Here is a 104,720-nt window from a genome sequence, read left to right on the forward strand (position 1 = left end):
TCAATCATCATAGCAGACAGAATGAAAACACATACCAATTGGGAGACATTCTAAGTTATGTCAGAGGACCTGTATTGATGATGTAGGTGAGACCCAAATAAGGGGGGGAAATGTATTAGTGCAGTTACCAAGTAAGGCTACTAAAGAACTCTACTGTAATCAGCTGAAATCAGCAAAGTTTTAGATCTGCATAAGAATATTCAGCCACCAGAAAATATAGAAGGCAATATGAACCAGGGTTTGAGCTCATCTCTTTGATTATGTAGACATTACCAATGTATCAGGGAGGTTTTGGTAGAATATCAGAGGCAGAAACGTACACGTATACGTGATTGAGATTCCATGCTTCACAATCTACAGTGCTGCCCCTTAAGCAGAATTTGGGTTGGCTGAACATCAAGCAAGACTAAATTGTGAATCAATATTACCTGAGGTAGCCAACAAATCACTAGTATGTACTAGTTATGACAAGACAAAATGAGCAGAAGGTTTAAAAGGAATTAGAACCATCCTGAAAAGCTTAGTAAACAGTAAGTTTTTTACTCTTTTTAAATTATTTGGCTCCTTGTCCCCCCCCCCCTTTTTTAAGACATTCAGATCAAATCTGGATAGAACAAAGTACTGTAAGCCTCAGATTGAGCTTCTACATTCAAACTATTTTTCCAGCCATGATTTTGAAGATTTAAAATTAAGTTTATAGAAATAGTTAACATTTCTGACAATGAAATCAGTTGTGCATTAAGAGAACCTTGGCCTTGTACATACACAAGACCTTAAACAAAGAACAGACAGGCACACACCCACTTTACAAAAAATATTATTCAAATGCACTTGACATGCACATTCAAACATCTTCATATGTCTACATTGGCACTCAGAATCCCTGCGTAGAACTGGATGCATGGATGACAAAAGGATCTCAAATAGGTCCTTGTCTGGAGTATATAAAGAAGAGGATTACATTTTCCAAATAGAGTTGAATAGAAAAAAGTATTGTTAGTAAATGGGGCATGAGTTTTCTTTGACAATGATTTCATCCAATTGCAGGGCTTGCTGCTTTTATTAATTTAAGAAAGAAAGAAAGCATTAAAGGACCAGTGCATATAATACTCTCCCCTCCATTAACCATAGTTATGCGACTGGCAGATTGCAGCAGTGTACACTCCCTTCCCCCTGGCATGAATTTGTCCCACAATTAACCATGGTTAAGGGTTGCACTGGCATAGACTTGAACCATGGTTAATACTAATCAGTTTTTGCAATCAAGACAGTGTTCAAAACCATGGCTTGAAGGTGGTTAGGATAAAAACATGATTAATATTAACCACAGTTAAGATTAGTGCTAGCTTAATCCGTCATTATGGTTAAAACTGCTATAGCGAATTCATACCAGAGAGGGAAAGGGAACATGAGATCCCACGGTCTTTATGACAGTACCTCAAAGCTATCTCTTAAGAAGCCCCCATGCTCTCATTCTCTGCCCTGTTAATATTTGAGACAGGAGTTGGCTAAACATCAAGACCCAAACAGTGACTTCATAGATGGTTAAGGGATGAGGTGCATTGCATGAGCACTGACATCAGGTCCCCACATCCGTCTGTTTCATAAGCCTTTTATATAGCACCCTTTTATATCTAAATATTCCTATTTCTCTAATGGGCTACTCAATGTAGCAGTGCCAATATTCTTTGTATGTCATGGGTGGGGAAGTTAGCCATTCACACGTCAGTGCCCGCCCAATTGCATCCGAAATGCAAAGGCATACGTAGTGCTTTCACTCCTGTTCAGCTGTTCCCTCCTCCCTCAAGAACCATTTAAATCTGAACAGGCTAAATGGCTTAAACATGGTGTTTCATAGTATTTCAAGACAACCATGTGGTATAAACTTAGGAGACATGCAGCATGGTTCTATGCATGCTTACTCAGAAGCAAGTCTCACTGAGTTCAGTGAGGCTTACTCCTAAATAAGCATGCATAGGTTTTTCTGAAGGAAGATTATACACCAGATATTTGTGGTCCCCGTTATCCGATGTTCTTTCAAGTATATTCACTATAAAATTCACTTTTAGGTTTCTGCTATAGTTGATATTTAGTATTTCACATAGTATTTCATATCGTTTAAGTTCAAATCTTTGCCTAATATTACTCCATGCTAGCCCCTAGTTATCTTGAGCTGGGCTATTATCTGTTTTATCCCAAAAAATTGAAAGCTGGCAATACAAAATGTTAACACACACTATCAGAGTGTGCAGTGTTCAAGAATTCTCTCCCTAATGGATGATACACATTCCATGGCACAAAAGTTCCATGCGAAAAACACACATGTAATTGCACATAGCTGCAGCTGAAACAATACTGTACTTACTGTCTTTATGCAATATTATGTTGCAGTCCAAGCCTATTTTGAGAACCGTATTGCTTGGGCAAACTTGAACAGGCAGAGATGCTAATCTATTTTACCCACCCCCACCCACAGTGAGATATTAAACAGTCTTTGAAATTATACACCAAATATGAAATTTTACATTGAACAGTGCCTTAAGTACGTATCCAGCGAATTCAAATACTTCTTGTTGTTAAGCATTCCCAAAGAAATTCCCTTTTATAACTGGTAAATGTGTATCATGACATACAATGACATACAATTACTTATCTGTTGTAAACATAACTAAGCATGTATTATATCTTGAATTAAATCTCTTTTATATAACACACACTGAAATTCCAGTTCACTAATTGCCATGATTTCAATCCCTCATGCTTGCATAAGATGTTTGGCTAGAAGCTATTTAATAGTAGAAACTGAAAGTGTGTCAAGATGCTTTTCTTCATAGTGGCTCATTTAGTTAAGCATCCCCCTTAACGCTTCTGAAGATTGGTCACTGACACTTGCTTTCATCTATTCAGTCTTTGTGTTACAACCTCTCGGTACATGATAGATATATATATGAGTAGCAGAAAGACCACAAAGAAATCATCTAAAAATCCCAGAATTCCAAAGAGGGCTTCAGGTAGAAAATCCAGAGGTGATGCCAGATACAACAAAGCTCCGAGCAGGCAGAGGAATATTCTGATGCGGAACATCCAGAAGAGACCTCCAACGGAAAACATTTCTCTGAACGCATGGCGCAGTAATGTGGGCAAATCCATAATCCGTTCCATAATCTAAACAAAATGTACAAAATCAGTTTTGGGTTTATGTTACAAAAGCTACATGCTTTATCACATGGGTTTTTAACAGAAATACTACAAGCATGCTGCGACGACACCGACCTAACACAGAAGGCCTTGCCTAGCACAGCCTTCTCAAGCCAAGCGCCACCTCTTGAAAAGCCTGAGGAAAGGGTGAAAACAACACAACCCTTTCCCCTATATGTGAGGGAACAAGGTAAAGGCTTTTGGGAAATAGGTTCTATTGCTGAGGTACTGAACTGCAGGTGTATTGTTAGATGTTTTTACACTGTGTAATATAGCAGGTAATAAATCCGAGCTGACACGTGGTTTGTAGTAACAGAACACAAAATAAAGTTTATTGAAATTAAACAGATCTTTGGTATTTCAATTTTAGATCAAACCTGCTTATTTTTATATTTAAAACAACAATCCCAAGTCCCTTAAAATCCTATCTCTTCTCATTCCTCACACACTACACACTCTCATGAGGCACAAGCCAGACTAAATCTCCCAGACTAAAACCAAACCTCAAACTAAACCACATAATCCCCTCAGCCAAACTATTTATACCCCACCCTCCCCCTCTCTCACAGCATCACTAGCCACACCCACTCAGTCAAACATTCCGCACTCACTAGACATACAAATCCAGACATACCTAAGGGACAGAAAGGTGGGTATCGCCACACATGCAAACAAAAATGGTAACACTGGAGAAGTAACACGGATATTATAATTCCAGCTCAGAGAGTGTTCATGACCTCTTTCCCCCCAGTATCTTCTACTTGAAGAGCTATACTGATCCATATGAAACCTTGAACTGGAAAAATATTGCCCTACACGAGAATCTTTTTACAGCATAAGTACAAGGTTAAACAAGCATATATGGGAACAACAAAATCTATTTCAAGGATTTATACCTTGGTTCAAAACAATATTATAAGCTTTATAAGCCTATGCGGCAGGGTCTTGCTATTTACTGTGTAAACTGTACAGCACCATGTACATTGATGGTGCTATATAAATAAATTAATAATAATAATAATAATAATAATAATAATAATAATAATAATAATATTCCCAAATGCTCAAAGTATCTCAACAATCTTTAGAACTGGAGTTAGCAACGCAGCACCTGCAGGCAGTGCAGACATGACACCTGCCAAGCAATGCAACCCCTCCAAATTAAAAAAAAAGTAAAGAATTTTAAAACAGCTTTTTATCTTTAGTGGCTGCAAAGCACAACTCCACCTTACAGCTGCCCTGCCAGATATCTCCTTTTCCCCAGGAGATATCTGAGCCCCACATGAGTCCAGGGTATTCTTTGGTGGGGAAAGGAAAGAGGGGCAGGGCAGCTGCAGGGCAATCACCTAGAAGTTAGAAGTGTCTTTTTAAGTAAGAAAATATTTCCTGCTGCCTCCTAAGCTTAGGGGCTGCTGTGGGGGGCAGGGCAAGGACAGCAGGGATGTTTTTGCCTGTGTAGCACTCCTCGGTTTGCTTTTTTTTGGGGGGGAACTATGCTTTTCTGTTTGGTAGGAGGGCAGTAGCTTTGCCTGTTTTGTTTTTGGATGAGAAGGTCAATTGTGCCTATGTGTGTTTGCTTTTGGTGGTGGTGGGGAGTTTTGCCGATCTTTTTGGTTTGGGAGGGGGAAGTTTCACCTGTTTGCTTTTTAGGAAGTGGGGTTTCTGAGAGCATCGTTGGTTTTCTTTGGTGAAGTAGGTATTTTGTTGTACTTCATGGGGGCAAACATGGGCTTTGGCATTTGAGGCTCAAACCCAATATCTGTCTTATATTCTGTTTCTTGGGGACTTTACCTGTCCTTTGTGAGAAGGCAGGCCCAGGCAGCAGCCATCTTGTGGTGGTGCCCACAAGCCTGACAACAATTCCATCTATTACAGAAGAGGAAAGTATGAGAGTGGCTTGCCAAAGGCTACCTAATGAGTTCATGGCGGAGGTGAGATTTGGAAAAGAGATCTTTTGGTTCACAGTGCACCCTCTTAACTATTTTATTACATAAACTCTTTTCTGAGTACGTTTGCTTAGTATTGTGAAAAGTCATTTGCATGAAAACAGGAAAAATTATGAAAAGTTATGAAAAAATCAAGGAAATCTGCAGTTATTTGGCTCTCCTCTGTTCCATAAAGCCAGCATTAAGGGTGCAAGTGTATTAGACAGTGTTAAATATATTTTAGCTACATGGATGAATACTGTGGGATGGGAGCACTGCATTGCTGGAATTGCAGAAAGGCTGAATCTCTGAAGGAGAACGTATACTAGACTTGTACTTCTCAAGTACATCCTGCATTTTATTCCTGAATCATACAGTCACATTCATCCCATCCACAAGGTTTATTCTTTGTCTTCATAGAATCATAGAGCAGTAGAGTTGGAATGGGACTACAAGGCCATTGAGTCCAACCCCCTGCTCAATGCAGGAATCCACCTTAAAGCATCCCTGACAGATGGTTGTCCAGCTGCTTCTTGCATGCCTCTAGTTTGGGAGAGCCCACAACCTCCCTAGGTAACTGGTTCCATTCAGGGGTACACAAATTTGGTTGGCCATGCTGGTCAACCAGAAATATATGTTTCCCAGGGCCCTCCCCACAAGAGGCGTTGTCTTGTCCCTGCATTTCTTAATCAAAGCACAAAGTCAGGGACTTTGGAGCCAGGGAGAGGGGGTAAGGAGTGTTCCTCCCTTCCAATTTAAAGCTCGAGGTGGGGGAAAGCTCCTGCTTTCATACAAATGGCTTTTCACACTGCTCTAACACAAATGTGGTAGAGCCCCTCTCCATTTCCAAGCCTGAAAGGAGAACTGGAATTGCCTTAGAAGCACAGCTTCAAAACAACAAGCCCTGGCTTTTCCCAAGAGAGAGGAAGGCAGGAGCCGGTTGGTTTGCCACTGTACTTCTGAGACAGTCCAAATGCCCCAGGAGCAAAGAAGCTGAGCCTTTCTCACCACCTTGGAACTGACGGCAGGCGGTGCCGGGCTTGCCATAGTGAGCAGAATTGTGGGCCCCTGGTCCTAGTGACACGATCCCCACACATACCGATCTTGGCTGTCCTGAGAATCTCCTGTTGTAATCATTGACATCTTGGAGTACCTGCACTGCATCCTCTTGCCCCTCATTGAAGAGTGGCAAAAATAAAGTTACCTGAATACAATAGAAAATCAGTCATGAATACTTGCATGTATTTTCTCCCTGATGCAATACATTTAAAAGGTTAGGAAATTTCACACACTATTAAAAAAAAAAGTCAACTAATGATGTACTCAGAACATAAGAACAAAATCCAAGATGGATAGGATTGCACCCTAAGGAATCTGTCTCCACGCATCATCATCATCATCATCATTTCTTACCCACTTCTCCCTTTGTATCAAGACGGGGAACAACATTAGTACAATACAGTATAAATCAGATACATAAAATTAATTAAAAGAGCATATAAAATCAATAAAGCATCAAAATAACCCCAAAAGATCTTAAAAATTCTTAGGTTTAATAATCATCTGGGTAGGTCTGCTGGAAGAGATTAGACTTTATGGCTGACTTAAGATCAGGGAGTGTTAAGTTGATGAATCTCCTCCGGCAGGCCATTCTACAGTCTGGGGGCGACAGAAGAAAAGGTCCTCTGGGTAACAGTTGTCAGCCTAGTTTTGGCTGACTGAAGTAAGTTCTCCCCAGAGGACCTGAGTGTGCAGGGCGGATTGTATGGGAGAAGGCGATCCTGCAGGTAACATGGACTCAAACCATGTAGGGCTTTAAAGGTAATGACCAACACTTTGTACTTCACCTGGAAACTAATTGGCAGCCAGTGGAGTGATTTTAATGTTGATTTTAATTTAGGGCTTTAAATGTTAAAACTAGCACTTTGAATTGGGCCCAGAAACAGTCAGCCAGTGCAGATGGCAAAGTACAGAACTGTACTGGCCAAACCCAGTTAACAATTTACTCACCCTATTTTGCACTAGCTGAAGTTTGTGTACAGTTTTGAGAAGCAGCCCCATTGTAGTAATCTAAACAAGATTTGAAAACCAGGGTATTTTGCCTTGAAGCACTTGTCAAGGGAGTACAGCAACATTATCTATAGCCCAAGCAAAACAGAGAATTTAGCCCACAGGCTAAATATAGTATTTTACCAAAAAGTATATATCAATTGGTTAGTTGCAGGAAGGAGGCTTAAAGAAACACCAAACTATTACCTATTTAAGGTAACACTTAAAGATAAGTTGTAAACATTTTAACAGTGTCGTTTTTAGAGATGAAAGCAATATAAAGAGTCCCAAAGTGGGCTCCAATCCATGAAGACCTTTGCCATAATAAACTTGCCAGGGTGCTATGGGGGTCTTAGTTGTTTTTGCTGCAGGGATTAACATAACTACACCTCTGGGATTCATTATGTAAATTGATCTCCAACATAGATTCTAAAGCAAATTTACTGTAGGTATTGAGTGTATCATTCTGTATATTCCCCAAACATAAATATGTAAATACTTTACATGCTAAACGCTAACAAAGAAGCACACATGTTTTTAAAATAACAAAACTAGCAATGTGGATTTTCTGAACTTGGCCTCAAATTTCAACTTAAATGTTCAGTCTTAGGGTTGAATCCTAACCTTGTGCAAACGGAAGTCCACTTGTGGAACCGGATTTCCACTCATGCAATGGGATTTTCCTCTCCCTTGCAGCCCTCTCCCACAACCTAAATCTTCTCCAGGGGTGTGTGTGTCTCCCAACCCTCCAGAATAGATTTGGGAGTTGCACAAGGTCTCAAAGGGGAAAGTGGAAATCCGTTCTTCCGATGGTTCCCTTCTATGGGTGGAACATCGCTACTGGATACAACTCTTAAAATCTATTACACTCCCATTTCACTTAAAGTAAAACAAAGGGTAATGTTTGTAGAACTATGGCTTGAAAAAGAGTGAAAAAGCACCACGAAAAGGCTATGGGAAAAAGAGGTGAATAGCTCTGGTGCTATGAAATATCAAAAGAGGTTTCTTTATTTTTCTTATCCAAAATATAAAAAATGTTCTAAAAACTTTAAACCAAACTTGTACAACGCTCAACGTTTAGGATCTGTGGATCCTTCGTCAGGAGCTATAAGACATTCAAGTAAAATATATATAAAATCATATTACATTATAAACAAGTTTGTTTATAATGAATTTGAGATCAGAATATCAGCTTATTACCGTCTGTCTGCAGATAGGGCAATGGATTGCACCCAGCCATGAACCACACCTCCAATATGCAATAATGCAGGAACCTATAAAAAGAAAAAAGAAAAAGAATACCATTACTAGCTACTCAGACTGACAATATCCAAACAGAAGTCACTATTTAACTGAATAGACATATTCTGACCACTCAAAAATAATAAGCTGATCAAAATCATAAGGGTTTTACTCTGCAAAGTGGATTGTAAATCTATTAAATAAATAATTATGAGGTGGTTCAAAAATGACATTGGAAAGTAAAGGGTGATTTCCCCCAAAATACATTAAATCATTAGTGCAAAGCAATGTCTTCAGAACTCTTTACAAACAAAATTGAAATTGATGTCCATCTAAATTTTAAGCAAAAGCCAACTCAAATGCCAATGATGATCAACCTTTCCCATGAAACTGGCATAAGAATTGCTGTGAGCCTCTTATGCAAATGAATTTTATGAAACCGAAAGTGGGATAGGATTAAAAATGGACAGCCATTCTGACAAGTATCTGACATACTACAACAAACATCAATTTTACATTTTTTAAAAAGTTATGGCATACACATTTAGAAGCAACTAGTAGTATCAGCTTGAGAATCAGCTAAAAGAGAATCAGCTAAAGTGGAATTCCATGCCTCTGTAAAATCAGTCCACATTGTCAAAAACACTCTTTTTCTGCATTGTATTTGGTCATTTCATCTCATCATTGATGGAATGGGAGAAGTGAAACCTTTTCTTTTTGCATACCACAGAAAAGATGTCCACAGTTTGTTTCAATGGGAAATGTAGCTTGCTGTAAACACACTGGGCAGGACATATCAGTATAGAAATGTTGTCTGTCATCAACTGCATTCTCCTGGAAGAAGAAATGAGAAATGTCACCTGTTCAAGTAAAAAAATTATTTTACCTGATAGAAGCTGCAAACTAACTCTATCTGCAAGATGAGAAGAAAATATTTTCAACATGTATAATTTCCACTATATTTGATCCACATGTGATAAAGAACGTATCAATATGAATAAGAGCAATCGTACATAAATATAGGACAAAACTGGACTCTGCAATATGAGAGAGCCTTTCCCAAAAGATACTTGGCCAAATTGAAGTCTCTTTCAGAAACATTTCATGATCTTTTTTTTGGGTCTGACTTTTGATGGTCAGGATTAAGCGGGAGAAGAAGGCTTTAACATCTGTCACATTTTAGTCTGCTTTTCATTTGACAGTGGCCACTGCACACTGATAGAGCACATGCATAAGGTCCTAGCCTGATCACTGGGATCTCGAGTTAAAGCAGCGGAGGACAGATTTTAGGCTTACAGGATCTACTTTGTTTTTCAATGGATCCCCATGGCCAGCCATTGGAACCAAGTGCAAAAAAAGTGGCTCAAGAAAGTGGGCACAGAATTGCAGAACAGGGTGCCTCTGAACACATGCTCAGCCCAGGAATTTGTTTTCAGCACCAGAACTGGAGCTAGTACATAAATCCTTTACACACAAATCTACTCCTGTTTTCCCACCAACCTTTCTTGAGTTCAGCAGCTTAAGAGGAAAACAGACTTGTTGTTGCTGTTGTTAAACAAATGGTATCCAGAAATTCTTGCTCATCTACTGCAAGTCACCTGAAGATCTACCTGGAGATCCTAACATACGTTCTGCCTGCCCCAGAAATGCACGTTGGTGATGATCACTAAAAATATACTTTAGACCAATAAGACTAATAAGGAATGAAAGAAATAGCTATGCTGGGAACCTTACAGAGAGGATTAAAGAACATTTTCCCCATGGGTTTATTATTTCCAGAGATTTTATATCTCTAGTCTTTCTATGAAAGTGTTCCCATTACCTTATTTTGGAGGGAGTAAAAGCTGGGTAACAATATGTAAACTGTTTGTCTTAAAAAAACAAGAACGGTCCTCAAAAAAAAAAGTTATATTTCTGATGTTAACAGTCACCCCTGAACTTGGGAAATATAGGGAATGATCATTTTCAACTGTTACAACATCCAGATTTGGGCCAAGGACAAAGAGTTGAGGAACACAGAATCCACCACACTCAAATTTATCTACACCCTGATGGTTACATGAGAAGTTTTTTGATAGTCAACACCAAATGCAATTTGTGCAAGGACGAATAGATTTGTTTTATTTTAATAATTTTTATTTTAATGTAACCAACAAGTGATCAGCCCCCTAACAATTGATGTCTAAACAACTGTTATATAGAATTAATTAATACAATTTTAGGGGGGAAATAATACAAAGAAGGAAAAAAAGGGAGGACAAAATAATATTTATTTTACAATAACATATAAAACAATTCCATTAATTATTATTCCAATAATAATTAAATAAACAAATAAACTAATTAATAAGTGTGTTGTGTGATCTTCATTTATTGTTATAATGTCCAAATGCTCAAAACTGAAGCGAGCATATATTGTTGTAGGTCCAGTTGTGATGTATGCTGAATAAATCTCCACCATATAGCATAAAAGGATAGTGGTTCTGTTTTTCTTTGGACTAGAAGCAAGTCATGAGTTATTTTTTCTGATATTGCCACTGACCATATATTTTGGTATCATGCCGATAAGTTCAAATTGTCCAGTTTTTTCCACTGCTGTGTAATTGTCTGGAGAGCAGCAGTTAATAAAAATAATAATAAATCTTTACATTTCAAACTTACATTAGATCCTTTGTATACGGATAATAAAAATAATTCTGGATCATATACAATCCTTTCTCTAGTAATAACAGTCAATTCTTTATGTACTAACATCCAGAATCCCTGTATATATGGACAAGTCCATCATAAATGAAAATACGTGCCTTTACCCTGCAGCCTCTCCAACAAGGGCAGCTACATATTGAAGTAATATGTGCTAGCTCTATTGGCGACTGATACCATCTATGCAGTATTTTCAGAGAAGTTTCTCGAATAGAAGCTGATACTGAGTAGATATGAAACACAATTAGAACCATACCTGTTCTGATTGTATTTGTTGTCTAATTGCTCTCACTAGCTCTTGGTTTTCAGGATGAATATCTATGTGGCCATTTCTGTTAGGAGAAAATACAGAGAGTGAAATAATACTAATAAAGTACTTCCAAAATAGAATCGAACATCAGTTTACTGTGGTGCAGTATCAGTTATTATTATTAGATTGTAAGCCTATGCGGCAGGGTCTTGCTATTTACTGTGTTATCTGTACAGCACCATGTACATTGATGGTGCTATATAAATAAATAATAATAATAATAATAGTTCATTACATTCAGAATTCTAAGCCGTTCCATTTCTCTGCATGGTAATAGTTCCAAACTGTCACTGAGCAAGATGGCACTTTGAAGTAGAAGCTCCTGATCTCTGCCAGCTAAATCAAGAGCTATCACAAGCTAGAATGGCTGCTAGCATCTCTAGATGTCACCATCAGGTACCAGAAAGGACAGGGCACAGTACATTAAGTACATTAAGAAATTACTTTGAACAGCCAACAGCTAAGGCTTTTTCTTCTGCCCACCCACCCCCAAGTCAAAATATGGCAACAGTGGAGTCAGGTGAAGGCCTAACTGACCAACTAATTCCCAAAATTCTGGCTTACATAGCTGAGACCCTGGCTCAGATAAGAGCTGAAAGGATTGATGTTAAAAATGAGATAGAGGCTTGTCTCTCTACTACCGTATTTCTTCGATTGTAAGACGCCATCGATTGTAAGACGCACACTAATTTCAGTCCCACCAACAGAAAAAAAACCCTAAGACACACCCGCGATTCTAAGATGCACCCCATTTTTAGAGATGTTTATAGGGGGGAAAAAGTGCGTCTTAGAATCGAAGAAATAGGGTATCACAGTTCGCTTGAACATTTTCACTGAATATATGAAGAGAGTGGAAGAAACAGCAAATACTGCTGTTTCTTCCAATCAATCACCGAGCAAGTGCCCAAGTTTTTGAACTTGGCCATTTCTACTAGATCCTCCATGATTACTTGTCTTTGTAACTTTTTAACTTAACTTTTGCTGTAATTGGCTGCAATAAAATTGTTGCTGTTGTTGAACAGCAAATACTACTGTTACTATGGCAGCGCAGGTCCAAAACAAGGTTAAAGACTTAATAGCAAGAGAAAACGAACTAAGGCTTAACATATCAGATCTTGAGGATCAGGTCTGTAGGGTTAATCTACGATTTCGAGGATTTCTGGAAAGAGTTGAGGGGCAGGATGTTGAAGCCTTCCTCCAAAAATGACTGGCTATGAATTTTCCAGACATCCTTCCTCATGCTTTGCTAATAGAACAGGCACACAGACTAATAGAACAGGCAACACCAAAATAGCAATGTCAAAAGCAGGGATCTTGTAGCCCAATTTGAGGTCATGAAGACTAAAGATCTCATCCTTAGATTGCCTAGAGCTGGTACAGAGCTTAAATACAAAGGTAATGTAATTCAGGTGCTTCTAGATCTGTCACCAGATACCATAAAACACAAAGTGTGACTTCATGAAATCATAAAAATTCTCTAAAAAGAAGCTGGCCTAAGTTCAGGGTCTCTTACAAGGTTGCCGCCTGGTACGTTACTAATTTGAATGAAGGAGTTCAGATTCTAAAGGATCTTAATCTACGCATTCCAGTGTTACAATGGAGTCAAAATCAGGAAAGCCAACTGTCTGTTACTGATGCTGTGGATGGAGAACTCTGGCTCCTAGCCCATCAGAGTACTGCTGTCATCGTTCATGTCATTAGCTATGTTATGATCCTGCTTTTCACTTGTCTTTTTGCACTTTGTGATTACCAAGCAAAACTTAAGTATAAAAAAGTACAAAAGCATAAGAGAACCAGTTCAAATAAAATATATGCAAAACTGACAGTGTGACACAAATTGAATTTGTTGGAAACCCAACAAATCCAAAAGTACTTCTCTATACTAAACAGGCATGCTCTGATTGGGGTAAGACTTCTGGCATGGAGACTGAGAGGTGCTCAAATTAAAAGACAAGTGCTGGCCTTCAGGAACCTATTGAACACCCTGACTCTTAGGAAAGGTGAGATCTGTTCTGCATTTTCAAAATATTATCAGAACTTATACACACAACAGCCAAATTTCAACCAAATAAAGGGCTTCCTGGATTCTTTGCCTATTCCAAAGAGTACATCAGAGCACAGGGCAGCTTTGGAAAGGTTAATCGAAGAAGAAGAAGAAGAAGAAGAAGAAGAAGAAGAAGAAGAAGAAGAAGAAGAAGAAGAAGAAGAAATAAAAAACCTTAAACATGCATATCTCCTGGTCTTGTTGGGTTTCCAGAACTTTTATATATATATATATATTTCAAATGTCAGTTGCTTGTACCTCTTACAAATCTGTTCAGTCATGTTTTGGTAGGAGGTGTAACTCCAAGTACACAGTGTGATTCAAAGATCCTAGTCATACCAAAGACAGACCAGAATCCAGCTGCTCTATCATCTTATAGACCTACCCTGTTTCCCCGAAAATAAGACAGTGTCTTATATTAATTTTTGCTCCCAAAGATGCGCTAGGTCTTATTTTCAGGGGATGTCTTATTTTTCCATGAAGAAGAATACGGTACACATTTATTGCTGAACAAAAAAAAAGGTCTTCTTTTCGGGGGGATGCCTTATATTACAGCGAGAGGCAAAACTGGAAGTAGGTCTTATTTTCGGGGGATGTCTTACTTTCGGGGAAACAGGGTATATCTTTAATTTCATAAAATACTACAAACATCTCACCTTAAAAGCATATATGCCAGTGCAGCAAGGAATGTGAAGCTGAGCACGACTGCCAGCAGTACCTGGTCACTTATTCCTTCTATCATTGAATCATCATCTAGTATCAGTCTCTGAACTTCTGTTTCCTGGCTGGCCATTCCAGAGCTGGAAAAAAACACGTGAAAAAAGATTTATGTATGCAAAGAAACATTATTCTTGCTTAGCTCACAGTCTAAAAAATAAAAGTGTAAACAAAATAATTAAGCTTTTACAGGTCTTCAAACCTTATTAAAATTCTTGATCTAATGTATCTTTTACTGATAGACATTTAGGGATGCTCCAAGTCATCTTTTATACTTCCAGAGGCAGGCAAAGAACTTTTTTGTTCTGGCAGGCCTTTGGGAATACTCTGGATTTTTTCATTGTGATTTGCTTTTTAAATGTTTTTAATATTAAAAGGGTTTAATTCTATATTAACTATTTAAATTTATGTTTATTTGTTTTAACTGTATATGTTTTAATCTTGTAAACTGCTTTGAGTCTCAGTATTGTGAAAAGGTGGGAAATAATAATAATTTTTCCAGCATGTGATTAGAGTCACTGTATCATAATATGAAAGAAATTGTTCATTCTTGACAGTTTGGGTTTTGTTCTACAGAGTCCTGTTTCTGGGGCTGCTCTGGTAGCAGTCAATTATTGTAGTTCTAATCTAAAAAACCACATGTGAAGGAAACACTGTAGGTTATCCTACCACTGTTACCAGATGCAATGGAACAGCATGTGGATTATCCCACAACTTACTATCAATTAAGTGGATCAGATATCCACTAAGTATCTATTTAAAGATGTATGTATGTATTATTGCATTTATATCCTGCTTTTTTTTCCTGCAAGGAACCCAAGGCAGCGTACATAATCCCCCTCCTTTCCGTTTTATCCTCACAACAACAACCCTGTGAGGTGGGTTGGGCTGAGAGTCTGTGACTGGCCCAAAGTCACCCAGTGGGTTTCCATGGCCGAGTGGGAAATAGAACCCAGATCTCCCAACTCCCAGTCCGACACTTTAGCCACTACACCACACTGGCTCTCAAAGATGGCATCTATATGCCACCTGTTCAAATGCTGAAAACGTTATAAGGTCCTGAATTCATTGCATTATAGGAGGTAAAGTTTATTCTTCCAATGTCATAATATCAGTCTTTTAACTGTTAAGAAAGCATGGAGAATCCATTTACGCTGACCATTTATTAATTTCCATGAAGCAGGTAAATAATTTAAAGGAGTGTGTACATCAATAAATATTAAAGACTGCTCCAGTACAAAATATATCCGTATAATAAGCTCCTTCTAAAAAGTAGCAACTACTGCACATTGCCAAAACAAATATTTAAAATAAACATTAGCTACAATACTACAATTTTATTGCACTGCCAGCAATAAAACAAATTAGACAATCATTTATTAAAGAGATGTTGCAGTGTCCAACAGACACGAAACAAAAGTTTTTGCTAAAAAAGACTCAGCCTACAATCTAAAGATGCAATAGGTATAGATGCCAAAGTGGTGATCCACTCATTAAACACAATGCCACAATCCAGTTCCCTATTCCATTCCTGCCATATTTATTCACCAATAGCAAGTATTTATAGATATAGATCGTGGGTCTAAGTAAGCACTTCCAATAATAACGGAGACTGTGATGCTGTAAAAGTAGCCAGGCCAAACCTAGATACTAATTAGAATGTAAGCCTATGCGGCAGGGTCTTGCTATTTATTGTTTTACTCTGTACAGCACCATGTACATTGATGGTGCTATATAAATAAATAAATAATAATAATAATAATAATAAATTCTGCAACTGCAAGTATTACCAATTAGCCACACTGGCAAGACCTACTTGGCATGCAAGACAGAAACTGACAAAACTTCAGCGGCACCCACCAGTTGATCCAAACTAAAAATCGCTTTGTCTATCCATGTAGGTACCACAAAAACATTTTCTTATCAATTTTTAGATCTAGATTGTCCCATAAAGTGTCATGTCTAACCCTACTGCCCCTGTTTTGGGAGAAGATTTCAGGTAATCAATCAGAATCAGATTCAGAACTAGAAGATGCAGCACCAGACACCAGCCAGCTTGTACCAGTGGGGGAGGAAGCTCTCACGGGTGATTCCCCAGCTGGGAGACAGTCCCCTCCAGAGCTTATCTCCTCAAGGCCAAATCCTACACACTCAGTGGAAGGTGAGGTTTCTTCCGCAGGTGAGCGTCCCGACAAGCTAGCTGATGCTAGGATCCGCCAGAAGCTCAAATGCATGGGGCGGAAGGAAGGCGTGAGAAAGTCAGTTCGATAACGCCAGAACCAGCCTCTGCTCCAGGCTCTCTGAAGTTATGGGCGTTTGGGAAGTGGCTTCCTATTCTTCTTGAGCGGACAATTGTCTTACTTAGTTTGCATAGTTTTGCCTAGAGGGAAGTTTCCAAGAGGTTAGACTCTCTTCAGGTAGAAGAGACGATTGTTGCTTAATAAAAGCTTTGTAGATTACTTAGCAAGCCTTGTCATGTGCCTCCCGTCAAAAGCAAGACTTTTCTGAGAAACATGACATAAGGTCAATTTAGGATGAGAAAATGAATGAAAGTGTAATTCACATGACATTATATGCCACATGCCTCTTAACTGTAGAAGGAACCCTATGCATTCATATATGTCTAGAACCTAATGCCACCCATTTAGAAAGAAGACTCACAAAAGAAGATTCCAAAACTGACCAAGGCGGATGATCCAATGCAGATGTGAACGACCAACATTCAGTATGAGTCAGCAGATAAAGGCCAATGATATAAAGCATGATCCGGAAAACCAAATCCACTTCCAAATCCAAACAGAAACAGATGTTATACACTAGTCTTCACCTGCCTCCAGTTCTTCCTGCTTCTGTTGGCTTCTAGGATGATCCACATGTTTCACGGACTACTTGCTGAAGTTCCTTCTGGTCATAAAATAGGAACCTAAAATACGTTATGTAAATCTTTGTTTGCTCATAAAATTATATTTTTATATTATATACTGACAATAAATTACAAATTTACTGAGTTTAGTTTTAAACATTTTTAAATACAGTGTGATTTTATGCGCAAACAAAATTATACATAATATTACTTCAGGAAGTTAAAGGCGGTTTTATGTTCCTAAAGCAGACTTTCCCAACCAGGTACCCTCCAGACAGCTTGGACTACAATGCCCAGCATTCCTGACCATTGCCCATGCTACCTGAGGCTGATGGAAGCTATCTGGAAAGCCAACATGCCTGTGAAGAGTGCTAAATCAATGAGTATTGCTTATTTTTCAATGTTTCCCAAGATTTCCATCTCCCCCCCCCCCACACACACAAAGAGGGCCTACCTCATCTTCCCACAATTCAAAGTAAGAAGCAATGGTTACAGAGTGATGCCATAATTCCACAGAGATTAAAGCCTCAGCATCTCACTCTTCAGAATTTAAGCACTAACCTCATCTCCACTGCCAGCAAACTGAACCAGAGAACACATGCACTCTGCTCTCCTCCACACAATCCATTCTTTGTTCCCTTCCTCCAGCAACTCTTCACAAAGAAACCCCACTTTTTTCACAACTCCCCTTCCTGTTTGTTTGTTTGTTAAGAGAGAAGCTGATCTTGCTCTCTTTCCCAAACCCCAAATTAGTTTCTGCTAAGACCTTACCAGTGCTTATTTCAGGGGTCTGTTTTCGAGCAGGGCCCTAGAACATGGGAAGAAAAGTTCCTCTGAGCACACATAGAACACTTCCCCCTTGTCACGGAATAACTGCAGTCTCTTTCCTGCCCACACACTGTGGGCCCATTCAGAAGACACCTTAAACCATGGCTTTAACCACGGTGGTTAAGCCAGAAAGACGGGCTGTATTCAGAAGACACCTTAAACCATGGCTTTAACCACAGCGAATAAGGCTTTTTGCTTTATTCACCTTGGTTAAAGCCGTGGTTTAAGGTGTCTTCTGAACACAGCCTGGCTTTCTGGCTTAACCACTGTGGTTAAAGCCATGGTTTAAGGTGTCTTCTGAACACAGCCTGGCTTACTGGCTTAACCACTGTGGTTAAAGCCATGGTTTAAGGTGTCTTCTGAACACAGCCTGGCTTTCTGGCTTAACCACTGTGGTTAAAGCCGTGGTTTAAGGTGTCTTCTGAACACAGCCTGGCTTTCTGGCTTAACCACTGTGGTTAAAGCCGTGGTTTAAGGTGTCTTCTGAACACAGCCTGGCTTTCTGGCTTAACCACTGTGGTTAAAGCCGTGGTTTAAGGTGTCTTCTGAACACAGCCTGGCTTTCTGGCTTAACCACTGTGGTTAAAGCCATGGTTTAAGGTGTCTTCTGAACACAGCCTGGCTTTCTGGCTTAACCACTGTGGTTAAAGCCATGGTTTAAGGTGTCTTCTGAACAGGGTCTTAGAATTCATGTTGTTTCTGATCAAATTAATAAGCCACTCCTGCTTCCATTGTCCCCACCCTCCCTTATTCCAGCAGCCAAAATAACAAATTAAGTTGTTGCTGTTTTTAAAACCAGCTTACCAGGACAGCACAAAGAGGCCCTTTTTTTCATTTTTAAAACAATGTTCATTCTGATGCAATTTCTCAATAAATTAGGGAAGGAGATGGCAGACTAAACCAAGCACATCCCTTGCTGAGACTAATCCTGGCTTCCATCCCCACCCTTGCAATCTTCTGTTGCAGCTCTGGCTGGCTTTCCCCTGGAGTCTGTGAGAACTAGCTAATAGCAAAAGTATCCATTAACAAAGAGGCTGTGAATGGGGCGAGGGTGGACACAGTCCTGTAGCACAGGTGGAGCTGTGTTTCACCTCACCATGGGATATTTTTGGTAAATTTCCATTTAATTTGTGACATGTCAGACAATGCCAGCCTCCATTTAAAGAATGATAGATTGTTTTAAGAACAGGATCCTCTGAAAAATTCAGTGAATAATGCAGGATGAGCGTACAATAAAAGCCTCATCTGGCAGAGCTCCTGACTTTCCCTGACAGAGTGGATTTTTCATGATCGCAAGCACACTATAATTACTGGCTCTGATATATCTGTCATGGTTGTGTTCGAATCACTGGCTCATAATTACTGAAGTGATCCTGAAAAAACAGTCTGTACAGCAATATGATCCTTGAAGAGGGCAATATTAGAAATGTGTATTATGGGCTATAGTTAATGTCCGCCCTTGGGCTTTGCTTTGCTTTTCAGGTTTGGTTGTGCTCTCTACCCACCCAGCAATAAAGAAGCATGTTAGTTTGCCTGCAGTAAAAAGTAAGAGTTTGTTTATTCTGAAGTTATGATGAGTACAGCAGGATTGGGTGCTTATAACTTATCGGGCTCATTCAGAAGACACCTTAAACCACGGCTTTAACCACAGTGAATAAGGCTTTTCGCCTTCTGAACACAGCCCGGCTTTCTGGCTTAACCACCGTGGTTAAAGCCATGGTTTAAGGTGTCTTCTGAACAGGGCCACAGTGATCTGAAAAAATATCTACCCTAAGTTACCCTTTACTCTTTTAAAGCACTCACTATATTCACAACCATAGTGGCTCTTACTCTGTTTCTAAACCTTTTTTGTATTGGTGCTGTCATGATACAAGATTAAAACTGAATTTCTGAGAAAACAAAGCTCCACTTTAGTTTTTAACTTCTTAGTTGCAGCATAGAATATTTTGTTTGTTTTACATCTTTTAATATATGGCTTTGTTCACTGTATCCATAATGTTTTTTTCTCATGAAACAAAAAATATGCCAGTCATTTAATTTTTGTTGTTCATACTAAATTATCTGTTAATTTGACCTTTACATGGCCCATAATGTAGGTCAACACATTCTCTGCATGGAGGAGGAGTGAGGGGGAAGCTTACTGACTATCCCTTCCCCTGGCCTGGTTCTCACATCCTCTCCACCAGCGAATCGGGGGTTGCATCATCATCATCATCATCATCATATATTTCTTACCCGCCTCTACAATTGGATCGAGGCAGGGAACAACAGCAAGCGTAAAATACATAAAATACTAATTAAAAACATAGTATACACTGTTAAAAAACATCCTAAAAGAATCCTAAAAGTATCCTAAAATTCTACTGGATAGGCCTGCCGGAAGAGATCAGTCTTGATAGCTTTCTTGGTGCTATGTGCCTCCCAACCCCCCAAAATGCCCCACCTAGAAAGGTGGCTGACATCAGCAAATGAATTTTAAAGGGGAAAAGTGTCGCTAGTTTGTGATGAGATCAACAATGACACTGTTTGGTATACAAATGTGTATACCAAACAGTGAGACCACATCACGCCAGTCCTTTTACAACTTCATTGGCTGCCAGTCCAGGTCCGGGCCTGATTCAAAGTGCTGGTACTAACATTCGAAGCCCTAAACAGCTTGGGGCCAGGTTATTTGAAGGAACGCCTCCTCCCATATGTGCCGGCCCGGACCTTAAGATCATCCACAGGGGTCCTTCTCCATGAGCCCCTGCCAAAGGAAGTGAGGCAGGTGGCTACTAGGAGGAGGGCTTTCTCTGCTGTGGCACCCCAGCTGTGGAACGAGCTCCCCAGAGAGGTTCGCCTGGCACCTACACTGTACTCCTTCCGTTGCCAGCTGAAGACCTTTTTATTTTCTCAGTATTTTAACACCTAATTTAACTTAAATTTAAACTTTACTGTTTTAATTCCGTACTTTAACCTATATCAATTTCTGCTGTGCGGTTTTATCATGGTTGTGCTTTTTATATTGTGTTTTGTAATTGTGTTTTTAGACTGTTGGTTGTTTTATTATGCTTTTCATGGTTTTAATTTTTGTGAACCGCCCAGAGAGCTTCAGCTATTGGGCGGTATAAAAATGAAATAAATAAATATATATATACAGCTCTGGCAGGCTTTTCATTTGTAATGCCTATCCTGGGCTTCAGATAGACAGAGGCATGTAAAGTGCAAACTGTGCAAGAAGACAAAAAAGAAAAGAAAAGAAAAGAAACTAATTCTCTACCTGGAAATTGGTATGAATGGAGAGCGGGACTTTCCCTGAAACAAGGCTCTATAAAACGGCACCGCTGGAGGGAACGCCCCAGTATGATATTGGTGAGCAATTCCAGTTGGTGACACATTTTATTCTCGATATTCACAAAGAAATCACAGCATGCACACTCACAACCTTCTTTAATGTTTAGCATTATAGCCTTCTGAATAGAGCGGTGTACTTATTGGTGCTGGGCAAGTCACTTTCTCAGTTCCCCATTGTACCAAGTAAGACACCAACCTCACAGGGTTGACATAAGTGGCATAAATATTATAAAGTAATAATAATAACAACAGCAACAATAATAAGGCCATCACCATTTAGCACAAACTTCAGCATTGGTCTGTTATGAGAAAGAACACTACATGCCATTACGTTAAATTCAAATGTTTTAGATCTTCTAAAACACAGCTTTGGATATTTCAGTTTGCCAGACCTGGTTCAACTGTAATGTTGAAACCTGTTGAATTTTAATCCGGATCTAGTTTCTTAACCCAGTTATTGAAATGCTAGGAAGGTGAGAGGGAGTGCAGGGCCATTTCACCAGTCCTGCTAAAAGAATTATGTTACCCCCTCTGTTCCCCTTTTTTCTTGTGTATCATGTCTTTTTAGGTTGTAATTAATTATCTGCAAGATACTCTGGCAGCCTTTTTGGTGGAGAGGCAGCATAAAAATACTTCAAATAAATAAATAAGCAGGTTTTGGTCTGCTGAATGGAGCTTCTGTCCCAACTGCTATGTCCCATTAAAAAATAAATAAGGCAAGATTCCTGCTGGCTTGGACCAAAGGCTCATTTAATTCCAGAATCCTGTTTCCCACAATGGCCTACCAGATGCCTTTAGGAAGCCCAAGCAGGGTGTGATAACAATACCCCTGTCTTATTGCTGTCCCCTCCCTGGCAACTGCTATTCAGTGACATGCTGAACTTAGTGCAATGATATTGATAGCATCATTCTCCTCTATTTACCTCAGCTGGAAATAAGAAGACTCAGCACCATGTCATCAGACAGCTCTCTTCAGGCCCACAGCAAACGTTTCACACACTGGAGTTTGGAAACCTCTGGGCTGTGCCTTAGAAGAAAGGGAGATTTTCAGGCTACTTCTTGATCCACACTCCAGCATAGCATTTGTGTTACATTATTTTCACATCCGTGGACAGAGGCTTGAGTCAGACCCCACATGCAGTAAATTACACCTGGATATAAAATAAATCAAGCCTGAATGAAATACGGTATTAAATCATCTGTATTCACAGTGAAGAAAGGAACTGAACTGTGAACATTAAGAAAATGAGGTAAAACTTGACTCATTTTGGAAAATACTAACATTTAAGGGTGCAATCCTGTCTGGAGAGTTGCCAGCCTTTGAAATTGGAGGCTGCAGACTATCCTATGCAGGGTGGCTGGAGCACAAAGAGGATCCTCTCTTCCATGCTCCAGCTACCCTGCGTTTTGCCTGGAAGGGCTATTTTGGTCGCCTAGCCGCAGCTTCAGGGAAGGGGTGAGGAGGAGCCTGGAGACCAGACAGGAAGATGTGTAAAGCAGTTTCTGTAGTCTACTCACCTTGCTGCTCCTGAGACCAACCCCTTTTCACCCCTCCATGCTCTGATCTGAGAGAACTGCACCACCTCTGAAGGCCAGGGCAGGGAGAACAGTTTCTGGGCTCCAAGGTCGGAGCCCTGGTTCCAGTCTCGGTTCCCAGAGACCAATGAAACCTACAGTTCTTATCTAGGGGGTGTAGCCTAACCAGGTTAATGTTGATGTAAGACACAACTGCAGTTAGGCCCAGTAGAGGGGATTTACATTCAAAGAAGATGGAGCATGGTGAAAGGGCTTACTTTTGATTGCTTAACTATAGTTAAGCAATAGGCAATATTAAGTCTGCACAGGTCCTCTGATTCAGTCACAATCTTTTGATCAGGACTTGCTTAAAGTATGCAACTAAGGAAGGGAGGCAAAGATTAGAAGCAATGGTATCACATTGTTGTTTTGCAAGTATACATGCATAGTTGAGTGCTAATAAGAGCAGAAAAGTTTAGTTATATCTGGAAAAATCGTCATTAGAATTTACCATGAAAGCATATTGGATAGCAAAGTGGAGAGGGGGCAGGGAGAAAAAAATTCCTTCCTTTCAGCAAATAGAACTTTTGAAGACTGGTTTAATTTACTGTGCCTATGGCAGAAAGCTTAAGTTTTTCACCCACAATCCTTTTGATTTCTATTACTTCTTGACTAAGCAGCAGGTACCAAAGAAAAACTACATTTTAATCACAGCAGAGGGTTTTATTCTTATTCGCAGAGAAAAAAGCATTGAATTGTAAAGTCACAAAAGAACATGTTACTGCAGATGTATTATCTCACTAAGCTTTTTAACTGCTAGAAAATAAGAATGCAAAGACCTTGTTGAAAGTTTCTCATGTGGCAAAAGCTGAAACTCTGCCATATGGCATGGTTCACACAAACTAAAAATGCCCACAGGGGCTGAGAAAATACAATAAATAATGGTAAATGGCCTGTCAAAATAAAATGAAATCTTTATTGCATCTGCTTGGACGAAGTTAATTTCAGTATGTATTACTTAATTCCAAATAATATGCATTCATTTCCTTCTAAAGCAACCATATTTATTGTTCTCTTCTGCTACATTAGATAAACGACATTTAGGGTGCAAACCTAAATGTCCTTTATCTAAAGTAATTTAGATAGTTTATGCAGCCTTTTTTCTGTCAAAACATGCATAGGTTTGCATCCTTAACAGAGCAATCCTATACATCTCTACTCAGAAGTAAGTGCCACTGAATTCAGTGAGACTTACTCCCATGTGACTGTGTACCCTGCCCACAATTACTTGGCAGTAAGTCCCACTGAACTCTGTGGGGCTTACTTCTGAGTAGACATGCATAGGAGTACACTATTAAGTCTTGCAATGTAAAACTAAAGCTTCTACTCATGTAATATGTAAGAACTTTATCCTTTCACTATGTGTCACCATTTTCTATAGCTGCCTTGAAGATTTATGGACTGCTAATCTGCATTTCTGAACTCACCAAGGCCATTTTCATAACAGACATTTAAAATGGCTTTTGTATTGCTTGTGTCTGCGTGATGTGGAGAAAAGTGGAAAGCAACAAAAATGCATGCAAATGTTATTTTCCAAAGTGCTACTAACTAAGCTTCATCACAGAATAGTAGAGTTGGAAGGGGCCTATAAGGCCATCGAGTCCAACCCTTCCCCCACTCAATGCAGGAATCCACCCTAAAGCATACCTGACAGATGGCTGCCCAGCTGCCTCTTGAATGCCTCCAATGTGGGAGAGACCACAACCTCCCTAGGTAACTGGTTCCACTGTCATACTGCTCTAACAGCCAGGAAGTTTTTCCTGATCTCCAGCTGGAATCTGGCTTCCTGTAACTTGAGCCCATTATCCTGTGTCCTGCACACTGTGATGATCGAGAAGAGATCCTGGCCTTCCTCTGTGTGACAACCTTTCAAGTATTTGAAGACTGCTATCATGTCTCCCCTCATTAGTGAAGACACTACCACGTATCACAAAATATCCAGAACTGACATGAAGCCTATGAATCTATTTTTTTACACAATGGGCTTTCCAGATTTATTGACCACCCTCCTATGTTACAGTTTGTAACTGAACATTCAATCCATACATTACCTAGGAAACATTCACCACTCTGGTTTGACAGACAGGTAGCTACGTTAGTCTGTCGAAGAAACCTATGATACCTTAAGGACTAATGCATTTATTATGTCATAAGCTTTCCTGGGATAGACTCCCCCTTGCTTAATACAGTAAGTGTTAAATAAAGATAATTCAAGAGCTTCCGTTATTATGTTCACATGCTGTTCCCACTGTTCTTTTACTCGTCTGGCAGTTGAGCTCCAAGATGTGTCCCTTCCTAAGAACATCCAGAAAGACCATCTACCTAAAACTGTTTGTTTTCAAGAAGTGAGGAATAAGGAAGAACAATCACATATCGGAGAGAATGTAAGAAGGATAAGCTATATTCATGCTGTGAACAATCTGGCAACTCAAAACAAGCTCTGCTTTCACCCTCTCTCAAAAAAGATATAGCACCCAAATTTGCTTTTCTTCTTCATTGACTGCAGCTCAAATATTTGTTCATGACTTATCTCACTGGCCTGATTTGCAGATAACAATAAGCCAGGATTTCGAGGGAACATTGACTTATTGACTTCAGCTGATACACCAGCTGCACCCCTTCCTAGAGTTGGAAGACCTAAAGACGGTAGTGCACATGCTGGTAACTTTAAGGCTCGACTTCCGCAATGCGCTGTCCATAGGGCTACCTTTGTGCCTAGTCCGGAAACTTCAACTAGTTCAAAATATGTCAATCAGGTTGGTTACCAGTACACCTAGAGATGACCATATTACACCAATTTTAAAATAACTTTACTGGCTCCCAATTAGTTTCCGGGCGAAGTACAAAGTGTTGGTTATTACCTTTAAAGCCCTACATGGTTTGGGTCCAGGTTACCTGCGGGATTGCCTTCTCCTGTACAATCTGCCTTGCACACTCATGTCCTCTGGGAAGAATTTACTTCAATCAGCCAAAATTAGGCTGACAACCATTACCCAGAGGACCTTCTCTTCTGCTGCTCCCAGACTGTGGAATGGCCTACCAGGAGAGATCTGCCAACTTAACAGTCTTTCTGAATTTAAAAAAGCTATAAAAACTAATCTCTTCTGGAAGACCTACCCAGTCAAATTTTAAGATGTTTGGATGTTATTTTAATAATGTATTGGTTTTATATGTTTTTAATCAGTTTTATGTATTTTTGTATTCAATGTTGTTCCCCAACTCGATCCAGAGGGAGAGGCGGGTAATAAATAAATATGTTGTTGTTGTTTATGAGCACATTGCTTGATTGCTCCCACTGCAAGCAGGAGTGGCTAAATAAACCATGGGCCTTCCATCCATGGTTTGTTTACAATGACATGTGAACCAGGAACTCTGGCTTGTCGTTTCCCCAACTAGCCTGTCATAAGCCAACAACAAACCATGCTGGTTTAACTGCTCCCACTTGCAGTGGAGGTGATCGGTTAGCATGCACAAGCATGTTGGCTTGTTTCAATATTGTTCCATGTGAGCCAGAGCACTCTCTCTCAAGCTCAACAGGGTGTGGGCATTCCAATAAGCATTCTGAATTCCCCATTAGTTGGCTAATAATATTTGAAAAAAGTTGAAACCTTAAGTACTTCATATTGTAGCCAGTGTTTTTACTATCTTGAGTCACATTTAAATATGGTCTCATATATGTACAAAAATGTGTGTGGTATTCCATACTCTTGGTGTCTCATTTACACTGGGTCAGTTTGTGTGCGCAGCATTAGTGTTCTAGGGAACTATGGCTCAAACTGGTGTTGTGCTGGTACATGAACATTGCACATGTAACAGTTGAGGACCTGATTTAAACGACATGCTAAGCATGTGGCGTCACTGCTTAGGAATGTTTTTCTTACACACCTAGCATCATGTTTAAAATAAGGCTTCATATATCGTAATGATGAAGGTTCATGAGATTATTCCAAACATATACAAAAATGCATATGCTTTAAAAGCATGGTTAAATAAAACAATGTTGTTGTGCTCTGTAGATAAAATAAAACACTTTTTGGCACATTGTAATTGAAATATTCTATGTAAGATACACCTTTTGTGAAGATTTTTTTAAATTCTAGAATGTAGACTATTTAGGAATAAGAAAATAAGATAATTTGGAAGAAACATCCAACCCATTTAAATGCAGGGTATACTAGATTAAAATCACTTCCAAGAGATGGTAATCCACACTTTTTTAATGAGGCTGTTTCTTACACGTTAGCTGTTTCTTAATGCAGTTGTACTATCCCTTTGTGATTATCACAATAAGGATAACTTTAATCAGCTTGTCAGACCCAAAAACTAGGTGGGGTAAAGCAGTGTTTTCCCCACATGGGAATGTATACTTTTTTCATTATAAAGTAACATAAGCTAAGAACAGGTCCCTAGCCAGAGAAGCTTAAATAAATATAAGTAGAGTGGGAGTAGAGGTAGCACTATGAGGTGAGGGGCAGATTTGAGGCATAATTAAGGGTAAGAAGGTGGGAGACATGAGGCACAATTCAGCTTCTGAACTAGCCCCTGCTTTCACAGCAGTTAGCAGGTGATGAGCTCTAAGCCATGTAAAGCTTCACCTTAGAAGCACAGCAGCAGATCAAGCTAGTTGGCAACCCTAAGCACAATGCACTAAAAGTTCAAGACATATTTGTTTACACAGGCTTTTCCTGACTCGTAACGGACTATGGAATTGCTCCATTTTATAATAGTTATTATTGTAATGTTTTAAGTTATTTATTATTTTATACTGCGAGCTCCACAGAAAGGAGTGTTTGCACTCATGTTGGGTTGCCCCATGGAAGCGCTAAATCACCGCTGTGGGCCACCTGCGTAACAGAATTGACAGAGCACAAAAGAATCCATGATAGTGTCCAAGAACCCAATCTCTGTGACAGAGCACACGCAGTGCATTGCATGCAAGCAGCAGGTTCAATGTCTGGCATCTCCAGTTAAATGGATCATGTAGCAGGTGAACAGAAAGACCTCTCTTGGCTGAGCCCTTGGAGTGTCTCTGCTTGACAGAGCTGACACTGGCCCCGTTCAAAAGACAGCTTAAACCATGGCTTTAACCACAGTGATTAAGCCAGAAAGTCAGGCTGTGTTCAGAAGACACCTTAAACCATGGCTTTAACCACAGTGATTAAGCCAGAAAGTCAGGCTGTGTTCAGAAGACACCTTAAACCATGGCTTTAACCACAGTGATTAAGCCAGAAAGTCAGGCTGTGTTCAGAAGACACCTTAAACCATGGCTTTAACCACAGTGATTAAGCCAGAAAGTCAGGCTGTGTTCAGAAGACACCTTAAACCATGGCTTTAACCACAGTGATTAAGCCAGAAAGTCAGGCTGTGTTCAGAAGACACCTTAAACCATGGCTTTAACCATGGTGAATAAAGCAAAAAGCCTTATTCACCATGGTTTAAGGTGTCTTCTGAATGGGGCCACTATTGGCTAGATAGATAAGTAGTACAGCCTGGTACAAACCTGGGGGTAGAGTAAGGAAGGTGTCATTTGGATTTTAAACCTTGGAAGGAGGAAACAACAGAGGGAGGCAACAGAGAGGGCAAGGGAATCATTTGAAGGGATGAATGTACTAGCAATTTAGAACCAAGATAGTAATTCCAGTTTAATCCAGAATAAGAGTTTCTTTGTATAAAACTTAAGGAGGGTGCAACAGAGTATATGCTTTTCATGAAAAAGGTCCCAGGTTCGATACCTGGCATTTCCAGGTAGGGCTGGGAAAGACGCTAGCGTGGCTGCCAGTCAACAACAGCCAATCAGTAAATACTAAGCTAGACAGACCCATGGTCTGACTCCACATCGTACTCCCAAAGCAAAATAGCGTCTCCCCCGCCAAAAAAAGTTCGCAAAGTTGCCCCCAGATAATCACAAAACTCAAAGCTGGGATGACACAGAAGAGACTCAGCTTCACACCTTCTTTTCACTCAACCACACACACCAAAGGGGCGCATCCCCACCGCCTCACCTCGGGGTGCGTTTACACCCACCCAGCAATAATTTAACACCCGTAGTAACTTCAGCATGAAGTATTTCTATGCTGCATGCCCCAGTGAAATGAACTGCCGCCGTTCCCTTCAGTGCGCCTAACACGAAGTATTTTATTGCTCAACTAGGGCTGTTTGAGAGGGTAGGTGCGAAAGAAGGGACCCCCAAAGCGTCCTCCCACCCCGCGCCCCATAGCTTGTTTCCCCCCGCAGCCTGGTCTCTCCCAGGAGCGAGCGGGCCTGGGAATAAAGTCCACTTTTTCAGGAGGGAGTGAAGGGAAAGCTAACCCTTGGCCAAAGCGGGCAGGAGTTGGGATAAATAAAAGGAGCGCGCTTTCTCGGGCCAGGGCTGCGTCTCTCGTGGTGCGAGAGCAGCCGGGCAAAAGCCCCGTGCGGGTGGGTTGGTCAACCAGCGGCCGGCAGCTCGCCTCAGTACCTCAGTTCCTGATGGGCGCGAGCGAGGCCTCACAGCATCAGAAGGAGCGGCAGCGGCGGCAGCAACTCTTCCTAACCAACCCCAGCTCCGCTCCGCCCCGTTCGCACTCGGCGTGACTGAACGAGGCGGTCTTTCGGTCGGCGGGCGCCTGCGCGGTCTTTGCCGGGGCCAACGGAGCGGGCGGATCCCGACGGGCCCGGTGACGTGTCTGCGCTTACAAGAGCCCGGCCCGGCTCTGCCGGCCTTGGGAACAAGAAGAAGAAGAATAAGAAAGAGGTGACGGCGAGGAGGAAAGGGTGTAACGGGGAGGCGCCTCGTTTAGACGCCGCTCCCAAGGCCCAGACAGCGACAGACGTGCCGCCGACGCCGCCGGTAGAAAGAGCGTCCCGCCCGGCCTGCACCATGTTCAATGTGGAGAGCCTGGAGCGGGCCGAGCTCGGGGAGAGCTTGCTCACCTGGGTGAGTGACCGGGGCACAAAGTGGGGGGCTGCCGCCGCCGCCGCCGCCGCCGCCCGGGAACTCCTCCACGCCGGGCCTGTGCTTTCCCTAATATTCCCCGGTTGTTCTTGAGAGCTTCCTGTCGCTTTGCCTCAGTCTCTTTACCAACATCTGGGCCCTGTCGTGTCTTGAGCTGGTTTCTAGTTGCATTTATTCTTGTGTTCTTTAAGGTGACCGGCACCCTTTTCGCTCCCTGCCCCCTCAGTATGGGCCTCACCCCTTATTATGTTTCTCTGCGTGCTCCTAAAACCCTAAATCTCTGCATGTTAATTCAGAAGTTAAGCTCTATTGAACTGAGTGGGACTTAACTAAGGGTGCAATCCTATGCATGTTTAGACAGAAAAGAGTGCTACAACTCCCAGCATACCCCAGAGTTTTAAGACTTTCCCCCCTGTCTAAACATGCATAGGATTGCACCCTAAGTAACTGTGTGTGTAATTGTAGACTACAGGACTGTTTTTACCTGTATAATTAAAATGTAAATGGTAAATGTGACCAATAAGTATTTGAAAACATGGCTGTGTTATGCTGCTTCTCAAAGAACTGGAATTAGTTCTCTGCGAAATCCACCCGGGTTTGTTGCTATGTAGAATGTGAAAGATCCAGTATAGCTCTACTGTTCTGCCTATTATTGTTCTATCTTTCTATTTGGTTGCATTAATGTCATTGAGCAGTTTTCAAAGGGCTGTCCTTACTCACTTCACAACCTCTCCTTCTCTAGTGTTGCTTTAAATGTCTTCTCTGCTTTTCTTTAAAGGTACTTGATTTTCATAAGTCTCATCAATCGCTTTCTCCTTCAGTATTTGTACAAGTTCATGTAAAACTTGCCAGTTGTGGTTACCAGTGCTGTAATTTGCACTTTTGTAATTTTTGGAGAGAAACTACTTACACTCAAGATACTATGTGACTGTTGTTTTTCCGGCAACAAACCAACTGCTACTCCTCTGAAAGTTATTACTTAGGTATTATTAATTTGGGGAAAGCAAAGCACTTCCTAGTTGTAGTTTCCAAACTTAGTTCAACATCTCCTTCAAGCCACTTATTAATTGGGGGATGGAAATCGATTATCACACCTTGTTGTGGTGTGCTATGTGGTTAAATCCATTGCTGTGCTAGAAGGTGTCCGCTAGCACAACTGGACTTTATCCCTCTCTCTTCTCCATGCAACTCTCTGTGCCACACAAACATCTGCTCCAGAGGGTTTAACAGCTTTCCAGAATAGATTTTGAGGGTGTGTGTGGGGGGGGCTGCAGGAGGAATGGGGGGTTGTCTAAACACATGGAAAGTCCTGGGGTGAGTGCGATTATATGATGCAGCAACTACTGCACACCCACCCAGGGACTTTCCGGCGAAGCTGCAGAGAAGAACGTTGGGGACTTGGCCCTGATTGGTTGCCATCTGCCCGGGCAGGAGAGCCTAATGGCCGCCGGAAAGCCCGCGCTGCCTCCCTTCACTCGCCACCACCCTGCACCAGTGTGCACCGCAGGGTTTGGCAGTGGAGTGGTGACAACTCGATGCCGTGAAGACAGCCCCCTGATTCTGCTGATGGAGCTGCTCCTGTTAACAGAACTACGCCATTAAATAGGCCTCCTTCATTCCATTTTAAGGAGGCTTTGCATGGGTGTTTTGGGCGGGGTGGGGGGGCAGTATTTCCACAGAGCCACTTCTTGATGGTGTGGCATATCAGACCATGGATCCATCTAGCCCAGTAATGTTGATACTGACTGGCAGTGCCTCTTCAGGGCTTTTTCTTGCCCTACCTGGAGATGCGGGGATTGAACCTGGGACCTTCTGCATGCAAAGCAGGTGCTCTATCACTGAGCTGTGATCCCAGGTATGGAGGCAATCAGTCAGGTATGTTGGGTCCAGGCTGTTTAATGCTTTATAGGTTATACACAATACTTTTGTGTAAGAAGCAAAAAGCTAGTACAGTTAATAGAGCATGGGTGTAGTGTGCTCCTCAAGACCCACAACCTCTGAAAGCATTACCAAGGATAAGTCTATAAGGTGCAGTTATAAAGGCATGCATAATAGTTGGCTAAGTCCAGATTTGAAAACAAAGACTCTAAAGATTAAGGGTATAGATACTGCTCTGCAGTGAACCCAAACAGCTGACAGAAAGGAGCCTTTTAACTCCTTATATATACTTCATAAATAGCTTGGAACTTTGATAGAGTAGCAAAACATGGGATCAACCTGTCAATTACATTGACAGGTTTTGACATGACTGTGTTCCCCATAATTAACATAATAAATGTCTATGCAGAGAAAGTTTTTGGTTGTGATATTGTATAGAACCAAAGTATTTAGAAAAGCATTCGTAGGACTCCTTTTTGTATTAAGATAGGTTCACAGTTCTCACAGAAATAAATTTGAAGTGTTTACAAAATCTGTGCCTGCTCATTGGTAACATCCATGGGAAAAACAGCTTATTAACTTATGGAATAGTATGTGATTGGTAAGTAATAAAAATCAGCAAGGGATACTTTTATAATATGGTTATTTGACTCCAAGTTGGAATTCTGCATATCCATGAATTAGAGAACTAATGACTGAACCTTTGGAATAAGTTTGAAGCGCTCCTATTATTATTAATTATATATATATATATATATATATATATATATATATATATATTACAGTTTTAGTTAAAGTAGTTGATCTTTGTTTACAGAACATACACAAGTTAGGTTATAATTAGAACAAACTATGTAAAATGCTTCATACTGGTCTGATTTTTAAATAGATTAGAAAAAGTTTAGTGTATATTAGCATGCAGGTTTAGTAAGTTGTAAGAAAGAAAGGGATTTCCATGCTAAAATTGTTTGCTTGGTAGCAATGAAATTCAGAAAAGGGAGTCTGTGTAGCATATTTCTGATGCACATCAGCTTGAGTCATTTGAACTTTGCCACAGCTTCTAATTCTCATGTACTGCTGAAGCTTGACAAGTTCAGAACATTTTTCTTTCCTGTGTTGGAATTATGGGCTGGAATCCAAACACACAAGATGCCATGAATGTACAGTAGAGCTTTCTTCTGAACATCATATGCAACTTTTTGTGCGTGCTCAATAGCAGTGCTTCTGCAATAAAATAAAATGTTTTTGAAAATTGACTGTTAGAGTGGCTTGCTGGTAAAGCAGGAGAGGAAGAACCCCTTTATGCACTACAAAAAGATAGTGCCTCAGTTGAGACACTATGATCACAGCCTGAAAAAGCATGCTTGAGCAGACTGAGAACGATCATTGTGTCTGAGGGTTCCCTTCTCTTTTGTACCTTAATTCAGTATTTCTGTGGTTTGTTAAACCACAGTTTCCTGTTACATATGGACCAGTTATGTTGTGATTGAAGCAATCCCTACAAGCCACGATATCAAATCGTGGTTTGATATCATGGTTTGTAAGGATCAGTTAAACATGGTTTCCTGGTTCAGATGTCACAAAAACTGTGGTTTAACAAACTCTGGGAGTACTGAATTAAGATGCAAAAGAGAACTGTACAAAAGGAGGGTAGAGGATAACTAAGTGTGCAGGCACACAGTTTATTCCTGGTCTTGATCAATCATGGTTTACTGGACTGAGATGGTGAGATCAGAACAGGGCCACTCAAAAAGTACCTGCATAAGGGGAGGGGTGCTGGGCCCCCTATGTCTGCCCACATCAAGATGATTAATGAGGTGGCAATATTAAGAATATAAGAAGTGCCATGCTGGATCAGACCAAGGGTCCATCTGGTCCAGCACTCTGTTCACACAGTGGCTAACCAGATGTCGTTCAGGGATCAATATGGTGCAACAGTACTCTCCAACCCATGTTCCCCAGCATGTAATGCACACAGGCTTACTGTCTCGGATATGGAGGTAGCACATAACTATCAGGTCTAGTAGCCACTGATTGCCTTCTCTTCCAGGAATTTATCCAACTCCCTTTTAAAGCCATCCAAATTGGTGGCCATCACTACATCTTGTGGTAGTGAATTCCATAATTTAAGTATGAGAGAAAAATGTCTCCCTATCCACATTCTCCACACTATGCATAATTTTGTAGACCTCTATCATGTCTCCCCTTAGCCTCCTTTTTTACAAACAAATATACCAAATGATACAATATGTGCAGTAGCGTAAAAGAGCATCAGGCTTACCTTAAAAGTCATGCCTGTATTGATAAGAACCTTAAGCAACTTTGTAGATGTCAAGAATGAGCAACTCAATGGAAATTTTCCAGCGTTAAGTTTTTGTCAATTCCAATTAATAATTATGGTTTACATTACTTTGATCACGTAGGCAATAAAATGAGTTAAGCTGGTACTTGAGCTGAGCTGCTTGTAAAACTTTCCATGGCCACCCAAGTGCTCTAACCTGTCTGTGAACATTTTAAGGACTGGTTAGGGTGGATTAAATGATCAGTATGTCTACATGCTTGTTCAGTTGAAACTTTTTCCACATGAAGCACTTTAGCACCTGTGTGAATATGGGCAGGCTAAAATTGTTGTTCGCATTCTTTTTCCAGGGTGTTAACTTCCTGCTTTATGAGGCGGAGGGGTGGGAAATCTGGCTCTGGAAATGCGTTTATGCCCATACTACAAAGAGATTTCAACTTCTAAAATTAAAAGTTAGTTTCCATGTAGTGTGTTGAGAATGATTGCTTCCTGGGCATGTTTTGGAGCACCTACTTGGTTTACATTATAACACAGGCCAGTGTGCTCCAGGAGTAGTGTATTCTTGGATGAGACTCCCTGGCATCCCAGGGAGGAAGTAGGAAGCAGACATCCCTTAGATATTCCAGGTGCTTCCCATGAATTTCCAGCCTGAGACTAAGAGTAAAACTATATGTTATTTTTTTAATCTGCTCCTGCCCTCTTCCCCAATAACATCTAGTAAAATGGAATGGGTTTCTTATGGGAGGGGGCATTTGGCAAAATGCTTACCTTTTAAGGAATGCTGTGCGTTCTTCTGATGTCAAGGGACATGTGGCTTCCATCTTCATTTCTCCCTAATGCCTCAGAGGTTGAATCGTTTCAGGGTATTGTTGTTAAAAAGAAATGGCCACCACAACAAAAAACATGGCAGCTAGTGTTTCCTTAAGTGCTAATTAATAATAGGGCTCAGGGCAAGCAGCAGCCTCCCCTCTTGAATGTTGGGGCCCTGTCGTATGCCCAAATATGCAGATGTGGATTCTAGCACTGATTCAAATATACCTCTTGTGGCATTGTCATTATACTGAATACTTCTCTTCTCCTAGTCTATAGTACTGGCTGCTGGCCAGGGTGTGGGGAAGATATTGTATAATGACACAATGACAGAAGGTAAGCTCTGCAAGATGTTACGGAGCAAGAAGAGTAGCATTATATGAAGTTACCATTTTTGCCAGAAGCATGTGTTTTCTAGAATGTCATCCTGTCCCAAGTGTAAAATGAGCTTAAATGGGGGAGGAAACTTGTGCCCAAATGCTAGTGGACTGAACCCTAGTTTTGTGGATCAAGGAATTATTTACTGTTGGGAGCAGGTCCCTATAAAAGTCTTGCCAATTCCCAAATGGCAGGCAAATGCCCCTCTCCTAGATTCTCTCTGTTTTGCAGAGAGTGTGGTTGGGGAGAAATCTCTCTCCCTTTGTACTGGAATTTTAGCAGAAATGGCACAAGTTTTGCACTGCTTCTGCAAAAGTTCCATTTGAAATTAGTACTTCAACCAACAGTAATCCCCTTTAACAAATCATTACCAAGAAGGGTGAGAGTGTGTGCATCTCCTGTTTAATGGCATAAAAATTTCCATCCATTAGCTCCAAAAAGGTAGTTCACCCTATATACTCTATCTTAATAAGCATTATAACTTACAATATATATTTCCATTCGTTAAAATAAGACATGTGAGTGAAATCAAAATGTATGGTTTCATAAAATGTATTAGGAATGTAATGAATGAATATAATACCAGTCAAATTGGGGCACACTCAAAGTTCTAATTATGATTTTTAGATGACTGTTCCTAGGAATATATATTAAATAATTGTGTCTCTAATAAAATACACACACATGTGCATGTGGGCACACACGCACATACACTGTCACAAGCCCACAAAACCCAGCAACCCTTAGTCCCCTGGCTGGCAGTAGATGCCAGAAGGTGCTTACCTTCAGGTCTGTAGCCCCAAGGTAACCAGCGTAATCTAACCAGGAGTGCCCTCATAACTAAAGTATAAAAATAGGATTGCAATTGGATTGGCAGTCCCCGGTTATATGGAAATCTAGTTGGTGTTAATCATGGTTGATATCCGTGCAGATGTAATGCTATACTATGGTTAAAGTAAACTGTGGAAGGAAATGGAAGCATGCTAGCTTTTAGCATGTTACTAATTTCATGAACAACTTGCATTCTAGAAGATGAATTTCATAACACTTTAAAACAGTGTTCCTGACTATGACATATACCAGCAATTCTGTGTATATCCTGCTTTTTTAAAACACACACACACACACACACACCAAGTTTGTATTTGAAAAACATTCTTAATAACAACAGTAACATTTTCCTGCTGTCTTAAGATACAGGTTAATATTATCGTTGTTGGATTTGATTGTTAGTAACTGTATGTTATTGTTTTGTTTTGTTTGGCATTTGTATTTTAAACTTTAAGTCACACATGGGCTGTTTGTTCAAAAAGCAGCATAAAAATAAACTTCAACCAACATTTGACCTACCATAGCATTAAATCATCTTTGAGTTTTAGTTGTGGTAAATTTCAAGTTATCTGTGTATTTTTTAGGTATTTGTATTACTGTATATATGGATGGATGCTTTCTTTTGATGTATTTGTCATGGCCTTTGGCTAGTACAATAAACTTTGAATTGATTGAATATTTATTGAATTTCTCTTTGGGTAGATTCAGCTTACCCATTTTTTTGCGACAGCATTTTTTTAAAAAATTATGTTCTGCAGTCACCACCTGATGTGATCCTTATAGCAGAGGTTTTATTAAAAGGATCAGGATGTCATTGGCTTATGAGATATCATACTGCCTAAGAAAAATAAATCCTGAAGTGACTGGAGAAGAGGAAAAAAAATACTTACTGTAGATTGTGAACAAGTGAGCATGTTGTCTCTTGGCTGCCCAATCTCTTCCATTGAGCTAATCAACCCAGGGGCGCCTCTGTCCCTGGATGGTTTATCCAAAGCAGAGCTCTGGGTAGTTGGAGGATAGATAACCCAGAGTTGGAACCTTGTATAGTTGTTTAGCTTAGTGGGAGCGGTTGGACAACTGGGAACCAGCATGCTCACTCCCTCCTGCTTATTCACAACTACCTTGGATAGTCATGACGTGCAAACCGGATCTTTGTGAGAACAGTTTTGCAAGTGTTAATCAAGATGCAAGTGTCTGCAAGTCTTCTAATTAAGTTTTCTCGAAGCAATTTTTGTATAAATAATGTCATTAATGCTGAGCCACATAAATTAAAAAGTGCAGGTCTCTGGCCCAATATGTTCTCAGTCCATGTTCATTTAGAGGGGTTGAGAGAATGACTTCATTGCAAAGATGGTGTCTGAAGCAGGACCTCCCTGGTGTACAGCCACTACTCTTACTAGCTCTTAATTTTTAGTTTTGGTTACTTATTCCAATACTATATATATTTTCTAGAGCTAAACTGTTTACTTTTGTCACTTTTCTATGCTTTGTATTATAGTTGGGTAGTAATAGACTTGCACCATTTTTTAAATCTCTTGATGTGTTGGCATAATGTAATAGATGCAGACAGCTTAAATGTGTGTGTGTGTGTTCTTCTTCAGATCCAGACATTTAATGTTGAAGCACCATGCCAGACTGTAGAAGATTTAACCAATGGAGTTGTGATGGCCCAAGTCCTTCAAAAGATGTAAGATAACATTTTTTGTAAATATTGTAAATGTATCATTTGATTCAGATTTGATTCTCCCCCCATCCCACACAGTATCCAACCACTTTGAACCTGCTATATTATGCTGTCATCTTAAGTATACTTACTACTCAACAATATTTTTTGTTTAACATTAAATTGTGGATTTAATTCATAAATGGGTTGGTTAGAATCTCAGGCCTTAGCTAGACCTAAGGTTTATCCCGGGATCGTCCTGAGGTCATCCCTACTCATGTAAATGACACACAGGGGATCCCGAGAGCAGGCAGGGACGACCCCGGGATAAACCTTAGGTCTAGCTAAGGCCTCTAACCTTTATTTTCAAAATAAAGGAAAAAATCCTAGACGTTTCAGTATTCCTGGACAGAACAAACACATATTTTTTTAGGAAGTTTATATTAAGATTGGATTTTAATGAGAAGACTATATATTGCAATATTTTTAATACATCAGTTCAGTAGTAAGCTGAATATAATTTGCTGTTAAGGTACATGATGTCTTTCAGGGTAAAATACATAAGTATCTAAATTTTGACAGTAGGGAATGCAATAGAGGGAGGGAAGGGAGGAAGGAATGGGCCTGCTATATATTGGGGCCTTATATTATTATTTTATTTATTTATTGCATTTATATACTGCCCCATAGCCGAAGCTCTCTGGGCAGTTTACAAAAAACTCGGGGAACATGGCCAAAGCCTAAACAAGATCACGGGGTGGGTAAAAATCTCAGGCACAAGAACTCCTGTGCTTGTACTTTAGCACTGGGAACTTGCTGCCACCTGAGTCTGCAGAGAAAAAGTCCAGCAATAAAAAAAAAATCAACCCCAGTCTACCCTTACACTGAGCGGTTGATAACACACACAATCACAGGGAAGGTAAAACCTAAGGCACAAGGAGTCCCATGCTTGTTTTTCAGCCCAGGGAACTCCCCGCCACCTGAGTCAGCAGAGGAAAAGTCCAACGGTCAATCCCAGCCTGCTGCTACACTGAGCTGACCACAAACACACAATCCACAGCAAATGCGAGTTCAAGTCTACGAAAAGCCTCACAGTACTTTTCATGGTACAGTCCTTAGGAATCCAAAGTCCAAATAGAAGAGAGTATGTGCAGAGTGCTTTCAAAGTCCCAAACTATGATGGATCCAAACGGAGGGATTTCGGGCCATGAGTCGAAAGATGATTCTAGCAAAGGCTCCTTGCCTTTGCTCTAACTTGTAAAGGGAGGTGTAGGCCTGTCTCAAACCATCCAACAAACAGGCATACCCGTGTCCAAACAGGGCAGCACTACTCAGCCCACCAAGATGACGCTACAATCTGAGTGACTCCTTCAACAAGCCCCCCGCCCCAACACCTTTCTAACATTCACAAGTTCGCAGGGAAACTTCACAGTTTCAAGGCCGAGGGATGAACTCTTTCCCTGAAAATCCTGACAGATAAGCTTGCACAGCCATTCCAAACTAGTTATAACAAATCTAACTACAACTTGCTGAAACCTATACCTGACATCAAGGTAGTTTCTGTCCCAAAACTGGACCTAAAGCCGAATTTATGGAAAGCGTATACAAAAAAAAGGTCTGCATGTTCAGCAAATTATGCTGTAATGAGAGAAATCACAGGACTGGTGTGACTGAGTGTTATTGCTGTCCTTCCTAAATGGCATTGATAAGGATTTTGCCCCCACTCTGTGTTAGCCTCGTAGTGTCATGGCACTGTCAAGGCAGTGTTGGGAAAGTTCTATGGCTTGCGTAATATGCATTCTCTTATAAACAGAGGGACTCTGTTTCCTGCAGTATTAAGTCTAGCATCTTTCAAGGACATTAAAATTGTTTGAGAATGAGTAAACAGTAAATGTTTCAATACTTTCTGATGAGGGTATACTTTTTAAAGTGAAAACATTTTAAACCTCTTCTGTAATAATGTCCTAAATCTCTCTGAGTCTATGTCCACCTCCTCATCCTGAACAACTTTGAGGAAAGGCACAGCTAAAATAATAGAGGGAGTGAAAGGTAATAAATTGGGGGTGGGGGAAGAGGTACAAGCTTTCACCCATCCCATCCAAAATGCCTCTTCCCCTTGAACTTGGGAATTCCCTTGCTTTGAGGATAAAGAAATGCCTTTGTGACCTAAACAGTCTCTATATGAATCCCTACATTCAACTAACACTTTTCTTAAAACTTCTTTCCTTCTTGGGAGACAATAAGGAGGCTTGCTAAATAATCTACAAAGCTTTATTCAAGCAATAAACATCTCTTCCCACCTGAAGAGAGTCTAATCTCTAGGAACTTTCCCCTAGGCAATTCTATGCAAACTGAGACAATTGTCTTTTCAAGAAGAATGGAAAGCCTTTTCTCAAGACGTGTTTTAACTTCAGAGAGACTAGTTCTGAGGCAGCTTCTGACATGATGTGGGCCAACTTCCTCTCCCAATGTGTTTCTCTCTGAGTAATATGGCCATACAAATGAGATACAGTTGAATAAGACTGAAGAAGGAAAGCATGCAGCTGCAGTAAGGGCATAGGTGAGGCAGAAGAGGTGGGCCAAAGCATGGAGAGCGGAAGGAAGCAGTGGCCAAGGTAAAGAAAGATGGGGCAAAGCTATCTAGGAAAGGAAGTTAGGACTAGCAGTTATACATCCCCTCAGCAATAGCCCAACTTTAGAGCCATATTTCAATTCACAAAGGGCTGGGCATTTTGTTAGTAAGATATATTGCATAAAATAGTTGTGTTCATTTGTATCATATTTGTTTCAAAAAATGCACAAAATTTATTGACAAAAACTGAATGTACTTATTCCACTGCACATGACAAATGCAGAAGGTGTTGGCCAAGTCACTCCTTAAACTGACCAAACCAGTCTTTGTTACTTTGTTTTTTGTTACTGGCACCACATCTATGCTTTCTGTTTCAAGCATCCTATTATTAATGAGTCACCACTGAAAACTGAGCTATGCTTTCAGTAACACTAACTCCGATTGTCAAAGATCTTGTGCTAGCACTACATTCAGAACTCAGAGAATAAATTAAAACTTCAGATTCTTACAAATTAAAGAGTTGTGTGTAAAATTAGAAGAACCTCGTGGTCAGTGGAAATCAAGAAGGTTGAGTTATGAGATAAAGATAAACAGGCAGTCATGTATTTAATTAGCAGACTCAGCATAGGCTCTGTGGTTGGTGAGTGAGGGATCACGGTATTCTAAAAGGATTTCATTACACTCTCTAGGCTTCCTGTTCAATTTAACTCCAGTTCTGAATGTTTTTGTATTTGATGTTGGTGTAATAACACTTAGTGTACTGATCTTGGTGTACCCACCCACCCAACAGTCTCCCTACCTCAGCTGATGAAGGTGGTCTTCATCAGGACTTTTGAGGACCTTTGGAATGGTTGTTCTAGGGGACATCCATTCCAGCCTTTGTTTTGCCAGCCTAGGAATTTGTGTCAGCCACCATAATCATAGCTCTGTCCCATAGATAGGGTCATCACATGTTGCAGATCACATTTTGGATGTGGTGTTCTCACTAGGAAAATAGTGATTTGGATGTGGGGGATTGCTTCATGGTCAGATCACTTACCAGTAATGTTGAGACATGCTGTGGCCACTTATCCCCATGGAGTGATCTTCCTTCAAGACTGATAGATTCTTGAGAATCCTTATGGCATGGCTAGTGATTCTTTCAATGCCTTGGTTCCTGTGTGGGATGTGGAGATCACTTGGCAGTTGATAGCATTGCTCCTTAGTGCCTTTTCCCACTGAATAGAGCTTGTTTTGGCTGCTTGGTTTACTGGAGAGTTTGGAGGGATGAAGTAGATGGGATGACAGCGGGTGGGAAACTCAAAGTGAGTCTGATTGAATACAGGTGAGACCTCATCGTAGAGCAGGGCTGAATTTCACTTCTGAGAAGCTCTCAGAGGCCATATTCCAGTGGTGGATGGGGGCAAAAGGGCTGACATAAAATACCAAAAATACTTAATCTTAAAACTCTTACTGTCAGTAACTAAGCCTTAAGAGAGACATTTCAACCTTTAAGAATAGGAGAAAAAACAGACTGCACAAAACTCTGGAAACCACCAAATCATCAGTGTTTGGGGGTGGGGTGGAACTGTGGGGCCAGGGGAAAATGTGGGTCTTCGGGGGAATCCGTGAGGTTGTGCTCCTCTGTCCTAGAACCAACTTTGTGGCAGTATTGGAAGGATACTTTCCTGCCACAATCACATACTTGTTGTGCTATCCAACAAAGATTTACTGCGTGGTCTGTAGCTGTCTTCAACTCGATCACCAGACTGATATTAAATATCCCTTAGTGGCCAACAGAAGCATGTTTGCGTAGTATTTTGAGGAAAGAATTGATGACATCTGCAGCACCTTGTATGTCACTTTATCAGCTGTGGTACCAACCTCAAAAGCATGCAGGATAGATGTTAATACTTGAACACTTGTTGCATCTAACAGACTTAAATGGGGAGGTTTGGTTCATGGGCCTAATCTGTGTTTGAGGAACAATGTGTGAGGTGTGTACCAGAGAATAGCACATGACAAAGTCAGTACTACAAACTCTGAACTTGACACTAGTGTTATATCGCAATCATGTCTGCCAGTCTTAGGTTTGTACTTAACTCATGAGAGATTCCTTAAAAGCTACAGATATAAGCTTATAATGGCTGAACACCAATCTGTTCTAGAGATGGGGAGAATGAAAGACAAAGGAATAGCACTTGCATAATAGCTCTTTTTATGCCCATTAGTGTTCATGAAATTGACTTAAATAACCAAAATGGTGCAAATTAAGAATGACTTCTCATCAATCCTTCTCATACAGCTAATAAGGTTAGATCCAGAAATCTAGTTTCTCCTTGCAGCACAATTCTTAGAAAGCTGCAGTAGTTGTGAAATTTTAAGCTTTAATGGTAATATAGGTTTTAATTAATTAATGAAAATTATATAGCTAAGAAATTAAGAGAAGCCATTAGTATATGTTTTAGACTTAAATTTGAAAGTGCTAATTTGTGTAATTAAAGAGTAACTTTAGCAGTTTCCTTTTCAGGTAATAAGAATATGCTAAATTCATTTTTTCAGGTGATTTGAACAGATTCATCTGCCAAACATTTCTAAACATACGGGACATTCCGGTCTCTTACCATGATACCCTTAACAACAATGGCTTATAACTAACGCTCAATGAGTGGAAAGTCCACTTGTGCAACAGGAATTTCCTGCCTGCTCCTCCCAGCTGCAGCCTCCTGTGGATTGGGGAGCTGAAGTAGGAGGAGGGGAATTAGGGTAAATCAGACAGAGGCAGCTTGCATTTGCAGGACGTTGGTCATGTAAAATGCCTCTACCAAATTCTCAGCGATTTCCTCCTCCCACTGCAGCACCCACACAGTACAACACAAGCCAAACCTGAGGATCTCAGACCATCTGCAAGGGTTTCTTCCCTTCCCCTTCTGGAAGTACTGCTGATGGCGTTGGTGGAGGGTTGTTTCCACACCATTTTCAACTTCTTCCTGGTGTTACTCAGTTTATTTCTCTGCTGCTTGCCGCACATAACCCCTTTTGCTTCCCTCTCCTGGCACTATCCTTCTCCTGGAACTCAGCAAGGGCTGTGAAACCTTCTGTCCCTCACCCTGAGAATAAGAATTTGAACAGATGAGCTGTAGGAAGGTTGGGTTCCCATATTCAAATCAATAGCCTGTCCCAAACATGCCTTAGCCAAATTGAATTTAGGAAACAGCAACAACAGTAGATGAAGCTTGCATTCCACCAACATAGTTCTATTTTTCTGACTGTTACTGAAAGTGCCCCTTCCCCCAAACCCAAGCCTGAACAGGCAATAAACTCCCAAACCCTAACATACCAACCTGTTCAAAGCAAGCCAAGCCACACATGGGATAGAAAATGTTCAAGGTTTTAACAGTTAGATGCAACAATATTCCATTTACAGACTTTTCAGATAATCGGGGTTTTTTGAGCTATGAATGTACCAATTTCAGCTCTCTCCATAGCCTGTAAGAGGATTTGGGAATACATTTTGTGTGTGAGGGAGAGATGTAGAAGTCTCACTTTCAGACTGGAATTAAGTGTCACCGGAGCTAGTTGACTGGGAGATATTTGGAAAGAATATATTCACCTCTGACAGTTCATGCCTGATATTATTTGGAGTCTGACCAGCTTTAATACCCTTTAATACCTTTTTGTTGTAAGAGATTTTAAAAGCACACGGTTAATTTCACTAGTTGAACACAACTAGTCTTCTGTTTCTGCTACTAACATTGTTTTCATCCTTTAAAGTTTCTTGTAGACCTTTTGTGTTCTGAAAAATGTGGACATGAGTGTTAGATGGTGAATTTCAATAAGGGTGCAATCCCATGTATGTTTAGACAAAGAAACATGTATGTTTAGACCTACAACTCCCAGCATAGAATCATAGAATAGTAGAGTTGGAAGGGGCCTATAAGGCCATCAAGTCCAACCCCCTGCTCAATGCAGGAATCCACCCTCCATGCCCCAGCCAACTTTTTTGGGGGGTCTAAGTATGCATAAGATTGCTCCCTAAGGTCTCAGTCCTATGCATGTTCAGACAGAAAAGGTCTGACAACTCTCAGGATACTCCCAGTATCCAGGTTGCTGGGGAATGCTGGGAGTTGTAGGACAGGACTTCTTTCTTTCTAAACATGTGTAGGATTGCACAGTAGTGTCTCATGTCTGTTTTTACAAGATGGTGGCCTGATCATCTACCCCTAAAGTACACGGGAGCTTTGCTAAGCCTAGCATTCCAAGCCCCATGGCAAAGGGAGTGAAAGCAATTCTACAGTACTCAGCTGCTAAAAATAACCCCATATGTCACCAGATCTCAGGTGATGTGATGAAGAGAGAGAGAGCTAGCTAGTTTTATGGAGTGCAGCCTTTCTACATGAAATGTGAACACTAGCTAACTAGAGATGTAAAGGCCCAGGAAAAAAACATGGGATTTTTTGGGGGGTGGGGTAGGGGAACAGTAGTTGTTTTTCCTAAAGACCAGTTTTGTTTTTTTTCTGAAAAATTTAACAGCTTTAGATTATGAAACATTTTTCTTTAGAATTTAAAACAAGGTGTTTATATATTGTTACCATGCCTTTACTCCCCTCACAAATAATTTTTAAAAGCTATTTAATAAGAAGACTTTTATAGACAAAAAGGCTTTCTTCCATGGCTTCAAAATTTCTGGAAATTTTACATCTCTATGTGCAACTTTTATTTCCATAAGCATGTATCAAAGGTGACACTATTTTAGTATAAGAAATGCTGTTTTACTAACCACTATATTGTGTTCTCTATCTTTAACACAAATATGCTTTTGCTGTTCTAATTAATCCAATCTAGAAATATTTGATGTTTTAAAATAAACTCTGTAGCCTTATGGTAATGAGGTTCATACAAGTTATTTAGTCTCTGTACAATGGACCGTAGTTCTTAACTGCTATTAATTGTAGCCTGGTACTTAGCTATCCTTGATATAAAATTTATGGATAGTGAGATAGTTGTATTAAACTCACAGTAACTTCCTTGATAACTTCGGCGAGTAGATGTTTTCATAAGGAAGAGAACAGGCAGCAAAAACTGAGCTTGCGTTCCGCTACAGCAAAATGGGACATAAAATAACTACTGGATATATGCAGATTTTCAGAGTACTTGAGAGAATGCAAACAAAATAACATTCCCCTCACAGCAGGGATTTTTTTTAAAAAAGTACGCTAAAGTATATCCAAATGACTCTTCCTTCTGCTCCTTCAATTCAAACAGGTATCACAGAAAGGGCTTAGTCGAGAGGCAGGCAAGACTGTTCAAGCAAAGGAGAGTGTCCAGGGTTCGACAGTTCCGGTCTATCCCATGCTCCTAAGATCAGCAGCATGATTTCAACTGCTGTTTCAAAAATCATGTAGTTTTGGGGGGAAACGGTTGCAGGAGTAGAAAGGCATGACAGCAGGAAGGTAGGTGTTAGAACAGTATTTCATGAACTGTGTGCCAGGGTACGTTAGCATGCCATGAGAAATAAATTAAATAATCCAACGCTCCTTTGAGGCCCAAGCACCCATTCACCAAGATGTATGCAGCTTGCTATATCTCTGCATGAGTCACTGCTCTCATCTTGCCTCTTTCCAGTCAGAAGGCACACTCTGATCAATGGCTTGTGCAGAAACATGGAAGTGGGGTAAGCTCCTGTGTGGGTGAGTAGTTCTTTATGCACTCCGAAAGTTGAACGCTTTCAGTGTGTGTGAAGTGTTGAATCCGTGAAGGCGTTTTTTTTCTTTTCTGTTTTAACCTTCACCCCTCGGAGGGAGGGGGAGGTGAAATTTCAGGATGAAAACAGGTGGAGAGAGCGCCACAGTCCTGATACGAATTGGGTTAACATGTGCTTATTCTGAAGTAAAAATCGCATCACACATAGCTCTGCTATGCATGATTAGAAGAACGCTTGGCCTTTAATTGCATGTAGGTGTGCATAGGATTGCACCTCCTATTATTTGATACTGTATCGCAACCAGTTGCACAGATATGCACTCTGTGTTTTGTATTCCTAATCTGCAAAAAGAATATAATATTTCTAATGAATTCTGAAATGCATCTAAAAATACAGCTGAGATCGAAAACAGGATTTCAGTCATTTTGATAAATGTATTATGACTGAGACGTTACATTATCACTTTATTAATTTATCTGTTGAGGATAACCTTGATTTTATAACACTTAAAGCAAATTTACCTGAAAATTTAATTGGCTGGACTGAATTTGTTATTGAGCTATATTTATATTTCTAGGAAAAAAGGAGAACATCTGAAGTAACTTTGTGAGGCTAAGAGATAACAATCTCTTCTGTGAAACAGTTATATAACAGCAGTGAGACTCCAGCTCTTTATTGCATTTACATTTTAAAAAAACAAAAACATATACACAAAGTATGTACTCTGAAAGTCAACAGAAGAGTTTTTTTCTAGTGATTTTGATCTTTCAGAATCAGTTACTGGGTTTGAACCGTCATGGAGTAAAAGAAGCCATTGTGGCTTTTTCCCTCATTCCCACATGACTGCGATTTACAAAATTACCTGTGATTTAGCGTGGATTGCTGTGTCATTCAAACCTGGCATGGTGTGCACAGCAGGGGTGGCTTCTTACCTACACAACAACCCCTACTACAAGCCATGGGGTGTGGTGTGGGTAACAAGCCACTCCCACTGTGCACCGCATTTGGCTTGGATGACAGCACAACCTGTGCTGCATTGCGGGTAATTATGCAAATTGCAGTCGCATGCATGGGGATGGGGGGAGAAGCCATGAAGGCTTCTTTTACCCCCTATGATTATCCAAAGACCCCCAACGAGACCCCATGTTCATGTTCCAGTGAATGTGGATCCTCCCGCTTTGTCATTTATGTCTTCTAATTGCAAGGGGAGCAAAGGAGAGAGACCACTCCTGAGTTTTCCTTGGTATGGGTCCTTGGCTTAATGTATCACACAAACAAGGCCTTTGTCATTAGGCCCCCTAGGTATTTAAGAGCATTAGTGTGAAATCTGAGTTGCTTTAGACCCTGAAATACATAATGGAGGGTGTGTTTTGTTTTCTGTTTACATTTGGTGATGGGGTGGGAAAGCTTATTTAGTAATAAATTTGTGATTATCAGTGGAACCAAACATGTTTGCAGTTGTTTTAATTACATAGAGTCAGTCTCTCTGTGTGGATTTTAAATTGAAAAAAATCTTTGAGGATATTAATGTGATCGTATTTATTTTAATAATTTTATTTCTTTAAAATACTTATTTTAAAATAATATTTTAATTGATACCGCTTCTTATTTTAAAAAATTTCAAAGCATTTCATAACACATTACAAAACAATACATGATTAAAGCATAACAGCATTTGAATAAATTAATGGTTGAGAAAAGGCAGGATAATCAAGTTAAGTTTTTAGTAATTGTCGAAAGCGCACAGTCGTTGGTTTCTGATGTATTGCAGAGGGGAGGTCACTCCAAAGAGATGGTGCCACCACAAAGAAGGCCTTTAGCCGTGTTGCTGCCAGATGGAACTCTGCATGGTGGCCTTCCTGAGGATTATAGTCGTCCAACAGGTCTATATAAGGGGAAACTATCTTTCAGGCAACCTGGTCCTAAGTTGGTATATTGATTCTAAGGTGTTTAATTACTGTATTTCTTCAATTGTAAGACACCATCGATTGTAAGACGCACACTAATTTCAGTACCACCAACAGAAAAAAAAACCTAAGACACACCCGCGATTCTAAGACGCACCCCATTTTTAGAGATGTTTATATGGGGGGAAAAGTGCGTCTTAGAATTGAAGAAATACGGTAATTATATGTAAGATGCTCTGGGAGTGTCTTTGGCTGAAGAGCGGCATCAAAATAATTCAAACAAATATTTCTGTAGTGGTCTCTTGACTAAGGAGACCTATTGGATAATTTAATTGTTTTTGTGGAGAACCATGTCTGATTCAGTAATCCCCAAACTGTGTGCTGGGCCCACCGGTGTACTACAAGAGTTTCTCACTGTACTGTGAGAAACAAATTTATTACCTAATGAAAGGCTCCTGTGAGCCCAGTGTACCCACACATAGGGGAGGCTGCTTGTGCATCTTGGTATGATTACTTCTCTGTCCTGCCTTTCAGTCTCCGCTGAGCTCTGTGGGGCAAGGTGTGGTGATTCTTCTGTGACTCTGTATCAGATGATTGGATCATTCAAGTCTCCAAGTGAAGAAATACAGTTGAATTACTTGCCCTTAAATGTGGTTTATTTATTTATTACATTTTTATACTACCCAACTACCCAATTTATTACATTTTTATACTACCCAATAGCTGAAGCTCTCTGGGCGGTTGCCAATTGCATCTTTATATGACTCATCACACTGGGATTGCTTTCCCCCAAAACAGATTATACTGGATGGGCTCCTCTGGAGATGGGAAATGCTTCACAACTCAAAAGTAAACTTTTTAATTTTTAACAGTGATGGATGCCTCCAATTTCAGCTTGGAAAAAAGTGATACCATAATCTGAGGCAATCTTCCTCAACCTGGTACCTTCAAATGTTTTGGACTACAGTTCCCAGCATTCCTAAACATTAGCTATGCTGGCTAGTGCTGGTTGAAGTCCCAAACCTCTGGAGGGCACCAGCTTGGGGAAGACTACCCTGAGGTATATTACCCTGAGCTCCGTGGGGTTAGAGTCAGACATACATGTGACAAATAGAAGAGTTAGTTTAGCCTTTTAAATCTCGTTTTTCTAAAACAATTACATATCTCTGTGTGTTCTATCCAATTTGGTTTTTCTTAGAAGAGGTTGACTTGGTTGTTTTAAATGTAGGTTGTTGTTGTTGTTATTGTTATTATATGGATGCATCAAACTTATGAGTTTTAATTGGAATGGACTGTATTTTCTGTGCTTTTAATGTGAAAATGTAATGTTTAGTTTAGTCTTGTACAATGGGAAGTGTCACTTTGGACAGCGATTAGCCACAAATAGCCTTTCTCTGAACAATCTTAGAGAAAACAATATACTTCAGGGAGAATATTTGCAAATATTTGAATTATGAGCAGAAGGACCTAAATTAAGGGATATACTAGATATTAAGAAAGGAGAAATAGCCAAAATGTAGTATTCCATACACAGTTACAGAGTACTGAGTGTTGATTTGATTGTGTGTGTGTGTGTGTGTGTGTGTGTGTGTGTAATGTAGGAAGATATAAGTCTTCTTCAAGAAAAGAGACTTTAAGTTTTGCTAGCATGTATAAGGATACAAAGATAGGAAGCTAAAGAAGTCTGTAGGTTCGCACAAACCAGTATTAGCCCTGTAGCATTTTGTCTTTGAACTGCTCACCTTTATGGTGAATCAGAAACATCTTTTGAAACTCCCCACACAGGAGGGGCGAGAAGCTGCTCTACAAGAAAAGCAAGTCTAGAGCAGCCTTGGCGTCACTGAATTTGTTTGGTACTTTGCATCCTGTCTATTATTTTAGAAAAATGGAATTATTGAGAGAAATAGGAAAATGTGAAGATGCTGAATATAAATTCTTTCTAGTTTTGTCTACCGTTAATGGAAACGTTAATGGAAACAGAGAGCTCCGGCTATTGGGCAGTATAGAAATGTAATAAATAAAAATAATAAATAAATAAATAAATAAAATAAATAAAAAGATAAGCAGGGATTTGAAATTGAATCATGCTTTGTTTTTTAAGGGAGAGCTTTTATAACTTGCTCTTCAAAGGTTTTAAACACATTTCTGAATTTGAGACTGCTTTTTAAATAAGTGTTTAAAATTTCTACAGACTATGAACATTACAACCTGACCTGCTTTATAGGTCAATGATTTTCAAAGTTTCTAGATTCTGGATACCATTTTCACATCAAGTTATTTCTTGAGGGACTCTTTCTTGACATTGATGGAACTGCAGAGGATTCTGTAAAGGGTTCTAGGGTGTTCTTGCATACTCCGTTATGTAGGGTGCCACCATTGCTTCCCAGGAAATAGTGTACCTTAGAACACTTAAAATATTTCCCTGAAGCGGTGTATTGGACAAGCGCTTGATAATTGTGGGCATGCTGTCATTCGAGGAAGCTAGCCTACCATTACTGATCTTGTAATTGAGGAACCCATGACAAGCTCACTGAGGAATCGTAAAGGTCCTTGGAACACAGTTTGAAAACCACCGCTGTAGGTGATAACAGGAACTGTAGGACATTAGTTAATAATGTAGCACTTTTGGATGAAGTTCTAAACTTCCAAAGCTCTATCTGGGGATGGTGATAAGATATTCCAGATCAGGGAATAGAGACTCAACCTATTTTACATGGGGATACTCTTTCCCTGAAGACTCAAACTCATAGCTTGAGTGTACTCCTGTACTTAGCCCTGAACCTGGATGCCCAGGTTTTGGCAGTGGCCAGAAGTGCATTTTTGCATGTGAGGCTAGTGTGCCAACTGTGCCCATTCCTGTAGATGTCTGACATGGCTAAAGTCATGCATCCTTTAGTGACATCCAATTTGGACTAGTGTAATGCACTGTATATGGGCCTGCCTTTGAAAACTGTTCGGATGTTTCAGCTGGTCCAGAATGCTGCAGCCAGACAGTTGACGGGCTGATTACAGGGAGCATGTGACTCCCTTGCTACGACAGATTCGGTGGCTATTGGTCTGTTTCTGGGCACAATTTGAAGTACTAGTTATGACTTATAACTTGAGACCAGGCTATCTGAAAGACCACTTTTCCCCATATGAGCCTGCCTGGGTTTTAAGATCTTTGGGAGAGGGCTCTTCTTTCAGTACTGTCACCCTCAGAGGCACATTTGGTGGCAACATGAGAGAGGGCCCTTTCAGTGGTTGCTCTCAGGCTGTGGAACTCCCTGCAGAGGGAGGTTGGATTGGCTCCTTTTCCGCTGCCCTTCCGCCAGCAAGCAAAGACATTCTCATTCAAGCAGGCTTTTGGCATGTAAGCTGGCCTGTTGGGTTGGGTGCTGTTATTATTATGTTATTGCTGTGTTTTTAATGCATTTGTTTTACTATTGTTTTAATCAAGTTTTATTTTTAAAATGTTTTAATTCTATGATTGCAAATTGCCGTGAGTGCCATTTTTTTTGGTAGAAAGGCAGGCTGCAAATCAAAACTGTACTTTTTAAAAGCTAAATATAGCTAACAAGCACTGTGCTTTTTGTCTTTTCAGCGATCCAACATACTTTGATGAAAACTGGTTAAACAGAATCAAAACAGAAGTAGGAGACAATTGGAGACTGAAGGTATTCTCATTGCTTAACTATAATACTTGTTTTTAAGTGACAAAGTATTGTAATTATGTATTCGTTGAATTTTATCCTGCCCTTCCCATAGGCCCAGGGTAGGTTACAGATTGGTCTTAAAGTGACATTTTATTATTTTTCAATCTAAATTAAAAATATAATAATTCATAAATCTCCTATGATTAAATTGTTTCAGGCTTTGTTTGCAAGTCAGACTGAAGCCCTTGCTATGTTCAGTTCCTTTCTCACCCACAGTTCTTGAGCCTAATATCAAGCATTTCTCTATAAAAATGGCGTTCCCTTTCCAGTGGGGCCTGATTTTATGATGTCAATAGGATCCAATTGGGACTTTTAAAAACATTTATAGCAGGTAGCTATAGAACAAAGGTCCGCATAGTTAAAGCAATGGTATTCCCTGTAGTAACCTATGGCTGTGAGAGCTGGACCATAAGGAAAGCTGAGCGAAGGAAGATAGATGCTTTTGAACTGTGGTGTTGGAGGAAAATTCTGAGAGTGCCGTGGACTGCAAAAAGATCAAATCAGTCCATACTCCAGGAAATAAAGCCAGACTGCTCACTTGAGGGAATGGTATTAAAGGCAAAACTGAAGTACTTTGGCCACATAATGAGAAGACAGGATCCCCTGGAGAAGTGGCTGATGCTAGGGAAAGTGGAAGGCAAAAGGAAGAGGGGCCGACCAAGGGCAAGATGGATGGATGATATTCTGGAGGTGACAGACTTGACCTTGGGGAAGCTAGGGGTGGCGACAGCCGACAGAAAGCTCTGGCGTGGGCTGGTCCATGAAGTCTCGAAGAGTTGGAAACGACTGAACGAATAAACAACAAAACAGAAGAAACACAGGTCTAGGATATTTCTGCTGCATTGATTAGCAGTGATAGATAACCTCTATTGTGGGTAACTGTTATTCAAGTACAGAATTATAACTTTTCTTCTTCCCTTTCTTTTAGGATCAAGTATTTCTGATTTGGCAATTCTCTGTTAGTGAAGTAGTGGGTTGAAGTCCAAGCAAATGGATTTCGGGAAGAGTTATTTTACTTCCCTGTATCAGCCAGAGTGTGAGTTAATAGCAGTAGACATGGGTGAATCATAGCTACCTATAAGTTTGAGCAGGGTGGGGGTTATTTTTACTTAGCATGTCTACACTATACTAGGGATCAACAACTGAAGGCCAAATCTGCTCCCCATGTACATACTCTGAAGTTGCCCCCAACTTGGCAACCTTGAGGGAAGATGATGTGTGGAGAAAGCTGTGGCTGTGGTGATGTGACTTGCTGGCAGTCTGCTCCATTGGGTGAGATGGCTCTGTCCCATCACCCTCCATCCCCTTTTCAAACTGCCCATAAAACTAGTTGCTGACAACCAGTCAACATTGGGCCCATTCAGAAGACACCTTAAACCATGACTTTAACCGCAGTGACTAAGGCCTTTTGCTTTATTCTCCATGGTTAAAGCCTTGGTTTAAGGTGTCTTCTGAACACGGCCCAGCTTTCTGGCTTAACCACCATGGTTAAAGCCTTGGTTTAAGGTGTCTTCTGAACAGGACCATAAAAGGCAAAAATACTGAATGATTGAACTAATCCTCTTTATGTTTATAGTACATTTTTTTGCAGAAGGCAAAGGCCAAAGTTCCTTTCCATTGGAGTCTTTTTCAGACTAACCTGCTGACTGGAGGTAAAATGGGAGCTTCTGTCTTGAGTCCCAGAATCCTCTTGGCTAGTTAAAATCAAACAATGAGAAGGAACTACTACACATTTGCATTCATTATTCCATATTTATTGATTTTAAAGTTTCAAAAGCTGTTGCTGAAATCTTTGCTTGGTGGTATTGTCATAGGGGAAGATAATATTATTATAAATTTCTGTTTTTGTTTTGTTTGCCTCTTTGTATAATCTGGCCTTGTGGTGATTCATGGTTGATCTACAGAGTTCTTGATGTTTCATGTTCACTGTCCTTGTAAGACATAATGAATATAAAAGCAACTTGAGAGAAAAATGGCACTGATAATGGAAATACATTTTTCTGTCCATCTCCAGATAAAAATGCCTAGCGCAAATAAATGCTTGTATTCTTATATGTCCAGGAGAAGATAAAATGTATCTTCCCACATTTGGGGGATAAAAAATGGGAAATTTAATAGGAAGATTAAAAAGAACCGTATTCATTTCAGTCCTCAAATAAGTTTAAATAAAAGCCATTGGGATCCATAGCCAAAATTTCTGTAACACTATCAGGATTCCTCTACTGTATTAACAACTACTTAGGAAGGAAAGGAACCTCTCGTGCAAGCACTGAGTCATTACTGACTCTTGGAGGGACACCAGCTTTCGTTGACGTTTTCCTGCCAGGCCTTATAGAGGGTTTGCCGTTGCCTTCCCGACCGTGATTACCTTTCCCCCAGCTAACTGGGTACTCATTTTACCGACCTCGGGAGGATGGAAGGCTGAGTCGACCCAAGCCGGCTGCCTGAACCAGCTTCCGCTGGGATCAAACTCAGGCCATGGGGAGAGTTTCAGCTGCAGAAACTGCTGCTTTACTGCTCTGCGCCACACGAGGCTCAAATGAACAACTACTTAACATGTGGGCAATGTCCTCATGAACGCTGAACAAAGGTTTTCACATGGCAAAGCATTCACAGCTTTCTAGAAATCAGATTTCTTGTCAGCTGGATACACTGTAGACTTATGGAAGCAATGTTGCCAATGGGCCACTCCAGGATGTCTGTCTTGGAATCTGCTCAGTGGGCTCTGTCAACAGCATTGATCCCCGGTCTCTGTGTTGTCTTACCTCTTGCAAGAAAGTGTTTGGTGATTTTTTTCTTTCTGGGGGAACAAAAATTAAGATGCTTTATTACAATCAAAACATTCTTAGGCTAAAAGTTTGAAGTGGCTGTGTTCAGACAACTCAATAGTCCACGGTGGAGTAATAATCAACTCGACTGTTGTTTATCTAGGGGGCTCCCCACAACACATTTGTTTATTGTTTATTTATTTACAGTATTTATACAGTATATGCCGCTCCCCATTCAAAATTTCAGAGTGGTGTACAAGATAAAATACAATAAAAACAGAATAAAACACCTTAAAATAGATCTTTAAAAGAAGCAAATTGAAAAGTGACCTGTGGCTGGTCATTAAGGAAGGGCTTCCTGGAACAATGATGTTTTCAGGAGGTGGTGAAAGGAATACAAAGTTGGCGCTTGCCTGATCTCCAGAGGCAGGGAATTCCATAGGAAGGGGGCCCACATGATAATAATCAAACATGGTGTGGATTAGGATCAGTATGGAGTTGACTATTAGTCCATGCTGAGTTGACTCACTCATCCCCCAGCTTCTCTCCCCCACTCAGTCCTCCCACTATTATTCTATCAGCCATTGTTGCCGAATATCTATCCTGCTGGCTGGACTACAGCATCAGCCACTGTTTTGACCGCTCTTGCCTTGCGACTTTGTGGATCACAAAATAACCAATGGCGGCTGAGGAAATAACCAGCCGTGCCCTCCACACAACATGATAACTAATGGTGGTTCAAATAGCCAACTCTGCCCAATGTTGGTTATTTGCGTTGGTTATTTTGGCCACACGACATGATAATCCACGGTGGGTTAAATAACCAGTTATCAATATTTAAACCACCATTGGTGATTGTGTTGTCTGAACCCAGTAGTGGATATTAACCTTCTCTCTTCCTGTTTGAATGCATTTGTTAAAAACCCCCAACAATGTTCAACTTCAAGCTCTATGCTTATTTGCACAGCATACCAAATATTCTATTATAATACTTACAAATGGTATTGAATTTCCTTTCATGGTTCCCAAATTATTGGATTTATTTTTTTAAGGAATTTGAGGGAAGAGCAGGCAAAAGTATTGGTTTATATTGGCTAATGAGAGCTAGTGTGGTGTAGTGGCTAAAGTATTGGACTGGGAGTTGGGAGATCCGTGTTCTAGTCCCCACTCAGCCATGGAAACCAATGGGTGACTTAGGGCCAGTCACACACTCTCAGCCCAACCCACCTCACAGGTTGTTGTTGTGAGGATAAAATGGAGAGGAGAAGGAAGATTATGTACACCACCTTGGGTTCCTTGGAAGAAAAAAGGCGGGATATAAATGCAATAAATAAATAGAAAATTTTAAAAGTAGAGGTGAAGGGGAATGGCATTTTGACATCTTTTCAAATTATAAAGACCACGAAATCAAATTACTTTTTCGGGATGCAACCTGAGACGGCTACTTTGGCTGAGTCAGAGGCTGCTTTTCAAGCTATGCCAATTTGGACAAGCAAGTACTGCCAAGAAAGGGATCAGAAACTTTGCTTGTGTGCACAGACTTCACAGTGTTGGGTCAATATAAAATTTTGAATTCTGGTTTGCAAAAAGAAATCGTCATTACATAAGATGGAGCACATGAGAGTATAGGTCCAACTCCCAAACCCATTGGTGTAAGTAGTTACTTGTCTGTTGATTTTCTCTATCTTCCCATGAATATAAGAGGAGAGAATCTGGAAATCAGTAAAGAATTTAATGACAGAAGCATGATTTTGTGATTTTAATGATTGGCTGCTTTCAGCAAAAAGGGCTTCTGGCTATAAATAGGAATTCTTTTAGATTTCAACTTGTGATTCTGCTTCTGTGTAACTTTCTACCACAGCTTGTGAATATATATATATATTTTCTTCCCTTCTAAAAGGTGAGCAATCTGAAGAAAATTTTAAAAGGAATTTTGGATTACAACCATGAGGTAAGGGCTTTTGCTTAGTTCTATAAACTGATGTCATCCATTTTATTCTATTTTATTATAGTTTGCTATATTCTATTTTCATTATTTTATTTGGGGAATATGGAAATAAGGATGATTAGGAATAAAAGCCCAGCTCTTTAATGCAACAAACTTATTTTTATTAAGTTTTTAGTTCTCATTTTGAAAATCTTGTCCTAAATTTGCAATATCTAGAAAAAGAATTGATATCCCCCCTGGTTTTTTCCTCTACTGTTCATAAACTCCTGAAAAGCTTTGTTGGCAGGTGTGCCTGTTTAAAACAAGACTGCTTCATCACATAGTTAATTTATCGAACCAAATTAGATGATAAACACTTTTGGCAGGTCTCTTTATATTAAATATATGTAGTAGTTTATTAATGCTTACTACTATATTAAATATATGGTGGTTTGATTTAGAATGACTATGTAAAATAACCCTAAAGACTGAGCTGTATTTTCTGTAGGATTGCTCCTTGTTTTAAATGGAGAAAGGCTAACTTTCTATCAGTGAAATAATTTCCTATCTCCCCAAAATAAATTTTGAGCATTAAAAATGATTTTGTTGACAGCTTTAGGGTATGAAAAAGCTCTAAACGTAATTCTGATTATTTTCATTAGAGGGCCTTTCTCTTTAAAAAAAATTCTTCCAGTTTGACAAAGAGAAACAATATGACGCTATAGTCAACATTTGATTAAATAGTCAACCGTTGACTATTGTGTTACCTGTTGAGCATTTTTGCCACAATTGGTTATTTCCTCGAAGTAACCAATACAAATAATCAACGCTGTGCAGAGTTGACTATCTGCACAACCATTGATTATTGTGTTGTGTGTCAGACTCAATTGATTATTTCACATGCCTACACAGTCGCAGGGCAAGAGTGGCAGAAACCCCTGCCATTCTCGCCCAGTGGGGCTCTATAGGCATGTGAAATAATCCCATCTCGGGAAGCACATGGGGTGCCAGCAGTCGTGCCATCTCTTCGTGGGGAGTCTCCAATCATGGGCCCCACATTTTGTGGGGGCCATGATTGATTGCGCTAAGTCTTTGAGTGCATGTTCAAGAATTGTCAATTTCATATAGACCAAATATCAGCAAACTGTTGTGCTTCATATTGTTAGTAGTGGAATTTTTATTTTGGAAGAAGATATCTTTTTGTGAGAATTCTTTTGCTATTTGCACAACTTTTTATGTTGTGTTTAAACTGCCATCTTGAATGCAATCTTAGTGGAAAGGTGGATATAAATGAATAATAATAAATGCTGTCCATTCAGATTTTATGTAGCAGGCTTTGACCACAATCACCTCTAGTTCATGTGTGCAACAACTAGTGGCACAAATGTGGCTATGCATATCAATAGAGACCCAGTCAGTCAGTTCAATGGACTTGAATGGACACTGCAGAATGGCTATGGATATACAACAATATTAGCATCAGCTGTGTGAGTAGAAGCCAGTTCTGTATGCAAACCTGGCTTGCTCGATTTGAGCTGCTTATAACTCATTTAATTTGAACTCATTAGCTGAGGGGTAAAACTAGATATCTGAAGGCCAAATATAGAGAGGACATGATTTGTAGCAGAGGGGTGTGTGAGAGAGAAGTTAACGGTACTCCCCAGTTGCTTCGGAAGTGGGTTGCAGACTAAATCAGCAGCCATTACTTATTCCCACCTTCTGTTTCTCAAGAACACCATTCCCTGCCATTGGTTTGTAGTTGTTTGGGGGTCTAGGTCTTGAAGGTCTAACTTGGAAACTTGCAAAGTGCTAGAGGTGTGCTCTCCCATACTTTTTGCAATGTCTGCAGTTTGGTATGAATACGTTTTGGTTTATGTGCAGATTTTGGGGCAGCAGATCAATGATTTTATCCTTCCTGATGTCAACTTGATTGGGGAGCACTCCGATGCTGCTGAGCTTGGAAGAATGCTTCAGCTTATTTTGGGCTGTGCTGTAAACTGCGAACAAAAACAAGGTCAGTTAAACTTTTAATTTAAAAGGATGTATCATTTGAACTAGACACACACGTAAATGACACAGACACAAGTAGGTCTTCTGACATTGTTTTTCAGGTGTCATTGGTTGAGTGAGTTGCTTAAGAAAACTGTTTATCTTAATTGTCCCCTGTGGGGGCAAGAAATGCTTAACAGTGATGGTACACTTCAGACTTCTATCTGAGATTAGGCTTTTGTTACTCTCTGAGACGTAGCATTGCCGTAAGGTAGCCTATCTCCTGCCTCCCAAAAAAGCCAGATCTCCTTAGGTTGCTGTGGCTGATACCATTGCCTTCCATTTCATCTCAGTCCCCCAAGTTCTGTGTTGGCAATTAACCAAAGTGAGCTTTTTTTCTTTTTTCTTTTTTAAAGGTGGATTTCTCACTTTGACTGTGTACTATATTTGTTTACCAGAGAACTGGAGAGGATATTGTAGAACCATTTATCTACAGTATAAAACTTTTCACTTTTTGCTTCTATCCATTCTCACTGGTGAAATTGGTTTTGCAATGTAGTGCTTCAGTCTGTACTCTTGAAAAACTGACGAGCACTGCAGCTATACCTAGGGATGCCGGGGGCGGGCGGGCGGGCGGGAGGGGACTGTTGCAGATCAGGAAGAATGTGTGGTGAGTTTTAGAGGTGTTTTATACAGTTTTTAATTTTGTGGGGGTGTTTAAAGGATGGGTGCTTATCTACATGAACATTCACATAGCCCTAAAAAATAAGAGTGGAATGTGTGCAAAGTTCTCTTCCTCTCAGCAGTGCTGACCAGTTCAAGAATGTTCTCCTACCTTCTAAATTTATGAATGAATTTGTTAGGTTTGCTTGCAAGATGCCTCCAGTTAGTCAGTTTCAACTCCCCCATGCCCCAGACATAAGATAAAATTAACAGCTTTTATGTTCTGTAGCAAAGGGAATTGCTCTATTGTATTTATGCATTTATCAAGCTGCCAGTACTGGATCAGGGTTAGTGTAGTTGTGACATGGGGAAGGCTCTTTACATAGCCTTTGCCTCATTAGCTGTTAAAAAGAAACATCTGCCTTTGCCATATGAAAATGACAGTTTTGATACTGTCCGAACGAAGGGGCTGTTTATCTTTTTTATTGTCATAAGTATTGAATGATTGCATGCCAAAATGGCTCTTTTACAGAGTATATCCAGACCATCATGATGATGGAGGAGTCTGTTCAACATGTTGTCATGACTGCCATTCAAGAGGTAAGGAATTGGGCGATGGTATATTGAAGATAGATAGCAGTCCATTACAACTGTATCTTTTAGCTCAACAGAAAGAAGCGTTTCACCGAAAAGGCATGGTATGTGACACTTTAAGAAATCAGAAATGTTGTCAATCTCTGATAGGCAAAATAAAATTTTGCAATGTAGGTTAAATGTTTACTCAAATGTTCCACTTTTCTTTAAATCTAGAAGATTTAAACTTCTGGATACTGATACTAGGCTCCCTTCTTGTCTTCCCTTCCCTGTAGTTCCCACAATACTTTAGAATTGTTCGTTTATTTAGCAATAGAGGATTCAATTATCGAAATTAATTTCCTTGAATGACTGGGGAAACTCACTAAGGCTGCAGTCCTGTACTCATCTGGGAGTGAGTCCCATTGAACTCAGTGGGGCATCTGAGTAGAGATGCGTATGATTATACTGTAAAGATCTTGAGATGCTAGTACTTATTTATTTATTTATTTATTACATTTCTATACCGCCCAATAGCCGGAGCTCTCTGGGCGGTTCACAGAAATAGCTTTTGTGGTTTTAAAAACAAAGTAGTTTTTGTTTTTAAATTGTAAGATAGTTTTCTGCTCAATTTTAATTGGATTTTAGTTGCTTGATAGCATACTAGTGAATAATGATTGATTAATAGTATGATACTGGCTTTGGTGTTTCAGTGGAAAAATCTTTGAGCCAAAGTTAAGGACTTTTGAGTCCCATTAATTTCATTGGGAAAGTTAAACATTTCCTTTACCACTGAGATTAATGGGACTGAAAGTGTTTAGCTTTGGCAGTCTCATTTCCCATATTTTTTAAAAATTAACAACTTAATGAATTCTGGAAAGCATGACCTGTAACTGATCCTGTTGAGAAAGAAGGAAATACTGTATTTCTTCGATTCTAAGACGCCATCGATTGTAAGACACACACTAATTTCAGTTCCACCAACAGAAAAAAAAGCTTTGATTCTAAGAAATAATAAATACACCTGTGATTCTAAGATGCACCCCGTTTTTAGAGATGTTTATATGGGAAAAAAGTGTGTCTTAGAATCGAAGAAATACAGTACTAAAGTGGGGGAATAATCACAGCTCACTGATTTGGTGTTAAGACGTTTGATTGTACAATGTAAACCGATCCAGCTGAGAAGGATGTTAATGCTTTAATGTCAAGCCTTATAGAGTGGTGTTTATTTGAATTTAATTGCTTCAAAATGGTCTTTCAGTTTGAGTTTAGAAGTGAGTTGAAAAAGAACTTCATCTTTCAGTCAACTGCAGCATATTGGGAGGTTCTGTGTTTGGGTAGAAACTGGTTTCATGACTGGCTGGTTAACGCTGGACAGGTTTTCTGAGAGGGAGAGATAATTTGTTAAAAATTTACTGGCCTTAAAAGCACATTATTCCATAAATTATTTAGATTCTTAGCAAAATAATCTTCAGAGCCTTGATCTGCATGCGTAGTCAACCTTAGAAGACTCCCATATGATGCACAGAGATAAAAGCAAGGACTGTCAATTGGCCTCATTCTTCAGAGCAGTTGAGGCATTGTTTTTCTACAATTGGGGGAAGGTGGAAAAGTAGAGAATATAAGAACAGAAGAACACTTAATACACTTCTATATTATCTAGCAATGTCCTCCCCAATCCTTCTATAACGTCTACTCAAATGTTAGGTCCATTCAGTAAAAGTCCTTTCTGAATGGAAGTTGAAATCCTCCTGTACAAGTTTACTGCTTTTGATGATGCAGGCTGGAGAATTAGTTGTAGCCTTCTTTGTCTCTGTGGATTGCCCCAGTATCAGTTACTCTTCCTGTGCGGGAGGATTTAATTCCTGATTTCCTTTCCTGATTTTTTTTCTTTTGCTATTTTCCATTAAAAATTAAAATAATTCATGGCAGGAAACCAGTAACTTAATAAAAGTGAAACATAAATTTAAAATCATGAGAGGAAATTGGTAATTAAAGCCCCATTCTAATGGGAGTAGAAACTGACATTGGGATAATTCAGAGGGGCTAATCATCATTAATCTCCTAGCCCAAAACAATAGGAAGCAATACAATGGACCTGTTCACATGTTCCAGCAGCAGATTGTGAGATAATTAACATATGATTTGCCATGGCACATACTAAGCATATTCCATGAACATTTTGAATATTCAACTTTCAGGCCAATCGGGAATCGCTATGTGAGATTTGAACTCCGACACGATAGGTTAATTGTGGGTTAAACAACCACAGTTAACCTAACCACTCATTGTAGGTTAACTGTGAGTTGTTTAATCCATGATTAACCTATAGTGTCTGGTTCCAGACATCACATAGCGACTCCTAATCAGAAGTTGAATATTCAAAATTGCTGTGTAACGCGCCCATTATGCACTGCGGCAAATTGTGGGTTACATGTGAACCAGGTCAATAGGTTGAACTTACATAGGAAGCATACTGTTTAAAGGTATAGGAACCCTTTAGAGCTTTAATAGTTCTTTCCCTGTATATACTGGACAGTGCGGTGCTACAGTTGCACTTTATCACATCACCACATTCAGGTCCAAAAAAGCATAGTAATATAGAATTAGAGTAAGAAGGTACCTCAAAGATCATCTCCTCCAACCACCAATGCAGGAAATCCATTATTACTGATGAGTCGCCATTCTATGGAAGGGTTATTCAGAATCACACTGGAATGCAGTGACCTGACAATGATCTCATGTGGATACTCCATAAAATCTTAATGGAGAAAGGATGGCAATTCTAGAGAAAAAGTATAGGTGGAAGCACTCTAGGTATTGTGACGCTAAATCAACTTGCCATTGAAGAGAGCATTGTCTGGTAATAACTCAGTAGCTTCACTGACTCTTTGGCTTTTGTCCAGTATGAGGGCAAAGCATATAACAAGTGAGCGAAAACCAGTGTCTTTCTTCATCAGTGCTGTTGGGACAATTATGGGGATAGAAGGCTGGTATGGGATAGTAAGGTTATGTCTCAACATTTTGCTTTTAAAGTAGTTGTCAAGTTGTAGTCAAGTTTATCATCCTCTGGATGAAATGCCCTAGTTTTTATGGGAAAGGAAGGGAGCAGCCCCAGTTCTAGATTTCAACACAGTAAACTGAAAAGCCTATTTATTAAAACACAGGTCTTAAAATATTGCAAGTGTGAAATTACCATTGCCTGTGATGAAAGGTTTGATACTTATCCTGAATCTCTTCCGGAAACTCATCAGGCATAACATATTTTCTGAATTGCATCAATAAATAGCATACAACAAATAACAAACAAATAACAAGAGGATCACAGAGGAATCTCTTATTCAAAATTGTTTGTATGACTAAAATGTTGCTCAGTTGCAAAGCATTTTGTGTCAGGTAATCTCAGTAGCAGTATTGCATATGGCTAAAAAAATGTGCAAATATACAATATTCCTCAAAGAAATATATTTCCATGTCATTGGCACACTGCATTCTTGCAGCGGTCTCCACTTAATTTAAGATATCCATTTTCCAATTACGTTGGTCAAAATGAAGGCTTAAAGGTGTCTTCATATGTTACAGACCTGATAACAGAAACTTAGGTTGTTTCTGCATTCATACAACCTGGAGAACCAGTCCAGATCCCATCCCATGAACTGGCACTGTTGACATGTGAACTGTTTCATCATTTCATGCTTCCTGGACTCTTCCCTTCATTATTGGAGATAGGTCCTTTTTTATGTGTATGCTATTACATCTGTGCACAATTTGTGTCTGGTAGTGGAATAGTTGGCAGTCCAACTATTCTACCATCTTGGAAATGGTCTAAGCTATGATTCTGGCACTCAAGGTCATCCTTGCCTTGCATCAGCAGACAGCATAAAATCTGGAATATAAATAAGTGCACACAGTTGCAGGTCTAATTATAAAATCTCAGCACCGATAATTAAAACCAAACCAAACCATGAATGTTCTATTCTGGAAGTGGGAAATGTGTCTCTGGAAAATATACAAAAATAGTTTGGGAAAGGTGACATAAAATGTAGGAAGCATATTGGTGTAGAGTCTACATTGTATGCAAAACTGAAAAGTTCTTTTATCATAAATAAAGAGGTGTCATCGTTACCTTGAGAAAATGATTTAAAAGTGTACTTGTGGAATCAACTAGTAAAATTAACTTACTTTCTTGACTGTTTACCTTTGAAGTTTGTTTGTTTGTTCATATAGGCATGTCCAAAGCTTCCTTATATTTTAGACTGCCCTGTTTCTTAAACGAATACAAATAAATCTTTTGCTTTTTCTAATCCAGTGTAATCTAATTGCAGTTGATGAGTAAAGAATCTCCAGTCTCTGCTGGAAATGATGCTTACGTTGATCTTGACCGTCAGGTATCTAACACCAGATGTTTTGTTTTTCCTTTCATTAGTGGAGCTCACTGTGCAATTTTCTTGGCATATTTTAAATGAGCTACAGTTTGGTTTTGGTTTTGCCTCTCCTAGTTTGTATGTGTAGGAATCTATTGAGAAACTTCAAAGTAAGCAGCAAACAAATTTGAGTGCAATTGCAACATTTTATTAACTCACTACCTGCTGGTAAACTCTTATGGGGTTCAGAAGTTATGCCGTTAAAGAGTTAACATCAATAAAACACCATACATTATATTTTGGGAAAACCTTGCCAAAATGCTGCACAAGGATTGCTGTGTAGCATTTTTGATTTTTTGTCTTTTTATATCAGATTTCTGAACTTGTGACCAAAGTGAAATCTCTTTTCTGCAGCGCGTTCTCCTTCCCCAATATTAATTTGTAAGACCCAATAAAAGATAAATGTGGAGGGGCAGCTGCTATAAAACTGACATGAAGTTAAAAAAGCAATACTTTTTGATACTCACCAAACCAAATTGTTGATTTCAGCTGTAGTGCTTTTTCCCTTCTCTCTGCCGAAAACATAACACTCCTTCTTAAGGTAGCAAGCAAGTGCTTCAAGTATATATCTGATAAAATGTGTATAAACATAGCTCTGCTTGTTTTAAAGAAATGCAAGTTCTGTTGCTTAATAAATATGTTTACACAGAACTAAATGTGGCAGCCTGACAATACGTATTTAGGCTAGTTCTTTTTTGTTAATATTTCTGTGCTTTAATTATCTCAAGGTCATAGATATGACATCACAGTTTATTCTAAAAGTAATTGAGCATTTGTACCAAGATAGTGTTTGCCTTATTTCACTCAGTGAAATAAATAAGCAGGAAGAGCTTAATGTAGAAAAATATTTGAAATTGCCCTGAACTTTTGTGTGTGTAATGTTTATAATTTGCTTAATATGAGAGAAATATTTCCAGCATTGGACAGAACATCTGTCAGTATTCACTCTGACTCCTGTTACCTGTTCTCAAGCTGTTCTTGCTAATATCAGAGAAAGATTGTAAAGGAGGGTGGGTCCATCATAATTATAATGAATGCTTGATGCAGGGTGTTCCTTGATAACAAACAGGTAAACATTGAGACCATTCTCTACTGGCTTGCGGAAGAACTGGTAGCTTCGTATGAACAACATGCTTTGTAGGCAGAAGGTCCCAGGTTCAATCCTTGGTGTCTTCAGTTTAAAAAGGACTGGGTACCAGGTGATGGGAAAGACCTCTACCTGAGACTCCGGGGACTAGTTGAAATAGTACTTGGCCAGATGGACAAATAGTCTGGCTGGGAATAAGGCCGTCATTTATGTTCCCAAAGAAGCGAGCCCAGTGTTTCCCTAGTAGGAATAGAATCAGGGACCTATGCAGGTTTTACCTTTGTCTATTCCTTGTGTTTCATTTCCCAGTCTTTTGTGCTATATGCAAAAAGAGTCAAAATAGACACAATTCATTCCCTGCATCTATAAAGAAAAGTGGTTTAATTTTTTTTTAAAAAAATGTTGTGCATAATATTCTTTCTGGCATGTAGAGGCTGCATGGCCCAATACGTAAAATATATTTATTTCTTGTTTATGTTTAATGCTTGTGGTTGAACCATGTCAGTAGTTGTCTTTTAAAAAACCAATGTAATTTGTTAGATTTATGCACTCTGATTTAAAGAGGTCATTTGTGTATGAATAAGGGGACCATGTGCATCTGGTGGATTCATACATTTCTCTTCAGCACTTCCCAACCCCTAAGAGACAAAGTATTTTGCTTTTCTGGGACTGGGAGATTTCGCAGGTAAATGGACAGAGTAAACTGTGACTGGCTGCACAGTTCTTTTAAGTGTGCATGAATGACATTTTGGAATCACAGCCCTAGAAAAATATATTTCGTCATACTGTTTTAGTAAATAAAAATATATTGTGTTTAAAAAACGCAGTTGAAGAAAACAACAGAGGAATTAAACGAAGCCTTAGCAACCAAAGAAGAAATTGCTCAGAGATGCCATGAACTGGATATGCAGGTAAGTGGACTGTTGCACAATATGCTTTTAAAATAGTATTTGCAGTTCAGCATTCTTTATCTCAGACTATAGACCATAAATGTATTGGAGAACACATCAAAGAGATTGCTCTCAATAGTGTGGCTTGGTTCAGGCAGACACAAGCTTGTGCATTGCATCTCTGCACTCCCCTTAAGAACATAAGAAGAGCCATATTGGATCAGAACAAGGGTCCATCTAGTCTAGCATTCTGTTCACACAGTGACCAACGAGCTGTTGACAGGAAAACCACAAGCAGTACATGAATGCAACAGCACCTCCTGCCTTGCACACTCCCTGATAGCCCCTTTTTTTTTTAGCAAACGCCTTTTTCTGGAGGGAAAAGGTGAGAAATTAATAAAATGTGACTTCACATCTGCATCTGGCTTTCTTTTAATAGCAGCTTCAGAGCACTATTAAATTTGTGTGTCTGTGTATATATGCACACACACACACACATGTATGCACACGCATGCATACACCTGTTGTTTGCCCTGGGTGGGAAGCTGGTACTGACAAAAATATATTTTAATGTAACTTGAACCATTAAACTAGTTCCCTTTAGCCTTCTTCGTTGTCCCAAAACACTTTGTTACTTTCTTAGCCATACATTGTTTGCCACTCTTGCATTTGGGTGACAGGTTGCTGCGCTGCAAGAGGAGAAAAGTAGTTTGCTTGTAGAGAACCAGGTCTTGATGGAACGCTTGAATCAGTCTGATTCCATAGAAGATCCCAACAGCCCAGCAGGACGTAGACATCTGCAGCTACAGACACAACTGGAACAGCTCCAAGAGGAAACATTCAGGTAAGTGTTTCATAACAGTAAAATATTGAACTTAGTGGCTGCTATGTGTTGGAAACCTGTTCCTAATTCATATTTTGTTCTTGTTTGCCATTAGAATGAATTAGAACCAATTATATCAACTAATTATTTGTGTGTGGTGGTGGTGGGGTCAGTCCTATCTGCATTCCCAGCTGATGGGCATCCTATGCTGGCCAGGAGGAGCGTGGAGGTGAGAGTCACCTCCGTGCTTCTCTCACCCTGCAGTTTTGCTAGACAGGTGATTTCATAATAGTTGTAACTGTAGTTATTTTAACCTGTCGGTTAGTGACTCTTGTCTTCCTGTTCTTAATTTGGCTTGCTTTTATAATTACTGTATCTCGCTTTTATAATTACTGTATTTCTAGCTATTTTTCATCTGCTGGTCTATGACCATGAAAAATTTGATTGATTGATTGATTGACAGGTGATTTTGCACAACTAGCTCGGGTTCTGTAGAGCAGGCGAGAAGGAGGCTGGGGCACCCGGAGTTTCTTCATAAACTGCCCACCTTGGTTTCCTCCCCTCCCCAGTTCTCCCACAGAACTGCCCCCTTTTCCTCGTCTCCGAGCTTGCATTTATGAGCTCATAGATGCAGCCAGCACAGTTCTTTTGCAGTGGGTGGGGAGCTCCGACTCCTGAGTCTGAAGTCGGAGTGCTATCTCCAGCCTTGGATTCAGAAATCTGAAGTATCCTATTCCCCCCACCCCACCTGCCAACTCTGTCTTGGGGCCATAGGATTTCTCACACATTTTTATATTTTTTCTTCTCTGATGGTTTCTGATTTTTCTCACTGCCATAAAGGAAAGACTTCTCTAAGCACAGTGATTTCAGTATTTTATTTTTTTTAGATGAGAGATCAGGAAATCCTTTATAGTTGAAACTAATTGACAATGAAAGCAATTGACACTGACCCTGTTCAGACGACATGCTAAGTGGTTAAGCATTTAGAGCTAAACATTATGGCTCAGTGTGTCGCGTGAACCATGACTTAGCATGTCGTGTGAACCGTTGCTAACATGGTGGCTACATAACAACAACAACAACAACAATAATAATAATTTTGTTACCCGCCTCTCCCTCTGGATTGAGGCGGGGTTGTTGTTTATTTGTTCAGTCGCTTCGGACTCTTTGTGACTTCATGGACCAGCCCACGCCAGAGCTTTCTGTCGGCTGTCGCCACCCCTAGCTCCCCCAAGGTCAAGTCTGTCACCTCCAGAATATCCTCCATCCATCTTGCCCTTGGTCGGCCCCTCTTCCTTTTGCCTTCCACTTTCCCTAGCATCAGCCTCTTCTCCAGGGTATCCTGTCTTCTCATTATGTGGCCAAAGTACTTCAGTTTTGCCTTTAACACCATTCCCTCAAGTGAGCAGTCTGGCTTTATTTCCTGGAGTATGGACTGGTTTGATCTTCTTGCAGTCCAAGGCACTCTCAGGATTTTCCTCCAACACCACAGTTCAAAAGCATCTATCTTCCTTCGCTCAGCCTTCCTTATGGTCCAGCTCTCGCAGCCATAATAAAACACCATAAAATACATACAATTATACGTGGTTTAAACACGCTCACTAACCATTTATTGCAAAAGTGTTAGCAGCTTAACCGTGTCATCTGAACAGGCTCAATAAAAACTGAAAACCTGGTATAAACGTGGCATTCATAAAAATCCCTACTTCCTTTGCAAACCTTGAAAGCAAATTATTAAAGTTATTCAGTCTCTTCTCTCACTTCTTGGATTTCCCCCCCGTCTGTTGAACTTACTGTGCAGCGCAGCTGGCAACTCATAGGCTGGATTTTTGATCACAGAGTAATCGTGTCAAGCCCCTTACCTTTCGTTACGGTAAATAAAGAATATATGGTATGCGTGTATGTGACAGAAATCCCATACTTTACAGACTAATCTGATGGCTTCTCAGACACCATCTAGGGTTCGCTAAAGGATGGTGTGGATTCCCACCCCTGAGGCAAGTCGATACAGGGGTAGGAATCTGAGTGTGGATTTATCTATTCCCCTCGCTCACAGCTTCTGTGGAAAGCACCATGCGGAAAGTCCTAACCGAGACCTTGGAGGAGGAGGGGGGAAGGGGGTGTTCCGGGGGAAGGGGAGGGAAGAAGACAGAAGAGGCATTGATCAGCTGGATCCATAAGCCTTTCTGTTGCCTGTCCTGCCCACTTGAAGGCAGGTCTGCTAGACAGGCTCACAGGAACATAGGAAGCTGCCTTATACTGAGTCAGATCCTTGGTCCATCTAGCCCAGTATTGTCGACACAGACTGACAGCAGCTTTCCAGGGTTTCAGGCAGGAGGTTTTCCTGTCCTACCTGGAGATGCCGGGGGTTGAACCTGGGATGTTCTGCATGCAAAGCAGGTGCTCTGTCCCACTGAGCCACGGCCCAGGTGCTCTGTCCCACTGAGCCACGGCTCAGGTGCTCTGTCCCACTGAGCCACGGGCCTTCCTGCTTCAGAAGCAGTAAACGTTATTGGGAAATTTTATTTATTTATTTATTACATTTTTATACCGCCCAATAGCCGAAGCTCTCTGGGCGGTTCACAAAAATTAAAACCATAATAAAACAACCAACAGGTTAAAAGCACAAATACAAAATACAGTATAAAAAGCACAACCAGGATAAAAACCACGCAGCAAAATTGATATAAAATTAAAATACAGAGTTAAAACAGTAAAATTTAAATTTAAGTTAAAATTAAGTGTTAAAATACTGAGAGAATAAAAAGGTCTTCAGCTGGCGACGAAAGGAGTACAGTGTAGGCGCCAGGCGGACCTCTCTGGGGAGCTCATTCCACAGCCGGGGTGCCACAGCGGAGAAAGCCTCCTAGAATGGGAGGCTGGAAAATTTGCCATCTTCCTCCCACCCGTCTTGGCTCTTGTTGGCAGGGTGTTGGATAGACAGAGGACTCCAGAGATAGAGCCCTTTGTCTATTGAGAGTACAGGCCATAGGATTGTGCTCTTAACGTTACGTTACGTTTTTGGTTTTGTATGCAATAGCTGAATGCATGTTCTCCATAAATGCAACTGGCCCATGAGAACTTCGAGTCTGACAACTCTGTAACACACTATTTTTTAGTTTTGATCGCAATAGCTAGTTGGGTCGGGAGGTATTTAAAAAACACAACTAGCTGTCAACTAAATACTATCCAGTTAAAGTGCTTTGTATCTGTTGTGTCATACTCCTGCTTTCTGTTTTCAGTGCCGTAAGTTAGATAGCAAAGGAGGGAGATCTGTGGATCCTGGTTAGAAGCTGTTGGTTTTTTGTTTAATCCGTTGTGGTGTCCTCTCACAGATTGGAAGCAGCAAAGGATGATTATCGAATTCGTTGTGAAGAGTTAGAAAAGGAAATAGCAGAATTGCGACAACAAAATGAAGACTTAACAAATCTAGCTGAAGAAGCTCAGTCTCTGAAGGATGAGATGGATGTACTAAGGTAAACATGTTCTTATTTTATTTATTTATTATATTTCTGTACCATCCAATAACCAAAGCTATCTTGGCGGGTTATCCTTTAGGACACGGTTGACCTTTTACGACAGAGTCGGGGAACCTGTGACCCTTCTGTTTTTGTTGGACTACAACTCCCATCATCCTTGGCCATTGGCTATGCTGATGGGAGTTGAAGTCCAACAATATCTGAAGGGAAACCGATTCTCTAACCCTGCTTTAGGAGGTGTGCTTTTATTTCTAATAGATCCTAATACAGCACCAACTGGAATTTTAGGTATCATTGGAGAAGAAGGTATGATATGTGACATCTGTCACCATCCTATTTGCATGCATAGGTGCACAATGCATTTAAGAACATAAGTGCCATGCTGGATCAGACTAAGGGTCCATCTAGTCCGGCACTCTGTTCACACAGTGGCCAACCAGCTGTTGACCAGAAACCCACAAGCAGGACATGGTGCAACAGCATGCTCCTACCCATATTCCTTAGCAACTGGTGCACACAAACTTACTGCCTCGGATACTGGAGGTAGCACATAGCCATCAGGGCTAGTAGCCATTGATAGCCTTCTCCAGGAATTTATCCAACCCCCTCTTTAAGCCATCCAAATTGGTGGCCATCGCTACATCTTGTGGTACTGAGTTCATAATTTAACTATGTGCTGTGTGAAGAAGTACTTCCTTTTATTTGTCCTGAATCTATAGTCCTATAGTTTTCTCAGGTAGGATACTGGCTGCATCTACCTTTATTATCACTACTCAGCCTAATCAACCTCAAAGACTTGTGTGGATACAGAGTTGATTAAGCAAATTAGAGGGTGTTTTTTTTTTTAAAAAAAAAGTCCTCTAGCTATAGGTATAACAATCTTCTCATATGTCATTGCTGATGGCCTAAAATAGGTAGCACTTAAACGCTTTTGCTGTGTGCATGAGAGAGCCTGACCACAGTTACTTATGATCTGGTAATATCTCATTTAGATTATTGCAAGGCATTGTACTTGAGTCTGCCTTTGGAAACTGTTTGGAAACTACTAGAATACGCTGTATGGAATGTACATTAACAATTTCAAAACAGTTACATTAGCTCACTGGACACTTGTGAACACAATTCAAAGTGCAGTATTTTAACATTTAAAAGTCCAAAAAGGCTTGGGACCAAAGTGCCTAATGTATCTGAAGTAAGGCAGGCACTGAATAGTAACTGGATCCAGGGCCTTTTCAGTTGTGGTGCCTTGCCTCTGAAACTCCCTTTGCAGGGAGGTTGGCCTGGAACCATCTTCCAACTTCCTTACAGGGTCAAATGTAAGGAACATTGGATTTGCCCATGCCTTTTAGGTTGTTTATTTTATTTATTTTATTCTGGCCCATGGGTCAGGGGTTACATACTCTTGTGCTAAATAAATTAAAATGCCTCCTGAAAAGCTCATCTAAGTTACTGAGTCTGTGCAATGTGTCTTTCTCCAGGCATTCCTCTGACAAAGTGGCCAAATTAGAAAGCCAGGTGGAATCGTACAAAAAGAAGCTGGAAGATCTTGGGGATCTACGGAGGCAAGTGAAGCTCTTGGAAGAGAAGAACACAATGTACATGCAAAACACTGTAAGCTTAGAAGAAGAGTTGAGGAAAGCCAATGCAGCCCGCAGTCAGCTGGAAACGTACAAAAGACAGGTGAGATTAAATAAAATAAACAAGCTGCACTCAGCAAATTGTTGGAGAGGATGTCAAAAAAAAAAAAAAAAGGAACGTATTTACATATGTGGTGGGAAAGTTAATTTGTTCAAAAATTGTGGAAAATGGTGTTTAAAAAGATTAAAGAAATTGTTGGAATGGAGATTGAAGAGATACCTACAGTAGCATTGCTATCATTAGATGGAGAATTAAATTGTAATAAAGAAACAAAAGAATTGATAACGAATTTGCTGACAGCAGCAAGGTTAATCATATCTAGGAACTGGAAGGTTCAAGGAGATTATCATGTCAAAGATTGGTATAAAGAGATTTGGGATATTGCTATTAATGATAAATTGACATGTAATGTAAAAGTAAGAAGAGGGATAACAAAAACGAATGAATTTGAGAGAATTTGGAAACAGTTCCTAGAATATGTCTTTTCTAAGGGGAGTGGAAAACCACCACCAGAAGAAACAATGAGATTCTGGAAACAGGAATGATCCCAGGGTGGGGGGGGTGCACTTATGTTATATGATGTTAAAATATTAAATTAGAAATGTTATAAGGTAATGCAATTTTATGTGCTATGTTTTTATTTGTTTTGTAGTGATGTATGTTTAAGTTCAACAAAATTTTCAAAAAAAAAAAAGACAGGTGAGAAGAGAAGTCAGAGAAATTGCAGACGCTGAACTGTTCCTCACTTATGCAGTTTCTTCTGTTCTGCACCTAAGCAAATGGTCAGAAAATTCCTCTTTGATAGGCTATTAAACTAGACATACACATAAGACACTTTCCCAAATTCATTCAGTATGCTGTTTAGTAAGATCAGTATCGTGTAATGGTTGGTGGGCTGCATTTGGGCTGCTTAGGTTTTGGTTTCGACAGCAATAAAGCTCACTGGGTGACTTTAGGCTGTGAGTGTGACTGGCCCAATGTACCACACAGCATAGTTCTATGAATTAAATGGGAGAGCCCTATGTATGCAGTTTTGAGTGCCTTGGATGAATGTTTGGATTAAAAGATAGATAAATGAAAGCATTGCAACACATACAGAAACTATAATCTAAATTGGTCCAGAATACCAATGAATCTTGGTAGAATAAATGGTTGCATTATCTTCCCTTCATATCCTTTGGATAACTATATGAAGGTGGTTTGGCTCCATCTACAAGGAGTTAGAAAGTCCATAAAGAGTTCTTTTAACAGGCACTTTATTTCATTAGAGATATAACTGTTAAAGAGTTCCTTTATAACACAAAAGATCTGATGAATGCTTTAGTTTTTAATTACTTTTCTTCAACTATTAACAATTTTATTGTAAATTGTCAAGAGACAATGCTGTCTTGCATATCTCCATTAAACTGCTAGTTCTTATCAACATTTTTAATAGCCAACCATTTTACCTAATGCGCAGTATCCTCCCCAAAGGCGGTATCCAATAACAGAAAAACTAAATGAGGTAGACCTTTGTGACAAGTGTGTCTGGAATGTATTTTTTTTAAAAAAAGGGGGGAGTGGGTTAAAAAGGGGCATGCAATTCTAAGAAAGTGGGACCATATTCCAAAAAAGCTTCCAACGTACAACATACAGTTTTAATCCTTCATTGCCAGCTCACCCATCCAATTTTTTTTCTCCATGTTTTTTGAGGAAATAGCCTTTTCTCTCTCTTCCATGTCTCTGATAGGGTTGAACAAACATTGCAATTTATTTTTAAACGTCAGGTGTAAAAGTCTTAAGACAGTAAGTTGAGAACTGATGAATGAATTGAAATGAAACTACATATATGCAGCTTGTATCTGGGGAACAGATTATAAGACTTCAGTATCAGGCTGCTGTCTTGGATTACATATTGGGATACTTCTAAAGGAGACAGTATCTGGATATTGATTTCCTTTCCATTATTATTAGCTTCTCCATATCTGCTGGTATTACTACCAGTGAAACAACAGATTGAGTACTAATTACATTTTATCTCAGTTTAATAATTTAATGAAGCAGAAGTTGGCTTATATGACTATGTGGTGAAAATGAGCAATTGATGCTATTCCCTTATCAGAAAAGTTATACCGCCTTTTCTGTGAAATGAGTATTATTCTGAAACCCTTGGTCACCTATTATCACCACGATTTTATCATAATAAAGACAGTATAATAGATGATCGTTTACGTTTTAATGTAGGTCTTCCAGATAAAGATACTGCCTGCATTTGTACATAATGATGAGTCCAGGCAAGCTTCTGGGTTGTTCTCATCCTTTTGCTTCCATTTTAGACTAACCACAACTAAGTGTCATGTCTGAATCCAGACAAACTGCAGTTGGTCTTCAATTGTGATTAGTTGAAACAAGCCACCTTCAAACCATGCATTGAGCAGGGGGTTGGACTCGATGGCCTTGTAGGCCCCTTCCAACTCTGCTATTCTATGATTCTATGATTCATGCGATGTGAAGCTGGCTTGTTTCGTCTAACCATAGTTAAGATAAACCACACTTTACAATTTGGACATAACACTAAACTGTGGTTAATTGAAATCAGAAGTGAAAACTTCTGATATCCCTGTGGCTGTGCCAGATGAATAGAAGGGAGTAGGGGGCAGTGAGCAAGCCCAAGGCTTGTCTAGGCTTATTTTTTTAATGATAAACTTGTTTATCATTCTGTCCAAATGTCTCCACTGGATCTATCAAGATTAATACATTTTGTTCTAGTAGTGGTGATACCTTCTTGCTCTTACAGGTAGTTGAACTCCAGAATAGATTGTCTGAAGAATCCAAGAAAGCAGACAAATTAGAATTTGAGTACAAGATGCTGAAAGAAAAAGTAGACAGTCTGCAAAAAGAAAAAGATGTATGTATGAAAATGTTGCTTTTTCATCTTCACTAGAAGCATCTTTAGATCTTAAGAGTTGGTAACTGGTGTCCTCTTTTTAAATTTTGGTTAAATATAATTATCCTGTTATGCCTGTGTAATGTAATAAGTTGCCTGAATGCTTCTAAGGGTCTTTTCTTAGCTTTGCTCTTGTTTATCTGCCTTCCATCTTTGTTATTCATTGATTTCCTTTCCCACTTGAGGTTCCCATGGCACAAATATAACACACACACACACACATGCACACACAAATTAATGTGTCTTCTTTTAACTGCTCTAACTCAGTTTTGTGTAATTCTTCATGCACCCCATCCCATTGTTTTCCTGTACTGTTCCATTACTGTTTTATATGCCAGTTTATATGTACAGTAATGCTAAGCCCTGGTTTACCCATGTTCAAACCTTGGGCTTGCATGCTCTTTTCTCACATGCTCCACTTAATTATTTGCTGGTTTGAGGCCAGGGGATGGGGAGACGCACTAACTATAGATCAAATGTAGTGGCAACCTATGGTTTGCCACAACCCAAAAAGTAATTAAATAAGCAGAGTAGGCAGGGATGAGGAGGCAGGGAGTGTGTGTACACAGCACTCTAATTCCAATGCCTGATTTTTCGTCTTTGGTGTGTTCCCTTTTATTTACTGTGTGACATCTACTGGATGTTGTGTTCCCATCTCAAAGTCCACCTGGTAAAAATTAAAATCTTCACCTATCCACTTTAATCCTTTCTTCTCCTATGCTTTTCCATCTCTATTTGAGACGCATTTGTCTTCCTTGTTTTCCAGCCCTCTCACCCTAGGTGTCATGTTTAGCTCATCCCTCTGTTCCTTCTAGCACACATTCAGGCGATCTCATATTTGAACTGCTATTGCTGTCATTTTTTCTTGTTGTCTTGTTCTCCTATTAAAATATTAACATTACTTCCCCTTCTGCTCTCACGCGGTACAGAACATGATACAGAAGAGTACTTGCACCACCTTAGGCAGAAAAGCATTGAACTAGAACAGGATTTATAAGGATGAGGCTGTTCTTGTCTGTGCATGGCATCCACATTGTGCTGCTAGTCCATACTCTCTTTCGAGTCTCGCTTTTCGTTTGTGTCTTTTGCTCTTTACAATCATATTCTCTTCTGCTGGTTGTCTTTCTTCCCACTTCTGTGTGTCATGGTTTTTCCCCTCACTGCTACTGACTATCCAGGCCTTGGTTCCCATATCCTTTTGAGGGACTTTCTTTCCTAGAAAAACTGTTCTCCAGCGGAGCCTTTACTTAATCTGGCCCAAAGTGGCCTGGTTCAGACAACACGCTAAACCATGCTGCTTAACCACAAAATGCCCTTAACCATTTTGTGGTTAAGCAGCATGGTTTAGCGTGTTGTCTGAACCAGGCCATTGTCTTCTTCCCTTTGCTTGCCTTGCCTTGTATTTACTAGTACTATGTCAAAGCCTTGTCTTGGTTCACCCTTCACCTTCATCTACTGCTACTTGGATAGAAACTGAATTACTTTTAAACATACTTCACCATACTTTTTTTCTTTGTTCACATGGATGCTCCTACCCCACCACCATGGTATAGGGGAGCCTGATTGGGCCATTTCTCAACCTACATATCGTTCACACATTTAATATTTTATTTTAATGTAAAAAATCAAAACTGTGAAAGAAATAGATATCAAATTTCAGAAAAGTGACTACCTGTACTTTCATTTGTTCTTAGGGACAAGAAGTGCATTTTAGAACACTAGTCTATGGCTGAAAATGGCGGCCTCTTGTTAAGTCTTCTTCCCGCTTTGCTAATGTCTTGTTTTTACCCTCTGTACTAATATATTTACGATATACATTCAGCTGCCTTGCTCTCCTTCATAGAATGACATGGCAGCAAGGAAATGGTGTTAGAGCAAAGTTGTTGTTGTTGGCAAAGTTGTTTTTGTCACAACATACACTTAGTATTAACACATTGTTTTTAATCCTCCGCTCATGGGAAGTGCTTCTGTCTGATTTGGGGGGGGAATCCCCCCTTCTTCATTGACCACAGCCTGTCCTGTTCCTAAGCCCCTGCATTTTCAGGAGGCTGGAGGGGTAAGAGGGCTTCCGCCAGCATAGTCGTGTGTCCCTAAATCAGGATTCAACCTACTGTGTTTACAAAATAGTAATATTAAACCCTTTCCCAGTTCTGTGTTAACTGCATTGTTTCTATTATACGCTAAATCCAACAGGATAATAACCCTCTTAGATCTCAGAATCATTTTTTTTCTCAAATGGTGCAAGAGCCCTGATTATATCTGCTCCAGGATAAATTATTGTTATGGAGGGCCCAAATAGGTTCTGCTGTTTTTGGTAGCAGCCCCACATCAGTACAGGATACAGTTCAGACTCCAACCAATATAAAACAGGAGTAAGTTAGGAATCTTGGACTAGTGGGTAGTGTGTTTATAAACATTCAATTATTTCCTCCCAAATGTCACATTGTATCTACTGTATTCTTTCTATGTATTACGTGGGTGTGTCCAGTTCTAAACTGACAGTCACCAAGGCATTGGTCTAGGGCTAATACTCTGTTAAAACCTTTCTACTTAAAAGCAATGCCGTTGATGCCACCCTCTCCCACAAAAGGGGGTTGTTCTTTTTCCATGCAACACATTACGTGTTTCCTTTTCCCATGTCTTTCTGGGATTTCTAATGCAATTCTCTAGTTGGTAAAGGAACTGCACTGGCATTTACTCTCTCCTGTTGAAAGGCCTGCTGCATGATGCCAATTGGTTTGAGGTTCTAGAAGCCTGTCTTTGACCTACCTACTGGCACAATAAGTATTTCAAATGGCATCTTTATTCATGAATCATGAACTGACTTGTGGAATTTGTATTTTTCTCTTTATGTAGCGGTTAAGGACAGAGAGAGATTCCCTAAAAGAAACCATTGAAGAGATTCGATGTGTACAAGCCCAAGAGGGGCAACTTACTACTTCAGGTAAAGAAACTGAAATGGAGATGATGGAATTTTCCCTTAAAGCCCCTGTAGAAAGAGTCAGAAGTGTGGTATCCAAAAAACAGGTTCTGCTATTTCAAGAAACTGGCTGGTTCAGCTATGCAAGAGCAGCCTTTAATGTGCTCCAGACCAACGTCTGTTCCTTGTTGCCTCTACTGCTCGTCGCACCTTTCGGTTGGAATAAATTGCTGAAAAAGGCTCATTTGCTTATAGCCTTAGAGTGTGGGGCTAGATTCCCTTTAGAAGAACAAACATGCAGACTTCAGATGTTATCAATAAACTGGGTTAGTTTATTCAGAGGTGTGAAGGTTTGAGGCCTACACAAGCTTGGGTTTGGTTTAAGTCAGAAGGCCCAAAAATCTCCTGGTGGGAGGGGGCATTACTGAGTTTAATTTTCCCCTAAAGGAGTTACATTTCATTTCCCCAGTTTCAGGTCACCTGATTGTATGTTTCAGTTCTGGGGGAGGGTATAAAAAGCACTGAAGTTAACTGTACACAGGAGAGTGGGAACGACAGAGAGAGCTGCAGAGAGTCACTGAGAGAGACTCTGGAACAGAGAAAAGCTCTGAAGAAGAACAGCCAGGAGAAGGCTGGAAGACAATAGGCCAAAGCCTACAGGTGAAAGTGTAGCTAGGCTAGAGGAAACTGCGGTTTTACTTCTTTTATTTTCATTATAAATGCCTTTTGAAATCTGAGAGCTCTATTTGAGTAAAAACCTTAGTTTATGTGATTTTGCCATTTTATATAACATAGTAAATAGGTTGTTTAAAACCTTGTTGTCTGGAGTGTCATTTACACCACGCCTAAGGCCTAAACCCCATGTTACTGAGAAGGGAAGGTAAAAGGTAAAAACTTGACATTTGATGGAAAGAAGGGTTCTTAAAGAGGCAAAATATCTTTAAGGAGATGATCAGGGAGTCCAGGTAAAGGTGGAACCTTGACAAGAGGACTTCATCCTGGGAATTGATGGAAGAAACCAAAGTTCAGCCATTCCTTAGAGGCATAGATATCCCATGATATCACAAAAATCACATGATTGTGGTAGTTCTTAGTTATACTATGGTTTGTTTCATGAGTTATAAAATGAGTAATAACCATCTCTATACAGTCGTGTGAAAAAGAAAGTACACCCTCTTGGAATTGTATGATTTTACATATCAGGACATAATAACAATCATCTGTTCCTTAGCAGGTCTAAAAATTAGGTAAATACAACCTCAGATGAACAACACCACATGACATATTACACCGTGTCATGATTTATTTAACAGAAATAAAGCCAAAATGGAGAAGCCATGTGTGAAAAAGTAAGTACACCTTAAGATTCAGTAGCTTGTAGAACCACCTTTAGCAACAACAACTTGAAGTAATCGTCTTCTGTATGACTTTATCAGTCTCTCACATCGTTGAGGAGGAATTTTGGCCCACTCTTCTTTACAACGTTGCTTCAGTTCGTTGAGGTTTGAGGGCATTTGTTTATGCACAGCTCTCTTAAGGTTCCGCCACAGCATTTCAATCGGGTTGAGGTCTGGACTTTGACTGGGCCATTGCAACACCTTGATTCTTTTCTTTTTCAGCCATTCTGTTGTAGATTTGCTGGTGTGCTTTGGATAGTTGTCCTGTTGCATGACCCAATTTCGGACAGACGGCCTCACATTTGACTCTAGAATACTTTGGTATACAGAGGAGTTCATGGTCGACTCAATGACTGTAAGGTTCCCAGGTCCTGTGGCTGCAAAACAAGCCCAAATCATCATCCCTCCACCACCATGCTTGACAGTTGGTGTTTGTGCTGATATGCTGTGTTTGGTTTTCGCCAAACGTGGCGCTGTGCATTATGGCCAAACATCTCTCTCTTTTTTTTTTTTAATAAGTTTTTATTTTTTTCCTACAATACTTAAACATACACATTTACATTATCACAAAAGGAAATAAAAAAATAACATACTACATAATATTGAAATGTTGAATACATAATATCTTATCTAAATAACATAATCAAGATTAACATACAAGTGCACCCCCCAACTCGGGATCTCATTCCTAATTCCAAAATCTCATACTTTCTTCTGCTGGTGGTTTCCCACTTCCCTTAGAAAACACAAATATTAGGAACTGTTTCCAAATTCCTTCAAAATCATTTGATTTAGCTAAACCTCTTCTCCATTTAATATTACATGTCAATTTATCATTAATAGCTATATCCCATACTTCTTTATACCATTCTTCAATAGAATATTCCCCTTGAATCTTCCAGTTCCTAGCTACAATCAATCTTGCTGCAGTCAGCAAATTTGTTATCAATTCCTTGATTTCCTTTTTACATTTTAAATCTTCAAATAGTGACAGTAATGCAACTTTTGGTGTTCTCTACTTTGGTCTTGTCTGTCCAAAGGACATTGTTCCAGAAGTCTTGTGGTTTGTTCAGATGCAACTTTGCAAACCTAAGCCGTGCTGCCATGTTCTTTTTAGAGAGAAGAGGCTTTCTCCTGGCAACCCTTCCAAACAAACCATACTTGTTCAGTCTTTTACTAATTCTACTGTCATGAACTTTAACATTTAACATGCTCACTGAGGCCTGTAGAGTCTGAGATGTAACTCTTGGTTTTTTTTGCAATTTCTCTGAGCATTGCACGGTCTGACCTTGGGGTGATTTTGCTGGGACGTCCTCTCCAGGGAAGATTGGCAACAGTCTTGAATGTTTTCCACTTTTGAATCATCTTTCTCACTGTAGAATGATGGAATTTAAATTGTTTGGAAATGGCCTTATAACCCTTCCCAGATTGATGGGCAGCAGCAATTGCTTCTCTAAGATCATTGCTGATGTCTTTCCTCCTTGGCATTGTGTTAACACACACCTGAATGCCCCAGACCAGCAAACTGCAAAAAAACTTTGGCTTTTATAGAGGTGGTCATACTTGCTGATGATCAGTTAATCATGGGCATTTGATTAGCAGCACCTGTCTGCTACTCAGCATCTTAATTCCTATGGAAGCAGTAAGGGTGTACTTACTTTTTCACACATGGCTTCTCCATTTTGGCTTTATTTCTGTTAAATAAATCATGACACGGTGTAATATGTCATGTGTTGTTGTTCATCTGAGGTTGTATTTACCTAATTTTTAGACCTGCTAAGGAACAGATGATTGTTATTATGTCCTGATATGTAAAATCATACAATTCCAAGAGGGTGTACTTTCTTTTTTACATGACTGTAGGTCATAAACTGTATAACATTTATTCACCTGGGACAGCCTTGCAAAGGTTGTGCAGATCAAGTGATTTCAACTCAGAATGTCTTAATTCATGATTCTTAAACTCCTACCAAGTAGCTGTTTTAATTCACCTCAGTTCAGCTACAGATTATGTTGGAATTAATGTTAGTTGGCAACAAGTGAGCTTGATACTGTATTAATGACAAGCTGATAACATAGATCTATATGTGGCAAGCAAAATTCTGCAAAGCCTTGGATTATTGTCATATACTTTAGGATATATTATATGAGCAGATAATTTTTGGCATATTTTTATTTTGCTTTATCTTTCAAAACAGCAATGGCATGCTCTAGCCAAACATAAGCATTTTTAAGTTTCATTGATTTGAGTAGGAGAATTGAGAAAGCTCTTTCAGTTCTAGCACTGAGACCAGGTTTTTTTTGAAGTGCGTAACTTAGTTCAGTTATGCCCTGAGTAACAACCCTACACTGTCTAAACATTTTATTTTTCGTCCTCATTTCCCAAAACAGGATTGTTGCCCCTGGGTGGTCAGGAATCTTCTGACAGCTTAGCAGCAGAAATTATTACCCCTGAAATCAAGTAAGTCTAGACATATAATCCTCTTTAGGTGGGTATGCATTTAACTTTATATTTCATTAATTTTTCATTAGTAAGGTTAGTAATTGTTAACAGGTTGTAACTTTTTTTTTTGCTTCTAAACCAGTAGAATTCCTGTGACCCCTCAGTGTCTGTCTGAAATATTTGTATATAAATCTGAACCACTTCATACTCATTGTACTCCAAATCCCATCCCACTTCAATTAAAACAAAATAGTTTCAACTTGCTATGGTATTGGAGATCTAATTTACTCTTCTTAAAATGATTAGGAAACTGAAGCTACCAAATTGGGATCCATTCTATCCCCGGCAACTTCTTAAAGAAGGGCATGGAATGTAACAAGATTTTCTTGATATGATAAATTTCTGGATTTATACCACTTCAAGAGCACTCTAAATTTCTGCCTGTAATTCCCCTCCCCCCCACCGGTACGTTCTTGTGTGGACTAAAAAGAAACCCAACACAAAGCACTACAGGGATTGGTTGGACCCCAGGAGTACGCTTTCCCTTAGAATTTATTTCTGCTCTATGTTTGCTTTATCTTGACACAGGAGCTAGTTATCATCGTGCCAACTTGCAATAATGATTTCTTATTTATAATGTTCTTTTGGGGAGAAAACCCAGTTAGGTTACTGGGGTGTATTAGACCCCTTCCGGTTAGTTATCGTCATGCTACCAAAATTCATAATTAGTCGGCTTGTTTGTTGAAACTTGTCAATTCACCTTTATAGTTAACCTGGATCAACGTATTATGAATTCGCTATTACGTTTTGAATTGATTGTGAGCTTCAGAGCATGTGCAGTCTGCATCTAAACAAAGACATTTCTGCACATGCGCTGAATTGGTCTCCCTTGAATGTTCCACCACTGCCTCCCTCATCAACCGCCACAACTCTGGCTTTGCAAGGAGGAGGACTCGGTGGGTCCATCTTGCTTCCTCTATATACTGGCGATGGGCAAGTAAACATCACATGATATCATGCAGGCAGGCCACGTGAAAGGGGCTCATGATATAATGCTGCACTACACGATTCCAAACTACAGCTCTCAAGACTCATTTTGATATTGTGCATGCACAAAATCTCAAATACATGGAACAAGATCTCATATTAAAGGAGAACTCTCATCTGAATTTCGTTAATTTTGAAGTAAATAACAAATTCACTTGGGGTAAAGTGATTATTTACTATGAGCCCAGTATTTCACCTAATAATTTTGCGGTTTCTCTTTTGCTTTCTCTTCTTTTTACTTCTCCGGGGTTTCCTGATAGCCCAGTGAGAGTTACCTAATTATTGTTAACTTATTTTTTTAAAAAAAATTGTGGAGTCTAATGGACCACAGTACTTTTTGTGTTAGATTACATTTTTGGAATGTGACACCAATAACATCTAATTTTGATGTTAAACTGGAGTCCTTTTGAAATCACTCATCTTTATTTTCAGCTTAAACTTCATAGGGGTCCATTGGCTCACAATAGCAGATTGAAACTGTCAAAACAACTGGTGTAGGAGGGTTATAAACAATTCATATTTCCTGTGTTGGTAGTATTGGTCTATTCCCCATGAGACCCATGATTAATATTTTTAATGGCTGTCATCTTATTTCTCAAGGGAAAAACTCATTCGCCTTCAACATGAGAACAAGATGCTAAAACTCAACCAAGAAGGGTCTGATAATGAAAAGATTGCCTTGTTGCAAAGCCTCTTGGATGATGCCAATCTCAGAAAGAATGAACTGGAGACAGAAAACAGGTAGGAAAGGATTTTAGAAAAAAGGTAGGAAAGGTATTTTGGGTACCTTCATTGTACCTTCTAAATGTAGTCATTCAACCTGTTATCTCTCCATTCCCTGAAATACCACGCTCTTTATGCTTTTAATCTGGGGCTGTAGAGAGTCTTCTCGCCATAAACTTTATTTTAGATTGTTCAAAGGCATTTCTCCTTGACTGTGCACTCCACTGAATTGCAGTTTATGTCTGCAGAGGGTTGACTAGGAGACAGATCTTTTGCAATCTGAGGCAGTGGGGTTCTGTAGAGATGTGAGTTCAGCAAAGTGCCCTTTTACCTTCTAAGTAAGAGGAATGTACATGTACGATGTTAATATTTTCCCTAGGCATTTCTCTTGTCATTTTGATTTGGAAGCACCTTGCAATATGTGTTACTCAACAAGAGGCAGCTATGCGAGGGTTAAACAACCCTCACATAAAACAGACCATAGCTTTTAACCCTTGTATAACCCACACTCGCTGGGTTCACATGACGCAACTGCCAAGTGAGGGTTGCATATTCAAAATAGAGGCCGCATGGGCTGCAGCCACACTGTGGGTTAAATAACCCATGCTGGGCTATTGTGTCATGCAAACAGCCCCTCTATCTCTGCTGCTGTTTTAACTTGTTATTTGCTTGCTATGCATGTTTTTTATTCTTTTAGCTGCCTTGTAATGCATAAGAAAAGCAAGATATAAGTATTTTAAATAAATAAATAAATAAATAAATAAATAAATAAATAAATAAATACAACTTTGTGCCAGTTATATCAATGCTGTCTAATTTTGGAGCATAATAAATTATCAGGGTTTATAAATTTAGCAGATGGTGAAGTACGTAAAAATAAGCTTTTGAGAGGAAAAATAAGACTAATTGTTTCTGAAAAGTGAAATTGTGTTTCTTATCGCTAGGCTTGTAAATCAAAGACTGCTTGAAGTACAATCCCAGGTTGAAGAATTACAGAAATCTTTACAGGATCAAGGCTCGAAAGCAGAAGATGTAAGTGGAAATACACAAAAAAATCTGTTTCCAAATATTCTAAATATTCTAAATTCTGCCACTCTAATGCCAACTACATTAAAGTTTCTGCCAAATTTCACTACCTTTGTAAAAGTGAAATGTGATTCCTTAGTTTCAACTATTTTTAGTGATGAGCCAAGCTTTTTGCCCTATCTCCTAAATACAAGCTGGATTTCCCAAAAGGAATGCTGCTGGCAAGGGAAAGACATGAATCCTGCAATCAGGTCTTCATCTCAAACTTGCCAAGAGTGATCTCCAAAGCACCAGATTTGCACCCAGAGAGTCAGGTGGCACACAGCTGGAGTCACCCCACAGGCTGCCAGTTGCCAACCTCAGTGTAGCTGCAGATCCACACGTGCCAAAATGAGCCCCTTCTGGACTGCTAATAATTTGTTGGGTGCAAAAGTTCATCCCTTGACATACAAGGTTTCTCTGCGTTTTGCAGTGTATCTCTGTATTGTGAATATTTCTTAGAACACCTCACCCTGCCACATTGGGTAACCTGGTAGGATTTCCTTAATTCATAGGCTATGCATAGAAGTTCCCATCCCAACCACCAGAAAGAGGGTTGGCACTGTGAGCATCAGTCCAATCTATTTGGTTAAGACTGTCCCTTCCCCTCCTATAAAGGGGATTGGTAATGTTAGAACAAATGGGGTTGGTCATCTGTTTGGTCTGTACATTGTGCAGGATCACTATGTAAACCCAAAAGTGCTGAAGAGTAAAATAACCTTATTTGACATGGAAATAGTGTGGACATTTTATTGGATGTATATTTTTGTACAATCAACCACAGTTGGCTGCAGAATTCAAAACCTACCATTTGATCGTTCACGATGCAAATAAGAACTTGGATAAAATAGAAAGCATTATGTTGAACTGTATCATTGTTAGATGATCTAGACAGCAACCCATGTAACTAACTACTTTTGATCGCTTTTGCATGTAGTCTCCTCAAAAACTCCTGGTCCATGCAGAAAATTGTGAAACTGCCATGGCATCTGATTAAAGTGACAGCATTATTATTATTATTATTATTTATTTATATAGCACCATCAGTGTACATGGTGCTGTACAGAGTAAAACAGTAAATAGCAAGACCCTGCCGCATAGGCTTACAATCTAATAAAATCCTAGTAAAACAATAAGGAGGGGAAGAGAATGCAAACAGGCACAGGGTAGGGTAAGCAGGCACAGGGTAGGGTAAAACTAACAGTATGAAGTCTGCACAACATCAAGTTTTAAAAGCTTTAGGAAAAAGAAAAGTTTTTAGTTGAGCTTTAAAAGCTGTGATTGAACTTGTAGTTCTCAAATGTTCTGGAAGAGCGTTCCAGGCGTAAGGGGCAGCAGAAGAAAATGGACGGAGCCGAGCAAGGGAAGTAGAGGCCCTTGGGCAGGCGAGAAACATGGCATCAGAGGAGCGAAGAGCACGAGCGGGGCAATAGTGTGAGATGAGAGAGGAGAGATAGGAGCAGTTATCCTCTTTTGAAATTCTGGTCACGTTTGTATGTGGGTGTGTCTGTGGGTGTCTCTGTGTGTGAGTGCTTTAAAGATGTCTTGTTTAAAGCATTTGTTTTTAGTGAGAACACTCATATACCTGAAATGCATTTGTGATAGCTTTTCAGAGCTCTCTAGAGGATGAGACAGGACGAAGAAACTCTAGAAAGCACAGAAAGAGAAGAAATTGTGCATGCTTTGTGAGAATGCCTTGCTTTAAATGTGTTCTCTTCAGAAAGATACTAAATAGTTTCTCCTGTTGGCTGCTGTTTGCTTCGTACTAATCTGTCACCTCTGTCTCTTGGCATGGGTTTCTGCTCAAGGCTATTGTGAGTATGGCTTCCTACTTACTTCACCCTGTTCTGAATCATTTGTGGCTCTGATTTTAGAAACGTTTAAATGGATAAAGTTTTGCTCTTATATCTATGTCTTGTTTTCCATGTACTATGTGGTATTCATGTGTTGCTTACCAAAAGCTTGGGGATGCATATTGCCAAATACTTTTGTGCATTTGTCATAGCGGCAATGTGTCAGGCAAGTTTGGTGCATGCTCTCCTAGATACTGGTGAAGCAGCTTGCAAGGACTGCAAAAACAAAAACAAAAAAGCCCCCACAATTTTAATTACTATGATTTTAATCTGTAGTTGATGCTTTTACTTTGGAGCCTTCTATTTTGATGAAGTTATTAGTGACAGCTGCAACCCACATTAAAACTTTCATTCATTGGGGCAGTTCTACAAGTTATTCCTATAGCGACAAAAATCATGACAAGTCGAGATGGCTTAATATGTTATGCAGTTCCTAAATAAATGCAGTTTTGTATAGGAATTGGCTGAAATAAATGTGTAGATAGCCGTGTATGATACAATCACATGTGCTGGGTTTTCTCCTTTGTTGGTGGGCAGTGGTGGTCCTTGTATGTGAACATAGCACATGGCAATGTACATGTTGATTTCATGACAGATCTCTTATAGGGACTTTGTAATGTGTAAAACAGACCTTGGACACAAATATTCAAAGAATTTGAAAGTGGTTTATGAAAGTGCATGTCTTACATGTAGATACAAGTTAGGAAAACAAAAATTTCCATGCTTGGTCAAGTGAGTGCAACTCTATGATCCTGCTCCTCCCACTGTGCATAGATGGTAACTGTTGGGAGGCTTTCTGAATAGAAATATATTCTTTGTATATGGTGGCTACGGTCTTAGTTATTGGCCTGGTTCAGACAACCTGCTAAACCATGCTGCTTAACCACAAAATGGTTAAGGGAATGCAATGCATTCCCTTAACCATTTTGTAGTTAAGCAGCATGGTTTAGCAGGTTGTCTGAACCAGGCCAATGTCGCAAAAAATTATCATTGATGGTCGTGGCTATATGACAATTGACAAAATGGTTGACAGATACAGCAACCATCTCCGTTATGTTACATAGTCTGGTTCAGTACAGTTATGGTCTGATTCATGCAGGAGGCTCTAAATGAGGCCCCATGGGAACCAAACCACCTCTGCATTTATAGCAGCTGCTAGCCCTGGCTGAAAAGCTCTCTCCTTGCTCTATTGCCACGTTCCCAGCTAGAAGAGAACTGCTTGACCTTCTGACAGCATTGGAGTAAGCATCCTAGAACTCTCTAGAGGTAGTATCCAATAGGGCCAATGCTCTCCTGCCAATTCTGTTGCATAAGTGGGACTTAACACTTCATAAACTTCATAACACTTTAGATTGTAAACCTGTGGGTAGGGGCTGTCAAGAAATACTTTTGTAAACCGCCGTGAGAGCCTTTTTTGGCTGAATGGCAGCATAAAAATGCTTAAATAAATAAATAAATAAATAAAGCAAGCCCCCAAACACACAGAAATGCTCATTTCCAAATTAGGACAGGTCAGTGGATCTCTGTTATTTGAGCTTTGCTGACCTGACCTCTTCTATAGAAATACACATTTCCACTCATTTCTGTTTCCTGTCTGAAGCGCTTAACCCTGTTACACAAATGGTAGGTCCCACTGATGCTGGGGTAGTATTCTGCCCCAGGTGTTTTGGACTGCATCTCCCATCTATCTTAGCTAGCATGGCCAGTGATGAGGGAGGTTGCCATTTAAAACATCTGGAGGGACCCAGGTTACATACCCCCATTGTCTTTCAAGGTGGGTGAGTGAACAGAGGCAGCTGCGACAGATACACAAACAGGTACATATAGAGCCTTGCTTAGGATCTGCAATGCGAAACAGACTTTAAATGAGATTCTTGAACATGTTAATAACTACATTATATTGTGTAAACATGTGATATTAAATTGAAAACACGTAGCAGTTTTTTTTAAAAAGTGGATGTTTTGTAAAATCTGCAACAAACCCCAGTGGCCGCTTCTGTTAGAGACACAGAGAGTGGGGGTGCTTAACTCAATTTCTACCCACAGTTTTTCTGCTCTAACTCTTTGTCCCTTCTCCCCCCCCCTCCACCCCCCCCAGGTGATTTCCAGGTGAATATTTATCCTTGCAAACATCATGTCTGGATCACCAAAGGAGGAAAGCAGCTGGATGTGTGTGGGGGTGTTTGCGTGTAGCAGGGATGGAAAGGATTAAGCAGCCCATTCTCCCCTCTTCGCTGCTCCAAATCACCTTCTCAAAAGTGGCCACTGAGGCTTCATTGCACACATTTACGTGAAACTTTATTCTATCCCCCGTGTTCAATCTGTACCATTATGAATGCTTCAAATAACACTTGTTGTTTTTTTCATTTATAGTCGGTCATTCTGAAAAAGAAGCTTGATGAACACCTGTAAGTAGTAAAAACTTTCCTTCTATTTTATAATACTCTTTATTTTGAACGAGTGAAAAGTAGAGAAGCAACAGTTCATGCTGTGGATTTAACTTTTTTTGTCTGTTTGTTTACAGTGAAAAACTTCATGAAGCTAATAATGAGCTTCAGAAGAAACGAGCTATCATTGAAGATTTAGAACCTCGATATAACAATAGTTGTGAGTAGTTTTCTATCTCAGATTCTAAATTATAATTGAAGCTGATTTTTATTGTAGCAATCCTAAAAAGATATCTTTCTTTCAAAAGAGCAAATAAACATCTTAAAATACAGCTGTTAATTTAGGACTCAGCAATCAGTTTAATTACGACGTAGCATCTGACTATTTTGCTTGAAATGAGATAAAATCTTGTTGTGTTACCCAAATGAGAAAAAAACCATTTTGCTACTGTCATACACTCTAGCCAACAGAAGTGGAATATTGTGCTGTTATTAGCCTCCATCTATGTTGCATCTTACCACCATTTCTCATTATGTGGGGACAAACTATCTGTAAATAATAACACACCTAGCTGGAAAAAGTCTGATGTTCTGAAGAATTCCTTGGAGTAGATCTCTAAACACTTAAAGGTCACTGCAGACATGGCTTTGGTCTTCTAACCTATTTTGGCAATGCATTAAATTTGCATATAAGTACTCAACACAGGTTGTGGCCATCATGTATAATGGAAATAATAATAATAATAATAATAATGATGATGATGATGATGATGATGATGATGATGGGCAATAGCTCAGTGGTAGAGCAACTGTTTTGCATGCAGAAGGTCCCAAGTTCAATCTCCAGGTGGGGCTAGGAGAGAGTCCTACGTGAAACCTGGCAGAGTTGCTGCCAGTCAGTGTTGGCGATATTGGGCTCGATGAATCAATGGTCTGACCACGTATAAGGCAGCTTTGTATATTCCTATGAAATTAATGGCAAAGCTCCCACTTAACTTTATGGAGTGGGATTTCACCCAGTTCTTAGAGATTCTTTTGATTATGGCTTATATGTTTTTTAAAAAATCATAATGCCACTCAATTCATAATTTCCAGGGTGGTTTACAAAAATGTTGACACTTATGGGACATAGTGATCTACAAAGAGAAACCCCATATTTTATGTTATTATTGGAACCGGCAAGATCCTGTGTACATATAAATATGGTTCAGCCTAGCTTGAACACCATGGGCCTATTCAGACAACGCGCTAAGCCATGGTTAGGCTGCTAACTGGTTTGCAGCAAATGGTTAGTGAGTGAGTTTAGACTGTGGTTATGTAGCCGTCATGGTCAGGAATGGTTCATACGACACACTAAGTCATGGTTCACATGACACGCTAAGCCATAAAGTTTAGCTCAAAATGTTTAACCACTGTGGCTTTGCATGTTGTCTGAACAAGGTCTATGTTTATGCAGAATAGCAATGCTTTGGAAAAGGTGTTTGCAAGCAAGAAACTCACTCCCACAGTTAAAATGTTGAATTTCCTCCAGAAAATAGTGTTGATAGGCCACTAACATTTCAAATACACCTTCTATGTATTTGGAATATTCTGAAATCTTCCTCTAACACAGCCCTCAAAATAGAAGAATTGCAAGAAGCTTTACGCAAAAAAGAAGAAGAAATGAAGCTAATGGAGGAACGATACAAGAAATACTTGGAAAAGGCTAAAAGTGTAAGTTACCTTGAGTTCTTCATTATGATAGGGTTGAGAGTTGTCCTCCCCCTGCAAGCTTACAAACTGATCAAGCAATATTAAGATAATGTGGAGTAGCAGATAGTTTGTAGTTGGCTGTACCTTTCAGTGGGGCTCTTTGCATGTTACATTCTCTTTATTAACTCTAATATTTGGTGAGATCAGGAGTGGCCTTGGGCTTGCATACTTTCCCCCTCCTCTTGCCACATTAAGAAGTGAACATTTGAACCATGGAATAGTGCATTTTGACTTGGGATATTCCATGACCTTTGATATTGAATCTGCTAAGCAAGCGGTTTCGGTATGCAGGCCAAGGGAAAACTGTGTTAAAGCAAGTGTGTGGAATCTCTGGGGTTTCATTTACATGTGCAGTGGAGCAAGGGAGGGAATAACTGGGGAATAACATGGAACCATGTAAGTCTAGGGCCAGTGTTGTCTAATGGTTAGGGTGCTGGACCTTAGATTGGGGAGATCCAAGCTTAACTTACTCATGAATTTCACTGAGGCTGCAGTCTGAACTTACACACTTACTTGGAAGTAAGTGCCATCAGTAACAGAGGAAGTTACCTCTAAATAACCAATGCTGGAGACAAAGAGGGGAAGGCTAGTAACAAGGCAGTTCTTATGCTCCTTTCTTGAAAAAGATGTTCAAGTTCACATGTTTCCCTAGCTAAATTATTCTGTCATTTTCTATCCCCATCAGTAAGAAAGACAGAAGTTCTGCTTTCTGTAGTTTACTCCAAGCATCTAAAGTTAGTGTTTTAGATAAAATGTAACTAATGGTTTACGGTTTCATATCCATACGTTCTCAAGCATAATTCCAGCTGAAATTAATGTGTTTATGGATACAAATGTTGACTGTTTTAAATATGTTGTTAACGATGCTGTAGCTTAGTGGTAGAATGCATCTTTTGCATGGAGAACATTACTGGTTCAAACTTCGCCAGCAACCACTTGAAATAACTTCAGGTGTCAGGACTTCGAAAGACCCTTTTCTACTTGAGAAAAGGCAGAGTAGGCAATATTGGGCTAGATGGACTTTGTGTAAGGCAACTTTCCGTGTTCCTCATTTGGGTTGTATAGTCAGTGTGTGGTTCTTGCCCCTTACAGGTGATCCGTACTTTAGATCCCAAACAGAACCAGGGCTCAGCACCTGAAATCCAGGCACTGAAGAATCAACTGCAAGAACGTGAAAGGATGTTCCATTCTTTAGAGGTAATTTGCAATGCAATCCTTTGCATGTTTGCTCAGAAAGAAGTCCCACTGATTTTTTCAGTGGGGCTTACTCTCAGGTAAGTGTGCATAGGATTGCAGCCTTATTGATAGTTATATTGTGCTTTTGAAGATCTACTCTTGGGTTAAGCTTTTCATCCCAAGCTCTACTTTGAAGTAGCAGCCGTAAGGTAAAAATATGCAGTCATGTACCAATTAAAAATGTTCCTCATGTTGACCAGGTGTTTGTAGTCTCTAGCCAACATTCCCACAATGAAGTGGAAGTAAATGTTATGCACTTAAATATGCAATGCTCATAAAAAACCTATAATATACAAGTCAAATACTAAAAAGCACTTGATATGTTTTTCTTAATTAGAAAGAATATGAAAAAACGAAGAGTCAAAGAGAAATGGAGGAGAAATACATTGTCAGTGCCTGGTACAATATGGTAAGTAGACATAAGCTCACAAAATATGGCTATCAGCGGAGCTTAAAATGCTATTTGAGTTTGTAGTATGTTTTTCTAAGCAAGGATGAAATTCAAGCTTGAGAGGTTTTAAACTCACAAGCTTCCTTTGATTACTAGTGATTTCTCAATAGTTGTGAGTATCATTCGTTTTATGATTGTAAGGGTGGGCTTCAGCTGGTTGGGAAATTCTAGTCTAATGCATCTGGAGGGCACCAGGTTGACTTTGTAGACTTGGCCTCTGAAAGGCTCCCCCTTTCTAAGTTTAAATATGTTTTCACAAACATCTAGTTTAGCCCAGTTTCCTAGAACGTAACTTACTCAAAATCACATTAGAGATTAACAAAACTTGACTGATATTTTGCTGCATACCTATCACAGCAATGACGGGTGGGAGATTATTTCTTAGAAACAAAGTCAACTAAATAATGATTTACAGGAATTGGCAGGTAACAAATGAATAAGAAAAAAAGATTATAATAATTCAAATCGGGAAATAAAAATAGTAGCCCACAGTCATAACAAATGGTAGCAATGACTTGGTAAGAATACAGGGTTGGATCCAACGGTGTCCTTCCTGAAAGCACTATGTCACGCACGCAGTAGGCCAGCTACGAATGTTGCACCAGACCTGGACCACCTGCAGAAGGACACTGTTGGATGTAACCCATAGATATTACACTTGGAAGGAGAATGCAATTGTCATTTTAGAATTTCAAGATAAAAACGAATCTTGTCTCATTCTGGCCAATGTGAGACAGGCATGACTTAGTGGTTCTGTTGGCAGACAAAATGACCAAGGAAGTTATTCCTCAGAAGGGTGATCTGTCTAGTGGTTCTCACCTTCATTAATTGGCTGAACCCCTAAACATTCTGAAAGGTGAAAAGGCCTGCAGTTTTAGTCTTGGTTTTGAACCCATATTTAGTTCCATATATGCTAATAGATTGATCTAAAATGTGTCAGCTAAAGACTGTGTTTTACCTCTCTTCTCAACTTTTAATTGGTACAAGTTTGAGCATGAGCTGCATAGTACTGAAAATAATGTGTGGATGAGGTTTCTAACACCTAGAGGAATTTTAAAAAATATTTCCGTAACGTTACTCATCTCCCTCTGGCTTCAATATCCAGGCCTTTAAAAAAAAAAAACACTAGCCAAATCATTATAATTGTCAAGCACATATATTTTAAAAACTCTCAATATGACTGACTGATTTTTTCCCAAAGCAACAGAGCACAGGTTCATGGGAACCTCAGTGTTCATTTTTATCAAAGGAAACTTACGTGGCCATGACAATATGTGTGAAAATGGTTTGGGTGGGGGCAGTATGAGAGAGTGGCCCAGTTTGCACATATGAGAAGTGACTGTAGATTAATTTCCCTGTGGGGTTTCTCATTCTGGCTCTTGCCACCATTTCAAATATTAGGGACGTGGCAGGGGCATGCCGTAGCTTCTTGTTACCTCCGAACTCAGCAAAGGTGGGTTATTGCGGTGGTTGACAAGCCACACAGAATCCGCGGGCTGTTTTAGGGTTGCAGGTGGCTTGTCAGCATCCCAACAACTCATCCTTGCCAGGTTTGCATGCAAGGAGAAACTACGGCAGCATGCCACCCTGCCCCAAATATTCAAAATGCCAGCCACTCACACAGTGAGAAAGCCCACGGGGAATTTCACCCACTGGAGCTTCTCGTTACTTTTTATTTATTTATTTATTTATTTATTTATTTATTTATTTATTACATTTCTATACTGCCCAATAGCCGGAGCTCATTACATGTGAACCTGGTCAGAGAGAGAGAGAGAGAGAGAGAGAGAGAGAGAGAGAGAGAGAGGGGGAGGGTGCTTTGTCACAGAGTTATGGGCTACTCAGTGCCAGGGAAGAGTGCTGCAGGTACACCAAACAGCACTTCCCCACCCATGCAGTCCTTTGTATGTAAATACTAGATCTCCCCCCCCCCCCCCCGCCCACCTCTGCTTTGTATATGAATAGGACAAGCATGTGTATAAATCCATATGGCTGCCATGTCATGTTTAGTTTGGCTCTGATTATGGGGGAAGGCAAAATTTATTTTTATTTTATTTTTTATTTAAGTATTTTTATGCCGCCATTCAGCCAAAAAAGGCTCTCACGGCGGCTTACAAAAGTATTTCTTGACAGTCCCTGCCCACAGGCTTACAATCTAAAAGACATGACACAAAAGGAAAGAGGATTGGGAGGGAGGAGGAGGAGGGGGGAAAGGAAAGCAAACTCAGGCACTACAATCTTAGTTGGAAAGTTCAGCAGTTACAGTTGGTAGCAGGAGGGAGGGGGCTCTCAGCTGGAGCTGGACCCAGGCACGGTGGAGAGGTGCCTGGCTGCTGCTTCCTCCCTCTCTGGTGGCCTCTGCAGTTACAGTTGGTAGCAGGAGGGAGGGGGCTCTCAGCTGGAGCTGGACCCAGGCACGGTGGAGAGATGCCTGGCTGCTGCTTCCTCCCTCTCTGGTGGCCTCTGCAGAGAAATGTCAGTGGGTGAGTATTTAGCAACATAGCAAACCTAAGGTGGGAAACTTAGGTTTGCTATATTTTATTATGTGGTGAATTGTTGTGAACCTCCCAGAGAGATTTGGCTATTGCCTGGTATAGAAATGAAATAAATAATGATAACAGTAAGTATAATACTGACCTACCTTATAGGAAGGCTTGTAAGGATTAATAAGATAATGTCTGTGAAGTATTTTGGACTCTTCAAATGTGCTGTATAAATTCATTCTTTTCTCTCCATAGGGGATGACTCTTCATAAAAAAGCAGCCGAAGACAGACTTGCTAGTACAGGTTCGGGACAATCCTTCCTGGCTAGACAAAGGCAAGCCACTAGCACAAGAAGAGCATATCCTGGCCATGTCCAGCCAGCTACAGCAAGGTAGAGGGAGACCTTGCCTTGCATTTTGAAGGGAAGCCATCCTGGGATCAAGACCTACTTCTGTTACAAGTGACAGCATTTCAGGAAACTTAGCCAGCACCCTTTCTGTATCATTGTCCTTATGGTTAACTTCTCATTTGAGGAAAGTTTAACAAACAAGAAAGTTTTTCAGTGTTTTGAACCCTTTTACTTTTACTTTCTGGAGTCTTCCTTTTGCCTTTTAATGTGCCAAAATGTTGGTAAACACCTAGTGGAGTATAATAATGCAATCTCCTGTCCCACCCCTAGTTTATATGGAATTGTCTTCTCTTGACTGAAACCTGAAGATGGCTAGGTAGCAAACCTAAAATGTCCTGTTGATGAATGATGTTGCCATCCTTTCCAATGCTACCATTGTATAAAGGGAATATTCTCCTTTTCTTTCTCCATTCTGATCTGTTTAGATTATGTGATGCAATTTGGAAGCATGTTGCATAGAATTATTGTGAAATGTATTAGTTGCACAGGCCTAGTTGCTGGCAGAAGCTGTAACCTAGCTGCAGGTACCTTACTGGATTTGTTCATAGGTTTACCTGGTGCTTGTGTTACTATTTCCCTTTGGCTTTTTTGTTTCACCACGGTTCAGTGGTTTGAAGATCGTGTTATATTCTTGGTTAGTGCAATTAAGGTGGAAAGCGTGATCAGTGTTTTGCCTTTCCCATTGCACTCTGACCAAGTGGAGAACTGGCCATCCATCCTTTTTCTTGATTCACTCCTTCAGCTGCTTGGAAATCTTAGGAAATTGGGCCATAGTAGTATTTTACACACTGGCCCTGTTCAGAAGACACCTTAAACCATGGCTTTAATTACAGTGATTAAGCCAGAAAGCTGGGCTGTGTTCAGAAGACACCTTAAACCACAGCTTTAACCATGGTGAATAAAGCAAAAGGCCTTATTCACCGTGGTTAAAGCCATGGTTTAAGGTGTCTTCTGAACATGGCCTAGCTTTCTGGCTTAACCACCATGGTTTAAGGTGTCTTCTAAAAGGGTTCAATGTGTGTGGCTGGATCCTGCAGGTGACCTGGTATTTTACATGGTTAAACCATCATGGGGAATGTTGCAAAGTGCTGAATAACGAAGAGGGTGGTTGTCTGTTTTCCCCCTTGAGATGTCAGGGTTGTTTTTTTATTGAATGTCTTTGTTGGATGCAATTTTCAAATTGCAGCCCACCACTGAAGACATTTTTTATAGGTTAGTAAGGAGTAGGAGTCCATTAATTGCCTTTCAGATGGTACCAGTGCCTTCAGGCAAGGTGATTCTGACATGAAAACTTGCTGTCTGTTTGTGCCAAACCTTAATACATGCCTATGCAGTTATGACTTTCTGTCATGATGAAAGGCTACCATTTCCCTTCAGGTTCTGATCCTGCGAGGTATCGAGCTCCAGATGTTGAACCATACACACCCTTTCCCAATTAACGTGTGAGAAGTTGGGGATTACTCAAAATGAATAATTCCATCGGGATTCACCAGTAAGAATAGCTTGCAGGTTTTCTTGCAAAACTTCATATTTAAAGATACTTTAGCCTGCCTATCTTTCAGCAGAGAACTTCTTTCCCTTTTACATCCTTCTAAATGCAGCTCATGTAGACTTTTTAAAAGTATTCCAAGAGTCATGCCTTTTAGGAGGGGTGGAAAAGGTACCAGAGATGCCTTTTCACTTGGAAGTGCATCTGGATTTTATTATCATAATTAGAATATGTTTAACTTCTCACCCAATTTTTTTTTGCAAGAATTCACACTACTACTTCTTAATTTTTAAAAAAGTACTAGTTGTCTTTATTCACCACCACCCTGACACATAAAAGGAGCTTTTAAAGTAGAGTAATATGAAGAGTAATTATTAAAATGAAATGTGTACTTGTTGGCCCTCTGTAGTATGTTTCGTTGTTTGGTGAAGTAGGCCAGGTATTACCAGTATGCAGAAAAATAAAAATCCTTCTGATAATTCACTTGGTAAACTGGCATTTTTTTCCTCCTGCAATAGTCAATTTGGAGCAGGAGACAGAAAATTGAAAGTGTCTGTGTGTTTTCCATATGCAAAGCAAATTTATTAGACGGTCACCCTATCCTTTTATGCTGATTGGACTGGTAATTAAGCATTAAACTGCACGTAAAGGAGCAGCTGTTATTCTTGAATAAACCTGTTTTAGAGAAAAGCATGCTACACTTGCTATTTCAGAAAGTGATTTGGGTCTAACTGTATAACAGGTCTAGCATTCTTAATTTTGCCAGTTTCATGCTTGTTTGCAAAGCATCACAAAAAACTTTTATTCTGCTGGAGTGGGAAAATATTTTTTTCTGCAGACTGTTGCACTAATCTGATATATCTATTCCCATTATTTAGTTCAAGAAAGACATTTGAATTCAGGTTTCATTTTACAATTGGACTCACCAGTTCCTCTGTTTCAGCTTCTTGCTTGCTTGCTTGCTTGCTTGCTTGCTTTCCTTTCTCTGTTGGTTGGTACTGGGATTTGTCTACCTCACCTCCCATGGCATCTTCATTATTCTGTGTTTCTCACCTAGTATGAAAGTTACTTGTTTCCTCACTTTGATTGGCTTATAACTTGCTTGCATTGTGGTAGAACTACAACCGTCTTTAGGTCTGTTGTCTTGCTGATATGTGCAGATTTTGTGGCAAAGGCAGAGAAAAAGCCTTCTGGTCTCTGTTGGAATGGAAATAACCCATAAGCACTTCAAGCAAATCCACAAATTGTATAAAGATTTTCACAGAACTCTCCTCTGATAGAACAGTGCTAATGGCTGGCTAGTACGTCATTATTTTGAAAGTATGTCTTCTAATGATAGATCAAATGGGCTAAACAAGTGCAATGAATGCTGTTATAAGGATACAGATGTTCTTACTTTTCCTAACGTGAACATTTAGCAGCACGTTTTTGGGCAAACTAGATGTGTTTAAATGTATGCTTCCAATTAATCAGGATGATGATTACAGCCAATGCTGGTTACCTGTCTTCAGTATTCTGGGTTATTGTTGTTTGCCTTAAGACAAGTTGACTCAAGTGGCTCTTGTATTAATGCAAAACAAAAACTTGGTTCTAGTTTCTGTAAAATTAAATTGTTCCAAACCTAGTATGTTATAACTTTAAAATTAGGGAAATGTTCCTTTTTATATTCCAAAATTTCCCTTTCATACAGATCTTATCTGTCTCTTGTATATTTTTCCCCATTTAATAAGGTCTTTAATAAAAAATATCGATTAAGATACTGTATAAAGATTGTAATTGGATATTGGAAACTGAAAGGAATATCTGAAGTGTCTGTCGGATCAAAAACATCAAATGATTTTATAACTTGCTAGGACACCAAATATGTGAGGTTTGTGATTGTGTTGTGTTAATATGTCTGAATTGGGAGGTCAAGTAGAGAGAGAAAAGCCTCTGTCTTCTTGGGTTGGTTCATTGTTCATGCAGTGTGTGTGTCCTGTTTACAGATGGTCTGTGCCCCAAGCAGGGTTTGCAGAGCAAGCAGTCCAGGTCCTCTCAGTGAATTTCCAGTAACGTATCGAAAAGCAGAAGCGTAGTCAGGTCAGTCCGTAGTCTGTTGCCAAGGGGTCGTGGAGCCAAGTGTCGAAGCCAGTGAGGGATTGTCCAGAAAAGCATTATCAGAAACGTTGCCGAGGATCTAGGAATCTGAGTCTTGATGCAGCAAGGTCAGGAAGCCAAGAAATGGACTGTTTGCCTTCAACAAGGTATGCCTGGGCCTGGTCTGATTTATAGCTGTCTGTTAATTAGCGCAGCTGGGTCATTAAGGCCGTGTGTGGTACTTAAGCGCTCTTTCCTGCTGTGATTGGCTTTTCTTCCTTCCTTGTTCTTGTTGTTTACTACTTCTCTGCTGCACCAGCTGAATTATGTCCAGCTCCGCCTCCTGCAACATAGGCATCTCCGGCATGCAGTCAGATGTGCCAGGCTGTTCTTATGCCTGCTGCACTTGAGAAACCTCTGGAACGCTGTCGGTTGGGGCCTCCACCCCTCCCTGTGCTTCTGGCTGTGGCACAATGAGCTGGCTCTCTCCCTCTCCCTCTTCCTCAGAGGACTCTTCTTCAAGGTGAGACCTGACAGTGTGGTAGCAAAGTCTGTGTGTGCACTGCACATGCAAAGTAACCCCCGACAAGAGTTCCTTGTGTCTATTGCTGCATGCAGGTAGGCCTAATTTGCATGGGGTGGAAGAGATCATGTGCTCTACCTCCTTGCTTTCACAGAGAATTGACAGCCAGGTAAATGTATTATTCAGCCCCTGAATTCTTGTACTGCAGTAGCAGTGGAAAGCATTACTCCTTCCACTGCTCCTAGTTACACCTTGACTAGCATACTCCACTTCAACCTAAAGCCAGCCCTTTAACCTATGATAAATTTCAGGCCACCTACACCCTAGCCCTGGGCTCACATCACAAAGAGGTGATGTCTGAAGTTGGCTTTCTGGTTTGAAGACAGACTAGAACAGTCCCCTTACTGGCTCTTTGTGTGTGTGTGGATTCTGGGAATCTGCAGATGGAGCATGGTTCAAACTCATTGATGTTAGCTAATTAAAATGACTCGGACGAAATGCAGTGTAGTCAATGAAAGCTTATGCCATAATAAATCCAATATTTAGTGCTAAAAGACACTTTGTTGTGTGTACTGCTACAAACTAACTTGGTTACTTCTCCTTTAGCAAAGTTTATTTGGGCAGATCCCTAGCCTGAATTTGGGGGCTGAGTGCAACTAGGAAGAAGCAGGTTTAGTCAGCATCAATGTGAGTGTGGCATAAAGTGTGACATTTTCTTGCATTTTCTGCACAAAGTGGTTTTGATTTTTTCTGCCTCTTTAAGATGTATCAAATTTCTTTTGGCATATTAAAAGGCCAACTTTGACATGCCTCTGAAGCAGGCTTGGAAAAGGCTGCTTGCCTGATAGCCTGGGGAAAGGATCTCCTCCAGGCCACTAGGTAGGGGAGCTTTAAATTGGAAGGGTGTTGGTCCTTTTATTTTTCAGGCTATCAGTGTGCTTCCTAGCATAGGTATGCACAGGTAGTCCGGCTAATAATTTCTGTGGACTTATGCAAAAGTGCTCTCAACTCTGAATGCATAAATAGTTATTTAAACCTCTTCCATTGTCACAGCATATAAAGTTTGCTGTTTGGTAGCTAAACACCACAATCTATACAGATTTGCTAAATTGCTGAGAATGGCTCTGAATAGGGTTATGAAATGTGTAAAAAAACAAACAAACCACACAGAGGAAAAACAGCAATGAAATATTGGCTGCTTCTTAACCTTTGTATTTTGACATGCAGTAATGTAGTTGCCTCGCCTGTCAAACTGTTTATCGAACAAGGGCTGTTCAGTATATGCCTTTTCTTTTCTGTCCATGCTACCTAATCAAAATGTGATCCTTGGGCACCTGTTTTTCAAAAAGAAGGGTCGCTTGCAAAGAAGTGTATCTCTGGGTGTGATGTTACCATCTCTTACTTTCCCTCCAATGCAATAAAGCCCCTAATCCTTTCAGCAGCAAGACAGTGAAATGTGATGTTCATAAATTCTCCCAAAAGGTGTTGGGTAGACTGTCAAGCTCCTGTAGCACTTAATATGTTATCTTGCATTGCCGCTGCTACTGTCCCCATCTTCCTGGTTAACAGTATTAACATGCAAGTCTCTTGCAACTTCTTCCATTTACTAAGCTAGAAACATTTAAACTTAAATGTGTTTTATAAATGCACCTTTGTTTACTGCTATGATTTTAAAAGTGCACTAAAGGAGCCATGTTGTGTTTTTATATTATATATATATATATATATATATATATATATATATATATATATATATTACATTACACACACACTTTTTAAAAAAAATTCCAGTAAAGAGAGAGATTTTTCCTTGGAGAAAACAGATTGGAAGTGGTGCCTGACCCCTTCAGTTTTTGTTTTAATTTAAAACTCCAAGCAATATATGCAATATTTTATTTATTGATGTTGCATACTGTCTTAATGTGTATAAATCCGTTTTTCCCCCCTTTCTTTTTTTGCTCTTTCCCACCTCCCTAGCAGACTTTTAGAAGCCTCTTTTTCCATCTGTGTATACATGTACAAGGAACATAAGTGGAGACCGCTAATATAAAAGAAGCATAATCTTTCTGGATTTCAGTGTTATATGTGATACAACCTTTCTGTATTACTATTTGAAGGATTGGATCCAGAACTGTGGAAGGATGCTGCGTGTTGAATGGGACTTCCTGTCTCCTCTGCTATTGCAACCTAACCCCACCTCCAAATTTTCTTCGGAGAGTTGGGACAGATTTGGAGGGTGTGCATGGAGGATGGGGAAGTCGTATTCCACAAACAGTATTCTTCCGCTGATGAAATGATGGTTCTGGATCCATCCCAAGTTGTTTGTATTTATCCTGAGTTCTCTCTTCCTCATCCCTCTCTGTTAACTTCCTTTCAGATTGCACTAACGTGTCTTTCGTAACATTATGAAATATTGCTATTATTCATGTACGATATGTTGACAGTATAACTTGGAATGCTTTGTGCTGCCTTTTTAAATTTTAAAGCTGCTTTTTTTTTGCAGTTACTCTTAAGTATCTGCTTGTGCTGCTGTAGATTCAGTTTTGTATTGAAGCAGATGTAGGAAATGTGGCAATATGATAGAAAACCTGAGGGAATATCATTTTGTGATTGTGTGTCATTACTGTTACGTTTGCCACCCCACAGGGTGGAGAAGGAGCCTTTTGGATCCCTGGTCAGGAACTAGTTTTCTGGAAGGGCTGCTTTGAGGAGGGGATTCTTACCAAATGCTAGTAAGCCCCCACATCCTCCACACACCACTTGCCTCTTGGTTATCCACTGGGACCGCTCAGGGGGTCAGAATTTGTCTTTGAGGCCTTCAGCAGCTGGTCTCTGCTTTTAAGCCATAGGAAGTGTCTACATACTCAAATGAAGATGAAGGAACTAGCACTAAACACTCCAGGGAAGCCCTGCATTTTCAGTCCTGCAGTCACTGCCCACAGTGAAGCAGGGGGGAGTATGTTTTGCAAGGCCAAGCCTGGTGCTTCTGCTGTGAGCATGCAGAGCGGGATAAAATTAAGGATGGATGAGTTGATCCATTCATTGCCTCCTGAGCATCAGCAGTCTCTGGAGAAGCCTTCCCCCTACCTGGTGTCCTTCAGCTGTTTTTGACTTAACTTCCATCATGACCAGTGTAATCCCCAGAGCTGTAGTATGGCACATCTGGAGGGTACTAAGCTGGGGGAAGGCTGCTCCAGAGCCTAGCAAGTCTCTCTTAATTCTAGGCAAGTCCTGGGTTTGATCATTCAAGCCAGTGGAGAGAAATCAATCCATCCTCAGCCAGTTCTGTAGTAGCCCTGAGCAGCTCTGGGCAAATGTGTAGCTCTCCTTAACTATCATCCAGACAAGATTGTGGCAGAAGTTCCACTATTTGCCTACACTTACTAACTCAACTGCAGTGGGGTGGGAAGGGTGACGCCAGGATTGGATAGTTCTCCTGCAAGGATGTAGGGAATACCGCTTTGACATCAAGACTTCTTCAAGGCAGACGTGCTTGGTTGGGCCTGGCAGTTGTGAAAGGTCAATTGTGGCAGTTTAAACCTCCCTAGATCCTTTGGTAGGCACTGGCATGCCTACCAAACCGAACTCTCAGAGTTGAAGGGGATGTCTGCTGCCTCTGTTACTCAGCCTACCTCCAATCATGAAGTATCAGTACCCCTTACATCCTTTGCCTCCCCCTGCTTAATTCCCCCCCCCCCCGGTATTAGCTGTTTTGCAAGGAGTTGTAGCTGTCTGGCATGGTTGCTCTGGCGGTTTGGTTTTGTGTTTTTAACCGATTGTAACATATGTGGCCTAATGTCAGAGGTGGCCTGAAGTCAGGGGCTTTTTGTATCTGTCTCATTTGTTTCACCTGCAAAAACATCTTAGACCACTAGATGGAGTGGAGGAATGTGCAGATTTCGCTTGTAACCTCCAGTAGGCGTGTTGGCAGTCTGTTTGAAACGGTTTGGGGCTTGTTTTAACATTGCCATCATGATGCAACTGCTACTTTTTGAGATCCTAAGCATGTTTTTAACATATCAATTACTTGTGTGTTTATGTAGTTTTTCCAGTTGTGCTTTATTTTCCCTTCATTTCTGCAATAGCAACTTGTTTGACTGTCCTAAATTAGGTGTTGACTGGTTACTAAAATTGCTGTTTGTGAAATTGCCAGTGATATTTTCTTTCTGTAAGACAATAAATCCCTAAGATCACCAAATATTAATTTCTAACCCCCCCCCATGCCTTACCTATAATTTCTCACCATATTGCCATGGTAATAATTTTAATACATATGTGTATATAGACAAACCAGGTAATATTGGTCGTAAGTTCAGCCATGTTATTTTTTTCCTTTAGTTCAAAGACAATGCTTCCAATGCTACAAAACCAGTGTACAGTTGTTAAACAAGTTGTAAATAAAGGCTTATATAAAATTTGTGCTGCTTTTTTATTACACAAAAGAGTTAAAACTTATCACATGTATCCCAGGGTGGCATATGTGGGACTTAACAGGCCTATGAGGAAAGGGAGGTTGGAACAAGGACTTATCCAAGGCCACCCAATGAATTTCTTGACAAAAATAGAATTTGAACCCATCTCCTTGGATCAAACCCAACGCTATCCACTACACCAGGTGTGGGCAGAAGGTACATCTCCAGAATGTTTTGTACTTCCATTCCTAGCATTCCTGTCCATTGGCCATGCTGGCAGGGGCTTCTAGGAGTGAAAAGCCCAACACCTGCAGATTTACATGCCCCCACCTGCAGATTTTGAGCCTAATGTTCCTGTTGGGCTAGTGTTCCAGCACAAACTGGGAGCAATGAATGAAAAGCTGAATCCTTAGGTTCCTGTAAAGAATATGGTTTTATGGTCAGCCCATTACTCAGGAGCTCCATTGACAATGGCCACCATATGACTGCAGAACCTTGGGAGGAAGGGGTGGTCAACAGTAGGAAAACATTCGGTTTCATACTTCAAAGAGTTTTCCATGGAAAGGATGCATAGTATGGTGTTTCCCAACAGTCACAGCTTGTCATAGTATCTACCTGGCAGTGGATATTGGGAGCTGCAAATTCCACAGAATTTCTAGATTTGTCTCAGACCCCTAGATCAGCCTATTTTGGACCATTCCTGGTCATTGGCCATGCTGATGGGAGTTAGAAGTCCAAAACATCTGGATGGCATGTTGGAGAACGCTGTTTTAGATGTAACATAGTTGGGAATGTATCAGTGTCAAGTAATGGATTTATTAATATGGTATGTTAACTCCTTCCATTTCAAAGATTAGAATGCTTATTTTACATGCTAATTCTATATTTTATACCAGTTTTAAATTTACATAACCTGAGGGTCTTCACAACTTACAAAAAAGATGGGTTCTTCTAATGCTTTGGAAGGTATTTGTGTGCCAGAATCTGCATGTGGGCAGGGCACCGTATCTTTCTGGGCACCTTTCAGGTATGAAAGACATGGTGAAATACAGGGTTTGTCTAAGTCAGCCCTCAGTCACAATAACTTGTGTCTACTGCTTAACAAGACAGTTCACAATTAAAATAATTAAATGACTACTCATAAAGAGGGTTTAACCTTATTGAAAATGTTATTGTAACCATTGTTGGGGTACATTTGGGGGGGGGAGTCCGGTTGCCTCTAATCAAACCAAATTTTGCAGTTTATTGCATAAACCGCTTAGGTTATCATATTAATGAGGGCATGAAAAGTTAATCAATGCAAGCCAATGCAACTGCTAAGGGCAACAGGCTTGGAAGTACTTTTTGCCAAAATAAAGCTTTGGACCAGAATAAGGTGGAGGAAATGTTTTATTTAGGTAATCAAAGGCCAATTTCGTTGGCTACCCAA

At 40.0% G+C, this 104,720-nt stretch overlaps 2 protein-coding genes across 4 annotated transcripts; one reads left to right on the forward strand and one right to left on the reverse strand.

Moving 5' to 3' along the window:
• Positions 1–672: 672 nt before the first annotated feature.
• Positions 673–29,320, reverse strand: RNF170 (ring finger protein 170). Of its 3 annotated transcripts, none has more exons than XM_063129124.1 (8): positions 29,245–29,320; positions 22,136–22,239; positions 14,128–14,271; positions 11,374–11,449; positions 9,140–9,248; positions 8,373–8,446; positions 6,223–6,327; positions 673–3,165 (listed from the first exon to the last, which is right to left on the reverse strand). In XM_063129124.1, the coding sequence occupies exons 3-8, from the start codon at positions 14,262–14,264 to the stop codon at positions 2,896–2,898; spliced, it is 771 nt and encodes a 256-aa protein (XP_062985194.1). In that variant the 5' UTR covers positions 14,265–14,271; positions 22,136–22,239; positions 29,245–29,320; the 3' UTR covers positions 673–2,895. The 3 variants fall into 3 exon arrangements, with proteins under 3 accessions (XP_062985194.1, XP_062985195.1, XP_062985197.1); XM_063129125.1 differs by having other exon boundaries at positions 22,136–22,233; positions 29,245–29,275; XM_063129127.1 differs by lacking the exon at positions 22,136–22,239 and having other exon boundaries at positions 29,245–29,269.
• A 181-nt stretch (positions 29,321–29,501) lies between these two features.
• HOOK3 (hook microtubule tethering protein 3) lies at positions 29,502–95,671 on the forward strand. Its single transcript, XM_063129120.1, has 22 exons — positions 29,502–29,703; positions 37,519–37,604; positions 51,326–51,398; positions 56,106–56,156; positions 58,014–58,146; positions 59,317–59,384; positions 63,683–63,745; positions 65,696–65,779; positions 66,439–66,602; positions 69,917–70,057; positions 71,539–71,740; positions 74,475–74,585; positions 77,481–77,568; positions 81,333–81,402; positions 83,032–83,172; positions 84,099–84,186; positions 88,446–88,480; positions 88,597–88,679; positions 90,072–90,172; positions 91,304–91,408; positions 91,785–91,856; positions 94,637–95,671. The coding sequence occupies exons 1-22, from the start codon at positions 29,647–29,649 to the stop codon at positions 94,775–94,777; spliced, it is 2,157 nt and encodes a 718-aa protein (XP_062985190.1). The 5' UTR covers positions 29,502–29,646; the 3' UTR covers positions 94,778–95,671.
• Positions 95,672–104,720: the final 9,049 nt, after the last annotated feature.

The sequence above is a fragment of the Elgaria multicarinata genome, chromosome 6 (assembly GCF_023053635.1).
Source record: "Elgaria multicarinata webbii isolate HBS135686 ecotype San Diego chromosome 6, rElgMul1.1.pri, whole genome shotgun sequence".
NCBI lineage: Eukaryota > Metazoa > Chordata > Lepidosauria > Squamata > Anguidae > Elgaria > Elgaria multicarinata.

Coding starts and splice junctions, on each gene's coding strand:
- RNF170 (XM_063129124.1), bottom strand. CDS start 14,264: ATGGCCAGCCAGGAAACAGAAGTTCAGAGACTGATACTAGATGATGAT. Junction 9,249..11,373: donor AACAAATACAATCAGAACAG/GTATGGTTCTAA, acceptor TTCTTCTTCCAG/GAGAATGCAGTTGATGACAG. Junction 3,166..6,222: donor TCTCAGGACAGCCAAGATCG/GTATGTGTGGGG, acceptor CATTTTGTTTAG/ATTATGGAACGGATTATGGA.
- HOOK3 (XM_063129120.1), top strand. CDS start 29,647: ATGTTCAATGTGGAGAGCCTGGAGCGGGCCGAGCTCGGGGAGAGCTTG. Junction 58,147..59,316: donor AAACTGCGAACAAAAACAAG/GTCAGTTAAACT, acceptor GCTCTTTTACAG/AGTATATCCAGACCATCATG. Junction 83,173..84,098: donor GAACTGGAGACAGAAAACAG/GTAGGAAAGGAT, acceptor TCTTATCGCTAG/GCTTGTAAATCAAAGACTGC.